This window comes from Culex quinquefasciatus, chromosome 3 (genome assembly GCF_015732765.1).
Source record: "Culex quinquefasciatus strain JHB chromosome 3, VPISU_Cqui_1.0_pri_paternal, whole genome shotgun sequence".
Classification (NCBI taxonomy): Eukaryota; Metazoa; Arthropoda; class Insecta; order Diptera; family Culicidae; genus Culex; species Culex quinquefasciatus.
Window position 1 is genome coordinate 40,547,169 of NC_051863.1, and position 121,896 is coordinate 40,669,064.

General features: G+C 37.0%; 5 protein-coding genes across 7 annotated transcripts; all 5 read left to right on the forward strand.

Moving 5' to 3' along the window:
• The first annotated feature begins 1,804 nt into the window (after positions 1 to 1,804).
• LOC6044682 (maltase 1) lies at positions 1,805 to 4,487 on the forward strand. Its single transcript, XM_001862122.2, has 5 exons — positions 1,805 to 2,380; positions 2,440 to 2,724; positions 2,777 to 2,853; positions 2,911 to 3,115; positions 3,173 to 4,487. The coding sequence occupies exons 1-5, from the start codon at positions 1,871 to 1,873 to the stop codon at positions 3,920 to 3,922; spliced, it is 1,827 nt and encodes a 608-aa protein (XP_001862157.2). The 5' UTR covers positions 1,805 to 1,870; the 3' UTR covers positions 3,923 to 4,487.
• A 44,731-nt stretch (positions 4,488 to 49,218) lies between these two features.
• LOC6044683 (dynein heavy chain 3, axonemal) lies at positions 49,219 to 64,338 on the forward strand. 2 transcript variants are annotated; one of them, XM_038262837.1, is made up of 18 exons: positions 49,219 to 49,401; positions 49,467 to 49,981; positions 50,051 to 50,169; positions 51,131 to 51,854; positions 51,915 to 52,885; positions 52,945 to 53,129; positions 53,199 to 53,464; positions 53,529 to 55,068; positions 55,134 to 56,104; positions 56,162 to 56,600; positions 56,660 to 56,774; positions 56,833 to 57,037; positions 57,094 to 59,824; positions 59,888 to 60,017; positions 60,084 to 62,955; positions 63,012 to 63,638; positions 63,745 to 63,783; positions 63,868 to 64,338. In XM_038262837.1, the coding sequence occupies exons 1-18, from the start codon at positions 49,269 to 49,271 to the stop codon at positions 64,168 to 64,170; spliced, it is 12,885 nt and encodes a 4,294-aa protein (XP_038118765.1). In that variant the 5' UTR covers positions 49,219 to 49,268; the 3' UTR covers positions 64,171 to 64,338. The 2 variants fall into 2 exon arrangements, with proteins under 2 accessions (XP_038118765.1, XP_038118764.1); XM_038262836.1 differs by having other exon boundaries at positions 52,945 to 53,464.
• Positions 64,339 to 64,537: 199 nt separating this feature from the next.
• LOC6044684 lies at positions 64,538 to 65,386 on the forward strand. The gene is made up of 3 exons (XM_001862124.2): positions 64,538 to 64,710; positions 64,834 to 64,917; positions 64,976 to 65,386. The coding sequence occupies exons 1-3, from the start codon at positions 64,665 to 64,667 to the stop codon at positions 65,134 to 65,136; spliced, it is 291 nt and encodes a 96-aa protein (XP_001862159.1). The 5' UTR covers positions 64,538 to 64,664; the 3' UTR covers positions 65,137 to 65,386.
• Positions 65,387 to 69,009: 3,623 nt separating this feature from the next.
• Positions 69,010 to 81,717, forward strand: LOC6044685 (ammonium transporter Rh type A). Of its 2 annotated transcripts, XM_038264347.1 has the most exons (5): positions 69,010 to 69,342; positions 79,863 to 80,869; positions 80,929 to 81,022; positions 81,072 to 81,232; positions 81,412 to 81,555. In XM_038264347.1, exons 1-5 carry the CDS (start codon positions 69,159 to 69,161, stop codon positions 81,415 to 81,417), a joined length of 1,452 nt encoding a protein of 483 aa, XP_038120275.1. In that variant the 5' UTR covers positions 69,010 to 69,158; the 3' UTR covers positions 81,418 to 81,555. The 2 variants fall into 2 exon arrangements, with proteins under 2 accessions (XP_038120275.1, XP_001862160.2); XM_001862125.2 differs by lacking the exon at positions 81,072 to 81,232 and having other exon boundaries at positions 69,015 to 69,342; positions 81,412 to 81,717.
• Positions 81,718 to 90,968: 9,251 nt separating this feature from the next.
• LOC6054578 lies at positions 90,969 to 100,915 on the forward strand. The gene is made up of 3 exons (XM_038263985.1): positions 90,969 to 92,341; positions 99,665 to 100,324; positions 100,393 to 100,915. Exons 2-3 carry the CDS (start codon positions 99,713 to 99,715, stop codon positions 100,579 to 100,581), a joined length of 801 nt encoding a protein of 266 aa, XP_038119913.1. The 5' UTR covers positions 90,969 to 92,341; positions 99,665 to 99,712; the 3' UTR covers positions 100,582 to 100,915.
• The last annotated feature ends 20,981 nt before the right edge of the window (positions 100,916 to 121,896 follow it).

Below are 121,896 nucleotides of genomic sequence, written 5' to 3' on the forward strand. Positions count from 1 at the left end.
ACTGCGCCGAATGTCTCTATCGTTAAATAATTAAAGAAAATATATATAGACACTAACCTAAATTAAGTTTAATTAAGAAATGTTTAGTTAAAATCCACTTATAATGTGCTGCATGCAAAAATATTTCGGTTGATACAACGAAAAAAAATTGTTAAAAAATGGTTGCAAAATAAGGTCCAGCCTGTTTTTTACAGAATATTCCACAATATTTTAATTAAAAACAAAAAAAAAATAGTTAATTTTCTAAAAAATATATTCTAGCAGTCGACTGTTTGAATTTTTTTTGGTCATTTAACCAACAAAAATGGTAATTCCAACTATTTTTTTAGTTACTGGTGGTTAGAAATTTTTGGATAACAAAATCAACAATCGATTGTTGAAAAAAAAATTGTAAAAAATTGACTCATACTTTTAGTTAGTTAGTTAGTTTAGATTTTCTTCGATTTGTCATGGCCGGTCTCTCCGTGGATGAATCTTTATTCTGGCTGACACTTGAAAAATCTGGCATTCCCACATTTATCTGGCAACCTGGCAACCGTGATTCAACTGTTCATTTTTTCCTCAACCAAAACTAAATTTCCTGAATTTGTTTTTTTAATTTAATTTCGGGAATTCCTGGGACAAAATAAAGAAAATTCCGAGATTCGGGAATTCCCGGTTCTGGAAAAATCCCGGGAATTCCCTGGTCGGACGCACTAAAACAAAGTCCCAATTTAATTTTTTAAGATTAATTTCGTTTTTTTAGTTCGATTTCAGCAGTGCCGATACCCATATCCTCATTTTTTAGAGTAGTTCTGAATCATTGAATGTCCATTCCTGAAAATTGCAATTGAGCTCTGCCACATAAAAGTATCATGAATAAAGGCTTTTGTGTTTATCTGCAAATATTTTTAATTTTAAAATTTCAAACTACTTTTTATTTTTTTCAATATGTTCAATAATCAGATAATTTGATTTGTTCAAAGATGTGCCGGTTCTTTCCTCCTTTCCTCCTTTACAAGAACCTGGCTCGTTCGGGCTAAATCCTGTGGGGCACCTGCGGGAGTACCAGACGGCTTACTTTTTCTGCGCCACCAAGGTTCGCGTTACTTTTTCCAGCACTTGACGCCCCACACAAACCACCCCCTTTTTTGCCTTTGAATCCGTACGGAGAAAAGGAAAGATAGAGAGAGAGAGGTGTTATTATTTATATTTTTTCCCATTTTTTTATCCCTCCAAAACGAACTCCCACCACTCACTTTGGCGGCGCTGGGCTTTTTCCCTGTCGGTGGAATGGTCTTTGGCGCGCGTTGTTTTTACACGAAATAACATTATTATATGAGACGACCCTCGCCCGGACTGGAGGCTGTGAGTACTGCTTCTAAAACAGGAAGACGTCATTTGTCCGGACCAGAAGTAGCGGGATCCTGGGAATTAAATTTATTTTTTTGCCGAGCACGGACACGCGAAGGTACGGTTATGTTTATGGTGATAATTATTATTATTTCTGTGGCAGTCGCTGCCGGCGAAATGGGAACTAATTAATTGGCTGAGATAAAATTAACGTTATTTCTGCCTCCCTCGCAACGGTCGGGAGTCAGATCCAGAAGAGCCGGTAAATTGAAAATAAATTGAAAGAAATAATGACCATGGGTATTCAATTCATATTGAACAAACAACCGAATCTGGTTAGACTATTTTTCCTGTCAGTAGTTCTGTGCAGAGTTCAACCCTTCCTTCAATACAGCCTTATCTCAGCATTCAAAGATACCGTTTGCTCCCGCGAGACGAAGAGTGATAGCAGAAGATTACCAATAACAACCCGTCTTATAAAACGATCCAATAAAGTTCCTCACATTATCAGTGCGCTCCGACCAACAGGTTCCCCACCATGTCGGGCAAAACGTTCCGTGCGGCAGCCATCGTACTCTCAATAGTGGCATCTTGTGGATTTGGCCAAGATGTGCCATCCAAAGACTGGTGGGAAACGGCTCTGTTTTACCAAATCTACCCGCGGTCGTTCTACGACACCAACGGGGACGGAATCGGCGACATCCGGGGAGTGACGGCCAAACTGCAGTACCTCAAGGACACCGGCATCGACGCGACCTGGCTCAGTCCGGTGTTCAAGTCACCCCAGCGGGACTTTGGGTACGACGTGAGCGACTTTCTGGAGATTGACGCCCTGTTTGGGACCAACGCCGACATGGAGGAACTGTTTGCGGAGGCGCGCAAGCTGGGCATCCGGATCGTGCTGGACTTTGTGCCGAACCACTCCAGCATCGAGCACTGGTGGTTCAAGCAGTCGGAGCTGGGCGTGGAGCCGTACAGGGATTACTACGTGTGGCACCCGGGACGGCCGGTTCCCGGGCAAATTAAGCCCGATGTGCCGAACAATTGGGTAAGGTTGGGTTTCGTGACTGCTGGCGATGATTTTTGAACACTTTGCGATTTTGATAGAACTCCGTCTTCTACGGCTCGGCTTGGGAGTGGAGCGACGTCCGGAAGGAGTACTACCTGCACCAGTTTGAGGTGGGTCAGCCGGACTTGAACTACCGCAACGAAGCGGTGATCGCCGAGTTTGACGAGATATTGCGCTTCTGGATGGGGAAGGGCGCGTCCGGGTTTCGCGTTGACGCCGTCAACCACATGTTCGAGGACGCCGAGTTCCGCGACGAACCGGTGGTGGACCCGTCCGATCCGCTTCGCTACGGGTACACCAACCTAATGTACACGAACAGCTTGGTAGGTTGGGGAGTGTTGATAGAAGATGTATTGACGTGATTATGTTTTGTAGCTCGAGACTTACGACGTAATTGGTCGCTGGAGACGGGTGATTGACGATTATGCAAAGGAACATAACCGGGAGACGATGTGAGTACGTTTTAGGAAGGATTCAGTATAAGTATCTGATCGATTCATGCATTGCAGAATCATGATGACGGAAGCTTACACCAGCATGGACATGATCATGCGCTTCTACGAATCCGACGACGGAGTCGAGCAGAGAGCGCATTTCCCCTTCAACTTTGCCATGATTACGGAACTCAACGCGCAATCGAAGGCCCGCGATTTCAAGTACGTCATCGACCGATTCTTGGAGAACATGCCGCGCGGAAAGGTTACAAATTGGGTTGTAAGTATTTCTACACGTGAAGCAACACCAACAAGTTTTAACCTGCTCGAATCGTAGCTTGGAAACCACGATCAACCCCGCGTAGGAAGCCGATACGGAGTGGAACGTATTGACGGAATGCTGCTGATGCTGCTGACACTGCCGGGCGTGGCGGTGACCTACAACGGGGAAGAGATTGGAATGGTCGACTATCGGGATATAAGTTACGAGGACAGCCGCGATCCACAGGGTTGCAACGTAGGGCCGGACGAGTATCAGTGGAAGTCGCGAGATCCCCAGCGGACTCCGTTTCAGTGGGACGATACGTACAATGCAGGATTCTCGAAAGCTGAAAGACCGTGGCTGCCCGTACATCCGTACTTCCGCCAGACGAACTTGCTCAAGCAGAAGGAAGCCGATTACAGCACTTACAAGTTCTACGTAGATGCGGTTAAGCTGCGCAAGAACGATGTCTACTCCCACGGACTGTTCAAATCTCGCGCATTATCAGAGAATGTGTTCGGGTTTGTTCGCTACATCAAAGACCAGCAAGACTCGTACCACATCACTGTGGTCAATCTAGCTAATGAAGTGACAACCGTCGATTTGCTCGACCTGTTCCAGGTCACCAACAAAACCGCAATCAAATTGACCGGCACCGAGTCCCGCTTCAAGGTCGGACAGCAGGTGAATCCAACCCGGCTAACGCTCGGCCCGTACGAATCGCTCGTAATTGCAGAATCATCTGGTATCGCTCTCCGGATGACACTCTGGTTGATGGTAGCAGTGTTGGCAAGATATCTGTGTGCTATAATTGAATCACAATAAAACTAATTATCTCTGTCTTTGATACCGTCGATGGGATGCTACCAGCGCAAGCAATTCCTACAATGCAAAGGCATCAACGAAACACTAAATTACTCACGAGGAGTACAATTCGCGCTAGAAAAAAAAAGCACTCAACCTGGCGCTTCGAAAGCAACAGCCATTAATCATTAATGAGTCGGTTTAAAAGCGCCTGGGATGGAGAAAATCCATCTTTTGCACCTGATTGAATCGCCGGAAAGAAGTTACGGCGAGGAAGGAATAGTTAAAAATTTAAGTCCTGTTTACACTTTCATCGCGTGCCTGTCTGGCGGTGATAATTAGCTTCAGGATATTCAGCTGACGTTTAAAGTTTTTTTCACAGGGCACAACTCTACTAATTGTTGTTTAATTGTTGTTCGAGTTAAGATTACTCCAGCGGTGCGAGATCCATAATCGCCGTTCGCCAACTGATAAGACCATTGAAATTCATAACCATTTTTAACGACGCGCAATAACTCACTGTACCCTCGCATTTTCCCCAAAAAAACAAAAAATGAATACAACATTCTCCATCCCAACAATCCTAGCTTATTCGAGCAATAAATTTTTAACGTCCGAAAATTCGCTGCTCCGAATACCCGCGTTACTATGCAACATCCTGAATGGCACTTTGGCAGTCCTGGCAACCAGCCAGAAGGCTATTTGTTTTGGTGGTGGCGCGAAACCTTTGACCTACTACCTACTCAGCACTCGTGCACCGTTGTAACTCGAAAATACCGTGACCAACAAATGAACGCCCTTCAATAGCTGAGCGGGAATCTCGAGCAGCGCAAAAAACGAACCAAATTTGCCAATCTTCTCGTCATCAGCGCGGCGCGCTGGAAGTGGGATTGTGGACGTTCTTCATCAAGTCACTGGAATCAGCAAAATCCAGCTCTTTTTGTGGGAAAATCTCCAAACCCACTCACCGTCACCGACGTCTTGCTAACTAGATGCAAATTTATGCACCCTCCGTCTTGTTTTAGTGCTCGCCCTGTGACCCATTCCGTGTCCGTTGAACTATGACGCTGACGATGGTCTTATATTTATTAATTCCATCTCCAGGGTGCCTTCCCGGATGTCCCGGAGATGGCGGCCGTTATGCGGCGCCGAGCCCTTTTCAAGTCCTTGTCCTCGAGGACCGAGAACCGCTCGGTCGGACGCAAATTTGCACAATAATGGCATTTCCCGGAACACACATACCTGGCTCCGTAATATCCGCGCAAAGTCAACGGCAAATGGCACTGCGAATCACTACGGCCACAAAGTGTGGAAAGTTTAAAATTTAAATGAGGTGCAGTGTCCCATCGCTGGAGTTTTTCGATCCAGATCTCGAACGGCAATGGGCTTTCCAGCGACGGTATTAACCCAAGCAAGGGAACTCAGTGGCACTTGTAATGAGTCCTTGGGGAAGATTTTGCTCGGTCCATGGGATTAGATTTACACCGTAACAAAGTTGTTTTCGAATGAAGTTCTTTTCAGATTTACTAAAGGCAAAGCAGCTAAAGTAGCAAGTGTAAACCTTTCGTGTTCTACATTATTTTAGCACTTTTTTCCGAGTGCAAATCTCTCACCACCTAAGGGCACCACCACTGATATTAAGAGAAAACACTCTATTAAACGAATTAATATTCATACGCCATCGAGCTGGTGCTGCACCTCCAGCCTGAAATGCCTGGTTGGGTGGCACTTTTCCGGTAGAGCAGATTGTTGGCATATTTAACGCCAGCATGAACCTCAGCCGGATGGTTCCAAGAGTAGGTACTCCACCGAGAGTAGCGCAGAACGTGTTCATTGCCCACTTGTAGGAATCGATCGCTACATGGCCATAGAACCGGCTGTGCGACTGGTGCATAGTAGAGTGTCGCTGAGCTCATCAAGCGTGAGCTGTTACCGGTATAAGTGTCCTTGTTACAACGCCGAGTATTCGAGCGGAATGTCGGGCCTTGAAGGGGGAAAGTATTTTTGTATTTTTGTATTTTTGTATTTTTGTATTTTTGTATTTTTGTATTTTTGTATTTTTGTATTTTTGTATTTTTGTATTTTTGTATTTTTGTATTTTTGTATTTTTGTATTTTTGTATTTTTGTATTTTTGTATTTTTGTATTTTTGTATTTTTGTATTTTTGTATTTTTGTATTTTTGTATTTTTGTATTTTGTATTTTTGTATTTTTGTATTTTTGTATTTTTGTTTTTGTATTTTTGTATTTTTGTATTTTGTATTTTTGTATTTTTGTATTTTTGTATTTTTGTATTTTTGTATTTTTGTATTTTTGTATTTTTGTATTTTTGTATTTTTGTATTTTTGTATTTTTGTATTTTTGTATTTTTGTATTTTTGTATTTTTGTATTTTTGTATTTTTGTATTTTTTTTTTGTATTTTTGTATTTTTGTATTTTTGTATTTTTGTATTTTTGTATTTTTGTATTTTTGTATTTTTGTATTTTTGTATTTTTGTATTTTGTATTTTGTATTTTGTATTTTTGTATTTTTGTATTTTTGTATTTTTGTATTTTTGTATTTTTGTATTTTTGTATTTTTGTATTTTTGTATTTTTGTATTTTTGTATTTTTGTATTTTTGTATTTTTGTATTTTGTATTTTTGTATTTTTGTATTTTTGTATTTTTGTATTTTGTATTTTTGTATTTTTGTATTTTTGTATTTTTGTATTTTTGTATTTTTGTATTTTTGTATTTTTGTATTTTTGTATTTTTGTATTTTTGTATTTTTGTATTTTTGTATTTTTGTATTTTTGTATTTTTGTATTTTTGTATTTTTGTATTTTTGTATTTTTGTATTTTTGTATTTTTGTATTTTTGTATTTTGTATTTTTGTATTTTTGTATTTTTGTATTTTTGTATTTTTGTATTTTTGTATTTTTGTATTTTTGTATTTTTGTATTTTTGTATTTTTGTATTTTTGTATTTTTGTATTTTTGTATTTTTGTATTTTTGTATTTTTGTATTTTTGTATTTTTGTATTTTTGTATTTTTGTATTTTTGTATTTTTGTATTTTTGTATTTTTGTATTTTTGTATTTTTGTATTTTTGTATTTTTGTATTTTGTATTTTTGTATTTTTGTATTTTTGTATTTTTGTATTTTTGTATTTTTGTATTTTTGTATTTTTGTATTTTTGTATTTTTGTATTTTTGTATTTTTGTATTTTTGTATTTTTGTATTTTGTATTTTTGTATTTTTGTATTTTTGTATTTTTGTATTTTTGTATTTTTGTATTTTTGTATTTTTGTATTTTTGTATTTTTGTATTTTTGTATTTTTGTATTTTTGTATTTTTGTATTTTTGTATTTTTGTATTTTTGTATTTTTGTATTTTTGTATTTTTGTATTTTTGTATTTTTGTATTTTTGTTTTAAGAAACTTACGCATGGGATTGAAAACAATTTCCGTTTAAGGGCCACTCGCCCAAGCTGAAAACCCACTTTCGGTAGCTCCATCATACCAAATTGAGTGGCGGCAAGTGGCCGGCGGCGGCTGGGTACTCTTTTACGCCCCATTTTAGGATAATTTAATAATGCTTAAGCATTCGAATTAGGTTCACGCCTTTGCCTAACCCCCCGGCGGGAACGGGACAACCTCCGGAGGCCAAAGTGACGCATTTTGCATCTAATAAGTGGAAATTAATTTGCATTTAATAGTTCAAGTGAGCTGCAGGCCATCGACTGAGTGAGTGATTCCATCACGTTGTAAAGTTAGATTGACAGGCGGCCAACCGAACCAGGGGAGTGACGATGATGAGCCTGATCAGCAAAAGGGTAAACATATTAAGGCATACGGCCTGGATGTGCACGACGAGGAGCAAACCAAATTGGCCAACCTGGTGGCCCCGAGGTCATGGGAGCACCAGGATCGCCTCGGTAACCAACTCCGAGGGGAGATGATTGATGATGACCGGATGACGTTCCGTTTTTGTCCAGAAAAGGTCACCATGACGTGATGCTTTTCCCACCGCCCAGCTAAGGTGTGTGGGCGTTCCATAGCTGCATCAGCTTTCATCGTTTGAAGTCTTTGATTGAGGGGGGAAGAGAAAGAGAGGAGGTAGTAGTAGAACGGGGCAAAAATGTTCGAAATGAACTTTGGGCTAAAAGGCCACCTGGCGTCAACCGGAGGTTGGCAAGCTAAACGGGAAACTAATTGTCACTCTCTTCAGGACATGGTGCCAGGACAATGGAAAATGCGGATGAAATGAAAGCTGGCATTTTCCTCAAAAGGTAGGAAGATGCTAACAGAAAAAGTACTCAAGTTTTTGATGTTTTCATCTCGTAATAGAACAATTGAAGCTAGACAGGGCGTATCTATGAACATACTATTTCTAAAGAATATTTTGATATGAAAGCAACAGTCGTGTGATGCATAACTCTGAGAAATAGTGATGGAAACATCTGTAAGATGATCTCTACGACAAAAAGTTTCACTTTTCACTATTAGAAATAGTAGAAAAAAAAACGATAGTTTTTTTTTTTGCTTAAATTCATTGTTTTGCAAAAAAAGTAAGTGATATAAAACGCTAAAAAAATGCGTTAAGTAGATTTTCTATGATTTTTGGAACAATGGCTGAGCTCTCAACTGTTCAGAATATAAAAAATGACACTATAACCATGAAAAGATACACCTGAAACCAATAGAGTTCCTTCCTATTACACGCAAATTACTGCTCCTCCAGCCTCCTACCACCTTTTTCTCCAACTGACAACTTTTATTGGCGCTCCTCTTCCAATATGCTTGTGAGTAAATGTGCGTGCGTGCGTGAGCACGAAAAGTCCTACCTGTCATCGTGAAATCCTTTTCATTCAATTTAGACCTAAAATCGTGACTTGCGTGCGTGCGTGCTGCATTCCACCGCAGCAGCAGCAGCAGCAGGTTCCTTGTCCTGTTTCCTGTGACCAGAATCCTTCTCTTTCACAGAACACACTGTTTGCAATCGCTCGTAATTCTCCGCCCTGCCGCCATCATCCAATTCTGCGAAATATACGACCCAAAGCTTTATGGCCCGGGAAAGCAACACAGAGGAACGGAGACCAAGAGGGGGTTGACCCCGGTTCCGGCGCAAAAACTGGCAGCAAAGCGGCCACATGAAATATTTAGAAAACAATTTTCTTCCCCCTTCTATCAGCAAAGCGCTTCACTTTCCCTTCTTTCTGCAGGGCAGGCCCCCCGTTTACCTCTAGAGTGAAAATATTAAATTAAAATGTATACACGCATCAGAAAATTGTCATCAATAATTTAGGCTGTCTCATCGTGTCTTGCGCTCTTCAGGCCGGAAGACAACGGTGTTGCAAGGGGGAGAAAGGGTGGAAGCTTTATTGCACGATTCTTCCCGCAACATCGGAATCAACGGATCGGCTACGGTTGACAGTGCCGTTTTGCCGGTGTTCTAGCATCGGGCACGTGGAAGGGGCCGGCAGCGCTTTACGATCACTGCCGTCAGGAACCGTATGCAACTCCCAGTATTGACAACCCACTTTGATCGCAGAGGAACCGTTTTGATGGGGGAGTGGGGTTTTCACGGTGGGGTGAAATGGGAAACTTTTGTCAAATTTATTCTATTTTTTAGATAGAAGATATTTTAGTAGAACTTGAACTAAAATTGGTGTTAGATATCATGACATAAAATATAATAATAAAACCTCCGTGTACGCACGAGAGCAAGCAGCAGTGAAGTGCTCAGTGCTCTATCTTTTTATTCGGATTTTTTCGCCGTAATTGATTGTGATTACCCGCGAGTTTGCTTCTCTAGCATGCCAAAGGTCAACCGTGGCCGTGGCAGTTCGAGTGCGGCCTCGAAAAACCCGCGAAGTTCGTCTACCGGCCGTGTGCAAAAAGGAAAACAAACCAACGCCGTGTCGGGCGCCATCGCGCAGGAGAGCGTGAGCACAGATTGAATCGACAAAAAGTATCTACATCCCAGATACATTCCGAGATCACCAGTGCGAACTCGGTGTCACGACCAGAGACACTTCAACATCCGCCAACATCCCCATCAGGAACGAGTTCCAGATGCTGAGCGACAACGAAGAAAACAACAACAACAACACCGACGGTAGCAGCACTACCGACGATGGTCGTACACGGAAGAAGGTGTCGACGTCAAAAAGAACAATCCTCCAAAGGAATGTAGACCACCTCCAATCTTTGTTTTGGACACGTTGGCGGACGATGTTGACGAGTTGCTGGAAGGCCTCGGATATTGTCTGAAAATCGGTAAGTCGTCAGTGCAAGTTTACACATTTGACGAAAAGAACTTCGACCTGGTTGTGGAGAAATTGAAGCGTCAAAACTACAAGTTTTACACATTCGACTCCGTGCAGAAGACTGCCGTTAAGGTCGTCTTGCAGGTGTACCAAGACCGCCCGATCTCCGACCTCAGGAAGGACCTCTCGGGTGCTGGCATAACGCCGCGTGACATAAAAGTCCTCTCGCGGAAGACAACAGTCACAGGTACACACACCCTGTACCCGTTGTACTTCGACCACGGCACCATAAACGACGGTTTTTGGGTAAACTGGCGGATCTACTCAAAGAACCCGTCGGACGCAGCACAATGCCACCGTTGCCAGAAATTCGGCCACGGCTCGCGGAACTGCAACCTTCCACCGCGCTGTGTAAAGTGCGATGAATCACATCTCTCTGAGGCGTGTGCACTGCCGTGCAAGGCGGACTTGTGGGACAAGGCAGAACAAACCAAGGCACGCATTAAGTGCGCTAACTGTGGAGGTAACCACACCAGCAACTACCGTGGAAACTACCTCGAGGAGCAGGAAAAGAGGAAAAAGAAAGCAGCAGCGTCCCACCCTCCTCAGCGAAATCCGAGCGTAACCGTGCCGGCAGCTGGTCATCGTATGGTTCCAGCGGACACGTTCGCCAGCGTAGTCGCTGCCGGCAGTGGCAATACGGCCCAGCAAGAAGTTACCGGGGAAGATCTCTTCACCCTGCCGGAGTTCTTTGCTCTCGCAGGGGAGATGATGACGCGGTTTCGGACCTGCCGTAACAAGCCGGAGCAATTCCTGGCCCTTGGGGAGCTGATGATCAAGCACATCTATAAAGGATAAAAAAACTTACTTACTCTTGGTGACACCTTTATTTACGAGCAATAACTGTTCCAAAATGAGTTATGATGTAACACACAGCTGTAAGGAACTCCAAAACTCTGTTATGTACCTCAAAAGAACTTATTGTATCTTGATTATTCACCAATAAAACCGAATTGAAATGAATTGAAATATAATAAGTGTAATCCTTATCCATACAGCAATTCCATTTGAAAAGAGCCTAAATCGAAAAAAAAAAGTTCTCCGATCGGGCTCAAAATTTTTCTGGGGGTTCCTTGGCCAAAATAATTAGACCCGTATTTTTTTGTTTGGCCATAAGGGTGACCTACATCGTGCTAGGGTGGTTCAAAAAATGGCAATTTGCGTCATTTATCGCAAAATCCACTTTTTTTCAAAAAATCTTATTTCCGCGTCATTTAATCCGATTTAACTGTCTTAGACGCAAAAGAATGGTAATTAGTTTGGCTATTTAAGAAAAATAGCAGGAAGTTTCAAAAATCTAGCTAAACATTTGAAAAACTCGTATGAAAACATAAAATGGCGTTTTGACCGTGTCTGGACCAAAGAGCCTATGTCTGAAAATATTTTTATCGGATTCATCAGAAAATTTCACATAACATTTAAAAACTTGGCGATGTTGAACCGTACGTTACCGAGATATGATTTTTTGAAAATAAATACTGAGTATTTCGACGCACCACGCGCAAAAAACTGGAAAATGACAAAATCGGCAAAAAAACAACTTTTTTCACTAAACTGCGATAACTTGAAAATTTCGGCGATGATCTATACATGTTTGGGTACCAAAATTTTGGTAATCAAAAAATACGCAACTTTTGGTATTCTAACATGTACAGGTTATCGCTAAAATTTCTTAGTTATCGCAGTTTAGTGAAAAAACTTTTTTTCAAAAAAGCTAATTTTTGCCGATTTCGTCATTTTTCTGTTTTGCGCGTGACGCGTCGAAAAACTCAGTTTTTATTTTCAAAAACTCATCTCGGAAACGTACGGTTCAACATCACCAATTTTTTTATATGTTATGTGAAATTTTCTGAAGAATCCGATAAAAATATTTTCAGACATAGGCTCTTTGGTCCAGACACGGTCAAACGCCTTTTTACGTTTTTATACGACTTTTTAAAATGTAAGGAAAAAAATATGAAAATTTAAATAACTAGCCATAGTCTCAACATTTGAATGCAAAAAGTGTTTTAAAATCCATTTTACGCTAGTTCAGTTGTTTTGCAATCATTAGTTTTCAAAAAAAGTAAGATTTTATAAAAACAAAAAAATTGTCAAAAAAACTTTTTGCGATACTGAACATCGAAAATTTTCAAAAAATCAAAAGATGTTTTAATCATCCCAAACATGCTATTTTTTTTTCAACGCTGGGGGAATGCATTTTAAATCAATATCAGCTGATTGCACTTAAATTTCCATTGAAATTTTGAAGTTTTTTTGAAAAAAATTTTTTTTGCCCCCTGATTTTTCGAGCCAACTTTGACAAAAACTTTAAATACAATTTGTGCCAGCCTTAATAGAAAAAAGTTACTTATACCACCTTTAGAAGATTATCACTTACCCTTATCCAAAATACCAAATCCGGCCTTAACCCTTGTAGGCCTGATTAGGCATATTGACCAAAAAAATCATATGGTCTTAGAAATCATTTCCCATCATGAAACGATTTTTTTCAAATCTTAAATGTTTGCATTTCACTCACAAGATCGAAAAAAAATGTATGGAACTCTGATGCCCTGATCATAAGGGAAAAAAGTTAACATTTCAGACTATGGACTCGCAAGCGAGCTGTATGGACCAATTTCAGCAGAACTTTCCAAGTGCTATACTAATCTTTACAAATTTGAAGAGGATCTCATAGGACCCAAAACAGATCGAAGGCGACCAGTACGGTCAAATTCTGTTCAGCCAGTGACGAGATAATCGAATGACAATTATTCAATTAACAATCCACCACTCGCACACAAACAAAAGCATTTGCTCCGAATTAGATTCTGAGTCGATATGTTTGCGTGAAGGTGGGTCAGGAGATTGGGGAAGTAAATTTTGCGAGTGATTTTATAGAAAAGGCAAGGAAAACAAATATATGTTTTTGACGGGAAATCCACATAAAATTTAGTGCCCTGATAGTATCTGCCTTTTTGTTAAAATAAATCGTACAACTCTGATAAATCATTGTGACCCACCGTTCCGGACATCCTCTAAAGAAGCAAAGGAGCCCCCCTTCGGCAGCAAGTTGACATCGCCTCTCGATATACGCTGTCATACAACGTTCCTCCACACAAGGATTGTCGGCACACGTCTGAAAGATGCTGCCAGGTACTGTACCTCCCGTACCACACATCAGTGTTCAGAAGGTACACAAAATCGTTCTAGTGCTGAATGTAGCAGCAGCCATATGTTTGTGTGTGTGTGTGTGCCCAGAACGAGACCAGAGTGCACGAATTCGGTTGACGACGATGACAACAGTCGTTTCATTTGGATAAAAACGTTTTCATACGAATTGGTTGTGGAAGTGGGACGGGGACGAGAACGACGGACGGGAAATTGGGGGCTCTTAGTGATGGTTTTGGCAAATGGGGGGAAAACTTTTGTTGACTACGATGATGGCGGGAACACACGTGCCGGTAGCAGCGACACGTGGAATCGAGGCAAGTGCTTTTCACTCAGCTTTTCCCGATTACCTTCGGATGGTTTCAGCACTAGTTTGTTGTCTGTCGATCCGCTGGCAGAGGTAATTCTGACAGGGGAAGTTTTGTCCAAAGGGACAGACCGCCACTTGGTTGGGACTAAATCTAATGCAATCTAACCGAATTGGAGCTTTAATTTGGTTGTGGTATGTTTCAATGTTACAATTTTCTTTGCATCTAGATTTCACAGGGTTTTCGACGTAATGATACTTTCGAAAACATTTTGTAAATTTAAATATGTCGTTTTCCTTTTCGTCTTTAAAAAAAATCGGCTACGGTATCACCGTTGCCAACAAAAAATATAACCCAGTTGCAGCGATACTAAAAATCCTTAAATGCCATTCTATTATTTTTGTTGTTGTTTTTCAATTGAGTTTTCATAGCTCAGATCATTCAATCCACAATTTTTCAAGTGACCATATTCCCATGTTGGGATCAATCTATTAAACTTTCAAAAGCAGATCCGGTGGTAAAGAAATTTGGTTGGCGGTTTGGTAAGTTTCATTACATTGGATGAGGTCATCAACAGTTTCGAAGCCTCTCCACAATTCAGATACCAACGTTAACAAGAAGATAACTTCATAATATCCATTTTTCGGTTTTTCAACAACCTTTGAACCGAGGTTGAAAATTTCAGTTTGTTGGAATCAGCTACCTTGCAAGTGGTCAGGTTTTCCAAACCACTCGAGCAATTGGAAGGATGCATCAAATGCAGCAATGCGATGCTATTTGCTCAAAAAAATCAACGATTTGGAACAAGGATGGCACGATAGATGTTGATTGATTCTTTTGTGCATTTCTACCTGGGCCATTCTCGGCCAACTCTCACGAAATCGGAAAAGTTGGCCCGACCACTCTTCGGTTTGAGTGAAACTTTATCCTAAGGGGTAATGTTGGTCCTTGGTCACGAATCCGAGGTCAATCTTTCGTGTCGGAAGATTGTAAAAAGGGTGGTTTTTGTAAGAAACTCGTCATGTTATACATTTTCAGAAAATTATTTAAAAGACCTTTCTAACGCGACCAAAACATTGAAGCCTATCAAAAGTTATTAGCACTCAAGTGTAATTCAAGCACTTTTCGGAAGCTGAATCTCAGATCTAATGATGAAAACGTTGTCCGGATCTATCATGCGACATATCGTTGGATAAAAAAAGACCTTTCCAACGCGACCAAAACATTGAAGATCTGACAACCCTATCAAAAGTTATAAGCACTTAAGTGTAATTTAAGCATTTTTTGGAGGCCGGATCTCAGATATTTTGATGAAAACGTTGTCCGGAACTATCATGCGACCTGTCGTTGGATAGGGTATCAAAAGACCTACCCTATCATAAGTTGTAAGCACATAAGTGCCCAGAAATATGAAGATCTGACTACCCAATCTGATGGTATGAATAATAAGTCAAGTTGATAGAACACTGAAAAGTCCGCCCTTTTGTGTCTATTTTGGATAGCATTACCCTTTAAATGTGAGGAAGGCACCAACCACCTGAGGTGAAAGTAACGTTTTTATTGAAATAGTACAAAAATCGTTTCAAAATTCTGCCATTGTTTGTTACTCAACTGTAATTTTTTTTTTTTTTTTGCACATGTCATATTATGAGAAATTTAATAACTTTTTAAATCTGCAATAACCAAGAAAAGGAACTAAAATAGGACAAAATTTGTCAATTTAAAATTTCATGTTTTTTGTAACTTTGCAGGGTTATTTTTAAGAGTGTAACAATGTTCTACAAAGTTGTAGAGCAAACAATTACAAAAAATTGCTTGTAACCATCGCGTTTTTCAAAAAAAAAATGAGAAAGTTGGTCGTCATTGATCATGGCTATGGGCTCAGCAAATATCGTGGAAAATATAGCTCAAAAATCATAATTTTACAACTTGCAACTTCCAATATACCTTGGTCGGTCTTGGGTATTCAATAAACTTGTACCAAATATCGCGAAACATCTCGTCAATGCTTGTCCAACTGCTGGAAGCAATTACGTTAATGAATTTCGTTTTAATCACATTCCAAACCGTCGTATTAATAAAGTTCCTCCTGCACAATCAATGTCTATACGCTTGTCCCACGGCATTGTTAATGTCACATGGCCATTGTTTCCCAGCCCGTACTAACCTGCTGCGCCATGTCACGGAGCCCTGTCAGGTCGTGTTGCAAACTTTTCCAATCTGGCCCCGCGTTTCCAGCCCCGGCAGTTCAAACACGGATAATTCGACGTTCCGTTTCCAATTTTCAACTGTCCGACTCAAGCGTGTCCGGACTCAGGTGTACGGGTCCGGTCCGCTATTGATGTCCGAGGCCCCTTAACAATGGCCGCGGCGCCGGATCATGTCAAACGGTGTGGACTTCATAGAGGAGATGAGTGGTTATCCGCGGCCGAAGGTATACTTTGGTGCAATGGATATTTGACCGCAAGTGCTGGCCGTTTGGGTGGTTTCCCAGTGAGTCCGGGCCCGCGCTGTATCAATGGACTCTCCTAGCAGGTTGGCTTGCGGAAAAACAACGTCATTACTATCGTTCCGTTTCGCGTTTCCGGCGGAGAGTTATACCGTGATGCGGTTCCGCGTCTGGAGTCAGGTTTCGTTCCGAGGGCACTCTCATCCTGGCTATTTGATTTCGGCTCCGTTGTTTGTTATGGTTGTTATTGGTTCATTCGGACCGGTTCTGAATACTTCATGAAAGCTGGTTCGCTGGCAGCGGTAGAACGTGTAACTTGCAATTTCCGACCAGCTGGGTGAGTCACAGTGGGTGGAATCGTGATAAGGTAATGGTCAAATTAATAAATTTCAGGTTCTTAATGAATGTACAATTTGCCAATTTTATTACATAATATGAAATAAATATAAACCGAACCCCCGAAACAATCACCCAGAGTTCAATTCGCCACTTATCGTTCAGCATCATCGCCAAGAGAGAGAGAGAGCAAAATTGTTTCGGCAAATCCTGGCGCGCAACGATCTGCAAGCCACGTGTAACCAGCACCCGCAGCCGTAAATCCGTTGCGATTTAGCAGCACCTTCGTGAAGTTGGATTCCCCACCATAAGGCCAGAAGCCAAAGCCCAGAAAAGAGAAACGCACATACATTATTTCGAGCAAACCGATATGTGTTGTATGTTGCATGGAAGTAAGCCAACGGGGAGTGTCCCCGCGGCATGACCCCTCAACCCGCGCGAAACAGCGCACACTTTTCGTGGTTGATTTTGGCGCGCATTTCGAGGTTGGAACAGTAACCTGTGGGGCCAATTGTAACATGGTTGGAAACTCAAATTACACATTAGACGAATGTGACATTTGGGCTCTTTTAGGTTGACATAGATAAAAGTTGAAATGCCCAATGTTCTTAAACCATGAGAAAGAGTGGGTCGTAGAATGGAGCAAAATTGTCTTTGAAAAATTATACCAATTTTTTTCATATTTTTGTTGTTTTTTGTTTTCGTTTACAACCTTTTTTCTTTACAATCTTTTCCTCTACAATTTTGCAGGGCTACGCTCTAAAAATAAGCCTGTACAATTACAAAAACAAAAACTAATAATTATAATATGAACAAGAAAAAAAATGTTTAAGAAAATGCCCTCATGTTGAAATCAGATCAATTTGATAAATTGTACCGTTTTCAAGTTATATTCATAAAAAAAATATATTTTTTAAGTATGTTACCTGTAGATATCACGATCAAGCTTGACCATCTCTGCATAAGATTTTTACTTTAAAAAAAATCCTATAAACTTGATTCAAAAACTTTGAAGTTTGGACCAACGGTTGCCTTTAAAAAATCCAAACATTTTGCTACAAATCTGCTCTCTGAAGTGTTAGAAAAGGTAACATTTTTTTGTAGCAAATCCACTATGACAGTTTTGCACTGCCCTGGTTTTGATTCGTTCAGCTGCTTAACTGAAGCACAGAGGTTACAGGATTTTGGCTATATGGGAGCAGGGCCGTGTACAAGGGGGGGGTTTTAGGGGTTTAACCCCCCCCTGGCAAATTAAGTTAGTTACACCCCATGCGCCCCTCGGCCCGAAGGGCCGATTTTTTTTAGCTATGTTGCTAAAATGCCAAAGAGATTTTTTTTTCAAATCGATATGAAAAATTTGACTGGAGGCGCCCTAATGACTAAAACATTTTTATGAAAATTATGAAAATTTAACTGGATGCGCCCCTAAAACTTATTTTTTTTTCAATACGAATATGCAATATAAAAATTTGACTGAAGGCGCCCCTACGACTTTAAAAAATCATGCAAATTCTCGATATGAAAAATTTGACTGGAGGAGCCCTAATGACTAAAACATTTTTATGAAAATTATGAAAATTTAACTGGAGGCGCCCCTAACACTTATTTTTTTTCAATACGAATTTGCAATATAAAAATTTGACTGAAGGCGCCCCTACGACTTTAAAAAATCATGCGAATTCTCGATATGAAAAATTTTACTGGAGGCGCCCTAACGATTAAAACATTTTTATGAAAATATGAAAATTTAACTGGAGGCGCCCCTAAGACTTAATTTTTTTTCAATACGAATATGCAATATAAAAATTTGACTGGAGACGCCCCTACGACTTAAAAATATCATGCAAATTCTCGATATGAAAAATTGAAAGCAGGCACCCTTACGACTTTAAAAATCATACAAATTTTGTTATGAAAATTTGACTGGAGGCGCCCTTATGACTTAAAAAATCAAGCAAATTCTCGATACGAAAAATTTGACTGGAGCGCCCCTATGATTGAAACATTTTCATGAAAATTATGAAAATTTAACTGGAGGCGCCCCTAAGACTTAATTTTTTTTCAATACGAATATGCAATATAAAAAATTGACTGAAAGCGCCCCTACGACTTTAAAAAATCATGCAAATTCTCGATATGAAAAATTTGACTGGAGGCGCCCTAACGATTAAAACATTTTTATGAAAATTATGAAAATTTAACTGGAGGCGCCCCTAAAACTTAATTTTTTTCAATACGAATATGCAATATAAAAATTTGACTGGAGACGCCCCTACGACTTAAAAATATCATGCAAATTCTCGATATGAAAAATTGAAAGCAGGCACCCTTACGACTTAAAAAAATCATACAAATTTTGTTATGAAAATTTGACTGGAGGCGCCCTTATGACTTAAAAAATCAAGCAAATTCTCGATACGAAAAATTTGACTGGAGGCGCCCCTATGACTAAAACATTTTTATGAAAATTATGAAAATTTAACTGGAGGCGCCCCTAAGACTTAATTTTTTTTCAATACGAATATGCAATGTAAAAATTTGACTGGAGGCGCCTCTACGTCTTTAAAAAATCATGCAAATTCTCGGAATGAAATATTGAATAGAGGCGCCCCTACGACTTAAAAAAAATCATATTAATTTTATTATAAAAATTGACTGGAGGCGCCCTTATGACTTGAAAAAAACATGAAAATTCTCGATATAAAAAATTTGACTGGAGGCGTCCCTATGACTACCACATTTTTATGAAAATTTAACTGGACGCGCCCCTAAGACTTAATTTTTTTCAATACGAATATGCAATATAAAAATTTGACTGGAGGCGCCTCTACGTCTTAAAAAAATCATGCAAATTATCGAAATGAAATATTGAATGGAGGCGCCCCTACGACTTTAAAAAAATCATATTAATTTTATTATAATTGACTGGAGGCGCCCTTATGACTTGAAAAAACCATGAAAATTCTCGATATAAAAAATTTGACTGGAGGCGCCCCTATGACTACCACATTTTTATGAAAATTTAACTGAACGCGCCCCTTAGACTTAATTTCTTTCAATACGAATATGCAATATAAAAATTTGACTGGAGGCGCTCCTACGACTTTTAAAAAAATCATACAAATTTTGTTATGAAAATTTGACTGGAGGCGCCCTTATTACTTAAAAAATCATGCAAATTCTCGATATGTAAAAATTTGACTGAAGGCGCCCTATGACTAAAACATTTTTATGAAAATTATGAAAATTTAACTGGAGGCGACCCTAAGACTTAATTTTTTTCAATACGAATATGCAATATAAAAAATTGACTGGAAGCGCCCTTACGACTTAAAAAAATCATGCAAATTCTCGATAGAAAAATTAAATATAGGCGCCCCTACGACTTTAAAAAATCATACAAATTTTGTTATGAAAATTTGACTGGAGGCACCCTTATGACTTAAAAAAATCTTGCAAATTATCGATATGAAAAATTTGACTGCAGGCGCCCCTATGACTAAAACCATTTCATGAAAATTATGAAAATTTAATTGGAGGCGCCCCTAAGACTTATTTTTTTTCAGTACGAATATGCCATATAAAAATTTGACTGGAGGCGCCCCTACGACTTAAAAAAACATACAAATTTTATAATGAAAATTTGACTAGAGGCGCTCTTATGACTTAAAAAAATCATACCAATTCTTATATTGAAAATTTGACCTATGACTATGAATGAAACATTTTTATGAAAATTCTCAATATGAAAATTTAACTGGAGGCGCCCCTACGACCTAATTTTTTAAAACATATTCTCAACATTAAAGATTTGACTGGAGGCGCCCCTTAGAATTAAAAAAATCATGCGAATTCTTGATATGAAAAATTGACTGAAAGCGCCCCTATGAAATATTTTTTTTAAATACAAATACCCAATGTAAAAATATGACTGAAGACGCCCCTACGACTTTAAAGGCATATGCTCGATATGGCAACTTGGATTGAGGCGCCCTTATGACTTAAAAAAATCATACAAATTCTTATTATGAAAATTTAACTGGTGCCGCCCCTACGACTTAATTTTTTTAAACAAATTCTCAATATTAAAAATTTGACAGGAGGCGACTTAAAAAATCATGAAAAATTTCGCTATGAAAAATTTAATGAATGCGTCCCTACGACTTTGAAAAAATCATACAATTTCTTATTATGAAAATATGACAGGAGGCGCCCTATGACTTAAACATTTTTATGAAAATTCTCGATATGAAAATTGAATTGAAGGCGCCCCTACGACCTAACAAAATCATGCAAATTCTCGATATGAAAAATTGATTGGAGGCTCCACTACGAATTTAAAAAAATCATACAAATTTTATTATGAAAATTTGACTGGAGGCGCCCTTATGACTTAAACAATCATGCAAATTCTCGATATGAAAAATTTGACTGGAGGCGTCCCTTTGACTTAAACATTTTTATGAAAATCATGAAAATTTAACTGGAGGCCTACGACTTAATTTTGTTTAAATAAAAGTTCACAATATAGAAACTTGACTGGAGGTGCCCTTTTAACTGAAAAATATCATGCAAATTCTTCATATGAAATATTGAATGGAGGCGCCCCTACGACATTAAAAAAAAATTAATTATATTTTAAAAAATGACTGGAGGCGCCCTTATGACTTGAAAAAAACATGAAAATTCTCGATATTAAAATTTGGTTGTAGGCGCCTCTATGACAAAAACATTTTTAAGAAAATTCTTGATATGAAAATTGAATTGGAGGCGCCCCTACGACTTCAAAAAATTCATACATTCTCGATATGAAAAATTTTACTGGAGGCGCCCCTATGACTAAATTTTTTTTATGAAAATTATGAAAATTTTACTGGAGGCGCCCCTACGATTTAATTTTTTCCAATTCAAATTCTCAATATAAAATTTTGACTGGAGACGCCCTAACGACTTAAAAAATCAGGCCAACTTTCGATATGAAAAATGAATGGAGGCGCTCTTTTGACTCAAAAAATCATACAAATTCTTATTATGAAAATGTGACCTATGATAATTATGAATGAAACATTTTTATGAAAATTCTCAATACGAAAATTTAACTGGAGGCGCCACTACAACCTAATTTTTTTTAAACATATTCTCAACATTAAAAATTTGACTGGAAGCGCCCTACGACTTAAAAATATCATGCAAATTTTGGATATGAAAAATTGACTGGAAGCACCCTATGAATTATTTTTTTAAATATGTATTTAAAAAAATAATGTTAATGTAAAAATATGACTGAAGACGCCTCTACGACTTTAAAGGCATATTCTCGATATGGCAACTTGGATTGAGGCGCCCTTATGACTTAAAAAAATCATACAAATTCTTATTATGAAAATTCAACTTGTGACTTAAATTTTTTAGAACAAATTTTCAATACCAAAAATTTGACAGAAGGCGCCCCTACGACTTACAATCATGAAAATTTTCGCTATGAAAAATTTAATGGATGCGTGACTACGACTTTAAAAAAATCATACAATTTCTTATAACGAAAATTGACTGGAGGCGCCCCTATGACTAAAACAGTTTTATGAAAATTATGAAAATTTAATTGGAGGCGCCACTACGACTTTAAAAAAATCATACAAATTTTTTATGAAAATTTGATTGGAGGCGCCCTTATGACTAAAAAAAATGCAAATTCTCGATATGAACATTTTGATTTGAGGCGCCCCTACGACTTAAAAAAATCATGCAAATTCTCGATATGGAAAATGGAATGGGGGCGCCCCTATGACGTAAACATTTGTATGTAAATTCTCAATATGTAAGTTTTACTGGAGGCGCCCTTATGAGTGGGGAAAAAAATGGTAAAAATATTGAAAAAAAAGTTGAATAATCAGAGCCCAAATCAGCTTAAAAATGATAAAAATATTTTAAACATAAGATTTTACTGGAACCGCTATTAAGACAGAATTAAAACATTCAACAAAAAAAAGTTTAATTATCGACGCCCCTCTAGCAACATAAAGACTGTTTAATAAGAGCAAAACAAAGTTTGGCGTACGGTAACATAAAAAAATAAAAATTTAGCGTTCTAGCTACAACAATTTTTTGCGCCGGTTGGCAAACTTTGTTTGACTAATTTTGAATAGTCTTTATAGCTTGAGGAGCGCCGATAGTCAAATAATTTTATCAACAAAACGCCGCTGGTAAAATCCTATTTTTAAAATATTTATCTTTGATCTTTTTTTATGTTGCTCCACTTTTTTCAATTTTTTTTATTTTGTCATGAGGCCACCTCTAGTGAAATTTTATTTTCAAAAAGGTAGTCAAATTGTTTTATTTAAAAAAAATATTTCATCACAAGGCGCAACTTTTTATCATTTTTATGTTGCTTAAGCTAACTTTTTTTTGATTATTTTTTTTACGTGTTGTGAAACTTTCTTTGAAATCTAATTTTCAAAATATTTTCATAATTTCTATGGTGCTATTCAGGCGTTGATAGTATTTTTTTAATATGTTAATAATTTTATCATTTTTTAAATTTTGTTTATGAGAGAGGTGCCTTTTCGGAACATTTTCTGGGGTAAATCGAAATATATCTTTGTTTCCTGTAGCAACTTTGTTACTTTTTATCGATTTTCTAGGACGTTTCTTCAGAAAAGTCAAGGAATCGATAGAAATATATTCGGGTAATTCTCTACCAACTCACACGAAATCGGGAAAAGTTGCCCCGACCCCTCTTCGATTTGCGTGAAACTTTGTCCTAAGGGGTAACTTTTGTCCCTGATCACGAATTCGAGGTCCGTTTTTTGATATCTCGTGACGGAGGGCGGTACGACCCTTCCATTTTGAACATGCGAAAAAAGGTGTTTTTCAATAATTTGCAGCCTGAAACGGTGATGAGATAGAAATTTGGTGTCAAAGGGACTTTTATATAAAATTAGACGCCCGATTTGATGGCGTACTCAGAATTCCGGAAAAACGTATTTTTCATCGAAAAAAACACTAAAAAAGTTTTAAAAATTCTCCCATTTTCCGTTACTTGACTGTAAAAATTTTTGGAATATGTCATTTTATGGGAAATTTAATGTACTTTTCGAATCTACATTGTCCCAGAAGGGTCATTTTTTCATTTAGAACAAAAATTTTCATTTTAAAATTTCGTGTTTTTTCTAACTTTGCAGGGTTATTTTTTAGAGTGTAACAATGTTCTACAAAGTTGTAGAGCAGACAATTACAAAAATTTTGATATATAGACATAAGGGGTTTGCTTATAAACATCACGAGTTATCGCAATTTTACGAAAAAAGTTTTGAAAAAGTTACTTTTTGCGTTTCTCTTTGTTTCGTCGTCCGTGTCTGTCGCGGGTGACCATGAACGGCCATGATCGATGACGACCAACTTTTTAAAACTTTTTTCGTAAAATCGTGATAACTTGTGATGTTTATAAGCAAACCCCTTATGTATATATATCAAAAATTTTGTAATTGTCTGCTCTACAACTTTGTAGAACATTGTTACACTCTAAAAACAACCCTGCAAAGTTAGAAAAACACGAAATTTTAAAATGAAAATTTTGTTCTAAATGAAAAATGACCCTTCTGGGACAATGTAGATTCGAAAAGTACATTAAATTTCCCATAAAATGACATGTTCCAAAATTTTTACAGTCGAGTAACGGAAAATGGGAGAATTTTTAAAACTTTTTAGTGTTTTTTCGATGAAAATACGTTTTTCGAATTCTGAGTACGCCATCAAATCGGGCGTCTAATTTTACATAAAAGTCCCTTTGACACCAAATTTCTATCTCATCACCGTTTCAGGCTGCAAATTATTGAAAAACACCTCTTTTTCGCATGTTCAAAATGGAAGGGGTCGTACCCCCTCCGTCACGAGATATCAAAAAACGGACCTCGGATTCGTGATCAGGGACAAAAGTTACCCCTTAGGACAAAGTTTCACGCAAATCGAAGAGGGGTCGGGGCAACTGCTGTGTGAGTTGGCGGAGAATTACCCATTCAAAATTATCTTTTTTAATTTTTTATACTCAAAAAATCTGTTTCAAATGTTTGACCCAAAAATGAATTTTCTTATCTAATTTTTCAGATTTTCAGAAAATTCCGTCCAAAGATACAAAATTTCATACGTTTACATACCCATTCCAGCCCTCAAAATTGTATGGAGACTTGCATGAAAAAACAAATGATGCAAAATTGCTTCTTTTGACATAGGGAATGCAAAGAAAAGTCGATTGAAAACCAGTAGTTTCCGAGTTATGATCAGTTGAACACTTTCAGTTTATCCAGCTACAACCCAACCCCACCTCTAGGTGGGGTTCGATCTAATAATTCGCCAAAAATCTTTTTTTTACCAATTTTCGACCTTTAAAAAGCATTGGAAAGGTGAACTCTTAAAATTTGATTTTTTTAGGGTTGAACGTGTGACTTGTTTTATTTGAGTTTACCAATGTTTAAAAAAATGAAAATTTTTCTTGGCTGTGTTTTTCACTAATATTTTCTGTACTTTTTTTCTATTGTTTCAGACTATACCTCTAAGCATTTTTTAACAATTTAAATGATAATGGTTTGTTCTAGAGTAAATAAATTAAAAACATACAAAAAAATAATGAAAAATTGGCTGTAAAAACATGACAAATTAGGTGCTAGAATAGGCCAAATACTATTAAAAACAAATATCAACTAAACAAGATAAATGCAAATATAAAAACTATAAATGAAACAAAAACAACAAAAAACAAGAGACGTAAACTTTTTCGTAGAACAAAAGTTGCTCAAAATGACAAGGGAAAAATTTAAAAAAAAATCGAAAAAAAATTGGGCAGCAAAATCAAGTTCATCGATTTGATTTCTTTGAGATTGTGTATCTCAGAAACAAATTGCTCGATTTGAAAGTTTCAGAGAGAAAATTGTACAAAATTTTCTTGAAAAAAAACCAAAATAAATTGAAAATGCAGTCCTAAAATTAGCTTTAACCTGAAAACGGTACATTTTGTTAACAAAATTGCTTCAACAATTTTTGTCCACTTTTACGTTTTTTTTCTTCAAAAAAATCATATCTCCTAAACCAGATGAATAATATGACCGGCCCCAGAATTGTATGGACATTTGTATAGAAAAACGAATTATGCAATTGTGCTTCTTTTGACATATGGAATGCATGGTGCATGACAAAGTTTCATCCAAATCAAAAAAATGAAAAGCTAAAAATCGTGAAAAAAATTTGCGAAATCGTAGAGAACTACTCTTAATATTTAAAAAAAAAACTTATGAAAACTTGTTTTGAGCAATTACCGCTACACTTCTTCACTAAAACCCCGTTTTACGCTCCACAAGTGAACGGCCTCTTCCGATTTACGCCAAAACTCTCATTTGCGCAAAAATCTCAAATTCGCTCAAACTCCGAATTAACGCCCCCCCTTCATGGTGCTATTCAATACGATTTGCAGCACCAATTCAAAAAGTGTAGTCTCCTGTTGCACCAATGTAAAATATAAAAAAACGAAGTTGACTTTATATCTGTCGGCCGGTACTAGACCAACCACTGTCTTCCTTTTAACTACAAGGACTTCGCCGCCCTGTTTGAGTAAGGCACAGAGCGACGGCGCCGGATACCCATATTTACACTTAGAATTTTAGAGCGTCCGCCGCGGGATTCGAACCAGCAAAATATATGTAAAATATACCAAAGTATTATTTATTGAGTTTAAAGATTGACTGTTAGCGCCCTTTCGCAATCTAAACAAGCACCCCATGCGCCCCTTTCGAGAAAACCCTCCCCTTTCGAAAATCCTGTGCACGGCCCTGTATGGGAGACATTGGTTCTAAGCCTATGAAAAATTATCCAAACTTCAAAAATATAGTGTTTTGGAATCGGGATGATGTCAGCTATCCATTGCAGTTATAACTACATGAAAATATTCACAAAATACTTATTTTTCCAGTATTTTGAAAATGCAATGTTTCTAGAAAAAATATAAAAATTATTGTTATTGCAATATGGGTATCACATGATTGGGATTTTTTCAGAAATTTAAAATGTAATAAAAAAAGTTTTGAAAATACTCCAAACTTTCACAAAACTATTTATTTTCGAAAAAAATACTAAAAATCTAAGGTTTTTACAATATGGGTATCAAATGATCGGATTTTTTCTTACATTTCGAAAGTCATCAAAAAAAATTGAAAACACTCAAAATTTCAATAAAACTACGTCTTTTTGAATCAAAATTCCTAAAATTTCAGTTTTTCACATTATGGGTATCAAATGATTAGAATTTTCCATACATTTCGAAAGTCATATTTTTTTTAAATACTCAGAACATCGTATATTTGGAAAAATACTCCAAATTTCAGTTTTTTACATTATGGGTATCAAATGATCGAATTTAGATATGGGTATCAAATGATTGAGATTTTTGATACACTGCGATAGTAATAACACGATTTTTTTTTTAAATACTCGAAAATTTCACAAAACTACGTATTTTCGGTTTCAGTTTTTTTTTTAATCTGAGTATTTAAAAAAAAGTGCTATAGCTTTGGAAATGTGCTATTAAAACCCGATTATTTGATACGCAAATTGTTAAAACCTGAAACATTTAGTATTTTTTCGGAAATACGTAGTTTTGTGAAAATTCGGAGTATTTCCCATTTTTTGTTTTTACTTTTGAAATGTATGTAAAAATCCCGATCATTTAATTTCATTTCATTTTTCATTTAGTTTTTTTTCGAAAATACGTAGTTTTGTGAGATTTCGAGTATTTTCAAAAAAGGTGTTATTACTTTCGAAATGTATCAAAAATCCCGATCATTTGATACTCATATTGTAAAAACTGATAGTTTAAGTATTTTTCGAAAATACGTAGCTTTGTGAAAAATTTTAGTAATTAAAAAAAAATGTTTTATGTATGAAAAAATTCCGATCATTTGATAACCATATTGTCTAAAACATAAATTTTAGGTATTTTTTCAAAAATATGTAGTTTTGTGAAGATTCTGAGTAGCTTTAAAAAAATGTATAGCTATCGAAATGTATGAAAAAACCCCGATCATTTCACCCATATTATAATAACAAAAAATTCGAGAGTTTTTTCGAGAAAAAAATGCATACTCAAAATAAAGGAAAAATACGTATTTTTGTAAAAAAAAATTATGTAATTATAATAGCAATGGATAGTTGGCATCACCCCGATTCCGAAACACTATAATTTTTTGATGTTTGATGATTTTTTATAGGATTATAGCCAATGCCTCCCACACCCAAAATTAAAGTCCATGCGGGTAGTCCTTTCGAAAAGAAACGAGAGCAAAGTATTATTGGGCGAGAGTCGTGTTCATTCGTTCATAAAAACAGTTCATCCCATTGAGTGGCTTATATGAACAATTGACCACCACTTAATCACCGAACCGTGGTGGCCGATACGGCAAACGCACAGTTAAATAAGCCGAAGGTCTCACATTTTTTTTTTTTTTGAATGGTGATTTTTTTTTTGGAAAATGAACCCAAGAGTAAAGTACTCTCGGTAATATCGGGATTTATCCTCTCCGTCCGTTCACAGTGCCATTTTACTACCGAAACATGCTCTTTATCCTCTCGTATACCGATGCCCAGTTCTGGGTGCATATAGCCAGAATCCCATAAGCTCTGTGTAATGGTAAGCGTGGTTGCCTCTCACCCAGTCGGCCTGGGTTCGATCCCAAAAGGTCTCGGTGGCATTTTTCGAGACGAGATTTGTCTGATCACGCCTTCCGTCGAAAAAAAATCACATCTGATAATCTAATCTTCAGATAATCGAATCACTAAAAAAATTGTTGTTGTCTTATTTTTGTATGTATTATCCCTAAACTACTCTAAAGTGATTGAGAATTTTTGAATCCAAGATGGCGACTAAAATGGCGATGACTAAATATTATTGAAAAATGTATTAAGAAAATTATAATTCAAATTTTACTAAAATAGGGTCGCAGAGTTCGAATTATAACATCAAATTCGAACTCTGCGACCCTATTTTAGTCAAATTTGTATTAAAAAAATAAATTAATACGAAAAAATGATTTTTTTTTGTTCATGACTAGATTATCCAAAGTCCCATACAAAACTTCAGATAATCGAACTTTGGATAATCGAACTTCGGATAATCGATTCTGGACTGTATTTTCATGGAACCAATCACACAAAAAGAAGCAAAAACCACCATCGAAAAAAAGATTTTTTCGGGTGGTTTATGGATTACTGCAAAAAAAAATTGTCAGTTCGTCACTTTTGAATACAACTCAGAATTTTCATGAAATTTATATGAGAGACGAACTGCACTAACTCTTCATTCTTTATGCTTCTCCGTGAATTGAAAACGTGCATTAAAAAACCTTTAAATAATTTTAAAAGAATCAAAGTATTTATACGGAATTTGATAAAAGTGTTAAAAATCAAATTTGAAAAGTTGGCGTTTTGCCTACAATATTTCTCAACCCTGCCTTAATCGAGCGAAAAAAAGTTGCACAAAGTGCCATCTCAAGTCTGCCAACTTGTTAGCGAAACTATACAGTAAAAAACGACGAGAAATTCTTTATTATTAGATAAACATTTAATTCATGTTTTTTCATGTTTCCTGACTTATTGAATATGTTTATTAGTCGAAAAAAACATGAAGAAACGAATTTAGCTTCTTTTTATGTTCCCCAATAATAATTACTTTGTACAGTGCAAAACCGTAGAATCGCACTTAAGCCTTAAAACGACTAGAGGACTTGGTTTAATTGCTTTTCGAACACGAAACCGGCCCTCTTGTTTCCATTAGTGGAGGATTAAACTCATTTCTCGGAACTATTACTACCAATGCGACTGCTGGTAAGGGGGGGGGGGAGATCTCTCTGGCTCAGTCCGTTCACTCCCCTCCCCCTCCCCTTCCCCCCTGAATTGCTGCAACACACGCGCCCGATTAGTCCCTGGAGGCGCCATCTAGGCAGCATTTTTTGCGCAAAAGGGAGACGCCGCGTTGCATAAATTTAGGGGAGAATGCTTTAATTGAAACACATTGCCGCGACTTCTTCCCTCTCCGGCGGAGTTGTGTAGAACTCGGCCGACGATTTTCGGGCGGCTTCTAATGAAGAGGCTCTCTCCTTCTGTTGCTGATGCTGTTTTTCCTAATATAACGAGAAATTATGGTTTTCGACAGCTTTTTCATTAAGTTAGCGAGCCGCGCGTTGCTTCTGTTGGTGATAAGTTGCGCAAATTAGCCTTTCTCCACGGCGAATGCTGAGGGGCCACCGACGGCCGTCCATTTGTCTAGTTCGGAACGCGCGGTACGTGTCACTGGCACACACACACACACACCACTCAGGAGAACCACCGACTTCGGAGGGGAAAGATCAAGCCCGAGTAAACAAGGGGCCACGGGATGGCTATTTTTCTTGTTCTACAACTAAATGATTAGTGTTTGAGGAGAAGAGGTTCAATGAATCACGAGTTCGCAATGGGGGAAATAATCATGGTGAGAGTTTTAAACATAAATTTAGGTAATTAATATATTATTTAACTTCTTTAAATTGGCGTATAAATTAAACTGAAGTTTTAATTAAACAGTTTATTGAGCCAATAGCTAATCAAATATTCAAACTAATATATTCTGAAAGAGCAATTCTCTGAGATTTAGGTCATTCGATTTTTTTTTGTATTTTTGATTCAGGCTGAAACTTTTTTGGTGCCTTCGGTATGCACAAAGAGGCCATTTTGCATCATTAGTTTGTCCATATAATTTTCCATACAAATTTGCCAGCTGTTCTTTGACCGATTCATGATTTTTTAAATCAATACTGATTTAAAAAAAACGAAACATTGGTCGCAAAACTTTAAATTTCTATGTAAAATCGAATTTGCAATCGAAAAGTACTTAAAAGTGCAAGGCAAACTTAAGGGAAGTTGGAAGAGCTTTCCGTTAAAAATATTTACGAGACTAAAAAATCAAGTCTGTCATATAGAAATTGCTAAAAAATACACCAAAAAACCAATTGTTTCAACATTATTATGTTTTAAACCACTGTAACCGCTGTACAAGGATTGGACATAGGACAATGGTCAATATGGAGACTTTTATGTAAAATTGTCTAGGAAATCTTTTCCCACTATCGGTTCATAAAAAAATGTAGTTTAGACCACTTAAAAAACAGTTAAAATAAATTATTTTTGTTATTTTTTTAGGAGAGACATACCATTCTACATTTTTCGTCAGTCTTTTTGTAACATCTTAGGCTATCTCCTTTAAAATTTTGAAACTTAAAAATCAAAAAATCTCATAGAAGTAGCGTATATTTTTATTTCAGTGCATTTTTTTTTTTTTTTTTTCGAAAAGCCCGTCCGATTTCCTACAAGTTTGTCTTTGACCACTTTTTGATACGATGCAACGGCTTCGAGATACAGTAATTTTTAAATTACAAAATACAGAAATATTTGAATATTTTAATAACCTACGCCCTTCTCAAATGACATTTTCGAGTACAATTGGTTCCATATACAGTCATGCTCTAATTTTGCACGCCTCGGTTTTGCACTGCCCCGGTTTTGATTCGTTCAGCTGCCTCGGTTAAGCACGGGCCAGTGCTTAACTGAAGCACAGAGCTTATGGGATTTTAGGTATATGGAAGACATGAAAATTTTCACAAAAACAAGTATTTTCCCTGTATTTTCAAAATGCAATGTTTTTCGAAAAAATACTCAAAATTATTGTTATTGCAATATGGTTATGAAATGATTGGAATTTTTCATACATTTCAAATGCAATAAGTTTTGAAAATATGTATTTAAAAAATCTCACTAAACTACGTATTTTTGAAAAAATAAACTCAAAATTTTAGTTTCTTTTTATAATATGGGTATCAAAAAAATCAAAAAATCAAATTATTCGCTCTACAGCATTGCCTTAGCGGTCTCGATTACGAGATTCCTACTCAAAACTAAGTGTCCAAAGGCTTGATTGTTGAGGCAATTGCAAACCTATTTTATACTTTAGCTTCCATCCACCTCGGGACTCCAACTGGCGACCTTTGGATTGTGACTCCAACTGCCTACCAGCCTAAAATCATGCAGAAATTATGTTTTTCATGGCAAATAACTTGTTCTAGACCGTAATTTTATCAACAAAACTCATTTTTACGATTTTTAGGCTAATTTTTGACATTTTATTGACCTAAAATTTATATGGGTAATTCTCTACCAACTCACACGAAATCGGGAAAAGTTGCCCCAACCCCTCTTCGATTTGCGTGAAACTTTGTCCTAAGGGGTAACTTTTGTCCCTGATTACGAATCCGAGGTTCGTTTTTTGATATCTCGTGACGGAGGGGCGGTACGACCCCTTCCATTTTTGAACATGCGAAAAATAAGGTGTTTTTCAATAATTTGCAGCCTGAAACGGTGATGAGATAGAAATTTGGTGTCAAAGGGACTTTTGTGTAAAATTAGACGCCCGAATTGATGGCGTACTCAGAATTCCGAATAAACGTATTTTTCATCGAAAAAAACACTAAATTTTTTTAAAAATTCTCTCATTTTCCGTTACTCGACTGTAATAAATTTTGGAACATGTTATTTTATGGGAAATTTAATGTACTTTTCGAATTTACATTGACCCAGAAGGGTCATTTTTTCATTTAGAACAAAATTTTTCATTTTAAAATTTCGTGTTTTTTCTGACTTTGCAGGGTTATTTTTTAGAGTGTAACAATGTTCTACAAAGTTGTAGAGCAGATAATTACAAAAAATTTGATATATAGACATAAGGGATTTGCTTATAAACATCACGAGTTATCGTGATTTTACGAAAAAAAGTTTTGAAAAAGTTACTTTTTGCGTTTCTCTTTGTTTCGTCGTCCGTGTCTGTCGCGGGTGACCATGAACGGCCATGATCGATGACGACCAACTTTTTCAAAACTTTTTTTTCGTAAAATCGTAATAACTCGTGATGTTTACAAGCAAACCCCTTATGTCTATGTATCAAAATTTTTGTACTTGTCTGCTCTACAACTTTGTAAAACATTGTTACACTCTAAAAAATAACCCTGCAAAGTTAGAAAAAACACGAAATTTTAAAATGAAAAATTTTGTTCTAAATAAAAAAATGACCCTCCTGAGTCAATGTAGATTCGAAAAGTATTGAAAAACACCTCTTTTTTCACATGTTCAAAAATGGAAGGGGTCGTACCGCCCCTCCGTCACGAGGTATCAAAAAACGGACCTCGGATTCGTGATCAGGGACAAAAGTTACCCCTTAGGACAAAGTTTCACGCAAATCGAAGAGGGGTCGGGGCAACTGCTGTGTGAGTTGGCGGAGAATTACCCATATATATATTGTTAAAAAGCTTATAAACTAAGTTAAGTAAATTTACATATTGATTATTTTTCTTCTTAAAAACTTATCAGCAACCTTAGTGATTGTGTAAAATTTGAACACTTTAAATCTGATTTTAACAACAAATACTTTGTACAAAGCCACCCCAAAATGCTAAATACAAATTTCAACGTCACTATTTTTGAAACACTATTGAAAAACATTTTTTTCCAACAATAGTGCATGGACCTTGTGTGGCCTCCCCAGTACATGTTTTACAAAAAAATTACAAGTTTCGGGAAATATTATTTTTCGGGAATTCCCGGGAATTTTTTTCCCCGGACGGAAAATTGGACGCTCTATCAAACGATCTGGATTTTTTCATACATTTCAAAGTTATGACACAATTTTTTTGAAATACTCAAATTTTTCACAAAATTACAAATTTTTGAAAAAAATACTCAAAATTTCATTTTTTCGCAATATGAGTATCAAATGATCGGTATTTTATTTATACATTTCGAACGGAATAACAACATTTTTTTGAAAATACAAAAAAAAATCACAAAACTACGAACTTTACAAAAAATAGTCAAAGTTTCAGTTTTTTTTTTTCAATATGGGTATCAAATGATTGGCATTTTTTCATACACTTTAAATATAGTATCATTTGTTGAAAATACTCCAAATTTTCACAAAACTACATATTTTCGAAAAAACAAATCAAAATATCATTTTTTAACATTGTGGGTTTCAAACGATCGGGATTTTTTCATTTCGAAAGTTGTTACACAATTTTTACGAAAATACTCAAATTTTTCACAAAACTACGTATTTTTGAAAAAAACATGCTCCGAATTTATGTTTTCCACAATGTGGGTATCAAATGATCGAAATATTTTAATAAATTTCGAAAACTATAACATTTTTTTAAAATACTCAAAATTTTCACAAATCCATGTATTTTCTTAAAAAATATTTAAAATTTCAAATTTGCAAAATTTATTGCATTTGAAATTTTTGAAAAAAAAATCCAATCATATTGTGAAAATTTGGATTTGAGCTGGAATAGCTCTTCTGTTTATAACATCAATAGTTTTTATCAACCTTAAAAAAAACTTCATACATTTGTGCCTACACTGAAATTATTATCAATCACAGCGTTTTTTTTCTCTTGCAAATGTTTGCTCCAATCACAAAATTAACCCAGCTAAAGTTTCCCTTGTCGAAGCTATCACCAAAAAACGGGGGAACGGAGACAACCCACTACCCCTAACCAGAATCCAGCCCCATGATTATTGATGAGATTTTCAAAGTTACATTCCATTTCCGATCTGATTTCGTTTCGTTTTTCTTTACTGTTTTCAACAACCCAGCAAGAAGGGAAAACGGTCCGCCATCGCCGTTGAGCTGATAGAGCCGGATGAAGTGATAAATGTTTTAAGCTTAGTTGACAATAATTCGCAACTCGGCAACTATCGCTAAAGATATTCCAATCCTTCCCTCTTTTTCTGGGACAACAGTTTCCGTTTTTTGTTGCCATTCTTTTAACTTTTGTTCCCCACACCGTCGTGTTGAAATCACAAGACAAACTTTTTCCGGGGTTTCTTGCATACTTTTTTTTCTCGTTCTGAAATTTCCGCTGACTTTTCGCCAAAAGAAAAAAAAGGAATCGAAGCTATGTAAACTGGCAAATGCTGGCGCGGATTTGGCGCTGCAATTTATAATTTGATTTTCGGCGATTTTCCCGGCCAAATTTCCCAGACTGCGGAAAGCCCTAGAATTTTTTGGAAATTAAAAATTTTGCTCACAATAAATCCAATTACCAATTTTATTTGCAGACTCGCCACTCGCGCCACAAACCTCAGGTGCCCGGGCCAGGAAGTGCCATTTCGCCGGAAGCTGCCTGGTGGGATGAAAATTTTCCGAAGAAAATGGCGCGCCTGGCAGTGCACTGAGTACTGCTGACTGCATGCGCGAAAATCGCTTCTCATTATTTTGTGTGGCACGATTACAAGCCGACAAGAAAATTAATAAGTAAAGTTCTATAATTTAATTAAAAATTTGCACAAAAACACGCTTTGTCAGCGCGCAGTGCTCGAGAGAAGGAAAAAAAAGAAGAATCGAGAAACCGAGCACGTGTACAAAAGCGTGGTTTTCCTCTTCCGGAACGACGTGGAAATTTGCAGATATAGGTACCTGCTGGGAAGTTTTGCGCCAAGTGATAAAGTCCCGACGAGAGTGTAATGATTGCCAAGTCTAGAAAGTTTTTGTTGGCAAATTTGTGGAACAAATTTGCAAATAAATCGAGATGCACAAAGGAAGCTTTTTTTTGCATAATTCACTCAGTTAGGAGTGTAATCTAGTTAGTTAAGTTTCGTACAGAATCAAATTGAATTTAAAGAAAAATTAAATCTGCAATTAATGTTTTATCTGTTTTGAAGATTAGAATAGAAGCAATCCCAGCGAGAAAAATTAAGTGAAAATTTGCCTGAATGTTACCAAAATGATTCAAATGATAATACGCTACCAACTCCTGCTAGTTAAAAAAATCCGTACGTGAGGAATCATCTGATAAAGTTCTGAATTTGGGACTTAATAAAGAAAAACTGTTAGGAATTCACAACCAACAAACTTTAAATTGTTATCAGTTTTCACGCTTAAAAACACTCTTAAAATAAACTGTAATTTGAAACTTTATCTTCTTTAAATATTTTGTAAAGCTCAGTTTAAGAAAACTAAAGTTTCTAATAAGAATAATTTCGGTCTGAGTGTATTCACATGAACATTTGTTGATTACGATTTTCACATGCTTTTGATCAGTCAGGAAATAAGTTCAACTCACTGACATCAACAAGTCTTGCCTTATTTTATCCATCCGAACTTTTCCATAAAAAGATAAAAGGGGCAATTGCCTGTGAAATTTTATCAAAAGCATTCCCGGAAAACTGCTTAAATGTCCTTTGAAAAAAACAAAAAGGCAACGAAATAAAAATTTGCAAAAAAAATTGACGTATAAAATCGATTGTCAATGATTTTTTGCAGATTTTTCCAATTAATATTTCTTTTCAGATTCTAGGATTACGAAGATTGACTTTAGATTGATTACGAAGATTTATTTTAGTCAAAGCCATAAGCAAAATCTAAACCATTCCTTAATAAGAAAGGCAAAACATGAAAATAATAAAAAAAATATTGTCATCAATTTTTATCTAAATAATATTAAATTAGTTATAAGATTGCTTAACTTCAATAAAAGATTAATTACAAGTCTAATTTTAATACTTTTTTAATTAAAAAGTATCTCAACATTCTTTCAACTATATGACAGTGGTGCTACTGTCAACAATTTGCAAAATATCAATGAAATTGGAATGTTTTTTTCTTCTAAAGACCAATTGTCTACGAAATCGGCCGATTTCGACCCTTTTTATTGTTTGTTCTTTTTTATTTGACTCAAACCTTCCCTATGACCAAAAACGCTATTTTGTGTCATTGGTTCACCCATACAAGTCTCCATAAAGTTTTGGCAGCTATCCATTAGGGTGGTTACGGATTTTGAAAAGTTCTCAGATTAAGTTCTGGTGTAGTTCCTCTTGTAGGGCTTACCCATAGGGACTCTCACGCCAAATTTCAGCTCATTTGGTTGAAAACTGGCTTGTTTCAAGCGAGTTCAAGTTTACATGGGATTTCTTGAGGGAAATTTTGAATTTTTGTTCATTCGCTCCTACGGGCCTGGGGAAAACATGTAGAAACTTCTAGGATGGCCAGAAATGAGCGGAATCGTCTGGTGAACAACTTTCCCGAAGAGACCAGATCGATTCGATCAACCCTCATCGGGCTCAACGGCAATGCATCCGGGGTTTTCGAAACCAACGGTTTTCCCCAGAAAAGCATCAAATTTTCCTTGGCATGCTATGAATGCTTGATGAACACCGCGGCGCCACATGTCAAACAGCTACCACGTGGACTAGCATCGGCTATAAAAAATGGCATTTTATTACTTTTTGAACTATACAATAATCATTGATGGTGATCCTGATACTTTTTAGCTGTATTCGAGACCTCCAAATAAGAAAAATAACTGTTATGCTGCAAATTTTATAATCTCGTGGTAGCTGTTTGACATGTGGCGCCCCGGTGTTCATCAAGCATTCATAGCATGCTAAGGAAAATTTGATGCTTTTCTGGGGAAAACCGTTGGTTTCGAAAACCCCGGATGCATTGCCGTTGAGCCCGATGAGGGTTGGACGAATCGATCTGGTCTCTTCGGGAAAGTTGTTCACCTGACGATTCCGCTCATTTCTGGCCATCCTAGAAGGTTAGCCCTACAAGGGGAACTACACCAGAGCTTAATCTGAGAACTTCAAACAGCTGTAACTTTTGAGTGAATTTTTTGATCAATTTCGTGTCTTGGGCAAAGTTGTAGGTATTGTTCAGGGCTATTGAAAAAAAAATAAGCACACGGAAAAAATGCTTATTTTTTATTGAATTTTTTCAACAAAACTTAATTTCCTAAAATACGTTTAATTTTTTTTTCGAGATTTTTTTATATGTTTTACGGGACAAAACCCCGCAACTTTTGAGCCATAGAGAATAATGGTCAAAAAATCTGCGGCCAAGCAATGATTTTTTGAAAAAATAGGGATTTTTAGAAAAAAGTCGAAATTTCATACAAAAAAACTTGTATGTAAAATTTAATTTGCGATCAAAATTTTGTTTACAGTTTTTATTTTTTTTTTTTTGAAAAAGTGTCCCGATTTCAAGATATAGCCATCGAAAGTTTGATTTCAGCGAAATATCTGCAGTTTTTCGAATTTGTAAAAATGGTCAACACTTCTAAAAATATTGTTTTTAATTACAGAAAATTTGCTATAACATTGTTGAAGTGACTTTGAAGATTTGACTTCTGGTTGCTGAGATACAGCTGTTTTGAAGAAAAAGAAACAGGAAAATTGAAGTTTTCTAAGGCTCACCTAAACAACCCACCATTTTCTAATGTCGATATCTCAGTAACACTTGTGATTTTTGCCTTCCTCACGTTACTGAGGAAAGGCTATAAAATCACTCAAAAAATGAACTTCTCAATTAGACCTCCAAGACCCACCTTCATGTATACCTATCGACTCAGAATCAAATTCTGAGCAAATGTCTGTGTGTGTGGTGGGATGTTGATCAAAAAATTGTCACTCGGTTATCTCGACATTGGCTGAACCGATTTTGTCCGTTTTAGCGTCATTCGATCCGTCTTGAGGTCCCATAAGTCGCTATTAAAAATTATGCAGTTTAGTTAAGTACTTCAAAAGTTATGCTAAAAAAACGATTTTAACAAAAGTCCGGAAGATTGTAAATAGGGTGGTTTTTGTAAGAAAACCCGTCATGCTATACATTTTTAGAAAGGTATTTAAAAGACCTTTCCAACGCGTCCAAGAAATTGAAGATCTGACAACCCTATCAAAAGTTATAAGCACTTAAGTGTTATTTACGCACTTTTTCGAGGCCGGATCTCAGATATGTTGATGAAAACGTTGTCCGGATCTCTCATGCGACATATCGTTGGATAGGTATTCAAAAGAGCTTTCCAATGCGTCTAAAACATTGAAGTTCTGACAACACTATCAAAAGTTATAAGCACTTAAGTGTTATTTACGCACTTTTTCGAGGCTGGATCTCAGATATGTTGATGAAAACGTTGTCCGGATCTCTCATGCGACATATCGTTGGATAGGTATTCAAAAGACCTTTCTAACGCGTCCAAAACATTGAAGATCTGACATCCCTATCAGAAGTTATAAGCACTTAAGTGATATTTACGCACTTTTTGCATTTTGGATAGCACCCTTTAAATGTGAGGAAGGCACCAACCACCTAAGGGTGGATTAAGTAACGTTTTTTTATTTTATTATTTATTTTTTTTTTTTTGAATCAAGACTAACATATGCAGCAGCATTCCCGCGCCAGTATTCGAAGCTCAAATTGACAACTTGTCAACTTCGCGATGAAGCGTCAAAAATCGATGCATTGTAATTTTTTAGTGATTTTTTCGCAGAAAATTCATGTAGAATTGTAATATTTACGAAAATGGCAAAACCTTTAACTTTAAAATTTTAGCGATGACCGATACATGTTTGGGTATCAAAATTTTCGTAATTGAAAGACGCAACTTTTGGTACCCAAACATGTATCATCGCCGAAATTTTCAAGTTATCGCAGTTTTAGTGAAAAAAGTTGTTTTTTTTTTGCGTGGCGCGTCGAAAAACTCAGTTTTATTTTGAAAAAATCCTATCTCGGAAACGTACGGTTCGACATCGCCAATTTTTAGATAGGGGAAATATGCCCATTTTAATCACTCTAAGCCGTTCGACCAATTCTCATCACTTTTGCCGTTTTCCGCTATAAAATCAACATTTTCAGATGTATCAACAATGGAGAGTTGCTTGCTCACTTTTGTTTGAGCTATTTATTGCTTTGGAACCGTCAAAAACACTTTATGAAAGCTGTAATTCATGATCAAAGTGCTGATAGGCCGATAATAGAAATAGGCTGAGAAAGGGTATAGTTCCCCTATGTTATGTAAAATTTTCCGAAGAATCCGACCAAAATATTTTCAGACATAGGCTCTTTGGTCCAGAGACGGTCAAAACGCCATTTTAAGTTTTCATACGACTTTTTCAAATGTTAAGCTAGATTTTTGAAACTTCTTACTATTTTTTTCAAATAGCTAAATTTATCACCTTTCTTTTGTGTCTAAGACAGCATGAAATGCCAGGATATGATTTTTTCCGTTTAGGCTCTTTTCAAATGGAATTGCTGTATATTCAATGCACTTTTATATGGACAGACCTCTGATGGTCAACGGGTTAGCATCCCAGACCACAAACCCAAAGGTGTGCATTTGAATCCCACCTGATTCAAGTCGTTTTTTGATTATATTCAATTCCTATTTCCAAACTGAAGGGAACCTACCGGGATTTGCTCCTTAAACCTTCTGTCCGTATATATCAATTGAAACGCGCACTAGACTGACAATCTAGAGGATCACTGGTTCGAATGCCGGGGCTGACGCAAATAAATTGAAATATTTAATTTGTTTCGTGAGGTTTTTTAAAGCTTCTTCAATTGTTGCCTAAAATCTGCGATTAAAAATAAAACAAAACTCATAAATTAAGGTCCAGTTTCGTGCTCAGATTGCATCACCAGATTTATCCTTTAAGTGCCACAATAAATTTGGAACAATTTTCCGGAAAAACGGAAGCTTATAATGCCCATTATGTGGAGGGCTGCAATGAAAATTGCATTTGTTGGCACGACGATTAAAATCTGCAAAATTCTTCCTACCGCGCGGGACAATTTTCGCGCGCAATTCCGGCATACTCGCCTTCATGCGGGCAATGTCCACCGGAAGCAGTCCCACACGCGTGCCCACCTACACGTGGCTCGAAAAACGTAGCGCTGTGTCCGCCGGAAAGATTTAATTAAACGAGCAATTTACACATCACCATATATTTATTGTGCAGAATCGCGATAAAAGCGTTAACCCCACCACACGGACACAGAGTGGTCGACCCCCTTACCCCTTAACCCGTTGGCAAGGTGGGGTTAAATCTTGATAAAATTAATAAAACAAAATATTATTTTTTGACGATATGCTATAAAAATAGAAGCTATGAGTTTACACAATAAAATCCAAAAGCCCACCTTGTCCTTTTGATTTCCTGCAAGTGTGGCAACAAAACCTAGACGCGTGCATAAACACCCACGCGGGGCAGGGACAGAATCTGCTCATTGTTTCACAATACACTTTGGGTGGCATTGGGAAATTCGAGGGGAGGTCACCCGGCTTTTCCCATTCAATGCGTCAGCGGATAGTCGATTCAACCGCACGGGACACAGGATATTGACGGTGGGTTTGTAAAGAGCTAACATTTTTTTTTTTTGCATTTGATATTCTTCAAAATTAAACTAAATTTTCAAGAAGAAATTCCACAGAAATTTGTTCAAAATTTCGCCCTTTTCAAACGTAACTCCGCTCGCAATTCCGCGCGAACGTGCGCCAACAGTCGGAAATGAGGTGAAAATGTGCTTGCTAACGTCATGATTCGAAATCCGGACACTTAGTAGCATATCATTTTTGTTTTAGCTGGCAAAAAATCATGTAATAAGTTAGAAATGTAGAAATATCATCAGGATGTAGTATAAACAAGCAGTTTTAAGAAAATGCATGCAAAATGTGTATTTTCTAACAATTTTTCATCATAATTTTGAAATTAAAATGACTTGTTGTGCTTCGAATCCCGGACACTGATAAAAACTGATTCGAAATCCGGACACTTTTGCTTCGAACTCCGGACACTCGATTTTGCCTATGAATCGCACGAATTTGGACTGAAATTTTAGTGAAAGGCATTCTTTAGGTCTTAAATAAGCTGTTAACATTAAAGCAATCGATATTTAATATAAAAATTTGCTTGAATTTAAGGAAATCAAACCCAAAAATTTCTGCATTGCCTTCCCGGTGCTTCGGCCACCTATGAAATGTTTCAATTGAAATGTTTCAAATTTTTGGTAAACTAATAATTTGATTTTATTTAACTATTTTGGCATTAACTACACCGTTCAAACCAACTTTAAATGAAAGTTGATGTTAGAATTCATCAAATAACACAGTTTTGACATTCATAATGCGAACTTATGTCCAAATAATAGATAAAACAAGATGAGGTGTCCGGGTTTCGAAGCGTCCGGGAATTCGAATCATGACGTTAGTGCGAAACTTGGCCAGCGGAACATTAATGACCCGGAGGTCGGATCACCTCCCCCGCCTCGACCCTGCCCCGAGCAGGGTCAGCAGCATCAACAGCATCAGGGGGGAGCGAGGTTCGGCGGGATAAAGATAAACGGATTCGCGCCAAATTAACGCAAGCATTTTCGCGAGTCGCGCGCCGCCAATTTCTGGCCTTCACGGGTGAAAGTTGATATCTGAGGGGCAGGGGAAAACCAGATCCGAACCCAATGTTTGTTCTAACGCTCACCATACGTTTTGGGAGATTACTGCGAAAATCAGACGCAGTTCAAAGCGAAAGGTTAAATAAAATATCGAATGGTGCTGACAGTTGATTTTCGCGATTTTCAAGTGTACTTGGTTTGAATATTTGATCATCTGGCTGACGAACTTGCGGTACAATTTAGTGTTTAAAGTGTGCACATCTTGACAGATCGCAGTGTTATATTATGTCGATATCTCAGCAACTAATGGTACGATTTTCAATGTTAAAATAAGGCCGATGCAAATATTTTTAAAAGTTTTTGTCCCTCGGCTCTGGCCGGAGCCGGAAGGGGCAAAAAAAAATATATTAAGATAACATGCTATAGTTTCAACATTTGCATGGAAAAAGTGTTTTAAAATGTATTTTACACTAGTTCAATTGTTTTGCAATAAAAGTTTTCAAAAAATGTAAAATTTGACGAACACAAAAATTTTAGCCAAAAAAAATAACTTTAGTGATAGTAGACATCGAAAATATTCAAAAATTCAAAAGATTTTTAAATCAACCCAAACATGCTAAAAATGATTCTAAACGCAGGGGAATTAATTTTAAATTGATTTTAACTAATTGCACTTAAATTATCATAAAAACATTGAAGTATTTTGAAAAAAAAAATTTTCGCCCCCTGATATTTCGGACAAATATTGAAGGGGGGGGGGACAAAAACATTAAATAAAATTTGTACCAGCCTAAGAAACATTCGTGAAAATTTCTGATCTTTCCGAAAAAAGTATTTTCATTTTTTAATCAAGAACGGCATTTCAAAAGGGCCAAACATTCCATATTACACCCTTTTTACTTATTTAAAAAAAACCTCGACTGTATTCAAAAAGTTATCTGAAAAAAAAGCTTTAACTTGAAAACTTTGCACTTAATCAAAATTTCGCTATAGTACTTTTTAATTGCAAATTTGATTTTACATCGAAAAATGAAGTTGAGAAATTGTTGAGACCAGTATTTCGATTTTTTTGAAAACACAGTTTTCATTCAAAAATGTATAACTCGGTCAAGGATTTTTTGCCCATTCTGGAAATTGATAAAAAGTTGACATTTGATGTCCCCTAAAACATATCAGAAAATAAAAAAATAAAAATAGTGTTTTTTGTCAAATCAAGATTTCGTGACAAAAAGTAAAATAAAAAATCACCAATTTTTTTCGTGTATCATTTCTTTTAGAGTTGTCCTCATCCATATCTACAACTTTGCCGAAGACACCAAATCGATCCAAAAATATCTTCAAAAGATACAGATTTATGAATTTTCATATATCATTTTTGTATGGACAGCTGCCAAATTTGCATGGAAAAGTATATGGACAATTTAATGATGTAAAATGACTTCTTAAGGCATACCGAAGGAATCAACAAAGTTTCAGCCGGTTTAAAAAATACAGAAGAAAATGAAAGACCAAAATCTCACAGAATTGCTCATATTTTACATATTTTTTTTTTTTTAATATTTCAATAATTCAAGTTGAAAATAATAACATCGGAATTCGAATAAATCGAGTATGAGATTGAAATAATAACTGACTAAACAAACAACCAAAAAAAAATGTAAATCGATCTTTTTATCAGCACCAGGTTGCCAGATAATTCAAAGAATGCCAGAGTAATGGCCTTGTACTTAGCTTAGGAATTTGAATTAATGGAAATGAATCTGATCTTCTACAATGGAGAAGTTATCAAATTAGAATCTTGAAGTGTGGTTTGGAATATTTAAAAATCTACGGTAAGTTGACATTTCCATATCAAAGGTAAACAAACAACTGCAAAGCAACGTATTTCAGCCCAGCATATTTTCTATGTTGATTGTTGATGGCGGCCGTAAGTCATGTACTTTCCTAAGTAAATTATCTGTTTTACTCTACTTAGATGTTCTAAGCTAAGTGGTTGTAGATAGCCCATAAAGGCAGAGGCCGTCTTCTTATCTTTGTAGACACATACACCACCATTCATTGGCCACTTCAAATGTAGATGGCACAGCGTTTAACTAATGGATAACAAACAGCATTCAATGTTGTACGCAATATTTCTCGCAAGAAAATACCCCTCTTTATCGCAGCGGAATCGAACAACTCCACGCGAGCAGTGAATGAAACACCTATTGCTTGACCCACCTTCTGCTGGACTGCGTTTGAATCACGTGAAATTTTTTATTTAATATCATAAACCACTTGTGGCGCATATTTCATGAAGCTAAACTATTTAATATTTCATAGCTTTTATAAAAAAAAAACAATTGGTTCCATATCAACTTTTCAACTTCAATTGCTAAACTCGTTAGATGCATTGAAAATATTGCAAAACCAAATATTTGGAAACATCTGCAATCTGCAATTATTTTGTGATGCTTTATACAGTCCAGACTCAGCTATCCGAAGTTTCGATTATCCGAAGTTGGATAATCCGAAGATTTCTTATCATAGCCAAAAAGGGGCTTTTCCATTTGTTTTATTTTCTCACTTATCTATAACATCATTTTTTTGTCAAATTTGAATGGTTGAGTGCCTGTTAGGCTGGATTTTCATGGATCATGCAACGACATCGTAAGCACGAGCATCGAAATTTTTACGATGCTCTTGGATGGCGTTATGACTTAGCTATAACTCAAACCTAAATAACGGGCAGACCGCCATTTTGCCCGCAAGCGTTTCAAGAAGGAACGGTAGAAAATGGGAGAGAAACGCTTGGGGAAACGTCAACACAAAGCAACACGTGCACGGAAAAACCAAAGATAAAAATTTTAGACAAATGCAGGGGAACTTTTATTTAGAACCATTCAAAATTTATTTCCGGATAGCACAAAATAATATTAATATTAATAATGTTTGGCAGCATTTAGTAGAGCACGACAAAATAGACCAAAATAAGACCGGCGAGAACGGGAAGTATCTAATTATAGATCGAAAAATCAAAGTATGCTATTTGAAGGGACTGAAAAATAATTGATAGATGGAGCCAATTGATATTGAGAAAATTGACAAATTCAGAAATTCAGAAATTCAGAAATTAGAAATTCAGAAATTCAGAAATTCAGAAGGTCAGAAATTCCGAAATTCCGAAATTCCGAAATTCCGAAATTCCGAAATTCCGAAATTCCGAAATTCCGAAATTCAGAAATTCAGAAATTCAGAAATTCAGAAATTCAGAAATCCAGAAATTCAAAAATTCAGAAATTCAGAAATTCAGAAATTCAGAAATTCAGAAATTCAGAAATTCAGAAATTCAGAAATTCAGAAATTCAGAAATTCAGAAATTCAGAAATTCAGAAATTCAGAAATTCATAAATTCAGAAATTCAGAAATTCAGAAATTCAGAAATTCAAAAATTCAGAAATTCAGAAATTCAGAAATTCAGAAATTCAGAAATTCAGAAATTCAGAAATTCAGAAATTCAGAAATTCAGAAATTCAGAAATTCAGAAATTCAGAAATTCAGAAATTCAGAAATTCAGAAATTCAAAAATTCAAAAATTCAGAAATTCAGAAATTCAGAAATTCAGAAATTCAGAAATTCAGAAATTCAGAAATTCAGAAATTCAGAAATTCAGAAATTCAGAAATTCAGAAATTCAGAAATTCAGAAATTCAGAAATTCAGAAATTCAGAAATTCAGAAATTCAGAAATTCAGAAATTCAGAAATTCAGAAATTCAGAAATTCAGAAATTCAGAAATTCAGATATTCAGATATTCAGAAATTCAGAAATTCAGAAATTCAGAAATTCAGAAATTCAGAAATTCAGAAATTCAGAAATTCAGAAATTCAGAAATTCAGAAATTCAGAAATTCTGAAATTCTGAAATTCTGAAATTCTGAAATTCTGAAATTCTGAAATTCTAAAATTCTGAAATTCTGAAATTCTGAAATTCTGAAATTCTAAAATTCTGAAATTCTATAATTCTGAAATTCTATAATTCTGAAATTCTGAAATACTGAAATTATGAAATTATGAAATTCTGAAATTCTGAAATTCTGAAATTCTGAAATTCTGAAATTCTGAAATTCTGAAATTCTGAAATTCTGAAATTCTGAAATTCTGAAATTCTGAAATTCTGAAATTCTGAAATTCTGTAATTCTGAAATTCTGAAATTCTGAAATTCTGAAATTCTGAAATTCTGAAATTTTGAAATAAAGAAATTTTGAGATTATGAACTTAAGAAATTTAGAAATTAAGAAATATTGAAATTATGAACTTAAGAAATTTACAAATTAACAAATTCTGATTTTTTTTCTAAATTTGTTAATTTGTTAATTTGTTAATTTCCTAATTTTTTAATTTCTTAATTTCTTAATTTCTTAATTTCTTAATTTCTTAATTTCTTAATTTCTTAATTTCTTAATTTCTTAATTTCTTAATTTCTTAATTTCTTAATTTCTTAATTTCTGAATTTCTGAATTTCTGAATTTCTTAATATCTTAATTTCTTATTTTCTTAATTTCTTAATTTCTTAATTTCTTAATTTCTTAATTTTTTAATTTCTTAATTTCTTAATTTCTTAATTTCTTAATTTCTTAATTTCTTAATTTCTTAATTTCTTAATTTCTTAATTTCTTAATTTCTTAATTTCTTAATTTCTTAATTTCTTAATTTCTTAATTTCTTAATTTCTTAATTTCTTAATTTCTTAATTTCTTAATTTCTTAATTTCTTAATTTCTTAATTTCTTAATTTCTTAATTTCTTAATTTCTTAATTTCTTAATTTCTTAATTTCTTAATTTCTTAATTTCTTAATTTCTTAATTTCTTAATTTCTTAATTTCTTAATTTCTTAATTTCTTAATTTCTTAATTTCTTAATTTCTTAATTTCTTAATTTCTTAATTTCTGAATTTCTGAATTTCTGAATTTCTTAATATCTTAATTTCTTATTTTCTTAATTTCTTAATTTCTTAATTTCTTAATTTCTTAATTTTTTAATTTCTTAATTTCTTAATTTCTTAATTTCTTAATTTCTTAATTTCTTAATTTCTTAATTTCTTAATTTCTTAATTTCTTAATTTCTTAATTTCTTAATTTCTTAATTTCTTAATTTCTTAATTTCTTAATTTCTTAATTTCTTAATTTCTTAATTTCTTAATTTCTTAATTTCTTAATTTCTTAATTTCTTAATTTCTTAATTTCTTAATTTCTTAATTTCTTAATTTCTTAATTTCTTAATTTCTTAATTTCTTAATTTCTTAATTTCTTAATTTCTTAATTTCTTAATTTCTTAATTTCTTAATTTCTTAATTTCTTAATTTCTTAATTTCTTAATTTCTGAATTTCTGAATTTCTTAATATCTTAATTTCTTAATTTCTTAATTTCTTAATTTCTTAATTTCTTAATTTCTTAATTTCTTAATTTCTTAATTTCTTAATTTCTTAATTTCTTCATTTCTTTTTCTTAATTTCTTAATTTCTTTTTCTTAATTTCTTAATATCTTAATATCTTAATATCTTTATTTCTTTATTTCTTTACGGTTTGGGGGCTGTCCAAAATATGTCAACTACCACTTCGGTTTTTAAGAATTTGACGGTTTTAGCTACAACTCTAGCTACGAAAATCACCCGACTCCAATAACTCTAATCACGACTACACATTCCTGCTTTCATAAATAACATCAATTCCATTCCATTACTTGCTTTTCTTCTTAATTTCTCCCACCCTTCTAACCTTCAGCCAGAACTATGATGCAATTATTAAATCTTTATTCCATAAAAATAAATATGAAAAAATCTAATTTTTCCATGTTTTCAACTTTCCGTGCATGGTAAACCGTACACACTTTGATCTAGCGTACTGTTTAAAAATGTTCTATGTTTATGGGAAACACTCGTATCATAGGTGGCAATCAACATTTTCCTTGAATTACATACATTTCATGCTGTGAAATAAAATCAAAATTCTTTCTTGTTATTTGAAAACGTAAAAACCCACTTTAAAATAATTTGAGGTAGCCTATCGCCTCTTTTCAAAACTTTGTCGACATCAACATCAGCCGATTCCATTGTTGCCATTTTGGCATCGGAAAAATCTCATGTGTTTGCCACAAAACGCTTGAAACGCTTGCCTGCTTGAAATATTCACGGAAATATTTCACAGCGTTATTTGGTTTGTGTCCGTGGTGTCGCGGCAGCAATATGGCTGACAGGACAGGCATCGAACTACGATGCACTGACATTTTAGCAAAGCATGGTAGTGACTATGCTTTCGATGTCGGTCATCTTACGATGCTCGTGCATCGAAAATCAAAAGTCGGAAAATCACATTTTCGGGGCTTTCCGGCAATTAGTATTTGTTTTTATTGTTCGTACTGCCATGAACAATCAATCTAAACTATTTTACCACTTAACTTGGTCGAAAAATATGAGTTTTCGACCAAATTTAACCACGAGCATCGAAAGCCGCTTTCGATGTCGGTCATCGAAAAATCCATGAAAATCCACCCTTACATTACCAAATGCATTTTCTCAATATTTCATCATCGCCAATTTGGCCACCATATTGAATTTTGAATTTCCAACACTGCTTAGAGCATTTTGGGGGGTCAAATAAACAAAAATTACCAATTTCTCGTGATTCTGTTATCAGAAGTGAAATTTTTCAGTGTACGTTCTTCAGATATTCGAGTCTAGACTGTACTATCAAATTTTATAAACAACCTTTTGTAGTGCTTTGGTAAACAAGAAATATTCAAAATCACTGAACAAGGGTTTTTTTTGCGGTTATCAAGATTTACCCAGTCTAAACCCACAGCAAACGATGTCTCGATGATCCTAGTACTTTGCAGATCTCAATTTGATCAAATCTTTTTTTTAAACGACTGCCTCCGCGTAACTTTTGGCGATTTCATCAAATTGGGTTCTACAAAATTCTAGGATCATCGAGACATCCTAACAAATCGCTGGAAAAAAAAGAATCATCTTGATTGGGTGAGTTATGCCCAAGAACCAGCGATATGAAGTTACCGTTCCAACTTTTTTGGAGCCTTGGGCATTGGAATGTTTACACATGTTTGCAACAACGATTTCTACCCAAATTAAAACTTGTTGCTCAAAGTTATCCTGGTGATCCAACTTTAATGCCGCGTGGTCATATCTCCAAAACACACCGGTTGATATTTGTTTACCACCAAATGGAAGCAATTCTTGTTTACAAAACATAAACAAATTACCTGTAGCCAGAAATTCTTGTTTACAAAATATAAACAAATTACCTGTTGCACTATCGCGGCTCAACACGTGTCACAACACACCTGTACGATTGAGCTCAACAGGTGGCCAAAACATGACCACGTGGTCGATCGATTGTCCCCGGTAACCATTGTCGTGGCTACCACGATGCCGTTTATTGGCGCTCAACAATATTGTCAAATTTTCACTCGCTTCACCGGAAAATGTCGGAAAAGTCGGCTTTTCCAACCGGTTTGTGAAAAAATCGTGAAAAATGCTGCGAAAAGTTAAAAAAGTTAAACCAAAAGCCAAACGGCACATAGAGGATGTGCCGTTTTATAAGTTCGTGTACAAGGAGGACGAATTACCACTGGATCCTGCCCGGAACTTCATCGAGGAACAGATATGTAAATTGGGTCAAAGGTGAACGGGTTCGGTGAACTATTGATTCGAAAATAAATTTAATTTGCAGCGAAAATCAACGTTGTAAAGCCGGCCTGCTTTAGCAAGGACTACAGCCTGCACCGAAATCCTCGCGGCGATGGCCATGGGTTGCGCGAGCTGCTACTTCCGGAGAAACTTTCCTCCACCGAAAGTCCCGAGTATCGCGTTTCGGGGCCCTCGTCGTCGTCCCCGTTGGAAAAGAGCCTCCCGGAAGTGACCACCAAGCTGGTCCGCCTGTACAAGGATCTGCGGTTGAAAATTTTCCACGACCTGGCGCTCACCCGGCCCGTCCTGATGGGAAATGAGTTTTTCCGCCGGTACGGACGCGCTAGCCAAGATGGCCGCCGCAAGCTGCCGGCGTTACGCCACAAGAAGCGCCCGAAAAAGTTTCACTTTGATGAGTTTGCGTACCGCACCCCGGAAGAGAACGACGAGGCGCTGCTGCGGATCCAGCGCCATCTGGACCGGATGATTGCGAAAAGTATCCGCGAGGCGGAAAAGCGCCGCCAGCAAAAGGAGGAACAGGCCCGGCGACCGCAATTTGTGAGTGTTCTTTTTTTTATTGTTTTCCCTTCTAATTTGGTTTTAATTCACCACACCGCCCTCAATTAGTGCACGTCGACTTCATCATCCTCATCAAGAAACAAACACTGTGTCTACACCGCGAAGGTCAAACGAAAGCGGCTCAGTAATGAGCAGTTCATTAAGAAGCTCAAGTCTGACGAAAGTTTGTAAGTATTTGAATTTAATAAGAGAGAGAAACTGATATCGAACTGATACTAAAACAGTCAAAAATATGTTTTTCAATTATCAATTGAAATCAAATGAAAACACAAAACATGTAATCAATCGTTGAAAATTGGAAAAAAAATAAAAAACTGCCGGCCGCTCCCATCTCTACCGCGCATCATGGATAAGGGAAGGGATTTGGAAGACAGAAAGTGGTGGTGTTCAACTTTTTAAGAGGATAAGGGAAAATCTCCACAGTATCCCCAAATATATTTTGCTGAGAGTTGGGCGGTTTTTGGGAAGTCTTGAATATGCTCTAAGCAAGCGTTGTGATCATTTTCATGATACTTTTTTAAATGATGAGATTTTATTCTCAAGGCATGCAATCGGATGCTGCTGTAGAGACACATTCCGTTTATTTCAAATAGAAGGTTATTATTTTATAATAGTAAAACATTATTCTCAAAGCAAACAATCGGGTAAAGGTGGTACTCAATTACCCGAGAACTTGTTGCCTTCTTCTTCCAAAACTGTTATATTTATGGACCCAATCCTCAAACAATCTAATTTTTAAATTAGTGCAATTTTGTGTAAATCCTTTTTAGACTTCATGGTATGAATCCAAAATTATAACGAGTTTGTTTAAATACTAAAATAAGTTTAACTAAAATGTGGGTCCACTAGATTCTGAATGATGTGCAACGTAGCGTTAAGACTTCAAAATACTGTACTGGATTTTCGACCCAGAGACCGTGAGTTCGATTCCCTTATCGGAATGATGATGAAGGTTTGCCCTTTTCATATAAACATTTAACAATATAAATATGAGATTAGTACAAAACAAAATAATATAGCTCGAAGTTTCCCGAACTTCCACATTTTTCCAGTTACTACCATCTCCAGTTACATTTTAATCTAAAAACATTTTCAATCATTACAAAAATCCTCAAAATAAAACTCCAGAAAGCTCAAGTATCTCCAAGCCCTACTACCCACCCATCCCGATGACCAGAAGCAGAAGATTCTGGAAAAGTACGAGAAACGTTACACCGCGGCCGTAGCCGATTTCGATGCGGAAATGCGCCAGCGCACCCTCAACGTGCTGGACGACCTTGCGGTCGAGAAGATCGAACACTACCCGTCGCATTTGATTAAGAAAATCCTCCCGAAAATCGACGACCGAATTGCGTACCTCAAGCAGGCGTACAAGTTTATCCTGGAGGAGGAGAAACTATGGCCAAACATCCACCCGGAGGTCATTTTGCTGGACTACCTGTTTGATCCCGAACACAACGTGCACCGCGATCAGGCCGTTTATCTCGTGATTTTGCTGATGGACCTACAGGAGGACTACCGGTATCACGTCAAACGATCCTTCCTGCGCTACATTCTCCGCTCGGAGGACGAACGCAAGCGGCTGCAGCTGGCAGTTGAACCGCCCGAATTTCCCGTCTGCACCTTGATCGCTCCCGTGCCCTGGAAGTGCTCGATCCAGATTGCCAAGAATCGACTGGAGGAGGTACTCATGATTAACCATCCGGTCCTGCAAGCCATCAACATGCTCTGGCACAAGCTGTACGGCAACCTGCTGGTGGTCGATCCGGCCAAGTTCTACAGTACGGACATTCCCATGCATGCCGACAAGATCACCGAAACGATTCACAACAGCTGCCGTATCACGAGAGACGTGAGAGCGCTTTGATCTGATCGGGTGTGTCAAAGTTTGTAACGTTTTAAAAATTTGCAGATTCTAGTCAACGACTGGATGCCACGTGTTGCCGACCTGGTCGATGTCATGCGAAAATATTGGAGAGACCTAGTTCCACGTAACTCAACGCACGGAGGTCGGGGAACGATTTTCTTCAACTGTATTCATGCGCTGACATCGTACCATCTGCAAGGACTCATCAAGAAGAGCCTGGACAACCTGGTGGACACGTTGGAAGTGTACCGCGGGGGTGACACTGCCGACGGAACCAACGCACCAAAGCTGAAAATGAAACCATTCATGACACTGACCGTTACCGTCGTGGGTAAACCAGATACAGAAATTGAGAAAAATACCGAAAAGAGTGACCTTTCACTGTACGAAGCGGACGATGACGATCCTAGCTTGCTGACTTCAGAATCCACTGACGACCCTATGACGGAAGGCGTTGACGAACGTAGAACCTCGTTCATCATGAAGAGTAGCGGAAAGATCATCATCTATCCGTACATGGAAGAACTACCCGACCTGTTCAAAAGCTATTTGGTAAAAATACTAAAAGTAGGATACAAGATTCCCCGACTGGAATACTACTTGACACAGGACAAGAAACAGCTTGGCTACCTGCACTACCTGCGGGACGACAACGCCGATATGGAAAAATTGTACGAAAGGGTAAAAAGTATTGTGATTGCCAACCAAACGGGCCCGACAATATATTTGTACCCGATGTATGAGTACTATTTTCCCGTATTGGCCAACAAAATGAAAGCCATCACCGAAAGCATCTTCTCCCAGCGAGACCTCCCTTCACTGGACATTTTCAAAGACCTGGTGGACAAATTTACCGAACTACTTCACGGCATCTACTTCCTGCGTGACTTTATCCCACTAAACCTGTTCATGTTGGACAACAGTCGGTTGAACCGTGTTCTCGAAAATCTCGTGAAAGAACTGAAGGCATTTGTCATCAACTATTTCATAACGCTGAACCAGGTCGAGAACCGAAGGTGAGAGGTGAACCAGAACCCGCAACTTCAGCTAACACTAAACATGACGACCCTTGCAGAATCTGTGACGAGTTCGAGGACATGTCCCTGCACGCCGGCGAGCGTCCGAAAGAGACTCCGGAAGTGGTCGCGCTTCAAAATTATCTGACGCAGTGCCGCGAAGAGCGCATGTACCAGCTAAAGACCGAGATCAAGCATGTCGCGCAGCGCGTTCTCTTCCTCCTGACCTACGCCATACTCGACCGTAATATGCGAAATCCCGAATTGGTCCGAGATCGTTACACCCTACTGATGTTGGGCTTTATTTTTCCAGAGGAAGATATCAATCTGAACTCGCGTCTGTTTCTTTGGCCGCAGGAGCTGGAGAAAGTGCTTGATCTCAGCGGTGCCCGTCTGGCGGTGGTACGTGAAAATCTGGAAACGGCAATACGCGAACGGCGCGTCAAATTCGATATGTATCTGAGCACGGAAAAGAAAAAAATGGACCACTTCCGGACGCGCGAGATTCGCGAAATGCTCTCGCTGGACGACTTGCGGGAGAAGGTCGAAACTGTGAACGGTTTGATGTTGATCCTGGAGGTATTGTGTTTTTGTACGCTGTCAACCTTCGATTCATGTCGCCTTTGATCTTGTCTCGTTTCAGAAATGCAGCAAAGAAGCTAGGGAGATCAACCAGGACGAAAATTTGCTCCAGATCGAAGTGTCCTTCTTCCCGGCGTTGAACGAGATGATTGACAAAATGGCCCCCATCGAGAAACTCTGGCACACGGCGTACAAGTTTGATTCCTGCCACGAGGTGTGGTACTTTGGCTCATTCAAGGAACTGGACGCTTCGGTTATTAGTTCCGCCGTGGAGGAAATGTTCAATTCCATCACCGTACTGCTGAAAGAGCTGGCGGGTAGTCCACAAGCGAAACGGGTTGCCGAGCAAATCCGCATGAAGATCGACAAGTTCAAAGTGTACCTTCCGGTGCTGGAAGCCATCTGTAGACAAGGTCTTTGCGAGCGGCACTGGGCGCAGATATCGAGCGAACTCGGCCAAGAAGTGAACCCCGAAGTTCAGCACTCGTTGGGCTTGATGGTGGACATCGACATCATGAAGATCCTGAATCGTCTGGAAGAAATCTCCAACGCTGCCGGCAAAGAGTACGAACTGAACATTCAGCTAGTCAACATGCAGGAAGAATGGATGGACGTCAAGTTTGTGTGCGCTTCGTATCGCGACTCCGACATGTCTATTCTGTCGTCGGTTGACGACATCCAAACCTTACTGGACGATCACATCCTCAAAGCACAAGCCATGCGAGGATCACCGTACATCGCGGCGCTTGGAACGAAGGCCACAAACTGGGAGGACAAGCTCATTTCCATGCAGGACATCATCGATAGTTGGCTTCAAGTGCAAGCCACGTGGATGTACCTGGAACCGATCTTCAGTTCCGAAGACATTATGCGACAAATGCCAACCGAAGGACGACACTTTAAAACCGTCGACAAGCAGTTCCGCAAAGTTATGCGCCACACACTGTCCGACCCCCACGTCATCCAGGCCACCGACTATCCGGACCTGCTGAACGTGTTGAGAAATGCGTTCAAAGACCTTGAAGACATCCAGCGGGGCTTGAACCTGTACCTGGAGAAGAAACGGCTGTTCTTTGCCCGCTTCTTCTTCCTCTCGAACGACGAGCTGCTGGAGATTCTTTCCGAAACGAAAGATCCGATGCGCGTGCAGCCTCACATGAAGAAGTGCTTCGAAGGCATCCATTTCCTGCAGTTTGATGCGCAAATGGAAATTACGGCGTTCACATCAGCCGAGAAGGAGCAGATCCCATGCACGAGGAAGATAAATCCAGCTATGGCAAACGGCCTCGTTGAGAAGTGGCTCAAGGAGGTCGAAACGGTTATGTTGGAAAGTGTCAAGGAGCAGATTTGGCAGTCGTACGACTCGTACTTCAAGGATGCCCGCAAGGTGTGGGTACTGAACTGGCCCGGTCAGGTCGTCCAAGTAGTGTCCTGCTTGAAATGGACCGAGGAAGCGGAAGAGGCCATCAAAGATGCCAAGCTGGAGGATTACTCCCGCAAGTGTACTGCACAAATCGGCGAACTGGTCGAGTTGGTCAGGGGAGACCTCAGCACCGGTGCAACGATCACCATCGAAGCATTGATCGTGGTGGATGTTCATGGTTGCTTGCAATTTACTGTTTTGTCATTTAATCATTCTATTCAAATATGTTTTGTATTTTTTTAGGCCGCGACATAATTGACCTGCTAATAAGCAAGAAGATATCCGACACCGGTGACTTCAACTGGTTCTCGCAACTCCGGTACTACTGGAAGATTGACGACGACGATAAGCAGAGCTATGTTGCGTGCAGCATGGTTTCGACAGAGCTCAAATATGGCATGGAATATCTCGGAAATACGGGACGACTGGTGACCACACCGTTAACTGATCGTTGCTTCCGAACTCTAATGGGAGCGTTCAAGCTTAACCTTGGTGGCGCGCCAGAAGGTCCAGCAGGAACGGGTAAAACCGAAACCTGCAAGGATCTCGCCAAGGCGGTTGCCAAGAAGTGTGTGGTCTTCAATTGTTCGGACGGTTTAGACTACAAGGCCCTCGGAAAATTCTTCAAAGGTCTGGCCCAATCCGGTTCATGGGCGTGTTTTGACGAGTTCAACCGCATTGAGTTGGAAGTGTTGTCGGTGGTTGCACAGCAAATATTAACCATACAGCGAGCCATCGCTGGAAAGGTGGTCAAGTTCATCTTTGAAGAAACAACGCTAAAGTTAGACTCCACCTGCAACATCTTCATTACCATGAATCCCGGATACGCTGGCCGAACAGAGCTACCAGATAATCTGAAGGTCCTGTTCCGAACTGTGGCCATGATGGTTCCTGATTATGCCATGATCGGTGAAATTACGTTGTATTCCAATGGTTTTGATGATGCTCGAGTTCTAGCCCAAAAGATCGTACACACTTACAAGCTATGCTCTGAGCAACTGTCGTCCCAATCCCACTACGATTATGGTATGCGAGCAGTAAAGTCGGTTCTAACGGCAGCTGGAGCACTCAGACGATCGCATCCGGAACTCTCGGAAGCTCAAATTGTGCTGCGTGCGATAATTGACGTGAACCTTCCCAAGTTCTTGCAACAAGACATCCCACTGTTTGAAGGAATCTACAAAGATCTATTCCCTGGCGTGGAGTTACCTCCGGTAAGTCTTCATACTATTTGTCCGCTATGTCCACTCCTAACAAAACGATTGATTTAGCCTGCTCGCGAAGACATCGTACGATTGTTGCTGATCGAGCTGGTGAAGCGCAAGCTGCAGCCAACTCCCTGGTTCATCGAGAAGGTCATGCAGATCTACGAAATGCTGCTGGTGCGGCACGGTCTCATGATCGTGGGCGATTCCATGGGTGGTAAGACAACGGCGTACCAGATACTAGCGGAAACGCTGAAAGAGCTACGCAAGGAAAAGGGTGTCGCTTCCGAGGAGCAGGGCGTTTCGTACCGCATCATCAACCCGAAGGCCATTTCGATGGGTCAGCTGTACGGAAGCTTCGATCCGGCGTCGCACGAGTGGACCGACGGAGTGCTGGCCAACACCTTCCGCGAGATGGTCTACACGGGTAGCCTCGAACGGCAATGGATTGTCTTTGATGGACCGGTGGACGCGGTTTGGATCGAGAATTTGAACACCGTTTTGGGTAATTGAAATGAAGGATATTTGAAAATTCAGTTGAACACATTTGTGAAATATTTTCAGATGACAACAAAAAGCTTTGCCTGATGTCTGGCGAAATTATCCAAATGACCAAATTGATGAACTTGATGTTTGAACCGGTTGATCTTGAACAAGCATCACCTGCCACTGTGTCTCGGTATTGTTTCTTGATGTTATGTTGCCTAACGGATACTAAAAGACTATCTATTGTCCAGATGCGGTATGATCTACATGGAACCATCGCAGCTCGGGTGGGTAGCTTTGCACAAGTCATACCTGCTCTACCTGGAGGAGAAAAACGTCAGCGAGATCAACATTGGAGTTTACGAGCAACTGGCTGAATGGCTCATACCGCCCGCACTGGAGTGGCTTCGGACGTTCGGAAGTGTTCTCAAAATTTCGGAAATGCACCACTATTCTGCAAGAATTACCAGTTATGCTGGAAGTTCTTGTTTTCTCACTTTTTTTCATTTCAGATGTTATCCAAGTTCTTTTCAATATTTCTGTCGCGCACAAACAACTACAACCAGATATGGTTCCAGCAGGTTTTCCTGTTCTGCTGGGCTTGGGCTTACTTTTCCGCTGTAACGGTTGAGGCTCGCAAGATGATCGATCCTCTTCTGCGGAAAATTCTCTACGGAGCTAACGAGGATCACCCCAAGCCCAAGCACTTCACCCTGAACCGGGGTCAAATGTACCCGGAGAAGATGAACTTCCTCGATTACCGCTTCGACGAACACGAGACCTGGTGGCCGTGGTTAAAGTCGGAGGAGCTGTCCCTACCAGAGTCCTGTATCGTTTCGGAGCTCATGATTCCGACCAAGGAAACCGGCTACATTCTGTATTGGACGGAAAAGTGTGTTTCCGCCGGTATGCCCATTCTTCTGATAGGTCCTACGGGTACCGGCAAAAGCGCTACCATCGCAAACTACATACGCGAACTGCCGAAGGCAAAGTTCATCTCCAACATAATCAACTGTTCGGCGCGCAGCACTGCCCAGCAGATGCAGGACACCATCATGTCCAAGCTCGATCGTCGCCGGAAGGGCGTTTTTGGTCCACCCGTTGGCAAGCAGTGCGTTAACTTCATCGACGACGTCGCGATGCCTGCCCGGGACGAGTACGGATCGCAACCACCGCTTGAGTTGATCCGACAGTGGCTAGATCACAAGACTTGGTCCGACCTGCGGGATACATCCAAGATAGAACTGATCGACCTGCTGTTTGTAGGTGCCATGGGCCTGCTCGGTGGTAGTAATTGTATACCACAACGCCTGTACCGACATACGTTTGTTGTGTCCGTAGATTCGTTCGAAGATTCCACCTTGTCAAGAATATTCTCATCGATAGGAGAGTGGCACTTTGCGAAAGGATATCCCGAAACAGTGTCTCGCTTGTGCAAAAATCTCAGCCAGGCTGTCATCTCCGTGTACCGTGGTGCGATCGAGAACTTCCTCCCAACACCTGCAAAGTCACATTATCTGTTTTCTCTGCGAGATGTTACCAGAATCTACCAAGGAATCGTGCTGGTACCAGCGAAGCGACTCCCAGATCCCGAGAAACTTGTACGCCTGTGGGCACACGAAACTTACCGCGTGTTTTACGATCGCTTGATCGACGAACAGGACAAGCAGATCCTGTTGCGCCTGGTTGATGAAGCGGCCAACAGTCAGCTCAGAATGAAGCTTGAAGTGGCTTTCGGCGATCGCTTGGAGCCTGGTAAACGCGTGACGGATAAGCACATGCGTGACTTGCTGTTTGGAAACTATATGGAACCGGACGCGGTCAGTCGAGTGTACGACGAGGTGGACAATTGGACAAAACTAGAGAAGAATATGAACTTCTATCTGAGCGAGTACAACTCACGGTCAAAGTCACCGATGAACTTGGTGCTGTTCCGATTCGCCATCGAACATATTTCACGAATCTCAAGAGTTTTGCAAATGCCACGCGGACACTTGTTGCTCGTTGGCCTGGGTGGAGCCGGAAGACGCAGTTCGGTTAAACTCGCTGCCAATATGGCCGATGCCGATGTGTTCCAGGTGGAGGTCAACCGTAGCTACTCGATCAACGAATGGCGCGAAGACATGAAAAAGCTTCTCATGAATGCCGGCAACGAAGGGAAGCCAACCGTCTTTTTGTTCAACGACTCGCAGGCTAAAGACGAAGCGTTCGTCGAAGATATCAACTCGTTGCTAAACACGGCAGATATTCCCAATCTGTTCCAGTCCGAAGAGAAAGCCGTCATTTTGGAGCAGATGCAAACCATCGTCAGACAAACGAATAAACCCATCGACTCTACAGCGTTATCTCTGTACAATTTCTTCGTCGAAAGAGTTCGTGAAAACTTGCACATTGCGCTAGCATTTTCTCCAATTGGGGACTCGTTCAAAAAGCGCGTCCGCATCTATCCATCTCTGATCAACTGCTGTACGATCGATTGGTTCACTTCGTGGCCGGACGATGCGCTGCAGAAGGTCGCGGAAAACTTTATACGATCGATGGATCTCCAGCAAGACACGCCACCATCGGCAGATCCGTCTGCAACGTCTGTGCAACAAGAAGAAAAGGAACAAGCAGACAAACAGACTCGAAAGCTGAACCGACTGGAGAAGAAGCTGGTCGAGTTGGTGATGGTGTTCAACCGTGGAGTCGTGGAAAACTCGGAACGATTCTTCCTAGAGCTGGGCAGAAAGAACTATGTCACGCCAACGTCATACCTGGAGATGCTGCGCTCCTTCAACACACTGTACCTCAAAAAGTACTCGGAGATCATTTCACAACGAGACCGCTACACGGTCGGGTTGGAAAAGTTGGACTTTGCTGCCGGCCAGGTGTCGGTAATGCAGGACCAGTTAAAAGATTTGCAACCACAGCTGAAGCAGACTTCCGACGAGACCGAACGCATCATGGTGAACATCGAGCGTGAAACGGCCGACGCGGAAAAGAAGAAGGAAATCGTCGGAGCGGACGAGACGGCAGCCAACGAGGCGGCCGCTTCGGCTCAGGCCATCAAGGACGACTGCGAAAGCGATCTGCAGGAAGCGGTTCCAGCACTTGAAGCAGCACTCATGGCGCTGGATACGCTCAAACCGGCCGACATTACGGTTGTCAAATCGATGAAGAATCCACCGTCCGGAGTGAAACTGGTGCTGGAAGCGGTTTGTGTAATCAAGGGCATCAAGCCCGATCGCAAGACGGATCCATGTGAATCACGCTTAACCTTATGTGAAATGCATTGACTAAACTGTAGAATTCTATCAATTTCAGCTGGCAAAGTAACGGAAGACTACTGGGGACCTTCGCAAAAGATGCTGGGAGATTTGAAATTTCTCGACAGTCTCAAAACATTCGACAAGGACAACATACCGATACCGGTGATGAAGAAAATTCGGGATGGGTAAGTGTGTCACCTTTTACAGACAGCTCTGAACGGATTTAATACAGCTGCCACGGTGTTATTTAGCTACATTGCCGATCGTGAGTTTGTGCCGGAGAAGATCAAAAACATTTCGATGGCCTGTGAGGGACTGTGTCGATGGGTACGCGCGATGGAAATTTACGATCGAGTTGCGAAGATTGTCGCGCCCAAGAAGGTGGCCCTGGCCGGTGCTGAAGCGGAACTCGCAATGCAGATGGAGAAGCTCAACGCAAAACGGGCCGAGCTGCAGGAGATCTTGGACAAGCTGCAAAAGCTGAACGATTTCTTCGCGGAAAAATCCCGAGAGAAAAAGCGATTGGAGGACGAGATTGACAGTTGCGAAAAGAAACTGATTCGCGCCGAACAGCTCATCGGTGGGTTGGGAGGAGAGAAGAAACGCTGGTCCGAGTGCGCCAGTAGCTTGCACAAGTCGCTCGAGAACGTGATCGGCGATGTGCTGCTAGCGGCCGCTTGCGTTGCATACCTGGGATGTTTCTCCACGGAGTTCCGGAGTAACATCATCTGCGAATGGAACAAAATAACGCTGGAAAAGGAAATTCCTTGCTCGGAAAGGTTTTCCCTACAGGCAACGCTGGGAAACGCAATGGAGACTCGAAGCTGGTGCAATTGGGGTCTGCCTACGGATAACTTCTCTGTTGAAAATGGAATCATCGTGAAGCACGCTCGCCGTTGGCCGCTGATGATCGATCCAGAAGGGCAGGCAAACAAGTGGGTCAAGAACATGGAGAAGGGAAACAACCTGAAGATCATCCAACAGATGGACCCGAACTACATGCGTACGGTGGAAAATGCTTTGATCAATGGCTACACGGTGCTGCTGGAGAACGTTGGCGAAATCATTGATTCCGGTCTGAACCCGATACTGGAAAAGAACATATTCCGGCAGCGAGGTGCCAACTTGATCAAGTTCGGTGATGGTTTGATAGAATACAACGAAAATTTCCGCTTCTACATAACGACTAACCTGAGAAATCCCCACTACCTCCCGGAAATTGCGGTGATGGTGACGCTGATGAACTTTATGATCACCGAGCAGGGACTCCGATCGCAGCTGCTCGGAACCGTCATCATCCAGGAACGTCCCGACTTGCAGGAGAAGAAAGAGTCCCTCATCATCGAGTCCGCCCAGAATCAGGAAGCTTTGTACAATGCTGAAGCGAAAATACTGCAGGTTCTTTCTTCATCGGAAGGAAACATTCTGGACGATGAGAATGCAATCAACATATTGACCTCCAGCAAACAGCTTTCGGAAGAGATTCAGGCTAAACAGCTGGTCGCTGTGGCTACGGAAGCGGAAATCGACGCCGCCCGGCAACTCTACATTCCGGTTGCACGACATTCGGCAGTTCTCTTCTTCTGCACCACCGAGTTGGCAAACATCGATCCGATGTACCAGTTTAATCTGACGTGGTTCTTGAACATCTTCGTGCAGACGATCATCAAAACGCCCAAATCGGAAAGCTTGGACGAGCGGCTCCAGCTTCTGATTGACTACTTCACCCACGCAATCTATAACAACGTCTGCCGATCGCTGTTCGAGAAAGACAAGCTCATGTTCTCCTTCGTTCTATGCTCGGGAATACTACGCGGAGAGGGCAAAATCGACGACCAAGAGCTTTCGTTCCTATTGACCGGTGGATTAGCGCTAGACAACCCCTATCCAAATCCAGCCCCGGAATGGCTTACCGATAAAGCATGGACGGACCTTGTCCGAGCGAGCTCACTCAAGTCACTTGAGAAACTGCGTGACTCCTTCACGGCAAGTTTGGACGAATGGAAGGAATTCTACAACTTGAGCGCGCCTGAGCAAGCTCCCCTTCCGAGTCCGTACCACGAGCGTGAAGATTTGGTGAAGCTCATCATACTGAAATGTTTACGCCCGGATAAGGTCGTGCCAGCGTTGCAGCAGTTCATCATTCAGAAAATCGGCCATTCCTACATCGAACCTCCCCAGTTCAACCTGCGAACTTCATACGATGACAGCTCACCGCGAATCCCTCTGATTTTCATGTTGTCGCCAGGTTCCGACCCGATGGATAACTTGTTGTTTTTCGCCGGTGACAAGTACATGGGCGATGATTGTCGCGTCATTTCACTGGGTCAAGGACAAGGGCCCAAGGCAACAAAAACCATTTTGGATGCCATTAGGCTAGGCCAATGGGTTGTCCTGCAAAACTGTCACGTAGCAGAGTCCTACATGGACGAACTGGAGAAGTTGGTAATGGACTCGAGCTTGTACGAGCAGGTACATCCCAAATACCGACTTTGGTGCACGTCCTATCCAAGCAAGAAGTTCCCGGTGTCAATCCTTCAAAACAGCGTCAAAATGACCAACGAAGCGCCCAAGGGCATGAAACTGAACATGATCCGAGCGTACCAGTCGGACCCCTTGAACAACACAAACTTCCTGGACGACGCGTTCGAGGGTGACACCGCGCGGGTATGGACCAGGGGTGTCTTTTCGTTGGTGTTTTTCCACGCGGTTGTCCAAGAGCGCTGCAAGTTTGGACCGCTTGGCTGGAACATAGCGTACGAGTTCAACGAGTCTGATTTGAAGATCTCATTGATGCAGCTGAATCAGTTCCTGCATCAGTACTCGTACATTCCGTTCGAAGGGCACATCTATCTGACTGGCGAGTGTAACTACGGCGGACGGGTCACGGACGACAAAGATCGTCGCCTGTTGATGGCGCTGCTTGATCGAATTTACAACGAAAGGACCGTCGATCAGGAATCGTTCAAACTGTCCGAGTCGGGCATTTACAAGGTGCCGATCAGTCCTACCCGTAACGAAACCCTGGAGTATCTGTCGACTTTGCCACTAACAGCTCATCCGGAAGTGTTTGGTCTGCATGAGAATGCTGATATTACGAGAAACATCGAAGAGACTAATTCGGTTGGTATTGGGATAGATGTAGATCAACTTGTAATCTTAACAGTACTATTTCTCAGTTACTCAATCGAGTTTTGCTCACGCAAACTCAGCTGCTCGCTGGAAAGTCTACCGGAAGCAAGGACGAACAGGACATCGATCCGGTGCTGCTCATTTGTACTGAAATCATGAAAAAGCTTCCGGAACAGTTCGACATCGAATCTACCGCGGAGAAGTTCCCCATCATGTACACCAACTCGATGAACACCGTGCTGCGCCAGGAGCTGATCCGCTTCAACCGTCTCCTCGGCTTCATCAAGCATAGTCTGGTCGATGTGCAGCGCGCGATCCAGGGCCAGATTAGCATGATTCCGGAGCTGGAGCGGGTGTATCGAGCAATGAGCATCGGCCGAGTTCCGCAGGCATGGCTTTCCAAGAGCTACCCATCGCTGAAGCCGCTGGGAAGCTACGTGAACGACTTTGTCCAGCGCTTGCAGTTCTTCCAGCGCTGGATTGACGACGGCGAACCCAAGGTGTACTGGATGAGCGGGTTCTACTTTACGCAGTCCTTCCTGACCGGGGTCATGCAGAACCATTCGCGCAACTTCAAGATGCGCATCGACGACCTGGTAATGTCGTTCGAGGTGTCTACCTTCGAGGTGGAGGACAAGACGCACTTGTTTGCGGAAATTGGCACTTTTGTGAGGGTAAGTTGGATTAGACTAATTGGTTTCATAGCATTAATTATCATCACTACACTATAAACAAACATTTATTAACATTTTTAACACAAATTCAATGCATCATTAAAAGGAGCGTCGAGCGAAAGATAAAAATTTCGTCGCATTCGATGTGAGTAACAACAGGCAACACAACATTACATGAACACACAAAACTTATTCTACGAATTGGTTCATTGCTGACTCTAACCCACAGGGCCTCTACCTGGAAGGAGCGCGCTGGAACCGCGAGCAGAAGAGTTTGGATGAGTCACTGCCACGCGTGCTGTACGACAGTCTGCCGATCGTCTGCATGACTCCAACGCCCAGGGAACGCAAGCGAACTCCGCAGTACTACCGGTACGAGTGTCCCATCTACAAAACGAGCGAACGCCGCGGAGTGCTGTCCACCACCGGCCATTCGACCAACTTTGTCATGTTCCTGGACCTGGACAGCGTTCAACCGCCGAAGCACTGGATTCTTCGGGGAGCTGCCTGTCTCTGCCAACTGGATGATTAATTTGAAGGATTTTTTTGTGATTTTTTTTAAGTAATGAAACACACCGAAGCACTTGCAAGACATTGAAACGAGTGCTGTTATCATTCACCGACTTAGTTCCACAGTAAAGACTGCAATTTTTGTAACGGTAGAAATAAAATTTCTCTTGTGTGTGATATGAAGTGCAAACAGTGTACGTTATTTCATCACAACTTCCCTGCTGTGTGTGGATCGCGTTCTTATCTTATCCGTTTACTCATCGTTGCAAACTATTTCAACCTGGTGAACACACGCATACACTGTTGAGCAGTTCGCCGATATCTTATCTTATCAGTAGCGCACCTGATCCACTAAGGGCGAACGAACAGGTTCCACTATGTACTGCCAATAGAGGCAAGTATAGTATTTGTGCGACTTTGGGAAAAGCAGCAACGAAATTCGTAAAAGGTTGAATTGTTTAAGATAATTTGAATAAATATTGGTTCATTCAAAAACATAAATTAAAGTGCTTCAAAATGCAGCTGCTAAAGAGGAAAGCCTTCTATTTCACAATACTTCTTGGTATGTAAACTTCTTCGAGTAGGGCATGTTTGTACTAACACGCCCTTCAAATGACTCATCACCAGTGATTACAAAAGTCAAAGAATGTGTTCTAAAATTTCAAAACCAACCTCACTTCTACAGTGGTACTGAGCGTTTGCCTCGAGGAAACAGAAGCCAGACGTAAGATTCTACGTGGTCGACGAACGATTACCCGAACCTACAAACGTGAGTAAACCATTCCGAGCAAATTTGTCAACGCTAAACGCTTTTCTCTCCGATTCAGGTGGTACGGCCATCCCGGCATGGGCCATCATCTCCCTGGTTGGCATCGGTTACATACTGCTTGGAGGAATCTCCTATCTAATATTCAGGAAAGTGATCCTCCAAACGCCCATCGAGAATGTCAACTCGTACACGCCCGCCATGATGCAGGACGATTCGTGAGCGGGCGCAGCTCGCAAACGATTTAATTTTAAGTTGACGGACAATAGTATTAGTCAGAAAATACAACTTTTTCAAACTTTTAAATATTTAAAAAAAACATAAACTCTGAATCAGACCACTATGAACGAAATCTGCTATAGTCAAGTTCAAATGAATGCAATAATTTTCATCATCCTCTAAGTTTTGTTACCATCCAATAACTGTAAATTTAAACAATAAGCATCTCTAATAAACATTTAAAAACATTTAATGTCCAGTTTATGATTCAATTAAGTAGCTACACACTACCTTTACCGAGAATAACCATCTTCTGCTCCCATAATACTATCCCATTATCAGAAAAAAACACTTTAATTAGGTGTGAAAAGTTGCCAACCAGACTGTGCAAAGTGTTATAAAATGTTGAGCTGTCCTATAAGACCATAGCTGTTGCTGAGTGCTGAAAACTACAGAAGAAACTAGATCGTAGAGCGAAGCACTTTACTTTTTGGGCTATTATTCAATATTCAGAAAGGTTGATACATACAATTTCCGAACAAGTGAAATTAACGAATATGGCAATATTTCTGATCAAATTGTTATTTTAATATATAATCTTCAAGCTTCACGAGCTGAATTCAATTTCTTGGAATATTTCAATCATCCTTGCAATTTTTTTAGCTTTTATGTTTTATTCAATTATTTTTTATATACATTCATTCAGTGCCGGGACCGTGGTGTAGGGGTAAGCGTGATTGCCTCTCACCCAGTCGGCCTGGGTTCGATCCCAGGTCCCGGTGGCATTTTCAAGACGAGATTTTTCTGATCACGCCTTCCGTCGGACGGGAAGTAAATGTTGGCTCCTGACTAACCTAAAAGGTTAGGTCGTTAGCTCAGTCCAGGTGTAGGAGTCGTCTCCCTGGGTCCTGTCTCGGTGGAGTCGCTGGTAGGCAGTTGGACTAACAATCCAAAGGTCGTCAGTTCGAATCCCGGGATGGATGGAAGCTTAGGTGTAAAAAGAGGTTTGCAATTGCCTCAACAATCAAGCCTTCGAACACCTTGTTTCGAGTAGGAATCTCGCAATCGAGAACGCCAAGGCAATGCTGTAGAGCGAATAATTTGATTTTGATTTTGATTTTTCATTCAGAAAATAATTAATTTTCTCAGCTTTTTTTATATATATATACATGCCTACGATACGATATTCGAATATTAGAAAAAAAACAAAAGGTTTTATTGTTTGATGCGTCAACCGGACTTTTGTTTTGTGCTCCAATCTTCAATAACTCTTTGGGAAATTTTCTCAACATTTCGAAAAAAAAATCAGTATGAAATATTTTTAAAAAAAATCTAAAATGGATTTTTCAGCTAATTTAAACTTTAAGTGGCATTATCTTAAAAACTCTGCACAAAAATCGGTAAAATACTTTTTTAAATCCAAATTGAATGTCACATTAAAAATTTAGGTCTTTGTTAAAAATTGAGTATAATTTCTATTTTTCAAACAAAAACATTTTATGCAAAAAAATATGCGGCGGAATTTGTGTCAATACTTTTCTATGACTCAAAATGTGCAGTTTGTTTGTTGTCCCCTAAAACTTAACAAAAAAATAAAAAAAATGAAAATATGGATCTTGGGAAATTGAATTCTGATGAAAACACAAGTTAATAAAAAAAAATCATAAACTTTTTCCGTGTACCATTTTTTGTTTAATAGTCCTACTTTCCGTTTTAATATGGCCAAAGTTGACATTTTTTTAAACACTGGCCAAGTTGCATAAAGCTAATCAAACTTCCAAACCTGGAATTTTCTAAAATATTTAAATTTCGACAAAACTTTTTAAAGTCCAAAAATTGGTCGAACAATTATTTTTTGTGAATTATTAGATGAAAGCCAGGATAGCCCAAGTTGTAGATGCTTAAAAATAGAGAAATAGAAGATTATGCAACAAGTTTTTGCAACATGTTCCAACAAAAGTTGGCTAAATACGACGAGAAAATACCCTTTGATTTATAGTATTATTCGTCGGCAAGATAAGTGTCAAACTCTAAAACAGATAATTATTACTTCAAGTTCAACTTTTCAGAACTTAAATGGATGCTGAAATAGTAGTTTATGCAACAAGTTGCAAAAAGAGGATTTTTTCAGCACGAGTCGTACATTTATCCAACGAGGTTCACCGAGTTGGATAAATACGAAGAGTGCTAAAAAAATCAAGTTTTGCAACGAGTTCCATACAACATTTTTTGCAATTCCAAAAAACACACAGTGAGTGAAATTTTATGTCAAATTTACATGTATTTTGTCAATAAATCGTTTAAATTAAAAAAATGTTGAAAAGTGTTACTTTTCGAAACAAGTGCTGAAAAGTTCAACTTTTCAGCACCCATTTGAGTGCTGAAAAGTAGAATTTTCTGCATTTATTTTGAAAAGTGTTGCTATTCGATTCTGTTATTTTTGGTACAGAAAAGTAGGCTATTTCGTCGTTCAAGAATGACAGGAAAAGTAAGTAGTTTCACGACGGAATTGCAAAAAGTAACATTTTCCAATATGAATTTACTTAGCGTTTGACATGACATTCAAAAAGCGTTTTTTTCGGAATTGCAAAAAATGTTGTAAGCAACTAGTTGCAAAGCTAGATTTTTTCAGCACTTGTCGTATTTATCCAACTCGGTAAACCTCGTTGGGTAAATGTACGACTAGTGCTGAAAAAATCTTATTTTCGCAACATGTTGCATAAACCACTATTATGGCATGCTTAAAACCTTAAATTTTACTAGGGTAAAATCTTGATTGGAGTCATTACCAAAAATGTATTTGTTGTCGTTAGATTGGCTATTGCGTTTCATCTGTTAATAGGACTTTCTAAATAAAACTCTAGAAATTAATTGCGTAACGAACTTTTCAGAATTTATATTTTGGACGATGATCCTTCCCAACAACAATGTTGGACGGTTTGTACTATCGCATTTGTTTAGGATTGTATTCCATAACTGTAACATTTTTGTAAGAAGAAGTTAACAACTTTTCCGGTTGATGTGTACCCTTAAGACGACATTCTTTCCACGACATGCAAAATCTCATCAAACTTGTCAACAGTGACAATAATAGCCGTTGGTAAGTTGCACGCTGCACAGCCACTACCATCAATTTCTAAAACCGAACAACAGTTTCCCACTAGAAGGTGCATTCTGTTTGTTTTGCCAGCAATTTTCCCCCTCCTTGAAGTGGTTCGATTGAAGCGATTTTCCCCGCAAATTAAAAATTCATCGTAAAACCCAGACCCGGTCAAGCCGTTTGATAGAGGGAACGACTCTTGCTCTCGAACAGCAACAACAACAGAAAACGGGCCGAATTTTCGAGGATGTGTGATATACGAGCCAAGTCGATAGCCGCCGCGACTGGTTAGGAAAAGCTTGAATAATTTATTGGAAGATTTCCTCAAGAGCACGAGACTCAAGTTCTCCCACGATGCTTCAAAAATTGCCTTCGAAAAGAAAACTGTGTCTTTCTAGGGTACGGTGGGCCAAGTTGGACTCAGCTGATCCTCGGGGTCACCCGATCTCACCGAGTTGGGCGAGCTGATTACGGATGATGGATGCGATTGATAATCCGATCAGCAGTGATAAAACTAACTACCGGGCAACACGACCTCTGTGCAGCTTCGCGCTGTTTGCATAATCTGTTTACTGGCACATTTTTAGCACAATTTCCCCCTTCTCGTTGCTGGGGGGAGCAGTTTTGATCTGCAGCAATGCTACTACTACCGTCAGCGGCCCGAATTCAAGGGTAGGCTTGTTTACCGTACAATTTAGAATTAATTTATAACACGCAGGAGGGGAGGAGTCCCGCTGGAAACAGATAATCCACTTCAGAAAGTTGGTACTGGCCCAGCCGATCGAAACAAGTGCTTATTTTTCGGGGCTCGGCCGTGGACCTGCGACGCGCAGATCAGTCTTCAGCGAACCGACGACCGGCGTGGACCGATCCGGAAAACCTTCTATCTTTTGGAATAAGTTTTATAGTGTAGTGTTGCCTCAGGATGCATACGCCGGGTTCCTCGGTGGCCGGTTACGGGCTGCTGCTGGTCGTGCAGATTGTGTTCGTAATTGTGTTTGGATTCTTCACCGACTACTCGAAGGAGCTGCTGCCGAAAAATGGAACCGGCAACGGACTGGAGGCGTCACATGGCGCCGCGGAAGAGAAATATCTGCCCAAGTACCCACGTGAGTGAGCAAAGATCTGTGTGTGCAATTATGTAATGGAGAATGCGAGCGCGATCGCGTTACAGTGTTGTAAACGTGAAATGAAATAATTGCAAAGGACTATTGAATTGTAAATGTGCAGCTATTAATTTTAACACAAGATGACTAATTCTAGGTTATTTGGAAATGAAAACAAAACCAAAGTTGGGCTGAACAGATCCATTGTGAGGAGTTAACTTTCCGAGCTGAAATTAAACTTTGATAACGGAGAGGACAACCTAAACAATATGAAAATCGCTAAGAAAATGCAGGAATATAAATAATAAAAACTAACTAATTCCAAGTAATAATAATAAAAATACATTTTGGATATGACATGTAATTGACATAAATTAAAACCAGACTTATCTGGAAATAATATACTCGAAAATATCTGCAAACTGACAAATTCCTATACATTTAAAAGATTTTTTTAGTAATGAACAGCAAAAGAAAAATTAAAGAAATTTTAAAGCAAAATAACAATAATCGTGATAAAGTAAGGTAACATTTTATAAAAAGAATTGTTTTTAATCAAAATCGGTTTGATGAGAATACAAAATTGGGGCATTTTTAAGAGTGAAAGTGTAATCATCGAACCTTTCAAATGGATCTAAAAACAAATAATTTTTGCTATTTTCGGGATTTTTTTTTACAAATTCCACGGCCAAGATTGTTGTTATATACGAGGCCTGCCCAACCTTTTCGGCTCAATTTTCATTTTTGATCGGCAAAATTACAATTTTTTTATGGTTTCTTTGATGGAATCGGTTCTCAGATGACCAGTGAACATAGCTTTTTCAAAAGCTTGAAATACATTTTACGTCAAAAATCAATCCGACCGATTTTTCACTTAAAACTTACGTTTGTAGTTTTTCACGACCGTTACAATTATTTTAGATTACGTTTCGGCTTTCGGTCACTTGGTAAAATCAAACACCAGTTTACTTTCTTCTCCGACGTTTCGGTTCATATAGAACCTTTTTCAAGGAATCTAAAATTTATTTGGTGGTAAAATTGGGCACAACATAATTACAAAGAATCTTACCGAAAAGAAGGTGCTTTTCGTCTGTTGGTACTTTTCCAAGCACTCAACTGTCAGGTGGTGGGAAATACTAATAAAGGGTAAATTTTAATTAGCCAAAATTAGCATCACTTTTGTTTCCGTGTACTCACACGCTTGCGAGTCTGGCCACTCTCCAAGATTCGCTCGTCCCATGGAGATTTCGACTCGAACCACAATACGGTAGCACCAGAAAATTATCACACTTCTCATTCGGCGCGCCAACTTTTTAAGATGGCAGTACAAGTGAAAAAAACGACTATTGTGTGTGTTATGTAAACATTATGTGTTAGTATGTGTGTTGTCCCTACTGTTTGTGTTGTTTTTATTTGGTTTGTTTTGGTTAGCATTCCTTTTGTTTTGATGTTTTTAATTTCATGTAAAATTCCAGCATATGCAGCATGTAGGTTGTCCGTGTCCGTCCGTTTGTTCACTGTTTTGTCTGTGTTTTTTATGTGACAACTCTCCAAGATTGGCAGATTACTCGATTTCATTGAGCGATCTACTATTTTGACGGAGTCAATCCCGATAGAGTGTTCCATAGCTGTTGCGTGTTGAACCAATGCTGATTTTTCCTTCGCCCAGCTGATCTGTGGATCAGTGTTTGTGTAGCCCTGCTGTCTCAGTGTTTGTATCCTCTTGATGTCCGTTTTGTGTCCGGACATCCTCTGTTTCAGCTTTGTTGTTGTGAGTCCAATGTAGCATGCATCGCAATCATTACACTGAAAAATTACCGTCACTGAACGAAAAAGCCCTGCTAAACGCACCACAAGTCACACTGCCCCCCGAGGTAGAAGTGTTGCTCAGTCTGGGACCCAAATTCGCACTCCCACACAACAATTTAGCCGAAGCACCGATCTATCACTTAATTGCTGATACAGAAACGGTCATCAAAAGCAACAAAGATCTGGAAGTACAGGGCAGAGCACGATGTATGGTTGCCAACAACATACAAAACTACATACACACAATGAAGAACAACCCACAGAAGACACCACAGCAGACTTTCTTCAAAGAAGCAGAAATCAAAACAAAACTGTTCTTGAAGCAACACCCAGAACTGTTGGTGCTGAAGGCGGACAAGGGGAACAGGACGGTTATTCTCCCGAGGGAAGAATACATCGCCAAAATGAAACAGCTGCTAGATAACCCTCACACATACAAAAGAGTTCCTCGTGACCCAACTTCTGGCTTTGAATCGGACAACAACGACATCGTCAAGCGTATGACAACACTAAATTTAATCGACGAAAAAGAAGCTCGGCAGCTAACCACACGCAAGTCGGTTTGTCCCAAAATCTACGGCCAACCAAAAGCCCACAAGGCCGGACTCCCGATGAGGCCAGTGGTGCCCTGCATGACCGCCCCGTCTTATGCACTGTCTAAGTACCTCTGCAGAATTCTACAAAATGCCATGACCAGTAAGTACAACATCCGCAGCTCGTTCGAGTTTTGCCAGTATGCAAACGCCCTCACACTACCACCAAACCATGTGATGGTATCTTTCGATGTAGTAGCGCTTTTTACATCCATCCCAAAGAATCTGGTAATCAGCAGCATAAAAAGTCGCTGGGCTGAGATACAACCGCACACAGAAATCTGCAAAAGTCTGTTTTGCGAGTTTGTAGAATTCTGCATCGACTGTAGTTACTTCTCCTTTAATGGGGAATACTACGTTCAACAGTTTGGAACTGCGATGGGCAATCCAGTATCCCCTGTAGTATCCGACTGGGTCACCGAATGTCTGCTTGATCGTGCCATTGAAAGCTTGGATTTCCCAGTTGAAATCATCCGGAAATATGTTGATGACCTTTTCCTTGCTCTGCCAGCCAACAAGATCGACTACGTGCAAGGGATATTCAACCAGCAAAACGAACACATTCAATTCACTGTGGAAGTAGAACAAAATTGTCGATTACCGTTCCTAGACATGACGCTGATCAGAAGGGAAGACCAAACAATCCGCACGGAGTGGTACATAAACCCATCGCTTCGGGTCGCTTCCTTAATTTCCACTCTTGTCACCCTCTACACCACAAAATGAATGTTGCGTTCAACTTTGCCAACAGAGTGAAAACTTTGTCCACGAACATCGATTTATCGGAGATCAAAAACACCGTAAGAAAACATCTCGCTGCTAATGACTATCCCAGGTCGTTAATCAGTCGGGTGCTGAACAGGCTAGGACAAACACAACAGATTCCAGAACAAGAGGGAGCAACAACGACAACAACACAGCAAGAGACGGTTACAGCTATGGAAGAGAGTGGGAATGAAGTAACAACAAAAACATTCTACTCTCTCACCAATATCGTTGGACTTACACAACAGATAACCAAAACACTGCAGAAGGAATATCCAACCGTACACATTGCTACAAAGAACACCAAAACAGTCAACACACTGCTGCCACTAGTGAAAGACAAAACACCAATACAAGAGCAAAGCAACGTGATCTACAGCATCCCGTGTAATGATTGCGATGCATGCTACATTGGACTCACAACAACAAAGCTGAAACAGAGGATGTCCGGACACAAAACGGACATCAAGAGGATACAAACACTGAGACAGCAGGGCTACACAAACACTGATCCACAGATCAGCTGGGCGAAGGAAAAATCAGCATTGGTTCAACACGCAACAGCTATGGAACACTCTATCGGGATTGACTCCGTCAAAATAGTAGATCGCTCAATGAAATCGAGTAATCTGCCAATCTTGGAGAGTTGTCACATAAAAAACACAGACAAAACAGTGAACAAACGGACGGACACGGACAACCTACATGCTGCATATGCTGGAATTTTACATGAAATTAAAAACATCAAAACAAAAGGAATGCTAACCAAAACAAACCAAATAAAAACAACACAAACAGTAGGGACAACACACATACTAACACATAATGTTTACATAACACACACAATAGTCGTTTTTTTTTCACTTGTACTGCCATCTTAAAAAGTTGGCGCGCCGAATGAGAAGTGTGATAATTTTCTGGTGCTACCGTATTGTGGTTCGAGTCGAAATCTCCATGGGACGAGCGAATCTTGGAGAGTGGCCAGACTCGCAAGCGTGTGAGTACACGGAAACAAAAGTGATGCTAATTTTGGCTAATTAAAATTTACCCTTTATTAGTATTTCCCACCACCTGACAGTTGAGTGCTTGGAAAAGTACCAACAGACGAAAAGCACCTTCTTTTCGGTAAGATTCTTTGTAATTATGTTGTGCCCAATTTTACCACCAAATAAATTTTAGATTCCTTGAAAAAGGTTCTATATGAACCGAAACGTCGGAGAAGAAAGTAAACTGGTGTTTGATTTTACCAAGTGACCGAAAGCCGAAACGTAATCTAAAACTTAAAACTTACATAAAAACGAAATGCAAAAATATTTTTTCAAACTTTTATCAAAGCTATGTTCACTGGTCATTTGAGAACCGATTCCATCAAAGAAACCATGAAAAAGTTAACAATTGTAATTTTGACGATCAAAAATGTAAAAATTGAGCCGAAAAGGTTGGACAGGCCTGTTAAATACCATGACTATGATGTGTACCTTTAAATAGTTTACAATGAATTGTAAAAAATTTTGATGTAAAAATTTAGATTTTCAGCAATAATTGTTTTACTCCCCATCAGATTTTTTGATGCATTTTTGAGGGGGTGGGACAAAAACTTACAAAAAATAAATTTTGCAATGGCCTTATTGAAAAGATCAGAAAATTTCAACTTTAGCAATAAATTATACACTTTTTAAAATATGTTTATTAAAAAGATCAGAAAATTTCGAAAAAAGATTCATTTTATAACATTGAGATTCGGACCAACAGATCCCAAGTTATCGTCAGTTGAAAGTTACAGGTTAATGAGGTGACACATGTACAGTATGTAAAAAAAGTATTTACACCCCTTGGGCACTATGCACATTTTGTGATGAAACATGTAAAAAATTTAAAGTTTGACAGGAACCTAGTACTACGTTTTGTTCAGAAACTCATGCCAAACATTTTGCTACAAAAAACTCACGAAAAGATGATTTCAATAAAAAGTTATATAACAAATACTATTACGAAAATAAAAAAGGTGCAAAAAAAGTTTGTACACCTTTCGAAAAATTACCATAAATAATGTTATTTGTTGACAAATCACCATAAATCCAGTCTCCCAACTCCAAATAGGCATCCTTGACTGATTAAAAAAATAATTTGGATTGAATATAAAGTTTACTAACTACTTAGTATAAAAGTTTATATAACTCTGGAAATTCTATATAAAACTTATCTAAACTTAATTTTGCAAACTTTTAATTCAACTAAATGTCAATATATTACCATATAATTGCTAAATAAACATTTTGGAGTGGGTATAATACCGTTTTGGGGTATTTGTATCGATAGAATAGATTTTTCGTTGGAATTTCGTACCAACCCGGAATTACGTCGTAGGAAAATCCGCCGGCATCCGAACCGGTCCACGATTCACAAGTTAACCTATGTGAAATCGGAAAGGGCATAAAATTTCCGATCTTCTGATACCCAAACATCTACGTTTTCTTTAAAACCTACGTTTTTAAATACCTGGGCAAAAAGTAAGTTTGATCCACGAGAACAAAAATTACGAAATTCCATACATTTTTGGCAGGTTGCTCAAACGAAACCATAACAACGTTTTTGCTTAGGTATTTAAAAACGTAGGTTTTAAAGAAAACCTAGATGTTTGGGTATCAAAAGATCGGAAATTTTATGCCCTTTCCGATTCCACATAGGTTAACTTGTGAATCGTGGACCGGTTCGATGCCGGCGGATTTTCCTACGACGTAATTCCGGGTTGGTACGAAATTCCAACGAAAATCTATTCTATCGATACAAATACCCCAAAACGGTGTTATACCCACTCCAAAATGTTTATTTAGCAATTATATGGTAATATATTGACATTTAGTTGAATTAAAAGTTTGCAAAATTAAGTTTAGATAAGTTTTATATAGAATTTCCAGAGTTATATAAACTTTTATACTAAGTAGTTAGTAAACTTTATATTCAATCCAAATTATTTTTAATCAGTCAAGGATGCCTATTTGGAGTTGAGAGACTGGATTTATGGTGATTTGTCAACAAATAACATTATTTATGTTAATTTTTGAAAGGTGTACATACTTTTTTGCGCCTTTTTATTTTCGTAATAGTATTTGTTATATAACTTTTATTGAAATCATCTTTTCATGAGCTTTTTGTAGCAAAATGTTTGGCATGAGTTTTTGAACAAAACGTAGTACTAGGTTCCTGTCAAACTTTAATTTTTTTACATATTTCATCACAAAATGTGCATAGTGCCCAAGGGGTGTAAATACTTTTTTTACATACTGTAGGAAATTTTCATAGCTTTTCAAAATTATTGAGAGGCTTTTCTATTAAGAATAATTTTTAAAACTAAAAAAACCTAAATTTATACCTCAAAATAGCCATAACTTTAAAATGGTACTTTTATCAAAAAAATGTAAGGTATTGCGTTAAAAAACATATTTTATATTTTTTTGTCCAGATTTTCGATAATTTTCAAAAAACACTATTTTTTCAATAATTCACATATTTTAAACCATATCTCCTGAAAATTCGATAAAAAAATACGTATTTTGGGACATTCATTTTTAGTTTTCCGTTCACCTTTTTTCTGAAAAGTCCTAATCATAACCTACAACATTACCGAAGACATCAACTCGATCAAAGAATCACTTTTCAAGATACAGATTTTTTGCATTTACAAGCCCATTTTGTATGAAGAGCCCCCAAAATTGTATGGAGACTTGTATGAAAAAAACTAATGATACAAAAAGACTTCTGAGCAACAATAGCCTACTTTTCTATACCAAAAATAACAGAAACTAATAGCAACACTTTTCAAAATAGATGCTGAAAAGTTCTACTCTTAAGCACTGAAATGGGTGCTGAAAAGTTGAACTTTTCAGCACTTGTTTTGAGAAGTAATACTTTTCAACATTTTTTCATTTAAGCGATTTATTGACAAAATACATAAATCAAGACTAACATTTAAAAAGGGCCAAATATTCAATATTTCGCCCTTTTGAAATGTTAGTCTTGATAAAAAAAATAAAATATTGTTTTCAATAAGATCGGAAAATTTCACAAATGCTTCATATTTTGACATTGAAAATCGGACCATTAGTTTCTGAGATATCGACATTAGAAAATGGTGGATTGTTTGAGTGAGACTTAGATAACATCAATTTTCCTGCCTCAAAAATATTTTTTTCAAAAGTGGGCAAACATGGGAACTAATTTAAAAAAAAAATAACTGCGACTATCTTCAAAAAAGTTACCTAAAAATGACAGTAACTTGAAAACGGTGCACTTTATGAAAATTTCACTAAAGTACTTAAGGGGTTACATACATGTAAATCGACAAAAAAGTCAGAGGTTGGTGTGAGCACACACTAAATTTCATTTAAAATCTGTTTTCAGGGTAGTAAAATAAACATTTTCATCTATTATCAAAACAAATTTGAAGGCATTTCGAGCCAAACATTTCATTAGGGCACAAAACCAAAAACCGCGATTCGAGAAAATCGCTTGCAAAAAGTGGACAACTTGTTTCAATTCCTATTTAAAAACTGATGGTTTTTTTTCTGATGATACGATAAAACACATCAGTATCCTCAACTCAGCTTAAATGCTTCTTATTTTTTGTTGATTTTCGCAATAAAACTCATAATTTAAAAAAAAAAATCGTTATTGGGCCCTTTTAAATTTCCAACTGTTGTTCATAATGGGCCCTTTCTAAATGCAATTTCGAAGAGAGCTGAAAGGACACTAAAGCGCTGTCACCGAATTGTTGTTTTGAATGATGTTTACGGGCCCTTTTGTTTAGTTATAAATTATGAGGAATTCAGTAGAAATTTTGATTATTGGTGAAGTTTTGTGATTGAATAGTGTAGATAAGGCATGTGAAACATAAAAATTCTTCAAAAGTGTACTAAACAGCAGCCACGGGACCGTATTAAATATTGTTTTTTGACGAAGTTTTTCTCTGCAAAAATCCTTGGTGAAAAGTAAACCAAACTTTTTTTTAAGTGAATTAGTGTTAAGAATGTTTGAAAAGTTCATTTTATAACACACAAAGTTCCTCAAGTACGAAAACCTAACGAAAAATAAAAGGGCACATTTGAACTTTTTTTTGGTTTGCAGTGAACATGGTTATGTGCCCTTTTGTGTTTTTGATTTTTTCAGTAGGAAATTGTTTGTTATTAATCTGATTCTTAAAGGGCATGTAGGGAGTGTACTAATGAATGGAATAGTGGAATAATCTCGAATGTTTACGTTTTGGTTTTGTGCCCTAATGAAATGTTTGGCTCGATTTGGTTGAAGCATTGCCGAGATAAAGCTATTTTAAGTTAGTAGTTTCAAAATACGGGTGCCACGATATCTCAACACTGCCTCGACCAAATTGACTCAAAATTTTGGTGAAGACTCGTTAAACCGGTTTTGTGTGCGATTTTCGAAAAACTAATTTAAAAAAAAGATAAAAGTTTTTTTGTGTTTTTCATATAAAAAATCGTCAGTTTTTGATTTTTGTATTTTTTTTAAGCAAAATTTCAAAATCGGGCTTCGTCATGCACACGGGATACGTCTTGAGAGTCTTCACCCTAAATTTCAGCCAATTTGGTCCATCCTATCTCAAGATATCGTGGCACCCTTAGATCATAGGGAAATGCAATGTTCTGGGAGAAATTTCAAACACTCAGTCATTCAAATTTAAGGTTGAAAAACTTGTAGCTTTTCTTTGGTGCTGGCACTTTTCTTATACCGAACCAGCACAAACATAACAAAAACTATCAGATTATCATCAACAACAGTTTTAAAATACTTTTGATTGTTATAAGTCTCGTTTTTTTTTTGCCAAAATGATTTTAAATTGATTCCGACTTTGTTCTTACATGACCTTGTTGCTCGATTGGAACCCTAATTTGACAGTTCGATTGGAACCCTGAGAGTGACATTTCGCCTCTCCATATAGGCTCTCTAGTAGATCAACTCGGTGTTTCGAGAAAAACGCTCAGAAAGTTTGACAGTCCGCTTTGCGCACGGCAAAATGTTAAATTCGTCTCTAACTCAGTTTTATCATGTCGTCGCCACCGTGCTAACTTGTCGTACGTGCATTTTGGGCCAAATTGAGTTAAGAACGCCATTTTGTGCAGCTCACAATGCCTCACCTTTTGACCTTCGCAGATCCCCAAAATTCGATTTCAATCCTGAGATATTCAACAAAACCCGAAAAAACTCCGTGCATTTTTGTCACTTTACATATGAAAGTAGTTTCAATCTTGTCGTGCTATCTTGTCACTCCATGAAAATTGATGTAAGTGCGACAAAAGGCCAAAGGGATTTCAGGCCAGGAAAGTCAGGATGCGTTTGTCGCACGTACAAGCTAGACTACCGTAAACATTTGTAATTATAACTCGGGACTCCAGCAACCAACTTCAACCAAACTTTGGGACAATGCACAGAATGGTGAGCCAAACAAAACGTATTTGTTATTGTTTACATTGCGTGCTCTCGTTTTTGAATATTCAAGGTCAAACATTAAAACGCGTTTTTCTCGGAACGTCAAAATGGCGGGTGCGACAAGATAGCACGACGACGTCGATGTAATATCTTCAAGAAACTTTCAGGAGTGATGGAAAATAATCTTTTTAGTGAATTGAATAAATTTTCTGTAATGTGAATTTTTTGATTTTCTACATGTATGTAACCCATTAAAAAAATAAAAAAAATGTTGCATGATTGCAAATTCGATTTTACACCGAAAAATGAAGTTGAAAATTTTTTGCGACCGATATTTTGATTTTTTGAAAAATATCAGTATTTATTCAAAAAATCCTAGCTCGGTCAAAGATTTTTTGCCCATTCTAGAAATTTCTGAAAAGTTGGCATTTGATGTCCCCTAAAACATATCAGAAAACGAAAAAAATTAAAAACAAAGTTTATTTTTGCAAATCAAGTTTTAGTGACAATAATTGATATTAAAAATCACAAAAAAAAATTACCGTGTATCATTTTTTTTTTCAGTGTAGTCCTTATCCATACCTACAACTTTGCCGAAGACACCAAATTGATAAAAAAATTCTTCAAATGATACAGATTTTTGAATTTTTATTTATCACTTTTGTATGGACAACTGCTAAATTTGTATGGAATATTATAAAGACATCAAAGGCATCAAAAAAGTTTCAGCCGGATTAACAATAACAAAAAAATACGAATGACCGAAATCTCAGAGAATTGCTCTTCTGTTGACATAGCAAATGCATTAAAAATGGAAAATGAAATTTTAAAATCGTAGAGAACTATCGTTTCCAATAATTTACAATTACATTTATAAAAAAAAATGCGTTCTAAAGCAAAAACAACCAATTGCAGACTTCCAGGACATTCACGTGATGATCTTCATCGGTTTTGCGTTCCTGATGACCTTCCTGAAGCGTTACGGATTCAGTGCCTCCGGGTTGAACCTGCTGGTGGGCGCCCTGGTCATCCAGTGGGCCATCATTATGCGCGGATGTTACGAAATGGAGGACGGCCGGATTCCACTCTCGTTGGAAAATCTAATTGGGGCGGACATTGCCGCGGCGGCCGTACTGATCAGCATGGGAGCACTGTTGGGCCGGACGACGCCGATGCAACTGCTGATCATGGGAATCTTTGAAATTGCGATTTTTGCGGCGAATGAGTACTTGCAGCTGGACTTGATGAAGGTGGCGGATGTCGGGGGTTCAATTACGGTGCACGCCTTTGGGGCTTACTTTGGGCTGGCGGTTAGCTTTGTGATGAGACCGTCGAAGGAGAACGCCAAGGCGGGACCGATGGAGGGCTCTTCTTACAGTTCGGATATAACTGCCATGATCGGAACGATCTTCCTGTGGATCTTTTGGCCAAGCTTCAACTCGGCGCTGGTCGACGGTGCCGACCAGGAACGTGCCATCATCAATACGTATCTTTCGCTGGCGGGAGCGACCGTGACTACGTTTGCCATTTCGGCGTTGGTGTCCCACGAGAAGAAGTTCGACATGGTCCATGTCCAGAACTCGACGCTGGCAGGTGGCGTTGCCGTTGGATCGATTTGCAACCTGATGATTCATCCGTTTGGAGCGCTGCTGGTTGGAGTTATTGCTGGGGTGATCTCCGTTTTGGGATACCGATTCTTGACACCGGCGATGCTGTCCGGCGGCCTTCGACTGTCTGACACGTGCGGCGTCAACAATCTGCACGGAATGCCAGCCCTGCTGTCGGCCATCTTCTCCGCCATCTATGCTTCGATGGCCACGACCGAAACTTATGGTAGCTCGTTGACCACCATTTTCCCGGCCATGGCACCGGCCGTCAACTCGACAATGGGAGGTCACGAAAGTGAAGAGTTTGTCATTGGGGTGTGTTAAAATATGAATTGCTATTTTTGGGTAAGTTCTTAAGTTATTGTTTCTTGCAGGGATTTGGACGCACTGCAGCGAAGCAAGGAGCCTACCAACTGTTGGCCATCCTGTTGACCGTCCTCATCGCAATTGTTGGCGGATTGTTTACAGGTAACGCGCTCTGACTAACCGATACTAACACTCCCTACTAACACCCGAGGTCTCGTATTGCGATGCAACCTGTTTGGCGCAGTGTTACCAGCGCGGCACCAATTTCGGGACGATCCCTGGTGGAACGTGGAACCGTTGGAGACAACCGTCGAAAGTGTTGTGACCGTTCCGCGAGCTGAACCCCCACCAGTGGCCGTGACCAGCAAACAGGTTCCGTTTATCATTCTCAAAGCGGATATTATTTTCAAACGAGCAAAGAAACGGTTTAGCAAGTAATTGGAACTCTTCACGGTTTAAATCGGTAGTTTGCTTGTTAATCTTGTGCACTGCAAAAGCATTTTTATCATTTGTGTTAGATTAACTAATAGTGAACTATTCAATCTTTGCAGGCTTAGTTCTGAAATCGCCGTCGGTTCGCCAGCTGGAAAAGGATGAACTCCACAAGGACGAAACGTACTGGGAAACGCCCTCGGAGGCGAGCGGTGCCACCACAAACACCGCCATCCCTACCGTTGCCAGCTCCATCAGTTAATTGCCGTTGTGACACGTGTTTGAATGTTGAAATTTTCACACTAGTTAGAAACTGGGTTCAATGTCCGCTGCTCAGGCACGAACTAAAAATTCAACGCTTTTTATTTGGGGTTCATAACCTCACACGGTACACATTTGTGAAGTAAAAGATTATGTTCAGAGTACACTTTTCTTCCTTTAAAAGTTATGATGACATCATGAACTCCGTTATTTATAACTCTACTTCCAAAGCTCTTTATTTTTCAGTGACCCAAATAAAGCACACAACTTGAACAATAATTGCCAATCTGAGCCACCAGCAATGGACATTAATCCAATTAGATGCTGACGAGCACCTGGTATGCGGGTTACACCTACGTTATGGGTGTGCGCTTAGTGGGAACATTAGTACAGGATTGGCCCGATGACCTCAGGCTTCTGGCGACAGGGATTTCGACAGTGTATTTTCACGCGACCTACAACAACAGCCACACGCGCACGCTGACAACCAAAATCCAACGAATCGATAATCAACCCCTAGCAGGAAACGGGATTGCTGGACAACTCTAGTCTCAAATTACAGAGAAACCTTGAGTTTGCAGCGTGAAACTCTTTCATTTGTTTAAGACATAATTACATTTGAAATCATTCCACAATTTTGAATCCAACACGTTTCGTGTCAACCACTTCTGATGGGAAAAGTCCGACTCGATTCCCAATAGTGTCAAGCAAATGGGTTCGCAGAATGAGCAAACGGGTATGGCTGAGCAAACAAACAGCTTGGGCGAACTGGAAGGAAGCCCTAGCAGTTGGTGCTAATTTTCTCAATAACACACTTCGAACTGCCCAAGAAAAAAGTCCATTTGCAAAATGAGTGGATGACGTCGTGTTATGGGCTGCGGGAGAAGGGAATTCCTAGAGCTGCAAGGAAAATAGCTGAAATTAAGATTTGCATTTTGTTTTTTTAAAGGCAAAAAAAAACAAAAAAATGTCAGGAAAATCAACCAAATTTTAGGAAAGAAATGTCACATTTGTTTTTTGTTCAATGGTTTCTGGTACTATTTATATGCAATTATACAAGAGTGCACAACATTGTTATTTTAAAATAGTTTATTTCAGTTTAAAAAAAATAAATTCATCTATTATGTGTGATGTTTATTTTTATACAATCATAACTATTTCCGATCTGTGAATCAAAAAAATAAATTAAAAAAGCTATTCTGAATAAAAACTGAAAATATCTCTTAATCTATCATTTTTTACAAATGACATTCATTTACTATTTTTTTATTGCCTTCTATTGTCTGTAAATCGCTACAAAATTATTTTTTTACTGAATTTTTTTTTAACAAAAAACATTAAATTAAATTTGTACTACCTGGTACTACCCTCATCAGAAACCTGAAATTTGCTTAAATTTGGTTATTTTATTAATGAATATTGGTGAGACTGAACCACATTATATTCTTCTGCTCATGAGAAATTATCTTAGAAATAGACCGATTTCGTGCCTTATTATTTTGCTGATTTTTTAACTGACTCAAATTTAGCAGGTTGTCGAAAAAATTTTACAATCTTTTAAATGCAATTTGTAAGTATTGTTCAGATCTACAAAACGCATTTTTAAGCTTACAAAAATATTGTATAGTTTAGAGAAATCGACAAAATAAAAAGCGTAACGCCACCGTGTCCAAAGAAGTTTCTCTGTTGTGCAATTCTCTGAGATTTCGGTCATTCGATTTTTTTTTTGTATTTTTTGATCCGGCTGAAACTTTTTTGGTGCCTTCTGAATGCCAAAAGAAGCCATCTTGCATCATTAGTTCGTTCATATAATTTTCCATACAAATTTGGCAGCTGTCCATACAAAAAATGATGTATGGAAATTCAAAAATTTGTATCATTCGAAGGAATTTTTTGATCGATTTAGTGTCTTGGGCAAAGTTGTAAGTATGTATATGGACTACACTGAAAAAAAATTATACGCGATAAAAAAATTTGCGGATTTTTAATTTTACTTTTTGTTACTAAAGCTTGATTCGCAAAAAACACTATTTTTAATTTTTTTATTTTTTTTTTTGATATGTTTTAGAGGACATCAAATGCCAACTTTTCAGAAATTTCCAGGTTGTGCAAAAAATCTTTGACCGAGTTATGAATTTTTGAATCAATTCTGATGTTTTCAAAAAAAAATCTAAAAATTGGTCGCAAAAATTTTTAACCTACATTTTTCGATGTAAAATCAAATTTGCAATCAAAAAGTACTTTAGTGAATTTTTTTTTTTAATTAGTGCACATGTTTGCCCACTTTGGAAAAAAATATATTTTTGAAAAGCTGAGAAAATTCTCTATATTCCGCTTTTTTGAACTTTGTTGATACGACCCTTAGTTGCTGAGATATTGCCATGCAATGGTTTAAAAACAGGAAAATTGATGTTTTCTAAGTCTCACCAAAACAACCCACCATTTTCTTATGTCAATATCTCAGCAACTAATGCCCAATTTTCAATGTTAAAATATGACACATTCGTGAAATTTTCCAAACTTTTCGAAAAAAATATTTTAAACCAAGACTAACATTTCAAAAGGGCCAAACATTCAATATTACGCTTTTTTTAAAAAAATGTTTTTGAAAAGTTAAATAAAAACTCACCAATTTTTTTAATCGTGTATCATTTTTTTCAGTGTAGTCCATATTCATACCTACAACTTTGTCGAAGACACCAAATCGATCAAAGAATTCCTTCAAAAGATACAGATTTTTGAATTTTCACACACAACTTTTGTATGGACATCTGCTAAATTTGTATGGAAAATTATATGGCCAAACTAATGATGCAAAATGGCTTCTTTGGGCATACCGAAGGCACCAAAAAAGTTTCAGTCGGATTAAAAAATACAAAAATTAAATTTCTAAAAAAAAGACCGATTTCGTAGAGAATTGCTCACTTCAAACTTAGCCTGAAAACTCAGGAGGCAAAAAAATATTTTTTCAAAAAAAACTTCGAAACGTCAATGGAAATTTGAGTGCAATCAGCTGAAATAAATTTAATATGTATTTCTCTGCGTTTAGAATCATGTTCAATATGCTAGGGTTGATTAAAAAAAAAGAATTTTTGAGAACTTTCGATGTTCAGTAACGCAAAATATTTTTATTCGCTAAGATTTTTGTTTTCATCAAATCTTACATTTTTTGCAAACTAATGATTGCAAAACAACTCTGGAGTTTTTTTTTGAAAAGGTCCAATAAACCAAATTTCCAGTTTTTGCTTTTTGGGTGTTTTTGAAACCGCCTTGAGTCAGGGGTATTAAAAAACACCCAAAAAGCAAGCACTTAAAATTTGGTTTATTGGACCTTTTCAAAAAAAAACTCCAGAACTGAACTAGTGTAAAATGCATTTTTGAAACACTCTGTGCATTAGCACGAAAATTGTTTTTTTTTTTTTGTTGTCTTGACCCCTAAACTTCTCTCAAAAAAAGCAAAGCAATCCACTTTAACGACCCCCGGGTCTATTGTGGGCTCTGTTGCAAGTTTCTGCTCATTTCTAGGCGTCCGAAGGTTATGTGTGGTGAGTCACCCAAAACCTCTTTTACGCAAATGGACCGACGTTTTACTTCTCCATCCGATAGAAGGCCAGGAGGATAAGGCGGGAATCGAACCCGCGCCCCATAGCAACTTAGGGATCGGCAGCCGAAGCCGCTAACCACCGCGCCACGAGGCCCTCTCTCAAGTAATTTAGAATTGTTAAGTCCAAGATGGCGGCGTTGTAATTTTGAAAAAAATGCTTTTTTTATTTTACCCATTCAACCATTCAAATTTGACTAAAATGGGGTCGCAGAACTCGAATCTGATGTTAAAAGTAAGAAAATATGAAATACGAAAAAAAAAATTGTTCGTGATTCGATTATTTGAATTCCATACAAACCTTCGGATAATCGAACTTTGGATAATCAAAACATCGGAAAATCGAGGCTTCGGATATTCGAGTCTGGACTGTAATGAAGTTTTGAACGTATTTAAGGCTCGTGCATTGCTATTAGGAAAAAAAAAAATCGCAGAAATCGAAGAGGGGTCTGGACAACTTTTTCCGATTTCGTGTGAGTCGGCGGAGATTGACCCAAATATTGTTACAAAATAACGTACGTCGTGTACAGATGAAGTGAGCTACTTTTTATGTTAATGTTTTTTGTTTCAATTTTAAATTGTTTCAAATGGAGCGACAGTAAATTTCAAATTTGCTTCAAAAGTGAAAAGGATTGGGTAACCAAAGACTTGCAAAACTTTTACGCAATTATAAACTTTTCCCAACCCACTTTACCAGCCGAAAATCAATGGAAAATCAAAACAAGCAGAACGAAAATACCCCTGCCAGAATAAGAACCTAGACTGTACTCATGCAAAGAAGTTCTTGCGAAGCAAGGAACCGGCAACACAAGACAAAACCAACCCCACCGGGTCGACCGACCGAACTAATTCAGTCGCTGTCACACACCTGTCGCGTAATGTGAACGGTCCCGAGAGGCTCTCCCTTAGTTTCACGCCCAGTCCGGTGAACTCCGGTTTGTATACGAACCAAACGCAACGCAAGTCAAAGTTGGAGGGGGGTTGGTGGTACCAGTGCAGTACATTAAATCGATATCATCAGCAAATCGAACGGTAGTCAAATTATGACGGTGGTGACCCTTTCGAAACTTAAGATGGTCCCGGAATGGAACTGTGATACGCCGCCATAGGATCTAACACTCTCAAGGAACAACGATCAGCAAACGTGTGTACAGTGTATCTTGTTCACGTGAGACTGTTTGTTTACACGAGATATGTGGATTATGAAGCGTCGGCAGGTAATCTCTTTGACGTGGTCTAAATCGTCGCCGGTGTGGAATCTGGCACCTGTTGACCTAAGTTACGTTTATTGCAAAATAAGTTCATTCAAGTGATACTCGAATTGAAAAATTTAAATAGTTTAACTGTTAACCTAAAATGTATTTTTTTTTAAACATTCTCGATAAAAGAAAAGACACAAGAGTGCACACCGACGACGAAACCCACAAAACACAAACAGACCAGCTTGAAGAGCACATACCAGGCCCAATCAACTAGAGCAGCAAAAGTCCGCACCCATCAACCCAGGAGCAGTAGAGAGACGAGGGCCACTTGGACGGCAATTGTATCGGCAAGCTGATAAAATCAAACAGAAAATCAAACGCAAATGTGTGCGGGGAGGCGGACCGCAAGTGCAAGCATGCACACAAGTACACGATGCATGTTCATTGTGGACCGGAGAGCAATGCACTTCGGAAAGTGAAACAAAAGTTATTTGAGTGAAATTATGGAAGTGATGTGTTTGAGTTGTGGAATGGGGATGATCACTAAAGAAATTAAATTTATTTTATTAGATTTATACAGATTTATGAATTCGGAAAAATCACACAAGTATTTAGATCAGGAGGGACCAAAGTCCACTTAGAAACCTTCCACCTTGGAATTCGAATTCATGAAATTTGTACTGACTAACATCTGATACATGTAGACCAAAAGTTATTATTTTTTTATTGAAATTGTAGGAATAATTGTTGAAAAATCCATTTGCACCGATTTAATTATCCCCTAAAACAAATCAAATAATTTCTAAAATAAAAAAAAATACGAATTTCGCGAATTCAACTTTCAGTGATAAAAAGTTGAACAAAAAATCTTTTTTTTTTCGCGTGCCTATTTTTTCCACAACCTTGCCGAAACCACAAAATCTATCGAAAAATTTCTTCTGAAACTTTTATTGAAAAACAAATCATGCAGAATTGCTTCTTGACAAAGGGATTGTATGAACAAAGTTTCATACAAATAAAAAATGCAAATTTAAAAAATCGGGAAACAATTTGCGCAAAGCATAAAGGTGTATTTTTCAGTTTTATAAATTGTTATTACGTTTTGTTCAATTTTCAATGTACAAAACCACAAAATGTTTTTTTTTTCGCAAAACTTTTATTTGTCAAACCTAAAAAAAAGTTATGATTGAAATTCTGGCTTGTAATTTCAATTACCATATGTATTTTTCAAAGACTTGTCTGACCAGTTCAGTATCATTTATAAAATAAATTGAAAACCTATAAATATCACCCCATTTTTTTTATTTGGTCATTAGGGTGACCTAAACCGTGTTAGGGTGGTCCGAAAAATGACAATTTTAGTCATTTTTCACAAAAACCACTTTTTTCAAAAAAAAAATTCAATCCGATTTTAGCTGTTTTAGACGCAAAAGAAAGGTGATTAATTTGGCTATTTGGAAAAAATTGTAAGAAGTTTCAAAAATCTAGCTTAACATTTGAAAAGGTCGTATGAAAACTTAAAATGCTGTTTTGAAGGTCTCGGGACCAAAGAGCCTATGTCTGAAAATATTTTTACATGATTCCTCGGAAAATTTTACATAACATATCAAAAAATGGTGAAGTTATGTTTTCAATTTTCTGAGATCAGATTTTTTTAAAAATAAAAACTGGGTTTTTCGACGCGCCACGCGCAAAAATAAGAAAATGACAAAAACGGCAAAAAACGACATTTTAAACTAAAACTGCGATAACTTCAAAATTTCATTTTTTTTACATGTTAGGGTACTCCAAGTTGCGTATTTCAATTACGAAAATTTTGGTACCCTAACATGTATAGGTCATCGCTGAAATTTTCAAGTTATCGCAGTTTAAGTGAAAAAAGACGATTTTTTGCCGTTTTCGTCATTTTTTCCATTTTTGCGCGTGGCGCGTCGAAAACCCCAGTTTTTATTTGTTTTAAATCCTATCTCAGAAAATTGAAAACAAAACTTAACCATTTTTTGATACGTTATGAAAAATTTTCCGAGGAACCATGTAAAAATATTTTCAGACATATGCTCTTTGGTCCCGAGACCTTCAAAACAGCATTTTAAGTTTTCATACGACCTTTTCAAATGTTAAGCTAGATTTTTGAAAAAAAAACGAAGTTTACTTTATAGCTGTCGGCCACCATTGCTAGTACCAACCACTAGTGTCTTCCTTTTATCTACAAGGACTTCGCCGCCTTCGATTTTTGAAACTTCTTACATTTTTTCCCAAATAGCCAAACTAATCACCTTTCTTTTGCGTCTAAGACAGCTGTTGGACAAGTTGGGAAATGAAGTGCACCTTCTGTGCAAAACTTTGGTTTGTTTTCATAGCGTGTAAATTTTCCGTGTACATTCAAATGTCACAAATAATAAAGAAACAGAGTTTAGCGTGTAGCCGAAAAATACAGACGCGTGTTTTTATACTCGATCCGGCCGCGGAAGAAAAATCGGGAAAAAGGCCGGGGAAAATACAGTCCACTCGACGGAAATGGGAAACAACAGCTAAAATCGGATTAGCTAAACCTTCCAAATTTACATATTTTTTTACTGTGTAGAAGATTATACATAAAAATTGTGTGGATGTGTTTGAAAAATTAATAAATTTTATTTGAAAAGTATTTCAAACCGTAAAATATTCTAATAAAGACCAAAATTATGTATGTTTACAAAAGCTTATGAATTTTGCTAACAAAACATAAGAAAAATTGTTTAATCGGCATCTTTAACTATGCCAAAGGACTACATTTACGAATCAATCCTATACTATCAATTAAAGATAACCTAACAACCACATTTTTAATGTTGGGCAATTATGTTTTATGAAAAAAAAATACTTTTCTTGATAAAAAAGTTTTTCTTTTTTGATTTTATTTGGTTTTATCTTTTGAAAAACAAAAAAAAAATCAAAAACTGTGTCTAAGGAATGTTCAGATGTCGATGTATGACAGAAGATTTATTGTATCAATCCACGAATGAACTCATTTTCATGGTGGTGTGAGTTGGTAGAACTATTCTCTCGATTTTGGCGCTGAGCCCTCAATAAATTTTGAGGGAACGATTCTCTCGACTCGGAATTTTGGGTGTAGTGCACTTGCACACTACTCATGAATATATTCCTTGGTGGTTCTCAAATCGGAGAACACAATTCACGCTTACGGGAATTGTTTTTTTTTTTTGCTGTGTACATTGTTCATCTACGAAAAGTGTAGTATTAAAATCGGTGTTCCGCCGAATAATCCAGATGATGATTTTTTCGGTTTCATTTTACCGATTTTTCGTGCGCTACACCCAAAGTTAATAAACGATGGGATAGTCCTCGCGAAAAGAAACGAGAGGAAAGTGCTATTTTGCGAGAGTATAGTCCTCTCGTGTGTTCATTCGTGCATTGGAACAGTTCATCCTATTGAGTGGCTTATATGGACAAATAAACGCCACTTAGTCAACGAACCATGGTAGCCCATACGGCAAAGGCACGGTTCAATATGCCGAAGGTCTTGGGTTCGAGTATCGGTACCCGTACTTTTTTTTATAAATGAACTTTTTTTTTGAGATGAACCCATGAGTAAAGTACTCTTGGTAATTTCGGGATTTATCCTCTCAGTCCGCACACAGTACCATTTTACATTATATCACCGCTGATGTTCATAAAGGTGGTCCAAATCCGGGCTTTTTCAGGGCTCAAAGATGACGTCAAAGATAAACCCATCACTAAGCTAAATTTCAAATTTGAGCTCATTCTGACCACGGGAAACCCTCCCTCTAATCGCTTGAAGTTTGAATGGGAAAAAATTGTCAAAATGTATGGAAAGTCCTACATCTCAGGATTGATAAAGATTTAACGACTATTGCGCCCTTCACAGGTAAAAAACTGAAACAGTTGCTTTTCTCCATACATTTTTACGATTTTTCCCATACAAACTTCAAGCGATTAGAGGGAGGGTATGCCGTGGTCAGAATGAGCTCAAATTTGGTATTTAGCCTAGTGATAAGTCTATCTTTGATTTCATGGGGTAGCCCCGAAAAAGACCGGATTTGGACCACCCTAATGTTCATTGAAGTTCTTCAGCTATTATACCAATTATAACAAGCAGGTAATACATTTAAAAAAATGGTTGTCGTCCCCAGTCTCAACTTCTCCGCAGCTAGACATATTTCCATCCCATGTGCGTCACGATACAGAGAGAAAAAAAACAGACGTCGCGACGTCCCGTCGATTTGCTCCACAATCCACACGCTACTGCTGCTGCTGCCGTCCGGTCTCCACAAACGCGCCTCAAAACTCGCGAGAGAAATACGACGCTCTCGAAACTATAGTAGGGGAACAGCATCTAATTCCAGCGTGCCTCTAATGTTGGCAGGTCAGAACTTTGACATGCAATTAAAGCTAAATAAAAGCGTTTTCAACTGAAATCGAGTGATAAATAGCTCAATAAGAAGTGAGCAAGCAAGTTTCTACCAAAAGTTTTGCAAAATTAGTTGTTTAAATAGTGAAAATCAGCAAATTGGATGGAGTTAGGAGCGAGAGCTTAACCTGCCAAAGATACGAGAATTTCCCCTATGTAACTAACTCGCTCGCATCTATTTGCGTTTATTTTCCGTTCAACCACACAAACGCGTTCCTAAACCACGATGATCTCACGCGGCTGTTATCCACGGCACACTCCTTAACAGTAAAGTTTGCGCGGCGTGCCCAGATATGAGGGGCTTCGTGCGTTATTGTACACGTGAGAGTTGTTATTAAGGGGAGAAGTGTCAAAAGGTGATTCAAGAATATTTTTTATGTAGTTTTTAGTTCTGGTTTCAAATATTTATATTTTTTTTTTAAATTTCTCTGTGTTTTTAAGAGTTTGACAAAAACTCGTTCCTACTCCACCTTAAACTCCCCGTATATCCGAACAGCCGACGTTTGCTTATTTTTTTTCGGCCGCGGCGGAATTTGTTCGAGTGTGTGTGAGTGTGTGTTGGCGAGGAAGAGAGAAAAATTATGCCATTATGGCTCAGTAGCAGTGTGGTATCGAATCGCGAGTGAGCGAGGAACGCGAGGAGCTTCTCGAGGCGAAATTTGAACGATTTTTTTTTTCGAGTTCGCGGCGCTGATAGAGTCACACGGGATATTGCAATCAAAACACCGATCGAACTATGTGCAGCGTGTTTACAGGTTGAATTTCTCACTGCTGATAGTGCTAGCGAGTGTTGTACCAACGAGCAGCACCGAGTAGTTATTGAACGGAACAGACAAGTTCAGTGAGGCAACTAATTGATTTTGATGAATCAGCAACGACAAAGTGGAACATTTCATGGTCATTGAGAAGTGTGTGTGTGGGAGATCGACCTGTGCGAGGGTTGAAATCAGCAAATTCATCAAGTTTCTCAAATATTTGAGGAATAAAGTCAAAATCAGTTCAAAAGCGACAAGAAAAACGAGTTCTGAAAAAGCTCGGTATCAAACGTAACACGCAAATAGTGCCCTACCCGTACCTAATGAATGTTATGTACTCAGAGTGCAGCAAGCAAGCAAGTTTTCTAAATTGGCCGATGATGATGTATCAACAGCAGTAGCAGCGGCAGAAACGACGTGCAAATTTGCTCAAGTAATTTTGCCAACAGCTCGAAAAACAGAAACAGTGCGAACTTGGAAGTGAACGAAACGAAGGAAACGAGTCGAGATTGGTAAAGTGGAAAAGTTAAAAACAACACAAACAAAAAAACAACGAAAAATCAGTAGATATGTGAAATCTGAGCATCGATGATTTTTTTTTCTGGGAAGAAACTCAAAGTGCTTCTATTTGGATAAACGACAAAATGGAATCAAACGTTAAACTGTACGTGATTGGCACAAACTGTGCCAAAAGGTGGAGACTGTGAAGCTACCGTGATGATGGATTACACATTCAACTAACTGGACAGAGAAATTCTAGAACTTCAGAACAATCTGATTGAGGAGTCTCCTGAAAAGGTAATTCTAAAATTCGTCAACACCAATTCTTAAACGATCTAAATATGAGATTTAAGCAGTGATACTATTATTTTTTTGTTCGCGATTCAGAACAAATTGGAAATGGACTTAATTAAAATGCTGCAAAATCGTAAATTTTGTATGAATTTATATATTTTTTCTGGATAGAATACAAATTGATTGAATTCTTTGTTTTTTTTTGTTGCGATTTATGAAGGTGAAGAAGAAGGTTAAACCTGCACCCCTCGACGGTACCCAGTAGATACGCTTTTGCGGTTGAGCTTCCTGCTTGTTTTTCCTAAACGCAGCTTTACTCAGAACAATGCATTCGCCCGGTGGTATCCATTTCTAGTCATGGAGATTGAATTTCACCTGGCGCGCGGAAAAACTCAAAATATAGGTGCTTGCAGAATTTAAAATTCGTCACTAGAATCGCTACCGGTGCACGAATAGTGCAGTTTTTTGAGAGTTGGATTATTAGTAAGTAGTTTTTGGTGAGCAAAATTTGCCAACTCAATAGCTTAAATTTTTGAAGACATAGCTTATTTCAGAGAATATCGAATCGAAAGTCAAGAAAACAAAAACGGTATGATTGATATGTTAGGATTGGTTTATATTGCCATTACAGAGGAAAATGTCTCAAGCCAACCAAGCCAAGCCTTAGCAGATTGCGGAAAATTTTCTCTAAATCGGCTATAACGCCATACAATTTAAAATCAAAACTCGCACAATGTCAATGAGCTGTTATCACAATTATGTATTATGCCTAAGATAAGTGTTTTAATTTCTACTTTTGTGGTTTATGCTATTTATTAATACTAAGGGCTACCAACTATACGGATTTTTTTCTTATCGTACGAATTGTCGACCCTCTCCTCGTATTTTGAACAGGCCGGAATTTTTGTACGGAATTTTTCGCAAAATACGGAATTTTACGGAATTTTTACAACTTTTTAAAAATTGAATTGCTTTTTTCATTGGGCCAAAGCTTTTGACATTTTTATTCAACTGTCAGTTTGATTTCAAAGGGTCAGTTATCCGGGTTTTTCTCAGTTTATATTCAATAATTGTTCTTTTCGAATTCCTTGCGAAACATATTTAACAAATAAAAGATCCAAAGACATTCTAAGCTTGTGAAAACCTTGTGTTATGCTTGTGTTTATACGACCTTTTCAATAGAAACTCTAGAAATCGGGGAAACACTGACAATGATATTATTCGTAAAAGCAAACTTGACATTTCGTTAACTTTTAAACGTTAGCAAAAATATTTAAAATTCCAAATTTATCTTAATAATATTGACAGTTTTTGATATACAGTCCAGACTCGATTATCCGAAGGCTTCGGATAATCGAAACTTCGGCGATCGAATCGCGAAAAATGTTTTTTTTAATGTATTATTTTTGAAAGTGATTTAGATTTTTTAAATCCAAGATGGCGACGTAAATGGCAATGATTAAATATTGAAAAAAAAATGCATTTTTGAATTTTCAATTCAAATTTGACTTGAAATGGAGTCGCAAAACTCGAATTTGATGTTTGAAATAAGAAAATAAAAAATAAGAAAAAAATATTTGTTCGTGATTCGATTATCCGAAGTCCCACACAAATCTTCGGATATTCAAACTTCGGATAGTCAGAACTTCGGACAATCGAGGCTTCGGATAATCGAGGACTGCACCATGGTGTCCTATCGGTAAAGTGTACGGATTTTAGCTCAGCAAGAGTTGGTAGCCTAAATTAATACCGTCAATGGGGGACTAAGAGGGAAATTTGGTCGAAGCGATGTTTAAGGTTTTTTTTTTTAATTTCTAAGATTCTATTAATAAAACTTAATTCTGGCATCCTAAGAAAATAAAGCTGAAAAATAACGTTCCTAGCTCGAATCATTACATTTTTTTATTCATAACTTATTTTTATTAGATCCTTTTAGGTAGAGAGCCTGGAGCTTATTAGTATCGAAGCACGAGAACTGTCAAACGGAGGTACCAATCGAGCATAAGACAAAGGATTTTGCTCGATTGGTACCTCCGTTTGGCAGTTCTCGTGCTTCGATTGGTACTTTTGGTTTGAGATGACCGTTCTCTAATAAGCTCCAGGCTCTCTACTTTTAGGTGCTGTGACCAGGTTGGGACCGAGGATCGTTAAATATTTAATATATAACAAAAAAAAACAACTCCTTAAACTCAATACTTGGAGATCATGTAACTGACCAGGGTTACTTGGTCCAAGCGGGTCTTACAGGTCTTGAACCTGCCGATGTACTCGGAGAACCATTACATTTTGGCAGATGTTTAAAGTTGAGGATCATTTAAAGCAAATTACCTCACGAAAAATCATCCTTTTAAAATATTGATTGTGTCTAAAACATCATTGATTGATGACTTGACTTAGTTTGCTTGACCCAATGTTAGTGATTGGGTCATTTTTTTTCAATTTTTTTGTGCACTTTTCTTGCACTAGTTGAAACAAAACTCTTAGCATAATTTCTATAAATGAATAAAGCAGGGGTGACCAAAGTATGGCCCGCGGGCCAAACGTGGCCCGCGAGGTGATATTTTGTGGCCCGCGGACCCATTTTGAATGGTCATGTAAAATGGCCCGTTGATTACTTGTTTATTTTAAAGTTTTATATGCTAATCTTTTTATTTTTTGCGAATAAAAAAACTTAAGATTTATCAATATTTTGATCACCACATAAGGCTATCTAGTCAGAAAATTACCAACACATTGAAAGTATTTTTACATGACAGCTGGACGTTTGTTTGCATCAGGTTTCCTATCTCTTTCTAGCAAAATTTGTTTGTCTGGCGACTTCTAGCTGGTTTTTTTGACTGACCGCCCGATATGTCAGCCAACATACTTCGCAGGGCTGTGGCAGCTCGAGCTCGATCATTGTTTGCATCAGGACACTGTGACGAGGCATTCGTCATTTTTGGGTTAAATTATATATTTTTTCACTGGGCATAGAAAGCCTTATTGAGATACAAATAATTTGTTCAAAAAATTTTATAATTAAAACGTTTCAATCTGAGTGAAACTAGTAAATATCGTCAAAACTTTCATCAAACATTTTTGAAAATATTTAAAAAAAAAAAAACGTTCAGGTTTGACTTTGGTAGAATTCTGTAATAAAATTCATAGTTTTCTTTATTAATTTGCAAGGTTTATTATCCTTTTACTTTTTCCTCAAACTTACATTGCACTTCATTCGAGATTCGAACTTATTACAGTTAGATAACGAATCTGATTGACTACCAACTGATTCAGACAGACAAAATGTGGAAATCGGAGGATTAAGTTTGTTGCAAATATTTTAAAAAGCTTTCGTCAATCCAACCAGCACGGAGAAAAAAGAGTTCCCAAAATCGTGAACAAGCGTTCATGAAAATGGGAACCTCGAACAAAGTGTTCAAATACCATGGTACGATTTTGAAAAACGTACCATGAAATTTGAACACATTGTTCGTGGTTCCCATTTTCCTGAACGCTTGTTCAAGATTTAGGGAACTCTTTTTTCTCCGAGAGGAGCAAAAATATATTTTCAAATAACTTAAAAAAATGAAATTTAAGTGCAATCAGCTGAAATTAATTTAAAATGCATTCATTTGCATTTAGAATCATTTGAGCATGTTTATTTAAAATAATTTGAATATTAGTGAATTTTCGATGAATGAATGTTGAAATTCTGACTCTCAGCGATTTTTCACTAGCCACTCTAAACTTATAGAAACAATTACGCCTTTAGCTGAATTGTTCAACATGTAATGTCACCATTTTCGAAATATAAAAACAAAACAAAAAAACTAAACACAGGTACATTCAGCTAAAAACTTTTTTTTTAATATCTGAAACAATAAAATAATTTTGTGTGTTTCTATTATTTTGAATTGACATTTTTTTAAATAACAGAAATTAAATCTTTTATATTAAAATAACGTAGTTTTTTTTTATAACTTTTTGCCTTCCTCACTTTGCTGAGGAAAGGCTATCGAGAAATTAAAAGTGCAACATGGAGTTAAACTTTCTGTCAAGCTGCTGTGAAGTTTTCCATAACACTTGCGAAAGTTTCACTCCATGTTACCAGCTCACATCTCTCTTTTTAATTTCTCGATAAAATCACTCGAAAAACGAACTTTTTAATTAGACCTCCTAGACCTACCTTCATTTCTCGGATTAGTTTTCAAAAAGCCGTAAAAGCCATTGGTAAACAAAGTCCTTTTTAAATCGGTATTCGACCTACTTACGAAAAACCAATATAAAAAATGCTCGAGATTGTTCATCTACACGTCCTTCAAGTGCCCCATACTCGAAAAAAATGAAATTTTGTTTCATTTTCGAGAAAAACTAAAACTAATGTCAGAGGTCACAGTGTCTCTTACGGCTTTTTGAAAACTCACCCGAGATTTGTACATATCGACTCAGAATCATCAGCTGAGCAAATGTCTGTGTGTTTGGCTGTATGTAGACATGTGTACCAAATCAATGTCACTGGAATATCTCGTCACATGCTCAACCGATTTTGGCCGGAATGGATTTAATCGATCCGTCTTAACGTCCCCTAAGCTGCTATTTAAATTCATTCAGTTTTATCATGTATTTAAAAAGTTATGTTAAAAAAACTGTTTCATATTAAATTAAAATTATGGTAAAAAGGGTGTTTTTTTCATGAAACCCTCACATGTTATATAATTTTAGAAAGCATATGAGAAGACCTTTTTTGGATTAACGTGAAGACTTCCATCATTTTCATGATTTTTCGTTCAAAGATATAAATTTTGCGTCGCTTTCAATATTTTGACAAAATTCCTTCAACAAGTTGTTTAGAATAGTGCCCTACACATGCTGATTCCTTTTTTTTTATTCTTTGTCCTCTATCTTAACCTATACCCTAACTGGCTCAATCGGCCTTGCCATCACGGAGCCGTGCGTCTATTTATAGATCCGAGATCTATTGTTCTTCGTCTTGATGGATGTTGATGATCTCCTGGGGGTCTTGTTGGAAGAGTCTTCCTTCCTTCCTTCACGCGTTGCGGTGTGGTTGGTTGGTCATCTTCCCGTCCATTCCCCACTCACCCACCGCTAGTTGTTGTAGTGGGGGGAGGGGCATACCGTGTGTGTATCTGTTGCTCCCAGAGGGAGCAGGGGGTTCAAGTTGCCACCGAAATATCGGTGGCGAGGTGACCGGGCGGGATTCGATCCCTGAAGCTGATTCCTTTTGGTAACGATTATCCCATTCCTTGTAAAAATATGGAAATCGTCATTAATCAATGATTGCCAACTAGGACGTCAATGACTGTGCCACAAAACTATATAAATTTTGAAGCACAATAGATTTAGATCAAAAATTCCTTCAGTGGCTTCAAGAATGCAACAACCGGCACACGCTGATTCCTTTTGGTGCTGAAATTCGTTAAATTGAATTTTATACAGAATATTTTATAGTGATGATCAATTTTCTTCGAAAATGATCAACGGCTTCACCTTAAGGATTTTCAAGATCTGACTTACCTATCTAAAATTACAAGCAGTTTAAAAAATGGTCTCAATTTAAATAACCTCAAATTGTCCCGTCTGATCGCCACGAAAAAAGCCTTGTAGAGAGATGCCATTTTCCTGAAAGGCGGTGTCTGTATAAAAAGTCTGACAAAAGTCTTGACAAAAAGTCTGTAGGAAGTCTATTTTTTTTACTCGTCACTTATTTTTATTAGGACCTCTTAGATGCTGCGATCACGTTAGGGGAGATCCATAAACCATGTGGAAACTTTAGGGGATTGTAATCACTCTATAAATGAGAGCAAGGCACCAACCACCTAAAGGCGGATTAAATAACGTTTTTTCTTTGTAAATTTGGCCCGCTAGCTCATTTGAGCTTCCAATTTGGCCCGGCCTCCAAAAACTTTGAGCATCCCTGGAATAAAGGAATCAAACACGCAGAATAATATTATCAACAACTCCACACAAGTTTTTTAGTGGCATGAAAAAAGATGCTTTGGCGATAAGCGTTGATTCAACAAAAATAATGTTTTTTTTATCAAATCAACAAAACGTTTTGTGATTCAAATATGCCTTATTTTTCTGCGTGAATCATATATGCAAATTGTGTACGTTGTACGCAAAATGACTTTTCTTCATATTTTTTCAACAATTTTTTTTCTGGTCAAAATAAGAAATTTGAATCATTTCAAATAGATTTTCTTCGCTCTAAAATTTAAAATTATTTTTATAGAAAAGAGCACAAAATTTCACAAAAGTTTCATTTTGTAACATTGAAAAACAAATCAATAGTTTCCAAGATATCGCAAGTTGAAAAACGAATGCTAATGGCTCTGAAAAAAACTCATTTTCCAAAGGAAAATTGCAAAAAAACATTCTCAACTTTCGAAAACATGTTTTGCAGTGGTGCTTTTCCTTTATAACGAATATTAAATAATTAAAAACTGGTAATTTTTCGAAAAAAATACCTTGCCAATGCCATAATTTGAAAATAATGTATTTTATCAAAAATGGATATGCTCACTTTGAATTACAAATTTGATTTCTAATCTAAACTCCATATATATTGGGGATTGGGAATTTTTCATTCGTGTACTTATTTTTCTCTGAAAAGTCCTTCAACTTTGCCGAAGACACCCTTTCTGGAGATACAGATTTTCTAACATTCACATGCTTATTAAAAATCCGCAACATTGTATGGCGCTTTGTTTGGAAAACCATATGATAAAAAATGTATTTTTTGACATGGGAAATGCATGGACAGAATTTCAAAAACTTCTAAAAAAAAAGCATCAAACTAAAATCAAATAAAGTTATTGTTATGGGTCATCCATTTACTACGTGAACACTAATGACAAAAATAACTTTTAAAGTTGGAGTTCAATGTGTTATGATAAATTACAACCTAAACATAATTTTATGTAGCAATTAAATAAAAGTAGTTTTATCAAATTTTCAGGTGTTTCTGTTGTTAAAACATAGTTTAAAATAATAAAAAATATTTTATGAGCTGTTGCTAGAGGGATAACCAAAAGAATTAACAGAAAAAAAAATCAAAAAATGCCTCAAAGGGTTAAAGCAAAACAATTTTTTCAGCTTTTTTGTCTTGACTTTTTGAATATCATTTTCCATTTTCCAACCGCTGTATTTTTCTTCGGTAATCAGAAGATAACAATAACAGGCAAAATGCTGATAAGCTAAAAATAATACAAGAAATTGCTGCCATCCATGCCTCACAGAAAAATGATTTGAAAAATAAATATATCCATGAACGCCTCTCAAAAACAAACTTTTCTAAAATATTGGTTTATTATCTCAATCCATCAGGATCGATTACCGGTGTCGGCCCACAACAAAAACTACCCCCAGCGCACGATGGAGATAACGCTGTCGGTCGACGAGGAAAGCGCCCTAACGCTGTACGAGGAGCTCGAGCAAACCGACACGCTCAACACGCTGAACCTGAACGTCGACTGCTGCTGCGGCCTGATGCGATCGTCGCCCTTTCACCAGCCAAAGTCCAAATCCAGCTCGCGGGAACGGCTCCGGGCCGGCGGGGATTCCGGCGTACCCAGCGAAGACGATGACGACGACGACGACGGCGACCCGTGCATTTCGCGGAGTTCGCCCGAGTGCCACGGGACGGAGTGTGAGCACGGTGCGGAAGGGGGCCACGATCACTTTCACCTGCGAGCCGGCAGTAGTAGTTCGGGGGACTTTCGGAGTAAATCGAGCCTGAGAAATGACCGGTACAAGTGTTTTGGGCTGCTGGAGTCGAACATCCTGAGCAGTTTCCAGCTGCAGAATTTCAGGCGGAAGAACGGAAGTGAGTACGATTCGGCCAACTCGTCGGGCCAGACCAGCTACAGCTCGACGGCGTCCAGCATGATCGAGGACATTGCGGACAAAATCGAGGATATTGGGAAGCTGGACACGAACATCCATTCGCTGATGTACAAATCGGTCGAGGTGCATAAGGATATTGTGGTGAGTGTGTTGGTAGTGTCTTTTGGATCTTCCAAGAAGTTCAACTCAATGGTCGTCCCTCATTTCAGTCGCTGGAGGCCACCACGAACCGGCTAATAGCCGACACGCGCAAGCTGTCCGATGACCTTGAGGACGTCCGCTACCTGGACGATCTGATAACGCTTCTGAACGGCGACATTGGACCCGTAATTCACCGCGAGTGGCCATACCAAATCCTGTTCGACACGCCGATAGAAATAGGCACGCCGGTTACGTGAGTGCCGAGGCCGAAACTGCTTGAGGTTGTCTGGTTGTTTGTACATAAAACCGTAATCGATTCCCAGAAAGCATTGTCGGGTGAAAGCAATCGAGTAGTTAGTATTCAATATTGTTGAAGGAAACTTATTTAAAAACAGCTTAGATTAAATTGTTGCAGAGTTACCACAGTGAGTTGTGAATGAGCAGGTTATTTTAAATACTATTAATTTCCTAAATACACACACACGATACACTTGCATGCCAAAGAGTCTGTCCAATCAGTCCATATTGTAACACAACGAACAAAAAAAGAAAAACAAGAAAGCAAATAAAGCATCAAAAAGGACAAATTAACATCCGGTCTCTAATTGGATTATTTTCAGCTCGAGGTGAGGTGGGAAAAGTTGTCGCGACACCTTGTTACGTAGCGCTTGGCCGTGGCAACAGTACACAGGTTGATTGACAGAAGATGATGGATATTAGGCGAAACAGCAAGTGTACGAAATATGAGCCGGCTGTGATTTGATTAGGAGGTGGTTTCCGGTCGCGAAAGACGGAAGTCATTAGTTGCGTACGCAACGCAAGTTTGGCGATCCTATTAAGATTTGTCTAGTTGCCATCGCAAATATTTTTGCAAGGATTTTTACTCCCTACTCACTTTTTAAATTAACTTTAAAAACACACACACACACACACACACACACACACACACACACACACACACACACACACACACATGCAGCTGAAAAATCCTAACGAAACTTGATACATACGAAATTCGTGATTTTCAGTTCAATGAGTAATGCTGACATATTTATTTATTTATTTTTACAAAAGAAGTTAAACTGAATGTCAATTAATTAGCATTCATTTTTCAACAGACGATATCTCCACAAAGTTCCCAAAACAAAATAATGTTTTTTTTTTATAGAAAAGTTCAAAAAGCTTACAACACTAGACTTTTTTAAATGTCCCCCTTTTTAATGCGTCATTTTCTGCCAACCCACACAAAATAGGAAAAAAATTGTCCTGAACCCCCATCGATTTGCGTAAAATTTTGTTCTAATAGGTAATTTTGGTCACTGATCACGAATCCGAAGCTCATTTTTCGAAATTTCGTGACGGAGGGGTGGTACGACCGCTATCATTTTTATACATTTAGAAAAAAAGGCGTGATTTTCAATAATTTCCACCCTGAAGTGGTGATGATTTGAAAATTAGGCGTCAAAGGGACAATTATGTAAAATTTGACGCTCGATTTGCCGGGACCGTGGTGTAGGGGTAAGCGTGATTGCCTCTCACCCAGTCGGCCTGGGTTCGATCCCAGACGGTCCCGGTGGCATTTTTCGAGACGAGATCTGCTGATCACGCCTTCCGTCGGAAGGGAAGTAAATGTTGGTCCCGGACTAACCTAAAAAAGGTTAGGTCGTTAGCTCAGTCCAGGTGTAGTAGTCGTCTCCCTGGGTCCTGCCTCGGTGGAGTCGCTGGTAGGCAGTTGGACTAACAATCCAAAGGTCGTCAGTTCGAATCCCGGGGTGGATGGAAAAAGAGGTTTGCAATTGCCTCAACAATCAAGCCTTCGAACACCTAGTTTCGAGTAGGAATCTCGCAATCGAGAACGCCAAGGCAATGCTGTAGAGCGAATAATTTGATTTTTTTTACGCTCGATTTACTCAAAATTCCGAAAAATTAATTCAATACAAAAATTGTTTTTGAAAACTTTGCCATGCCATGCCATTTTTCGTTACTTAACTGTACAATTTATTCGTTTATATCATTTTTTGGGAAATTTTATATACTTTTCGAATCTGCAATAACCCAGAAGGGTCGTTCTTACATTTAAAACAAAAATTTGACAGAGCCGCGATCACATTGGATGTCAGAGCATCTTCTTCTTACATCCAATGGCAGAACCTTTTACAATAGAGCAATTCTCCACCAAATCCAGAAATAGATTTTATTTATATTGTTTTATTTGGTTCAAACTGTGTGGGGTCCTTCCCTATTCTCAAAGAAGCCATTTTATGTCATTGGTTCACCCATAAAAGGCTCCATACAATTTTGACAGCTGTTCAAACAAAAATGGTGCGTAAATATTCGAAAATCTGTTACTTTTGAAGGAATTTTCTAATCGACTTGGTATCTTCGGCAAAGTTGTAGGTATTGGATAAGGACTATTCAGAAAAAATGGGTATACGAAAAAAAACTATCGATTTTTTATATATTTTTAACAAAAAAACTATTTCCCAAAATTCGAATTTTATAAAATTTGAATTTGTTTTATATGTTTAAGCGGACAAAACCCACAACTTTTGAGCCATAGAGAAATATGGACAAAAATGTTAGGCGGTGATTTTTTGAAAAATCAAAATGGTGGGAAAAAATATAAATTTCAGTCAAAAAAAATCAAAAGGGCCAAACATTCATTATAACACCAATTTTAGCCTTTTTAGGTCTTGATTCCGAAATTTCAATTTTTTTTTTTTTCGAAGAAATCATAAAATTTCACAAATGTGAGTTTTATAAAACGGTCCTACAAACAAAATTTTAAATTTTTGCTTTTTGGCTGTTTTAAAAACCGCCTTGATTCAGGGGTATTACAAATAACATTTTGTGTATAGGACCATTTTAAAAAAACATCCTCCAGCAATGTTTCATTTTTCAACATTGAAAATTGGACCATTAGTTGTTGAAATTTCGCTAAACTTTTTTCAAAAAGTCTTATGTACATAAAAAACCCATGGCGCATTGGTTGTTTTGAAAAAGTAATCGGAAGATTTGGCATAAGAAATTTTGGAAATATTTGGATAAGACTTGAAAAACTTAAATTTTCTTGTTTCTTTTTCTTTTATGTTTCTTTCATGTATTTCAGCAACCAATTTCTTCAATGTTTCTTAGGCAATTTTACTGGAAATAAAAAAAATATGTTGAGGGGTAGACAATCATGGACACTATTGAAAAAAAAACTCGAAAATAACATTTGAGAAGGGCGTCAGGTATTTAATTATTTTTGTATTTTGCAATTAAAAAATTACTGTATCTCGAAGCCGTTGCATCGTATCAAAAAGTGGACAAAGACAAACTTGTAGGAAATTGGACGGGCTTTCTGAAAAAAATACACTGAAACAAAAATACACGCCACTTCTATGAGATATTTCAGTTCTTAAGTTTAAAAGTTAAATTTGATGGTAATGTCACGATTTTTTTCGCTCAAAATTTTTGAGGAAATAGCCTAAAATGTTACAAAAAGACTCACGAAAAATGCAGGATGGTATGTCTCTCCTAAAAAAATACCAAAATCATTTACTAAAACTGTTTTTTTAAGTGGTCGAAACGTAATTTTTTTCAGAATCAATAGTGGGAATCGATTCCCCAGACAATTTTACATAAAAGTCTCCATATTGAACGTTGTCCTAAGTCCAGTCCTTGGGAAGATACAGCGGTTTTAAAAATAAATATGTTGAACAAATAGGTTTTTTGGTGGTTTTTGGCAATTTCTATATGACACACTTGGTTTTTCAGTCTCGTAAATATATTTATCGGAAAGCTCGTCCAATTTCCCATAAATTTGTCTTTGACAGCATTTCAATTAAAGTAAATGGGCTTACATATATAAGTTTAATTGCAATGCTCATAACTATAAATAGAATATTTTTTTCAGTGTGGTAGAAACCTGGATAGTAAATAAGCTTACGTAAATAATAAGACAAATCAAATTTAAAAAAAACTGTCGAAGGCAAACTTATGGGAAATGGGATGAGCTTTCCGGTAAATATATGTACGAGACTGAAAAACCAAGTCTGTCATAAAGAAATTTCCAAAAACCACCTAGAAACCTATTTTTTCAACATATTTATTTTTAAAACCGCTGAATCTTCCCAAGGATTGGACTTAGGACAATGATCAATATGGAGACTGTTATGTAAAATTGTCTGAAGAATCGATTCCCATTATCGGTTTTTGAAAATTCTGACGTTTAGACCACTTTTCAAAAATTATTATTTTTGTGTTTTTTTTAGGAGAGACATACCATCTTGCATTTTTCGTGAGTCTTTTTGTAACATTTTAGGCTATTTCCTCAAGAATTTTGAACGAAAAAAAAATCGTGACATCACCTTAAAATTTAACTTTTAAACCTAAAAAATGAAAAATCTCATAGAATTGGCGTGTATTTTTCTTTCAGTGTATTTATTTTTTATTTTTTTCAAAAAAGCCCGTCTAATTTCCTACAAGTTTGTCTTTGACTACTTTTTGATACAATCTAACGGCTTAGAGATACAGCAATATTTAATTTACAAAATACAAAAATAATGAAAACCATTACGCCCTTCTCACATGTCATTATCGAGTGCAACTGGCTCCATATACGCAAAAATGGCCTTATAGGCAATCTATGTAGACTTGTATAGGTGAACCAATGACACTTTGGTCATTTGTTTGTGCATCCGCACAAAGTTTGAGCCAAATAAAAAAAAAATGTCAAAATCTGCCGATTTCGTGCGGAATCGCTCAGTAGAGAAATATCTACCAGAGAAGCGTCAAGATATTCAACTTTCCAACCAATCAGGCATTAGGATCTGTATGACCTTGTGATTGGTCGGCAATGCCAATCATTTGACAAGATCTGGTAGACGTCTCTTTTAACGAAATACAATTTTGACAAGTATGTCGAGACACTCACCTGCCTTCGTCGCGCTTAAATTTGGGTGTGGCTGTAGAGGGTTAAACTAATTTGGATTGGTTTGTAGTTTTTATCTTATGAGGAATTTCATAGTCAGAATAGCCTTGGCCTTGCCCAAGATCTGCCATAAAATCAATGTCAAGAAAATTGAGTTTTTTTTAACTTATTCTAAAAAGATTCCGGATCCTTGCTAAAGTGAGGAAGGCTTGATGCCTTCCTGCACAACGGTGGATTAACTTTGTTTTTAAGGCCATTGCCAATTTTATTTCAAGTCTTTGACTAAAATTCACAAAAACAATTTCTCACACAATACGATTTATCAATCACAATTTCGAACCCAGCTGACCTCAATATCTAACCCATATTCCCCGAAACCCTTTTCCGTTACTTCACGCGAATAAGCGAACATTCAACTGTCGAAGCGTGATGTGGTAAGTACAGCTGAGTGAAGAATCAATTGCCTCCACCCTGAACTGAATCGCGGTGCCCATCAGCATTGTTGATTTGATTGCGGTTAGGGTGGATCACTTCTAGAAGCTTTGAAGTAAATTTTGTGCAAATCCAAAATTAAGCGGGACAGTTGTTCTCTTTTTATGAAAAATCGTTACATTTTTACACAGAAAAAAATCAATTCTCGTAATCGTGAATTAAGTTCACGAATATGAGAACCACGAAGGAATTTATTCATGAGTATGGTGCATATATTCCTTTGTGGTTCGTGGTTCTCGCATTCGTGAATTTAATTCACGATTTCGAGAATTGATTTTTTTTCGTATAAACAACTCAGTGTGAAATAAAATAAAATGTTTCGTGAAATTGTTTTTTTTTTTTTTGTTAAAAACAATTTGATGCTCTGGATTCCAGTTAAACCTTTTTTAGAGCATTTTTTTTTAGTCTGAGCCATTCTAGCGAAACAAGATTGCATGTTCTGGCTGGGATATCATACGTGCAGCAGGTGGATCCTTGCGTATGTTTCCCCAGTGTGCCACAATTTTGGTGAGAAAAGCGTCGAACCAGTCTAACGTGCAGAAGATAATTTCGTTCTCACGTTACTTCACGATGAAGACAACACATGAAACAAGTCCAAGGTGAGTTATGTGTGGTGTTTTAGTGTACCTTCATGTCATGTTTATAGTCCAGATTTTAAAAGGTGTGATTTTTGATAGAAGAATGATATTGTTATCTTGAATTAATTTGAAAAAAAATCAATCAGGCAAAACTTCCCCTCTTATTTTATAATCCTGAGGAAATATTTGAATTCCAAATACCACTTCCTCTATTTTCGGAAAACCTCGTACATGCAAGTCTAGGAATGCAAAAAAAACAGCAAACATGTCACTAAAATTAACTGACTGCACCCTGAGCCGTTGCAGAGTCTACAAAGTTTGTCAAAGAAACTTTTTTTTTCTCCCGGGCTGGTGTCACCCTTCCCCCAAAGTCTCCATAGTTGTCGTGCCATATTTGCATACAATAAGGCAGTCACTTCCGGACCGGAAAATAGCCTTTTTAGGTCTTTAAAACTGGTGGAAGTCGTTTTGTAAAGTTGTAAAAAAGAAGTTAATTTAAACATGACTAACCTGGCGGCACTTAATTTTTGTCATGTAAGAAGTGGCTGCGAGAGGGGTCCCCCAAATTTGGTACTCTGGCTTTGCATTCCCAGCCGTTGTGACACAGCAGAGTCACGCCATTGCGGCTTGTGATACTGTTCATAAAAAAACGTCACAAAGGTGTAGTCTATTTATTGCACGTGAATTGCACCCTCGTCGTTTGTTCAGACGTGTGTGTATACAATACGATCGAAGTATAAAAATAAAATTAATACAAAAATATAATCCACATGTTATTGATATTCAACAACTATTGAATTGATAAAAATGTCGTAATAGTAAAAGTATTGTTGAAAAAAGCAACGATTTTTTAAATAACAGCCGCATTAAAATGAAAAGCTTAATCCACTGTCAACCGCCCACGCAGCTGCAACGAGAATGAGAGTCTCATACGTGCAAGTCACCATCGCGATGATGGTAAATAGCTTCTTTTTTATGTTTTATTCATTCATTCATGAGGCTCTCCATGAAGAAGCGAGGGGATAACCGATGGAAAATAACTTCGAATTAGAATTATCTACACAGTAAAACACAGTGCCAGATTTCAGTAATTTAGATAAAGAAAACTGAATCTGAATACTCTAGATGAGTAGTTCTCAACGTTTTCAACCAAATCGCTTTATTATTATTATTTTATTTTATTTTTTGTTGGGATGAAACTTTGTCACAATTTTAGCATCAGTGTTGCAAATGAGTGATAAAAGAAGCTATCATTTGATTTATCTCTGCACCAAAACATCAGAGAGTATAGCGACCGTCACCATAGCTTGTGAGATAGGGTAGAGTTTTCGCCCACCTACTGGATTTAATCTGTATTTAGCAAACTCATACCGTTTTTTTGTTGAATTTATTATGCAGGTTTACATTTTCATTCATTTTTAGTACTAATTTAAAGTTTCCTAATGAATTTCTACTGTTTATTTAGTTTTTATAAGCTTTACAAAAAAAGCCTTCCTGCAGACGCCATATTTTTATCAATTTAGACTACAGCGGGTAATAATGTTAATGAGGGAAAACAATTAATTTTGTCCAAAAATAATGTAAATGAATAATTCTCGGGTTTGTTTTCAAAACGTCGTAAAAGCCAAACCCCTCAAGTGGGGAATACCGATGAACAAGTTTTCGACCAGTATTTTAATTCTTATTAATATGTAAGTGGGTTTCAAGGGCATATTTTTAGTCAAAATCTTTGCTTTGACTTTAAGCTATGGTTGCCATATCAAGTGAATTAATTTTTTTAACAATTAATGTGTGTTTTAGCCTTGTTTTACCACACCAGGTTGATTCGACCTTTTACATGAGCAAATTGTTTCATACGTCCCTGTACTTGGGACTTTTTTTTAGTAAGGATGACAATACGACCATTGGCAAAATTTATTTATTTTATGACTAAACCACATTTAAATCAAACATTATTATTTTGAACATCGTTTCAACACCCTCCGCAAAGAGGGCAGTCGATGTTTTGTGTTTTTGGAGGAGATTGGGAGAAAACATCGCAGGGGAGAAAGGTCCAACTGACAGATTTTATTCTCCCTCTCTCGCGTTGGCTCATACGCTAGCTGAGAGCACGAACAAAATGACGAATTACCACTGATTTGTTTATCTTTTCTTCAGTGGTCTATAGGACCTTGAAGAACTCGGGGTTCCTGGAGTTTTGAGAGGGCGTTTATGCGTGATAAGATGGATGCGGTCATTATCGCTTGTTCCTGAACAGATTACACAGCGTAACAAAAAATTTTTTTTTGTTATTAGCAGGACGATTCAAAAAACTCCCCGAGGGATCGGCTTCCTGAACACAATGCAACCTGGCCCATGTCTTAATTGTTACCCTAGCTCGAGGTATTCAATGCAGAAGTTTTGCATATGAATCACCCCCCGTCGAAAAATATTTTTATTTTGTTTTCACTGTAACTTAAGTTTTATAAGGTCTTTTTAGATGCTTCTGGTGTCATTGGACGGTAAATTGTTATTAAAACCCAAAATATGGTCCCGTTGGTCGGTTCCCGTGACCGGTTCCGGTGGAAATCCGGATTATTGGCCAAAATTGTGCGAAATCTTCAAAATTTTGAAATTTGTTGCTCTTTATGCGAAAAAAACATACTATTGCTTCAAACAATCAATACAAACTCAAAAAATGGTTTGTCCAAGCATATCTGAAGGTGTTTTATCGAAAATGTGGCCATTGAGAACCGGTTCTGGCCTATCCGGATCCGGAAACTAGAAAACATTTAAGCAGTTTTTTTCAAAATTCCTATGTGTCAGACAATTTAGAAAATCAAATGTGGTGTTGAAGCATTTTTTGCTACTCTATATTTTCAGAATCTCAAAATATGGCCAAGGGGCCAATGGGAACCTGTTCTGACTGTCCCGGATCCGGGAAACAGTGGTCACATGACATTTTTATTGAATTTATTAAAAAGTTGTTTTAGTTACCAGAATTTCAAAATTCCTTGAAAAAAAAATCTGATTTTATTTATAGCCAGAATCAGAAATGTGGCCATCGGGAATCTATTCTAAATGTTCCGGATCATGGAACCAGTGGACACTTGACAGTTTTATTTAAAATAAAAAAAATAAGTTTATTTTTTTTAAATTAATCTAAATTTCATCAAAATCAGATTCAGAGATGTAGCCAAATGGCTAACCGGACCATGTTTATATATTCCGGATCAGGGAACCAGTGGACAAAGTTCAAGATTCCTGGAAAACAAATCAGATCAGAAATTTGGTCAAGTGGCCAACCGGAACCTGTTTTAAATGTTGTTAAAATAATGTCAAATATTTTAGTTAAGAAATTTTCAGGATTCCTTAAATAAATCTGAATTTATTTAAAATCAGATTTATAAATTTGGCAAATGGGAACCTGTTCTAAATTATCCGGTTAAGGAAACCAGAAGACACTTGACATTTTAATTGAATTTATTTAAAAAAAAATACTGGATTTATAAGATTCCTGTTTTAAAATCAGAATTTATTTATGATTTCTTTGACATTATAATTAAATTTGTTTTAAAACATAGTTACTGGATTTATAAGATTCCTGTAAAACATATGAATTTATTTAATATCAGATTCCGAAATGTTGTCAAATGGCTAATGAGAACCTGTTCTAAATAATTTGGATCAGGAAACCAGTGGACACTTGACATTTTAATTAAATTTATTTAAAAATACATATTCACCGGATTTATAAAATTCCTTGCAAAATTCTGAAATAATTAAAAATTATTTTAACAATTTAATTTCATTTATTTAAAAACATAGTAACTGGATTAACAAGATTCTTCGAAAAATCAGAATTTATTTAAAATCATTTTGAAATTTTAATTAAATTTATTTCTAAAAATAGTTACTGGACTTAACAGATTCCTGGAAAAAATCAGAATTTATTTAAAATCAGAATCTGTCGTGTGGCCAAATGGCCAATTGGAACCTGTTCTAAATAATCCGGATCAGGAAACCAGTAGACACTTGACATTTTAATTAAATTTATTTAAAAAAGTTACTGGAATAATGAGAATCGTGTTAAAAAAAAAAAACAGATTTTATTTAAAATTTTTTTTGAAATTTCTATAACATTTATCGAAAATAATAGTAGCTGTACTTGACAGATTCCTAGAAAAAAATCTGAATTTATTTAAAATCAGAATCAGAGATGTGGCCGAATTGCTAATTGGAACCTGTTCTAAATAATCCGGATCATTAAACCAGTTGACACTTGACATTTTAATTAAATTTATTTAAAAAAAATTACTGAATTTATAAGATTCCTGTTTAAAAATCAGAATTTATTTGAAATTGTTTTGACTTTTTTGTTAAATTTATTTAAAACATAGTTACTTGATTTATAAAAGTTCCTGAAAATTCTGACTTAACTTAAAATTATTTTGACAAACTAATCAAATTTATTTTAAAAAACATAGTTACTGGATTTATAAGATTCTTCGAAAAATCTGAATTTATTTAAAAACATTTTGAAAATTTAATATTTTTTTTTTTTTTAGAATATTCACTGGACTGAACAAATTCCTGAAAAAAAATCTGAATTTATTTAAAATCAGAATCAGAATTTAATTAAATTCATTTAAAATCAGAATCAGAAATAAGTCAAATGGCTAATGGGAACCTGTTCTAAATAATTCGGATCTGGAAACCAGTGGACACTTGACATTTTAATTAAATTTATTTAAAAAAGTTACTGGAATAATAAGATTCCTGTTAAAATAAAACAGATTTTACTTAAAATTATTTTGAAATTTTAATTGAATTTATTTAAATAAATAGTAACTGGACTTAACAGATTCCTGGAGAAAAACTGAATTTATTTAAAATCAGAATAAGAAATATGACCAAATGGCCAATTGGAACTTTTTCTAAATAATCCGGATCATGAAACCAGTTGACACTTGAAATTTTTATTAAATTTATTTAAAAAAATACTGGATTTATAGATTCCTGTTAGAAAACAGAATTTATTTAAAATTATTTTGAAATTTCAGTTAAATTTATTTAAAGACATAGTAACTGGATTTATAAGAGTCCCTGAAAAATTCTGACTTTACTTAAAATTATTTTGAAAAATTAATCAAATTTATTTAAAAAAAAAACATAGTTACTGGATTTATAAGATTCTTCGAAATATCTGAATTTATTTAAAATCATTTTGAAATGTTAAATAAATTTATTTTTAAAAATAGTAACTGGACTTAACAGATTCCTGGAAAAAAACTGAATTTATTTAAAATCAGAATCTGATGTGTGGCCAGATGGCCAATTGGAACCTGTTCTAAATAATCCGGATCATGAACCCGGTTGACACTTGACATTTTAATTAAATTTATTTAAAAAAAATACTGGATTTATAAGATTCCTGTTAAAAATTCAGAATTTATTTAAAATTATTTTGACATTTAAGTTAAATTTATTTAAAAACATAGTTAATTAATAAGAGTCCCTGAAAAATTCTGACTTTACCTAAAATTATTTTGACAAATTAATCAAATTTATTTCAAAAAACATAGTAACTGGATTTATAAGATTTTTCGAAAAATCAGAATTTATTTAAAATCATTTTGAAATTTTAATTAAATGTATTTCTAAAAATAGTTACTGGACTTAACAGATTCCTGGAAAAAATCAGAATTTATTTAAAATCAGAATCTGTCGTGTGGCCAAATGGCCAATTGGAACCTGTTCTAAATAATCCGGATCAGGAACCAGTGGACACTTGACATTTTAATTAAACTTATTTAAAAAAGTTACTGGAATAATAAGATTCCTGTTAAAATAAAACAGATTTTATTTAAAATTATTTTGAAATTTTAATTGATTTTTTTTAAATAAATAGTAACTGGACTTAACAGATTCCTGGAGAAAAACTGAATTTATTTAAAATCAGAATAAGAAATATGTCTAAATGGCCAATTGGAACCTGTTCTAAATAATCTGGATCGTGAAACCAGTTGACACTTGACATTTTAATTAAATTTATTTAAAAAAAATACAGGATTTATAAGATTCCTGTTAAAAAAAAACCGAATTTATTTAAAATTATTTTGAAATTTTAGTTAAATTTATTTAAAGACATAGTAACTGGATTTATAAGAGTCCCTGAAAAATTCTGACTTTACTTAAAATTATTTTGACAAATTAATCAAATTTATTTGAAAAAAACATAGTTACTGAATTTATAAGATTCTTCGAAAAATCTGAATTTATTTAAAATCATTTTGAAAATTTAATTATTTTTTTTTTCAAAATAGTTACTGGACTTAACAAATTCCTGAAAAAAATCTGAATTTATTTAAAATCTGAATCAGAATTTAATTAAATTTATTTAAAATCAGAATCAGAAATAAGTCAAATGGCTAATGGGAACCTGTTCTAAATAATTCGGATCTGGAAACCAGTGGACACTTGACATTTTAATTTAATTTATTTAAAAAAGTTACTGGAATAATAAGATTCCTGTTAAAATAAAACAGATTTTATTTAAAATTATTTTGAAATTATAATTGAATTTACTTAAATAAATAGTAACTGGACTTAACAGATTCCTGGAGAAAAACTGAATTTATTTAAAATCAGAATAAGAAATATGACCAAATGGCCAATTTGAACTTTTTCTAAATAATCCGAATGATGAAACCAGTTGACACTTGACATTTTAATTAAATTTATTTTAAAAAACTGGATTTATAAGATTCCTGTTAAAAACAGAATTTATTTAAAATTATTTTGAAATTTTAGTTAAATTTATTTAAAGACATACAGACTGGATTTATAAGAGTCCCTGAAAAATTCTGACTTCACTTAAAATTATTTTAACAAATTCATCAAATTTATTTTAAAAAAATGGTTTCTGAATTTATAAGATTCATCGAAATATCTGAATTTATTTAAAATCATTTTGAAATTTTAATTAAATTTATTTAAAAAATAGATACTGTACTTAACAGATTCCTGGAAAAAATCAGAATTTATTTAAAATCAGAATCTGTCGTGTGGCCAAATGGCCAATTGGAACCTGTTCTAAATAATCTGGATCATGAAACCAATTGACACTTGACATTTTAATTAAATTTATTTAAAAAAATACTGGATTTATAAGATTCCTGTTAAAAAAAGAGAATTTATTTAAAATTATTTTGACATTTTAGTTAAATTTATTTAAAGACATAGTAACTGGATTTTTAATAGTCCCTGAAAAATTCTGACTTTACTTAAAATTATTTTGACAAATTAATCAAATTTATTTTAAAAAAACATGGATTGATAAGATTCTTCGAAAAATCAGAATTTATTTAAAATCATTTTGAAATTTTAATTAAATTTATTTAAAAAAATAGTTACTGGACTTAACAGATTCCTGGAAAAAATCAGAATTTATTTAAAATCAGAATCTGTCGTGTGGCCAAATGGCCAATTGGAACCTGTTCCAAATAATCCGGATCAGGAAACTAGTGGTCACTTGACATTTTAATTAAATTTATTTAAAAAAGTTACTGGAATAATAAGATTCCTGTTTAAATTAAACAGATTTTATTTAAATTTATTTTTGAAATTTCAACTGAATTTATTTAAATAAATAGTAACTGGACTTAACAGATTCCTGGAAAAAAACTGAATTTATTTAAAATCAGAATAAGAAATGTGACCAAACAGCCAATTGGAACCTATTCTAAATAATCAAGATCATGAAACCAGTTGTTACTTTACATTTTAATTAAATTTATTTTAAAAAAACTGGATTTATAAGATTCCTGTTGAAAAAGAGAATTTATTTAAAATTATTTTGACATCTTAGTTAAATTTATTTAAAAACATAGTTACTTGATTTATAAGAGACCCAAAAAAAATCTGACTTCTCTTTGAATTATTTTGACAAATTAATTAAATTTATTTAAAAAAACATAGTTACTGGATTTATAAGATTCTTCGAAAAATCAGAATTTATTTAGAATCATTTTGAAATTTTAATTAAATTTATTTCTAAAAATAGTTACTGGACTTAACAGATTCCTGGAAAAAATCAGAATTTATTTAAAATCACAATCTGATGTGTGTCCAGATGGCCAATTGGAACCTGTTCTAAATAATCCGGATCATGAAACCTGTTGACACTTGATACTTTAATTAATTTTATTTAAAAGAAAAAAATACTGGATTTATAAGATTCCTGTTAAAAAATCAAAATTTATTAAAAGTTATTTTGACATTTAATTAAATTTATTTAAAACATAGTTTCTGGATTTATAAGAGTCCCGGAGAAATTATTTTGACAAATTTATTAAATTTATTTCAAAAACATAGTTACTGGATTTATAAAAAAGCAAAGCTCATTTCTAGGCGTCCGAAGGTTATATGTGGTGAGTCACTCAAAAACTCTTTTACGCAAATGGACCGACGCTTTACTTCCCATCCGATAGAAGGCGTGATCAGGCAAATCTCGTCTCGAAAAATGCCACCGGGTCCGTCTGGGATTGAACCCAGGCCATACTGTGGTGAGAGGCAACTACGCTAACCACTGCCTCACCGGACCTGGCCCGGATTTATAAGACTCTTCGAAAAATCTGAATTTATTTAAAATCATTTTGAAATTTGAATTAAATTTATTTTTAAAAATAGTTACTGGACTTAACAGATTCCTGAAAAAATCGCAATTTATTCAAAATCAGAATCTCAAGTGTGGCCAAATGGCCAATGGGAACTTGTTCTAAATAATCCGGATCAGGAAACTGGTTGACACTTGACATTTTAATTAAATTTATTAAAAAAAAGTTACTGGATTTATGAGATTCTAATCTAATCTAATCTAATCAAATCAGACCCTAGCGCAGCCAATCTTTCGAAAGGATCCTGGAGAGTGCCTTAGGTAAGATGACGCCTAGCACCCTTCTTGTCATTTATTAACATTTGTAGTGCGCCATTGCATTAGAAATGCATTGAAACATCACAAGCGTTCAACCGGCCAGGCCTACTGCGTAAAGCCGTATCGCAGAGATGACTCGTAATTGGGTTGAGTTTGAGCACTGAGTGTTCGAACAACAACACAATTCTGAATCGACAGGGGAGGAAGAAGCGTGGGGACACACCATCATACGCTCCGAGATTTGGTTGTGTTCGTTGGGAGCACCATGCTAAGAAGGTTTGGTACTGGGATGGGACATTGTATTTCCACGAATGCCCTGGACACTATTTGCCGTGGTTATAGCGCCACAACTCGCTCTCTGTAACAGTATTCCTAATTCCAGTCCACGCTCACCAAGTCATCATGGCCTTGTGGTTAGCATTTTTGCTTACCAATCCAAAGGACGGTGGATCGAACCCCGCCTCGAGCGACTTTGATTTTTCGTTCATATTCATCATTTCAAATTTATGCGTTCTTAAACTTTCTCGTTGGGAGCAGATGGGAATCGAACCCAGAACCATTCGCTTACAAAGCGAACACCGTAACTATTCAGCCACAGCCGCTCCCCGCAGTTACTGGATTTATGAGATTCCTGTTAAAAAATCAGAATTTATTAAAAAAATATTTTATTCAAAAAAAAATTATTTGACTTAATAAATTTCTGCAAAAATTCAGAATTTTCTTTAAATCAAAATCAGAAATCTGGCCAAGTGGCCAACCGGAACCTGTTTTAAATGTTGTTAAAATGTTGTCGAATATATTAGTTAGGATAATTTCAAAACTCACTAAAATGAAACTGAATTTACTTAAAATCAGATACTTTCTGATTTTTATTTTAAATAAATCAAGATTTTCTGCAGAATTTTTGTAAGTAGTGTAGTTATTTTTAAAATAAATTTAATTGAAATTTCAAAATGATTTCAAAAAAATTTAGATTTTTACAGGAATCTTATAAATCCAGTAACTATGTTTTTTAAAATAAATTAAATGAAAATGTAAAAATAAATTTAAATGAATTCTGTTTCTTTTAAACAGGAATCTTATAAATTCGATAGCTCTTTTTTTTAAATAAACTTAATTAAGATGTCAAGTGTCATCTGGTTTCCTAATCCGGATTATTTAGAACAGGTTCCCATTGGCCACATTTATAAATCTGATTTTAATTAAATTCAGATGCATTTTAAGGAATCCTGAAAATTTCTTAATAAAATTATTTTACAATATTTTAACAACATTTAAAACAGGTTCCGGTAGGCCACTCGGCCAACTTTCTGATCTGATTTGTTTTCCAGGAATCTTGAATTTTGTCCACTGGTTCCCTGTCCGGAATATATAAACATGGTCCGGTTAGCCATTTGGCTACATCTCTGATTCTGATTTTGATGAAATTTAGATTAATTAAAAAAAATAAACTTATTTTTTAAATTTTAAATAAAACTGTCAAGTGTCCACTGGTTCCATGATCCGGAACATTTAGAATAGATTCCCGATGGCCACATTTCTGATTCTGGCTATAAATAAAATCAGATTTTTTTCAAGGAATTTTGAAATTCTGGTAACTAAAACAACTTTTTAATAAATTCAATAAAATGTCATGTGACCACTGTTTCCCGGATCCGGGACAGTCAGAACAGGTTCCCATTGGCCCCTTGGCCATATTTTGAGATTCTGAAAGTATAGAGTAGCAAAAAATGCTTCAACACCACATTTGATTTTCTAAATTGTCTGACACATAGGAATTTTGAAAAAAAACTGCTTAAATGTTTTCTAGTTTCCGGATCCGGATAGGCCAGAACCGGTTCTCAATGGCCACATTTTTGATAAAACACCTTCGGATATGCTTGGCCAAACCATTTTCTGAGTTTGTATTGATTGTTTGAAGCAATGGTATGTTTTTTTTCGCATAAAGAGCAACAAATTTCAAAATTTTGAAGATTTCGCACAATTTTGGCCAATAATCCGGATTTCCACCGGAACCGGTTTCGGGAACCGACCAACGGGACCATATTTTGGGTTTTAATAACAATTTACCGTCCAATGACACCAGAAGCATCTAAAAGACCTTATAAAACTTAAGTTACAGTGAAAACAAAATAAAAATATTTTTTCGACGGGGGTGATTCATATGCAAAACTTCTGCATTGAATATCTCGAGCTAGGGTAACAATTAAGACATGGGCCAGGTTGCATTGTGTTCAGGAAGCCGATCCCTCGGGGAGTTTTTTGAATCGTCCTGCTAATAACAAAAAAAAATTTTTTGTTACGCTGTGTTATGCAACTTGATTTTGTGTTGGTTTAGGCTGCCACACAAAATGATGATTTTGGGGGAAGCTAGCCGTCTCTTCCGGAATAAATGACTGAAACTGGGTTTTGCTGGCTGGCAAATTGGAAAATATTCTTCGCGCATCCTTTAAGTCATATAATCAGCGCAATGTTTTTAACGGGATAACAAATATTCATCTTTTTTCGTAAAAACTCATGTGTGCATAATCATAAAGCAATTAAAACTGAACTTACGTCCTTTTTCTATGAGCGTAAGTACATTTTTGAAATTATCAGTACTTACTACCTTGCATCACCAAGGACGTATGTGACTTCTCCGTATGAAAAGCACATTCGACCTTTTATATGCGGGCGATATTTTTGCTTAAATTTATTTTTTTGGAAATTCTGCTCGAGTAGATCATAAGTAATCCGTTAGAAGAGTGCAACCGTGCCAAAAACTCAATTTTGGACAACTGGGGCTTACGACCTTTTGAAAACTAACCCGAGAATTCATTGGTTCACCATATGTCTGAATTTCATGAAAATCTAGTGATTTACCTGTTTTAAACGTTTACCAAAGGTTATTTCAATATAATAAAGTGGGCGATTTCTGGGGTCATGAAAAAACATGCGATCCAATTTTCGACCAGGGCGAAATCTAGTATTGTGTTTTAAGTTTTTATCTAGAACCAGTTTTCGTTTTCCATAGAAACTTTTCTAATCGCAGCGAAATGTGCTTGAAAATATATTTGGAACATTCTAGATTATTTTTAAAGGTTTAATAATCATTTTAATTACTTTCATTCATAAGGGGTTTGGTTCAAATGTTGTAAAAGTTTACTGGTACATAGGAGAACAAATTAAGCAGAGGATGGAAAAGTAGTTACACATGTGCTTTAATATTTTTATTAAGAGGTACTCGATGTTTTATATTGAGTAAATTCGGGAGCAAATGACCCATAGGGTTAAAGCTCCCCTAACAAAATCAACAACAACATGGAGCTAATTGTAACTGTGTGCTCTTATCTTGGGTGAACAGGGACACGTGAGTTCTATCACAAATTTTTATTCAGTCATATTTTTTTAGTGAGAGTGAGAACATGTTTTGATTATAGTTGTAATAGACAGAGAATCTCAAAATAAGTAGGATATCTGAAAAAAAAACTCCTAGGATTTTTTGAACCTCAATTTATAGTATGTACGACAAAATATGTGCAAATCAATGAAATTTAGCTTCGGAAACATGTTGTGTATCAATAGGAGACCATATTTGCTTAGCTTTGTGTCATAATTTCATTTGATTTCTTGATTTTTGTCGTGGGCGAAAACTGGTTCCAAGGGTGGGCGAAAATTGGATTTAGGGGGGCGAAAATAGGCTCTTCAGAGCACTTTATTAAAACGCAAAATTTTATCAAAAATGAACATGTAAATGATAAAAACCTTGTGGAAACTTAAAATCAAATAGTTTATCAACGTTCTACAACAAATAGAACCAAAAACCATAAATTGTCATCAAATTCTCATCAAATTTCCTAGATTGCCACTATAAAGTGGGCGATTTCTGGGTCCTCTACCCTATCTTCCTTTATCTCGTGATTCCCAGCGAAGGCATTATCTTTCTATCACTTCTCCTTTCTCCTCGACTATGCTCTCTCACCGCTGAGCCTCTCAATCTCTCCGAAAACTGCAATGAAAGAACGCTTGCGATATTTGTTATGCGGCGGCTTTTGTGGTTAAACGCTGTTGCGGTAGAATGATCGTGAAAGCGGGAATGAGAGAGAAAAGGAGAATGTCGAGCCGAGAATATCACTATCGCTGAGAGCTTATAGTTTGATATTTTTACAACACTGCTGGGCATATAAATGTACAAAATTCTGTATCTTAAGAAAAAAAATTCTTACAGATTTGGTGTCGTTGGCAATGTTGCTGGTTATGATTAGGACTTAGGTTCTGGAGTTATGATTTTTTAGAAAAAAATAGAGTTTTTAAATGTGAGCAATTCTCTACGAAATCGGCCGATTTAGACCATTTTTATTTTTTTTTTTGTATTTTTTGATTTGGCTTAAACTTTGTGGGGGCCTTCCCTATGACCAACTAAGCTATTTTGTGTCATTGGTTTACCCATACAAGTCTCCATACAATTTCGGCAGCTGTCCATACAAAAATGGTACGTAAATATTCAAACAGCTGTAACTGTTGAGTGAATTTTCTAATCAATTTGGTGTCTTCCGAATTGATTGATTGCCGATTTTTTAATGAACAAATTTATCTCAAAAACTCAATTTCCCAAAAAACGTATTTTTTTTTAATTTTCGAGATTTTTTGATATTTTTTAGTGGTCAAAAACCCGCAACTTTTGAGCTATAGAGAAACATGGTCAAACATCTGCCACCGAGTTATGATTTTTTGAAAAATGATGATTTTTGGAAAAAAAAATCGAAAAATTTTATAAAATAAGAAAATTTGACCTCAATTTTTCATGAAAAATTGAATTTTCAATCGAAAAGCACTTTACAGATTTTTTTATAAAGGGCTCCGTTTTCAAGATATAGCCACCAGAAGTTTGATTTTAACGAAATATTTGAAGTTTTTCGATTTTTAAAAATAGGGAACATGAGTGACCATTTCTAAAAATATATTTTTTTAAAGTTCAGAAAATTTGCTATGAAATTGTCTGAGAGACATTGAAGATTGGACCTCTGGTTGCTGAGATACAGCGACTTAAAGAAAAAGAAACATGAAAATTTAAGTTTTCTAAGTCTCACCCAAACAAGATATGTTCTCAAGATATGAATACTGTTGAGTATATATTTTCAATTTCATCTGTTTTTTTTTTTGTGTTAAAAAAATACTTCTTGGAAGAAAAGCACCTTAACAAATTTCTCTCTGAGAATTTGAAAATTTGACAATTAGTTTCTGAAATACAGCGTCACAAAAATTTAAATCAATGAAAATGAGTTTTTCTAATTGTCACTTATTAAGCCTGTAATATTTAACTGGACGATATTTCGGAAAATGTTGGTTAGATAATTCCAAGATTTTAAAGTCAGGCATAACATTTGAAAAAATCTCTAAATAGATAATTTTTCTCATTTCATTTTTATTGAACAGATCAGGAAATTCCACAAAAGTTTCATTTTTATCATTGGAAATCGAAGCAATAATTTTGTAGATATCGTCAGTTGTAAATTACAGGCTAATTAGGTAACACCCTAACAAAACTCTTGTTCATCGTTTCGAATTCTTTGTGAGGCTGTATCCCAGAATCTAACAGTTTGATTTTCATAGTCAAGTTTTTTCCACAAAAATATAGTAAACTTTCTCAGCATTTCAAACTTTTTTTTTTGCAGGGTTGGCTTTCCTTCATTAAAATTAAAGAGCAGTTCTCTAGGATTTCGGTCATTCGATTTTTTTTTGTATTTTTTAATCCGACTGAAACTTTTTTGGTGCCTTCGGTATGCCCAAAGAAGCCATTTTGCATCATTATATAATTTTCCATACAAATTTGGCAGCTGTCCATACAAAAATGATGTATGAAAATTCAAAAATCTGTATCTTTTGAAGGAATTTTTTGATCGATTTGGTGTCTTCGGCAAAGTTGTAGGTATGGATACGGACTACACTAGAAAAAAATAATACACGGTAAAAAAAATTTGGTGATTTTTTTATTTAACTTTTTGTCACTAAAACTTGATTTACAAAAAAACACTATTTTTAATTTTTTTTATTTTTTGATATGTTTTAGAGGACATAAAATGCCAACTTTTCAGAAATTTCCAGGTTGTGCAAAAATCATTGACCGAGTTATGAATTTTTAATCAATACTGATTTTTCAAAAAATCGAAATTTTGGTCGTAAAATTTTTCAACTTCATTTTCGATGTAAAATTAAATTTGCAATCAAAAGTACTTTAGTGAAATTTTGATAAAGTGCACCGTTTTCAAGTTATAGCCATATTTAAGTGACTTTTTGAAAATAGTCGCAGTTTTCATTTTTAAAATTAGTGCACATGTTTGCCCAGTTTTGAAAAAATATTTTTGAAAAGCTGAGAAAATTCTCTATATTTTGCTTATTCGGACTTTGTTGATACGACCTTTAGTTGCTGAGATATTGCAATGCAAAGGTTTAAAAACAGGAAAATTGATGATTTCTAAGTCTCACCCAAACAACCCACCATTTTCTATCGTCAATATCTTAGCAACTAATGGTCCGATTTTCAATGTTAATATATGAAACATTTGTGAAATTTTCCGATCTTTTCGAAAAAATATTTTCAAAATTTTCAAATCAAGACTAACATTTCAAAAGGCCAAACATTCAATATTACGCCCTTTTAAAATGTTAGTCTTGATTTGAAAATTTTGAAAAT

Excerpts from the sequence above, each read along its gene's own strand:
- LOC6044682 (XM_001862122.2), top strand. The coding sequence starts at position 1,871 with ATGTCGGGCAAAACGTTCCGTGCGGCAGCCATCGTACTCTCAATAGTG. Across the intron at positions 2,381-2,439 it reads CCGATGTGCCGAACAATTGG|AACTCCGTCTTCTACGGCTC; the intron begins GTAAGGTTGGGT and ends CGATTTTGATAG. Across the intron at positions 2,725-2,776 it reads TAATGTACACGAACAGCTTG|CTCGAGACTTACGACGTAAT; the intron begins GTAGGTTGGGGA and ends TATGTTTTGTAG.
- LOC6044683 (XM_038262836.1), top strand. The coding sequence starts at position 49,269 with ATGCTGCGAAAAGTTAAAAAAGTTAAACCAAAAGCCAAACGGCACATA. Across the intron at positions 51,855-51,914 it reads GCTGCCGTATCACGAGAGAC|ATTCTAGTCAACGACTGGAT; the intron begins GTGAGAGCGCTT and ends AAAAATTTGCAG. Across the intron at positions 56,775-56,832 it reads TCACCTGCCACTGTGTCTCG|ATGCGGTATGATCTACATGG; the intron begins GTATTGTTTCTT and ends TCTATTGTCCAG.
- LOC6044684 (XM_001862124.2), top strand. The coding sequence starts at position 64,665 with ATGCAGCTGCTAAAGAGGAAAGCCTTCTATTTCACAATACTTCTTG. Across the intron at positions 64,711-64,833 it reads CTATTTCACAATACTTCTTG|TGGTACTGAGCGTTTGCCTC; the intron begins GTATGTAAACTT and ends TCACTTCTACAG. Across the intron at positions 64,918-64,975 it reads GATTACCCGAACCTACAAAC|GTGGTACGGCCATCCCGGCA; the intron begins GTGAGTAAACCA and ends TCTCCGATTCAG.
- LOC6044685 (XM_038264347.1), top strand. The coding sequence starts at position 69,159 with ATGCATACGCCGGGTTCCTCGGTGGCCGGTTACGGGCTGCTGCTGGTC. Across the intron at positions 69,343-79,862 it reads ATATCTGCCCAAGTACCCAC|ACTTCCAGGACATTCACGTG; the intron begins GTGAGTGAGCAA and ends AACCAATTGCAG. Across the intron at positions 80,870-80,928 it reads GTGAAGAGTTTGTCATTGGG|GGATTTGGACGCACTGCAGC; the intron begins GTGTGTTAAAAT and ends TGTTTCTTGCAG.
- LOC6054578 (XM_038263985.1), top strand. The coding sequence starts at position 99,713 with ATGGAGATAACGCTGTCGGTCGACGAGGAAAGCGCCCTAACGCTGTAC. Across the intron at positions 100,325-100,392 it reads AGGTGCATAAGGATATTGTG|TCGCTGGAGGCCACCACGAA; the intron begins GTGAGTGTGTTG and ends CCCTCATTTCAG.